A 101221-nucleotide genomic window follows, 5' to 3' on the forward strand; every position below is an offset into this window, starting at 1 on the left:
TCAAAGAAGGAAGAGCTTCCTACAACAGTTTAAGCAGCAATGGAGACCGAGGGTGAGGGGTGATTTTATGTCTAGCTCACGACTAAGGAGTTCTTAAAGCATGAGAGGATAATGGTTATCTCTTAAGAGAGCTTCCAGGGAAGCTTTGTTTTCAGGGAGGGGCAGATTTCAGTGTAAGCCAAGCAATGAGGGCAGTGTTCCAAGGAATGTAAGAAATCCCATGTTTTCCCAGGATGGCCAGTATTAGGTGAGGATACAACTAAGATTGGCTACTGTTATCGGATTCTACCTTCTTTTCCGGCCTCTTGCTGAACATTTGCCTATTTATTCATTTCCTCATTAAGTGAATAACCAAATGAAATGACAGTGTGGAATTGGACTAATAGGTTGTAACTTTTAGCAGATAATTGGATAATATATTAAGGCCAGTTGTTTTATAAATTACTTTAAAGTTAGCTCAAGATGTAGTGTTAAAGTAATCAATCCAATGATCACTACAAAATAAGGGAAGCCGGAGGGAAACTTCCCTAGGAACTGAGGTCCAGAAGTGTTCAGCTGAATAATTTAACCTATTAGATAACAAGATTTGATTCATTTTATATTGTTTCTCTTAAATGGGTTGTATAATGTTCTTGTAAGATCTCTGTTAAGTTTTAATGGACAAGATTCTTGCTTGCTCCCTGTCTGCTAAAAAATGAGATAAATAGAAGGCCCATGCTACCTTCAGCACGTGTAAATCTGTAGTAGTAATGTCACAGATTATACCTTTTAATTATACATATAATGAAGGTTATACATTATAATCATGAATTGTCATAACACCATAGAAAGGTACAATGTAGCAACCTAAAGACAAAATAATGAGAGAAGGAAACTGACTTTTAAAAAATATTAATTGGCCTTCTTTTGCTATCAGAAGTTCTATGAGGAAGCCTTGTAAAAGATGCAGCAGTTTTCAAAGAAAAGAATACTTCAAATATATTCATTCTTAATTCCTGTTTACCTTCTAATTAATATAATATCAGTATAACAAACAACTAAACATCTGCAGGTCACAAAAAAGAAAAATCTCATGTTTAAAAAGGACCAGTGCCCTGGCCGGTGTTGCTCAGTGGTTGGAGTGTTGGCCCATGCACTGAAGTGTCTTGGGTTCAATTTATGGTCAAGGGCATGTACCTGGATTGTGGGTTTGGCCCCTGCTCCCAAATGGGGCTCATGCGGGAGGCAGCCAGTCGGTATGTCTCTCTCACATTGATGTTTCTCTCTCTCTCCTTCCCGCTCTTCCACTATCTCTAAAAAGCAATAGAAAAAATATCCTCATGTGAGGATTAAATAAATAAATAAATTGGACCATAAAATCTAGAACATATTCCCCCCTTAAGGGATTCTAATGCCAACTTAATAGTTCATATCATTATATGGGAGAGTTTGTATTTTAAAGTGTCTTATTTAAATTTTTTGCTTTCTCTTTTATTTTGTGTTGGTACCATATTTTTACTCAGCTTTGGGATCAAGCCTGTTTACTTCATTAAGAGAAATCTGCCAAGTGAGGTTTAACAGGTACTCTATGTTCTATATGCCTAAGGTCTGCCTCTAGGGTTCACCTGCTCCCCACCGGGGCATGTATGGGTTAGAGCACTTACTAATCAGGATTGACCTGGCTGCTATACTCTTATTTTTGGTGACTAAATCCTTCTCCATTAGATGCAAGCAAAATGTTTGTTTCTTTATTTGTTGCCTAAAATGGTAAATTTGATAATGTGGTGGTGGGGGGGGAAGAAACACAAATTCTTTGCAAATAAATTTTTTATTTGCAAAAACTGTAAGTACAAAACAGAGTGACAAAGATTTTCACATTCTGTGCATTTCTTTGGTCACCTTTCAATATTTGGGTGAATTACTCTTCACTTATGATTTTTGTGTGAACCTCGCGGCTCTTCACCCGCAGCTTGTTGACCTGGGACTCGGCGATGTCAGCCCGCTCCTCGGCCTCTTCCAGCTCGTGCTGGAGCTTGCGGAACTTGGAGAGGTTGACGTTGGATTGTTCCTCCTGAGAATGAATGGAAATGCATTCAGGAGTGAATAGAGTTCAGAATTTCTAGTTTCTTAAGTGAGTGGGTCTTGAATTTTCTTTTTACTTCAAAATGGTTCACTCTAGCAAACCTTTTTAAAAACCTAGAGAAAACTCTTGCCTTTTGCAACAGCATGGATGGAACTGGAGAGCATTATGCTAAGTGAAATAAGCCAGTCAGAGAAAGATAAATACCACATGATCTCACTCATTTGTGGATTATAGAGAACAACATAGACTGATGAAAAGGGACAGACCCAAAGACTGAGAAACAGCGATCAGGCTATCAATCCCCAGAAGGAAAGTAGGGGAGGGCAGGGGTAAGGGGAAGAGATCAACCGAAGGACTTGTATACATGTATATAAGCCATACCAATGGACATGGACAACAGGGGGATGGGAGCATGAGTGTGTGTGTGTGGGGGGGGGAGGTTGGGGGTTAATGGGGGGGATGAGGACACATTTGTAATACCTTAACTAATAATAATAATAAAAAAAATTAATTTAAAAAAAAATAAAAACCTAGAGAAATGATCTGGAACATTTTTTTTTTTGTATTAATGTCTCTCATTCATCTTGAACTCATGGATAACAAGGAGGGACAGGTGACATTTGTCTCCAGGGTGCTCTAAAAGTTCTCCTTTTAGAACTTCTAACATCTTAGAGCAGCGGTTCTCAACCTGTGGGTCGCGACCCCTTTGGGGGTCAAACGACCCTTTCACAGGGGTCGCCTAAATACATACTGCATATCAGATATTTACAGTATGATTCATAACAGTAGAAAAATTACAGTTATGAAGTAGCAATGAAAATAATTTTATGGTTGGGGGTCACCACAACATGAGAAACTGTATTAAAGGGTCACGGCATTAAGAAGGTTGAGAACCACTGTCTTAGAGCTACTCCTAAAGTGCCAACTTTCCAGCCTCTTCTTTCTTCACAATCCTGATAATGGAACCAGACCTTTAAAAATGCAGACATGGCCCTGGCTGGTTTGGGTCAATGGATAGAGTGTTGTCCCGAGGACTGAAGGGTCCCAGGTTTGATTCCAGTCAAGGGCAACTACTTCAGTTGCAGGCATGATCCCCTGCCCTGGTAGGGGCACATGTGGGAGGCAACCAATCGATGTGTCTATCTCACATCAATGTTTCTCTCTCTCTGTCTCTCTCCCTCCCTTCCACTTTCTCTAAAAATCAATGGGAAAATATCCTCAGGTGAGGATTAACAACAAAAATGCAGACATGCAATCTATATTATACCAAACCAATAGCCTTGAGTATAAATTATTGCCATTTAAGGCAGTTTTGGAATTAAACAAGAAGTTGATTATTTCCTAAAATAGAGTGGTCTCTGATTATGTTTGAATATATAGCAATGAATTTGAGAAGGCCAGTCCTGGTTTAGTCTCTAGTAATCATACTTTTTTAAAAGGCTCATTTAGAACCATCCAAAATATGTCATTCAAATTTAGAACATTAATAAAACTTAAATAACTAAATAATAGAGTTTGAAAAAAATCCCTCAGATCTTCCTCTTACAGATAAAGAAAGTTGGAGCTAGAGAAAGGTTAACTAAGTTCCTCTCTGTCTCTCTCTGACCTTAGAGGTCAGGGGGAAAATAAAAATTATAAATAACACTATAACTAATTTATAATATGTAGTTCTGTATAGCCATACTTTTATACTTAGGAAATTGATGTTACTTGATCATTATTTCCCATGAATCACAGGCTGGGGGAATGCAATAAGGTGGAATGCTAAGAATTCATGGTGTATATAATGATATTTCAAACAATGTTTCCAATATAGAATTCCTGTTTTCTCCTTGCCCTGCAAATCTGTTCTTCCCTTGGCTTTATATTTTAATAATACACCACCCACCTAGTTAATCAAACCATAACGTGACAAATTATCTTTGATTTCCTTTTCTCACCTCCCAAGTGCTACCTATTAGCATATCTTGTAGTTTCTACCTCCAAAATAGCTCCACTTCTGTCTGTATGCGCCACTACTATCCTAATCCAAGCCATGGGACCACCTGAAAAGCCTCCTAAAATGTTTTGCTATACCTACCTATGATACCCCAAAATCATCCTCCATCTAGTAGCCAAAATACTCTTTAAAAAAATATAAACCAGGGCATGACTGACCAAATGCAAAATCATCCTGTGGCTTCCAGTGTCCCATTATGCTTTAAAAAAAGCCAGACTTCTTATTATGACCTAGAAGACCATGTGATCCTCCTCCTGCCAGCTCTTCAGCTCTATCTCTCCTGCAACCTCCCTCATTATTCTACTTCTTGAACCAGACTCTTTTCCATACAAAAGCTTTGCATTTGCTCTTCTCCATCCCTAGAATGAAAATTTTCCCTGGCTTATCACGTGGTTGGTTTCTTCTCATTCTTTAGACCTTGATTGAACCATTTCCCTTTAATCTTTCCTCATTTTACCCTTTTTTCTTTCATCCCTTTAACCAAATTAGCTTGGACGTATCTGAGAACTGGAGGCTGCCTAATCACCATGAGAGATTCTGAACTCACCGCTTCCTCAGCTTGTCTCTTGTAAGCTTTCACCTTTGCTTGCAGTTTATCCACCAGATCCTGGAGTCTTAGTACATTCTTGCGGTCTTCCTCAGTCTGAAATTATTATATTTGAAAGAGTGAGTTTCTTGAAAGTACAAATACCATCATATTTTGTTGTATATTTGGTTTTTAATTCTCTGTAGACGGGTGAAAACCTAGACAGGCCATTTTCCTTACTTGGTAAGTGAGTTCCTTTACTCTTCTTTCATGTTTACGTAGACTCTTGACAGTTTCAACATTGCGCTTCTGTTCACCTTCAACTTCTGCTTCAAGTTCACGTACCTGCAAGAAAATGGGAATTTTAAAGACATTTATTACGATGCATTCATTTAATGGATTTCTACTCTTCAAATGGCCTGTAGTACTTCTTTTACTCTGCTTTAATTGTAGTTACTGATACCCTAGTCTAATCTCCCCCTTATAAGCTCTTGGCAGCAAGGAATATCTCTCATTCATCTCTGTATGCCACACATCATCCAGTAGTGTTAGGTATTGAAAAATCATGCATAGGATAGGAATGAGATGCGAAATATGCTGATCAGAAGACCCACCCTGGCCTCCAGTTTCTGGATCTGCTTCTTCCCACCCTTCAGGGCCAGCTGCTCAGCCTCATCCAGACGGTGCTGCAGGTCCTTCACCGTCTGCTCCATGTTCTTCTTCATCCGCTCCAGGTGGGCACTGGTGTCCTGCTCCTTCTTCAGCTCCTCAGCCATCATGGCCGCCTAATTAGCAGTAAATTAAAACCGTTCAGAAAGCTGAGATAGCACATTAAGATTCAGATTTGACCACCACTGCGTTGCCCTCTGCTCACATCAGTGATGGCCTTCTTGGCCTTCTCTTCTGCGTTGCGAGCTTCCTGGACAATGTCCTCCATCTCTCCCTGGATTTGGGAAATGTCTGTTTCCAGCTTCTTCTTGGTGTTGATCAGGCTGGTGTTCTGGTTAAAACATCACATTTAAAAATATTAAACACCTGAGAGAAAAATTAGGATGCCCACTGTTCTAATGAAATCACAAACTAGTTAATTAACTAATTGGTGTCCCTCCTTCTTATATAAAGTATCTCAGGTGACAATGTATTTTTAAAAGACAGTCAAGACTTGATGTCAAAATTAAGATAAGCAAAATATTATTTTAAATTTTATCCTCCATGAAACATTATGAATAAATTTTTAAATAATACTAAAATGTGAGCCAGAATTTGATTTTCCTTCTTCTGTATTTTTCACTCTTCTCCTATTCTATCTATTCACCTGGGTGTGCAGGAGCTGGACACGCTCACTGGCATCCAGCAGCTCCTGTTCTGCGATTTTCCTGCTCCTCTCTGTCTGCTCCAGAGTGGCCCTCAGCTCCTCAATCTCGGCCTGCAGCAGGTTGGCTCTGCGCTCAACCATGGCCAGCTGCTCCTTCAGGTCCTCCTGGCCCCGGAGAGCGTCATCCAGGTGTAGCTGGGTGTCCTGTGGGATGAAGGATCATTGAGACATCTTGTTCTCAGGGCTTCAGCCACCCCATCTGCTCTGGGGCCATCTCTTGACCCCTTTTACCTTGAGAATGCCTTGTGTGTTCCTGTAGTTCTTCAGGGCCTCAGCAGCCATGCGGTTGGCGTGGTTCAGCTGGATTTCCATTTCATTAAGGTCTCCCTCCATCTTCTTCTTGATCCTGATGGCATCATTCCTGCTCCTGATCTCAGCATCCAGCGAGCTCTGCATGGACTCCACTACTCTAATGTGGTTCCTCTTCATCTGGTCAATCTCCTCATCCTTTTCAGCAATTTTCCGGTCAATTTCAGACTTGACTTGGTTCAACTCCAGCTGGATGCGCAGGATCTTTCCCTCTTCGTGTTCAAGAGATGCCTGAATGACAGCAAGGGTGACATTAGCGGGGAATGGAAGTATATAGTATTCTAGAAATAGGAATGAGTTCCTACTTTTTTGCCACCATAACATATCTTTATTCTATTATAGAAATTTCTACAATGTTCTATTGTTGGTTTTATATATTTCTATCTCCCCATCTAGATAGTGCCCTTGAGGGCAAGGCCCTAACATCTTTGTTTTCTCAATGTCTAGCACAGTTCCTGACATACAATTATGTTACTTGTATATATGGTCAGTTCTCCATCCCCATACTCATATGCAGAGAAATTAGGGTCAATTGCACACAAGAATTGGTGAATCAAGAGTGTACAATAATATGTCTACCTCTGCCTCCTCTAAAGCAGCCTGAAGTTCAGACTTTTCTTGCTCAATTTGCTTCTTTAATTTTTCCAGTTCATGGATACGTTTCCCTCCTTCTGCAATCTGCTCAGTGAGATCAGAAATCTCCTCTGTTGGTGAACAAAAATAGAGAAAATTGTTCATTGAGGGAAAGCATTATTTAACTAGTTGTTAAAGAAAAGGTGAAATGTGCTCACGTTGCAAATTCTTATTTTCCCTCTTTAAGGTTTCAAGATGATCTAAGGATTCCTCATAAGCATTCTTAATCTTGAATAGCTCTGTGCTGAGGGAGCGGGACTCCTTCTGGGAAGCTTCAAGTTCAGCATGAGTTTCTTCATACTTCTGTTTCCATTCAGCCAGGATCTGAGGGGCAAGGAATGGTCAAGAAATTTAGAGGAAAAAGTTTAATGTAATGAAACCATTTATTCTAGCATCTCTGAGAGTTGAGATGATCTGGGACTGAAAAATTATGATTAATGAGAACAGTGGAAACCACAAGAACATATCCCTCCCCCATCCCACCCTCAACCTACCCATGAAGCAGGAGCTACTGAGAATAGTCCTCGGATGGTTTGAATAAGGCACACTGACGGTAGCAGGCTAGCTTGAATTATATGTTGGATGCTGAGGCAGAAGCTTCTGCAGAAATTACCTTGTCAAAGTTCCTCTGCTTCTTGTCCAGGGCTGCGCAGGCAGCATTAGATCTCTCCACATCAAGCATGAGGTCCTCCACTTCATTCTGGAGCCGCTGCTTGGTCTTCTCAAGGGAGGCACACTTGGCGTTCACGGCTTCTACGTGTTCCTCAGCATCCTGCAGACGCTGGGCCAGCTTCTTCCTGAAAAGTGAAATAGGGACAATAGAAGTGAATGGTCATCAGCAGAACTCGGTGTTCAAAGTGGGTACAAGAGAGTGATTTCCACAGTCAGACTCTTACAACCGTGCTTTTCAACTTGTTTTGGAGGTCCAGTTCTGTATTAACTCCTTCCCGCTCTCTTACCAACCAAATGCTGAAAACAACCCAAATTTCAATATCTCTGTACTTCATACTAGTAGTCTGACTTTAAGGTAATCCATGATCAGCCCAATGCAACATTTTACCCTTCAAGGTAGCGGATTCATTATTCCTTTATAGAATCTTAATATCTACCTTGAATTACTATTATTTATATTTCTTCTCCACTGAATTTTGATGTCCAGAGGGTAGAATCTATATTTTGCTAATCTTTGTGCTAGTATTCTTGTAGGCTGTCATACATTTTAAGTACTGAGATGTTATATTAATTGGATTTAAATAAAATATACTTATTTTTGTCTAATTGTATCCCCTATTTTTTTAGTTTTTCATAAATCCTTTAATAAAATGCTTTCCCAAATCAATATAAATTTTGCTTTGAGAGCTCAACTCAGAATCTCTTCCATAGCATCTAACAAAGCATTGTAATTCCAACGATATGGTTGTACATTAGCCATAGATTAAATGAATAGATCTCTTCTTAAACTTTCTGCTGAATAAGTAAGTCTATTCTGTCCAGTAATTGTTATTCTATCTACAACTGTCCCCCCTTTTAAAAACAACCATTCAGTTCCCTCTTCCCTTATGTCCTTTCTTAAAAAAAACTACTTTCCCTTCGTTTTTTCTTTGTTTTGAGAGCAATGGATATTTGCTCACTTACTAGAGGTAGCAGATGCACTCTGCTAAGAGAGATGCTTCATTTTAACTAAGTCTAGAACATACTTGGCCTCCTCCAGCTCCTCTGTGCGCTGGATGGCGTCCGTCTCGTATTTAGTCCTCCACTGGGCAACCTCACTGTTGGCCTTGGACATTGCCCTCTGCAGCTCAGCCTTGGCTTCCTGCTCCTCCTCATACTGTTCCCGCAGCAGGTCACAGTCGTGGCGGGAGGACTGCAGGGCGTGGGCCAAAGCACTCTTGGCCTGAAAACATAGAGATTGGCAATTTAATTATATATGTTTAAAGTTATATTTAGTACCTACGTTCCTATAGGTCACCAGGAGAAAACAATGATAATGACCAGAACAATAAAAAGTAAGGCTTACCTTTATCTCCTCTTCAAGTTGCCTTTTTAGCTCCTCAATCTGTTGTGTGAATGCTTGTTTGCCCCTTGAGAGCTGAGAAAGCATCGAGTCCTTTTCATCCAGCTGGCGTGAAAATTCACCTATAAAGACCAAGATCCAGAAAATTCAACTATACTGTGTAAATTAAAGCTCTACATTAAAACTGGAGCAGGGCTAGGGAGCTGAGTCAAAACATGAAGGAAAGCATGCATTACAACAAACCACCAACATCCACTTCAACCCTGACAAGAAAGTTTATGTAAAAATGAGAAGTATGGAAAACCTTGAGGCAGATTACATGCTTATGAACAACACAAAGATTTTCTTGATCTTTTGATCACCATAGAAATTGTTAAGAAACATGTGAAAAGTAAATCAAACCAACAGAACATTCCAGTGCCTTTTGTGAAAGGCAGTAGTGTTGTACTAGTTTATCTTCCATTGAATCAAAAAATTATCCTCCTGAAACAGGAGGCTTTGAGTAGTTCCCTTTGTAAGTAGAAGTGATGTTCAAAAGGAAATTATGGAATTATTTTTATATTAAGAAATGGTCAAGTATCCTTCCACTCCCAGAAGGAGTTGATGTATGGGATAACTAATTATATCATAAACAAAATGGCATTTATTTCCAATTCTTTAAGCACCATAATTCAGAAAATACATTATATTAAATATAGAGAAAAATTTTTCAACACCACTATTGAACTGGTTACCTGAAAGCCTTTTCTCTGACATTTAATAAGAATCACAACTTGCATATTTTATATACCACTAAATTACTAGCAGTAAACATGTATTGAGGAAGAGAAACTGCAAGGAGCATTTTTATCCTTTTAGAATACAGTTTTTCTTTTTCATAAGTGCACTTATCATCTGTATAACAATAATAAAAACCCCACTTTGAGCTTTGTTCTTGAAAGAACAACATTTGAATGAATATGAAAGTGAAGTGGTTCCAAACACTTCGATCCGCATATTGCTTTAATAGTCCAGAGGACCTATAAAACAATTTCCTTCATGTTACCCAGGGGATGGAGAACTGTAGTAGAAAGGTGGATCAGTTGATTGGGGGAGGAATGAATGCAGAAACTCCCCAGTTTGGATAATCAAAGTGCTCTGAACCTCACTGAATGTTCCTAGGCTGGGCTGTGGTCCTGATATTTCCCTACTTCCCGGGGTTAGCTACTAGCAATTGGAAAGACTTCAGGAAAAAGACTGCAGTAAGCTTCTTGGACAGGTCATTTCATCACTACCATAACTTACCATCTTTAAAATTGGGATAACATTCTAAGGTAATGAGGATAATAAAGTAATAACTTGTTGGAGCATCTTGAAAAGTGAAAATAAATATTGTGAGGATACAGTTTTTATTTAATAATTTTCATTAGAGTCAAGCCTGCTTTAAAATGTTAAAAAAACAAAAAGCCTGAATCTCTTTATTATTTAAAAACAAAAAGAAAGAAAGCTGTTCGTGCCTGTGGTCAATAATGTGCTCATATGAGTGAGCACCTCTCAGGAAGAGAATATGCGATCTCAAGTAAGTCAGTGCAGAGTTGTTGTTTGTGTTTTTTGGTTTTTTTTGTGTTTTTTTTAACAAATTGAGCATCCGAGGTAAATTTGTCATTGAAGGCCAACTAGTGAGTGGCCCACCTGATTCCGTCTGCAGGCGCGCCCTCTGAGCCGTCAGGTCATTGATCAGCCGCTGCTGCTCTTCTTCCTTTGTCTTCAGTTCACTCAGTTGATCCTCTAGAGTGCGGCACATCTTTTCAAGGTTTCCCTGTGTTCAAAAAGTGGCAGACGACATCGCAAGCAAGTATTTGGACCAGTAGAAATTGTTATTAATCCCAAGCATTCCGTAGGAGCTTCGGTACTCATCTATTTTGAGAATCAACTACTTTTACAAACAAAAAAAATTTAGGCCTTAGACTCTGATGGAAAGAGTAACAAGATACCACTTGGGAATTTGTCTTTACTCAACTGGCTTACTTGTAAGAGAGTAATTATATTTGATTCAGCTCATGAGTTCTTTTTGAGAAGCAAATTATGTATTTGTGCTTAAAAGAAAATCAAAAAGCCTAATCAAGGTCAGATGTTTTAAAAATCTCAAAATGTATAGTTGAATTGTACTTCTTATTTGAAAGCTTAAGTTTTCACTATGCACATTCTTTGGATATGTCTCAGCTCCCATAAAGAGTGAGCACTTTGCCCTGTCACACCTGAGTTGCCCCTCCCTCTGACCAGTCTCTTGCCAGCGAAAGGCTCATTCACATGTTTCTTGCAGAAATCTCTTACAGATATTATTTTTGCTTTGCCTGTTAGCTCATTTTGTTCAATAGATTCCACGTATGAGTGAAATCATATGATATTTGTCTTTCTCTGATTGGCTTATTTCACTTAGTATAATGCTCTCCAGGTCCATCCATGCTTAAATCATGACTGTACCTTGGCTTTGGAGACACTCTCCATGTTACTAGAGAGGTCATCTATCTCCATCTTCATCTCACTCTTCTCCTTCTCAAGCTTCTGCTTGACCCTCTGCAGGTTGTCTATCTGCTCCCCAAGTTCAGCCACACTGTCTGCGTGCTTCTTCCTCAGGGTGGCTGCTGTGGCTTCATGCTGCAGGGTGGCCTCCTCCAGGTCCCTGCGCATTTTCTGGAACTCAGCCTCCCGCTTCTTGTTCATCTCAATCTGGGCTGAAGTTGCCCCACCAGCTTCCTCCAGCCGCTCGCTGATCTCCTCCAGTTCCCGGGAGAGGTCGGAGCGCTGCTTCTCTGCTTTGGCCCGAGAGGCCCGCTCTGCCTCGATTTCCTCCTCCAGCTCCTCAATGCGGGCCTGGGAGTGATGAAAAACACAAACTTAGCTTGTGTTAGTAATTTTATCATGTTGAATTTCACTGGTGGAAACCAGGTATTTACCTGTAACTCCTTGATCTTCTTCTGCAGCTGCATCCCAAGGGCCTGTTCATCTTCAATCTTGCTTTGTAGATTGCTCATTTCAAACTCTTTTCTATTAGAAAAGCACTTGTTGTTAGTCACATAAATATTAATATTAATTTCCCCCATTAAACTTTTGTCTTTGCTGCTTACTTTTTAAACTTTTCATCAAGTTGCTGTTTGTCATTTTCAACATCCATTATGGATTCTTGGGCCAGTTTTAGGTCTCCCTCCAGTTTCCTCTTTGATCTTTCTAGATCCATCCGGATTTTCTTTTCTTGTTCCAAAGATCCTTCAAGCTAAAAGTTAATAATCCATGAATACAGTTCCTGGCATGTTACCACCTTTTGTCCCAAGTTGAACTTATAACATTTAACTCATGTAATCAGCAAATTATTTTGATTTTTCTTTGAATTAGACAAATTTATCCCATCTATTACTTTTTATTGCTATTTATCTAGTCCAAGGATTCATCATTTACAAAGTGAAATGCACCTCATTACAACATTGTTACAGTAAACTACTAGGGAGACCTCTTGTCATCTCCGTCTCCCCACTGGAATTCGTTGTGTTTGATGCTTTACCACATGGGATAAACACCATAGCAATATTTCCAAACCATGACCTTTGTCAAGTCCTCTCCTACTCAGACATTTACAGCGGATTCTCCATTCAATATCAAAACATGTTTGAAGCCAAATTTATCTCCCATGTTCTCCTTTGTCACTGTGAGAGAAAATCTTATGGATCATTATTGCTTCTTTGCTCTTGCTACACTTCTCATTGAGAGAACATTCTCTCTTCTATATCTCCTCATAGCCTCTCTTCTTTCAAGCTCAGATAAAGACCCATTTTGTTTATACAGTTTTTTCTTCCTTCTTTCCCCCTAATTTTACCCATATTATCTGTTACAACTAACTTTCTTTCTTTATTTTTTGTTTTACTAACATGTCCATATTAGTTCTTATAGCAGGAGTAGAGGCCCGGTGCCCAAATTCATGCATGGGTGGGGTCCCTCAGCCTGGCCGGCAATCAGGGCCAGTGGCGGGGAGGGACTGCAGTAGGTTAGCTGGCTGTGGGAGGTTGGCTGTGGGAGCACACTGACCACCTGGAGGTAGCTCCTGCATTGAGCGTCTTTCCCCTGGTGGTCAGTGCGTGTCATAGCGACTGGTCGACCGGTCGTTCTGGTTGTTTTGGTCACTTGGTCGTAATGGTCGCTTAGGCTTTTATATAAATAGATAATGTCCTATACTGTTTATTCATTGGACACTCCTGAAAGTACTCATTACACTGTAGGAATCCAAACTCATGCCCACTTAGTTACAAAATTAAAAAAAATAATTTTACATGATGTTAAGCTTACATCATCCACTTGTTGTTCAAGCTTGGTTTTAGCTTTGGTCAGGGTGTTGACTTTGTCCTCTTCTGCCTGCAGGTCATCCAGCGTCTGCTGGTGGGCCTCTTGGAGGGCCTTCTTCTCCTTGGTCAGCTTAGCTATGGTTTCATCCAGTCCTGCCATCTCTTCTGTGAGGTTTTTCACCTAGAAGGTCAAGGGAGAGATTGTCTCTACTATAAAGCAGCTAATTGGATGGTAGAACCTCTATAGAGTATAGCAGAATATGTCTCTTACCTTGTTCTCTGTGGCATGTTTCTCCTTTTCAACCTTGGCCAGTGTTAGCTCAAGGTCATCAATGTCTTTCTTCAGTTCAGAACATTCGTCCTCCAGTTTCCTCTTCTTGGCCGTCAGCTCAGCATTGATCTCTTCCTCATCCTCGGCTCTCTCGGTCACCTCTTTGATTTTGGCTTCTAGCTGGATTTTGGTTTTGATCAGCTGGTCACACCTTTCCTCTGCATCAGCCAGGCTATCTGCTTCCTAAGAAGGAACAATAGACACTTTTCTATTTTAGTTCTCTGCATATTTTCAGATTATATTAATATTTTGAAAGCAAACCATTAAATTATGTTTTAAAACATTAGGTTAATTTTTATTAGCTTCCCATCATTTAGGAAACATTTATTGGGCACTTACCACACTGATGATAAAATAAAGGAATTTAAGTCATGGTTCCTGGTGAAATTATGATACAGTTTTATTTCCAATGATGGTGTTCAGGGCACACCACCTCAAAATATGGCCCTTTGGCATACTAAAAATCTTAAGCTGAAGGAATTTGAGAAGGAAGGTCGTTTGACCTCATCCCCTCATCCTTCTTTCCATAAATTTCCCATGTGAGGAGGAAAGGAGACATTTTTATCACCAGAGATGGGGAGTTGGGAGCCAACAAGGCTGTATCCATAAGCCTTATTAAACTGATCCTTAACTTGCTAGTTACTTCTTTGCCATTAACTACCCTTAGCACAAACCCGTGTATCTTGTTCATTCTTTTAGTAATATTATATATGAAAATTTATAGAACATTCTAAGCATTTGTGAATTAGGAAAGATGGATAATAAGTCTCTTGGTAAGGTGGAATCTAGAATTTTCCCTAGCAATTTCTTAAATAACATTTTAGCATCGGATTACAAAAATGGGTTCTGACACTCACAGATTGAACCTGGAGTTGTAGTTCGTTTTTCTCTTGCATCAGAGCAACCATTTTTTCTTCCAGCTCTTTTCTCTTGGCCTCAGCCTTTGCAAGGTTTTCCTTGGTTTTCTCAAACTCTTCCTTCATGTTGGCCATCTCCTTCTCTGTCTCCGCACTCTTGAGGAGGGGCTTGATCTTGAAATACAGCTTCATCCAGGGCCAGTGCTTCACATTCATGAAGGCGCGGACATTGTACTGGATGCAGAAGATGGACTCTCTGTGATAGGAGCAGAAATTTTCAGTCAGGTTATAACAGGAATCAGAATTACAAGGCCTATGCTGATGGAGTTCAGTAAAGTACCCCTATTAATACCTTCTTTCCACCATCTTCTGGTACTCCACTCTTGCCAAGAACCCTCTGCACCTGGCCTGGGTTCGGGTAATCAGCTGGGCCAGCTTGTCATCTCGCATCTCCTCTAGGAGCCCCAGAAGACCAGCTTTGAAAAAGACCTGTGCATGAGCAGAGTTGTAGATCAGAAACTTTACATCAACTTCAAAGCGACAGGAATAGCATTAGGTAGACTTCAGAGACTATTACCTTGGTGTGACCAAATTTATACTGAGTGTGGTCAATGTCAATGGACCCAAGGAGCTTCTCAGAAGCCTTCTTGCTGTCAATGAATTGTCCTTCAGGGATAGCACTTGCATTTAATACCTTGTACCTGTTTAACAAATAAATTATATAGCTGTTGTCATGAACAAGAAGTCTTCCTGCCTTATTATAGAAACATAGCTGTTGAGTAGTATAACAAACATAAACAAGAAATCATATCTACTTCTTTATTCTCCATATATTCAAAGGGTGTCAAACTTTTGGTATTTCAATACAGAGTCAGTTAAATTTGTTTCATATATATGTATATTAAGTATCTTTACTGTTGAAATTATTACAGATATCCTCTGTTTCCTCATTGACCCCCTCCACCCTACTCCTTCCCACTTCCCAGGCCTTCACAGAACTATTGTCTATGCCCACTATTGTCTATGCATATAAGTTCTTTGGTTAATCTCTTCCCACCCTCACCTCCTTCCCTCTGAGGTTGGTCAGTGTGTTGCATGCTTCCATGTCTCTGGATCTATTTTGTTTGTCAGTTTCTTTTGTTTATTAGATTCCACATATAAGTGAGATCATGTGATACTTGTCTTTCTCTGACTGGCTTATTTCGCTTAGCATAATACTCTACAGGTCCTTCCATGCTGTCTCAAAGGGTAATAGATCCTCTTTTTATAGCTGCATAGTATTCCATTATGTAAATGTGCCACACCTTTTTTATCCATTCACCTACTTGGTATATTTCAGATCTTAGCTATTGTAAATAATGCTTCTATGAACATAGGGGTGCATATATTTTTTCTGATTAGTGTTTCGGGATTCTTAGGAAATATTCCTAGAATCAGGATCACTAATGAGCCTTTCACTGAAAAATTAACGTATATAAGAGAAACCTCTTAAAATAATTCATGGTGAGAAAGTCTGACCTCTGTTTGAAGTCTGCATAAACGATTCTGCTTGGGAATCCCTTCCTACAGATGCGGATGCCTTCCAGCACACCATTACACCTCAGCTGGTGCAGGACAAGTTCATGCTCCATGGCCCCTAAATGAAAGATACACATGCCTCATTTCATGGTCTAGCACAAACACACCAGCTTGTCTGGATATCAGAGCTGTCTTACCGGGAGTTTTGGTTTCATTGGGGATGATGCACCGTACAAAGTGGGGGTGTGTGCTCCTCAGGTTGCTCATCAGCTTATTCAGATTCTCCTGTGAACCCATATGAATAGTTGGTTTAAAAAGTATACTATTTTCAGACACTCATATGTACAGACATAATCATGCTCCATGGCATTCATTTAATACTTCTTAAATTTTTAATTATTTTTACATTTTATTTTTCAATTACAGTTTATACTCAATATTATTTTGTCTTCTTTTTAGGCGTACAGCATAATGGTTAGACAAGCATATACTTTACAAAGTGTTCCCCCTGATATTTCCAGTACCCATACAGATTAGAATTTGCAGAGAGTTAACTCTGAAATGTCCACATTCCTAAAATGGTCTTTTATTGCCTATTTTTGTGCATTATATATAGAGATTTTGTCTCCTAAATGTTGAAGTGGTTGTTCACTGATGTTGAGTGTGATAGAATACGTTGTCAATTTAGTATGACATTCTAAACATATGGAAATACTTCCAGCCACTCTTTTTGCCTAGATATGTGATCTGGTTTTACAAATAAGTCAGTATCTTTCTCCAAATCTCCATTTCTTTCTTTACCTGACTTGCAGTTGTATCTCCTTCCCTATCACATGCTTATTCCTTATCATAGTTAGAGAGCTGTGTCCTCCTTCTGGTTCCACAGTGAGTAGCCTTCTAATGCCTTGTTCTGGGAACTGGCAGAAAACTGACAGCCATGTTACCAAGTGTGAGCTGTTTTCCAAGGAAATCCTGGTTTTTTGGAATAACTAGAGCTTCAGTTTTTGCCAGCTGGATTGTCAAAAGAAAAGTAAATTTTCCTTAAAGGGCTATTTTTTAAATTATATCTGGGGTTTTGTGTGTGTGTGTTTTTTTTAGATCAGCTTCCAATTCCTACCACTATTCTATCCTCAGATTTTGAAATCTCTTCATTTCAGTCTATGCCAATATTCGCCTAAGCACCTGCATCATTTGGAGGCTTCTAAAGGCTCAAGAAAATGGCATGTTTTGCTTAATCCTACCCCATTAGAAACTTATGAGTGTCAAATGACCTCATTTCCCGGCCCCAAATTGAATTTTACCATCTGATACTTATTTCTGCAATTCACGCTCATCCCTCCTGAGGCCTGTGTCTCCTATGTTATACTGAGTATCTCTTCCAAAGTGCCATAAGACTCAGTTCTACCCGCTGACCTCTCTCCTTGAGTCATACCCAGTATTATAATCCTTGCAACATTAATTCCCCTTTCCCACACAGTAAAATTAAGTTTAATTTTCCTGAATCTAATTAGAGAAAATGAAGTTTGTACCCTGAAGAGAGCAGACACGGTCTGAAAGGAAGAACCCTTCTTCTTGGCAGCTTTCTTTCCAGCAGCAGCATTAGCCTCTAAGGGGAACCAAGAAAGCACAACAGTCATATACAGGCTTCCTCACATGAGGTTTCAGACATTCAGTAAAAGAGAATTCTATCGAAAATTACCTGCTTCAGCGGCTGCTGCTGCCCCGGAGAAAAGGTAGGCTAGAACCTTCAGCGAACACTTCTGGTACAGCCCGAGCACAGTCTCATTCAGGGGGTCCTTGTTCTTGTCAAGCCACCCGGCAATGTTGTAGTCCACGGTGCCCGCGTAGTGCACCAGCGAGAAGTGGGCCTCAACCTTGCCTTTGACAACCTTGGGCTTCTGGAAGTTGTTGGACTTTCCCAGATGCTGCTCATACAGCTTGTTCTTGAAGGAGGTGTCTGTGGCCTTGGGGAACATGCACTCCTCCTCCAGGATGGAGAAGATGCCCATGGGCTAGAAGGAGCATAACAGGCTGTACCTCAGTATTCAATACCAGTCTATTCCAATGACTCCATTGTCTGCAGGAGCCAAAGCCACTTTGGTGCTGCCGCTCTGTTACTAGAACACTGGATTTAAGTGCTGTGAGAGCAAGGCTCTTGGTCTGTTCGGTGCAATGACAGAGCAGCACCAGACATATGGTATGTGCTTAATTAATATTTGTTGAACAACAGTACATGGAATGAAATTATGTATATATCTAACAGCAGTGTGGTGGTTGCCAGAGGGAAGGGGGTTGAGGGAGAAGGGGGTCTTAATATAAGGTGACAGGAGAAAAATGGACTTTGGGTGGTGGGCACAAAGTGCAGTATACAGATTTTGTAACATAGAAACCCACACCTGAAATCGATGTTCATGTTGACCAATGTCATCCCAATAAATTTAATGAAAATTTAAAAAAAATTATGTGTATATAAATGTAGCTCACTTTTAGCAATAGGTTTACCAAAAATTTCATGTACATAGACATCAAATAATATAAGTAATATTTTAAACAATCATATCTGTATTTCTCAGTAGCCACCCCCTTTCAACATTTGACCAGTGATCAAAACGTCATGGGAAAAAATTTTTAAGTTAATGTTGTTTTCACAGTGACATTGCACCCCACTGCTCCATGGTCCCTCCTCCATGGGTCTTTGGACAAACCAGAGGGTATGAAATGCCACAGTCCCTGCTGGGCTCCCATCATATTCTTGGGGATAACTGTGCCCTGGGGTCTTAACCACCTAGGCACCTCTCTAGGTGCTTTCCAAACACTTAGCCTTTATGCACAAGGGGATTCTACTGTCAGAGGGCTTACAGCCTGGGTCAGTGGGCTTAGGGGCAGCAACGTATTAGCAGGAAAGAGTTAGAGCGAAGAGGTGATGGCCCCACGTAAAGAGGAGCTATCCCTGGGGAGTAGCATTTATTTCTTTACCTTCTCGATGAGCTCAATGCAGGCAGCCAGGTCCATCCCGAAGTCAATGAACTCCCACTCGATGCCTTCCTTCTTGTACTCCTCCTGCTCCAGCACGAACATGTGGTGGTTGAAAAACTGTTGCAGTTTCTCGTTGGTGAAGTTGATGCACAGCTGCTCCAGGCTGTTGTACTAAATATAAGTATAAAATACAAATTACCGTTAATTTTATAATAAAAGCTTCTATTGGATAGGGGCTTTCTTAATCGGTAAGCCCAACTGCCCTCAGGATGGTATGGCTTCATCCCGCCTGTCTTTTTTGCTGCTGTGGGTGAGGAAGTGTTAGCACCCTCGTTGGAAGTATCTCCTAAGTAGGAATACACAGGGTCTGAATGATACTCCTTATGCAATAAAACAATTATTTGGTTTTCACAATATATATTTTTACTTATAGGTTTCATAGGAATTTATCTCTCTGATTATGTCATATAACTAGCTAAGGTTGATACATCTGAGTCACTATGGTCTGTGGGTTGTTATTAATAATAGAGTGATATGTGATTAATGGAGTGATATGTGATTTACCTATAGGTCCTAGTTGAATTTGTCCTGTGATTGGTTAGATACCATTCCCATCATCCAAGTTTACTTAGGTAGGAATTGACAGAGTTGGAGTTTGAGTCCAGACCTGTCACATTCCAAGTTCGTGCCCTTTTATGGACTTTCAGTCTTCTTTCACATGCCTATTTAGTTTGTAGTACAGCTATTTCTCATAGAACTTTTTCAGTATTGATTGCAGTAGCATGATTTGTAAACTTCCCTGATCAAAGTTTCTGATGACTCACATCAAAGATCTCAAAGCCAGCGATGTCCAAGACCCCAATGAAGAACTGCCTGGGCTGCTTGGTGTCCAGCTGCTGGTTGATGCGGGTGACCATCCACAGGAACATCTTCTCGTAGACGGCTTTGGCAAGAGCACCCACTGAATTGATCACCTTCAGAGTAATAACTTGATGTTATTAAAGACATGTTGGGAAGGCTTAGCATATGTGTCATTCATTAAGGTCGTGGGCTTACCTGCTGTACAGTTTGGCCTTTGGTGACATACTCGTTGCCGACCTTGACCCTGGGGTAGCAAAGGGCTTTGAGCAGATCAGCAGAGTTCAGACCCTGGAGATAGGCCGCTTTGTCAGCAACTATAGAGACACAATTTAGGAACACAACATGATCTGATGTGCACCCCACTGTTCAGAGTAGAGAGTGCATCACTATAGAAAGTCTGTGCAGGAGTACATTTCTGTGTGTTCATCAGAAGCTTAGTTGTAAATGAGACATGAGTTAGGAACTGGCTTTTTTGCCTAGATTCTCCTGTTAAACCCAGATGTGGCTATATTTTTATACCTTCAGTGCCATCTGGCTCAGCTTGCTCCTCACGCTGCTTTTGCTTGAATTTCATGTTCCCATAGTGCATTACTGCCCCTGTGAGCTTATAGATGGCACCTCTTTCTTCAGAAGTGAAGCCCAGGATGTCAATGGCACTCTACCGGGAGAAATGAGAGGATAAAGATTAGGGCAGAAGAGACTAACTTATTTAGAAGAATTTATACTATATACTTACCACACCTACAGTAGGTTGCTATTGTCATTCCCATGCATAATGTAGTTTTAAAAACCTGCATGTGTAACTTACATCCGTGGCTATCAACTCTTCTTGGTCATCAATGCTGGGGACTGTGATCTCCCCTTGACTGACAAAGGCATAGTCATATGGATTCGTGGTGATCAGGAGCATTTCTGGGCACATAGAATTCAGGAGATACATTGTACATTACAGGTTGTTAATAAAAAAGATTAACTTTCATCTGTGAATTTAAGATCTTTCTTACCAATCAGTTCTGGCTTCTTGTTAGACATGATCTGATAAAAAATATGGTAACTTCTTTCCGCCTTTAGCTGGAAAGTAACTCTGGACTTCTCCAGAAGATCTGCAGTGGAAAGTAGATATTAGATTGGAGGGAAATTGTAAAGTTCCTGGGGTGACTTGGCATTATGGTCATCAGTTCTATTTTATTGGCCCCTTGCGATTTCAGCTGAATGTTCCCATGAGGTACCACATAGTACATCTCTACAATGGCAGTTGCTCTTAAATCTCTAGAAAGAAACTAAAGCTTGCTGGCCCAAGGCATATTCATTTCTCATACAGAAGATGCCTGATGCATGAAATATAATAGATTCTTTAACTCCTCCTCCCCAGGATCTCTTCTCACTTTATAATAGAAGGAATACTAAAAGTGAAATTTGTCAAGGCTCGGACTTGGAAGCAATCAGACATACTCCACCCAGAGGCAACTCATGTATCCCTAGTGTTAGTTTTGGTTTTTTTCTTAGAAAATTTTGAGGTCAATTCTGAGGCTGGAATAATTCAGACAAGCCTAACAGCTCCTCGCAGTTATTACAGAATCATTAGCTCATGACTGACGTGAATAAAGTACACTGTGGACTCTGGTTAAGATTGGCATTAACTGTGGGCATGTTTGGCAGCAGAATGGTATTAAACAAGCTCTAGGCTCAGCAGGAGCTGAAAGATGTTCCTCCAAACCATCATTTGTCATTCTTGGATTCTATTTAGGAGGTCCTGTTACTCACATGTTTCAATATCAGCAGAAGCCAGTTTCCCCGTGGTACCAAAGTGGATCCTGATGAATTTACCCTTGCAAGTAAAAAAGATATTATGTGCAAAGCTTGCAGCACACAAGAAAGATGAGATTGAAATGAAAACTCAGACATGCTTTCTCTGGCATTTAAAGGCTGAGAAGACCCCTCTGTGACCAAGACACTTACAAAGCGAGAGGAGTTGTCATTCCTCACGGTCTTGGCATTGCCAAAGGCCTCCAGCAGGGGGTTGGCACTGATGATTTGATCTTCCAGTGTCCCCTGCAAAGGCAAGCGCAGTGCTCACATCTGAGGCTCCCCACTTCCTGAGCGCCCCGACAGTCTTGATTCTGACTGTGGTATTGGACTCACCTTCATTTTGCCAGAACCTTCCTCCTTCTTCTTCTCTCCAGTAACTGCAATTGTTGCAAAGTACTGGATGACACGCTTGGTGTTCACAGTCTTCCCTGCACCAGATTCTCCGCTGTCAAATGGTGACCAAGCGAATATGAGAAATTAAGCCATGAAACTACTTCCACCATAAGCATGTACTACCTAAGCATCTATTTTATGCCTTCATTAGCGTCTCCTAGAGCTTTTTCTGTGCCTACCTAAAGCTCATATTACTTCTGTTGCTTATCATTGACAAGATATAAATTCATTAATTCATTATTCATGGAACACATATATCTTTAGTGCTTAAAATATGCCAGGCTCTCTTCTAGGTGCTGAGGCCTGGGCATGGGTGGTCCAAAAAGCAGCCACTCAACAACTAGGTAGGAAATTAAACTATTGGTTTAAAAAACTATGAAAAAATGCAAGTGTTCTTCAGTTTCCTTAGACCAAAGATATGGCTCAAGTTAGGTCTTGGAAGGAATAGACATTCCTCAAGTAGGCCTTAAAAACCACTGGTAACATTCCCAAAATGCTTAACCTTCAGAAGGCTATACATTGCTCACTGAGCTGTACCGGGTTTAGGCCATGTCCGAAGAATGGATTTTGTATCTCCTTCTCCCAGGTAAGTCCTGTGGAACTTTCAAGACTGGACTAGAATGATGTAATTTGCGGCATTGTTATTTTACATTCTGATACATTCTAAAATCCTACAATAAAGTGAAAACAATATCTAGTTTTAGGCTGATTATGCTATTGCTTTAGTATGTGGGCTAAATTTCTTCTTTTGGTTTTTATTATCCCAGTGAGAATAAAATACTAATAAGACTCAGAATAGGAATACATACGTGATTAGGATAGACTGATTCTCCCGATCTGGAAGAAAAACAGTGGACAATCAGCATATTTACCAGATACCCAAACAAAACTTTGTATAGGGAAACACTTAGGACATTGAGCATACGTGTCATATCCAATGAAGTTTTTCAATATATTATTGTATAGTTATATATGATATTATTCTTAAGTTGAGGAAGAAAAATATATAAAGTGCTGTCATATCTTAAATTCCTTAAGCCCCCACAGGAAGTGTGTCCTTCTGGTTTACAATAAAGAATAGTACTTTGAAAAGGCAGATAGATACATTCCCTAGTTGTCATGTGTGGATTTCAATGTCATGCTGAGTGCTGATAATGCATGCAACTGGAAAATGCACAATATGCTAAGGGTTTTGGCTGTAGTTTAATTGGTTAAAATAGTATTAAGCTAAGGTTGAGATTTACTTTCTAAATGGATACATTGGAGACACACACACACACACACACACACACACACACACACGCCTTTGTGTCATGGCCACAGATTGCAACCCTAACTGCTCAGTCTTCCCAAAAGTATGGCATTGGGTCAAAGAAAGAGCAAGTGAAAGAGGGTGCTTCAATCAGAGTAAAACCTTTTTAAAGGGGAAAAAATAACAATTTCTGTTTATATGCCTGTAGCCCTTAAACACCCCTTCATTCAAAGAAAGGATATCATATCTGAAGTGAGCTCTGATGCTTTAAAGAGATAAAAGTACTTCTAAAAGCATCTACAAGAAACTTAGGCACTAAAATGATTGAACACATTTTTTATTTCTATTCAGACAGTTATTACTTCATCTTACTCTTGCTACTTAAATATATAAAATAAATCACATCTTTTCAAGCAGGGAGACTAACTAAGCAGACTGATAGGGATGGGGCAGTTTCCTGCCCTGGTAGGATCATGGAGGTGGAATCAGGAGGACTGAGTTTTAGTCCCCACTTTTACAGTATGTACCTCATTGTGTTCTAGTCTCCTCTTCTGGACAACTAGTGGGTTTGATTAGATTATTTCTAAAGGTCTTTATAGTTTTAACCTTTTCTGACTGTAGGTGGTAAAGTAATTCATAGGAGAACCAGCTGAGCCACTCACCAGTCAGCATGAACTGATAGGCGTTGTCAGAGATGGAGAAGATGTGGGGCGGGGCCTCCTGGCGCTTTTTGCCTCGGTAGGCGGACACCACCTCTGCATTATACACCGGCAGCCACTTGTAGGGGTTGACAGTGACACAGAACAGGCCCGAGTAGGTCTGCACCAAAAGAAAAAATAATAATTATTGTATGGAGACCTTAATTACTATTTTTTTAAAAATATTAACTACCTGTATGAGCAGAAGGCCATGATAAGGCACTCACGTAGATCATCCAGGCTGCATAGCGCTCTTTGAGGTTGTACAGCACAGCGGGCTCATGCAAGTGGGTCATCATGGCCATGTCCTCGATCTTGTCGTATTTGGGAGGGTTCATGGGGTACACTTGGTCATCTTTCACAGTTACAGTCTGCGAAGTAAGAGAGGCCAGATCAAAAAATCAGTGTCAGCTCACCTAAGACAAAATGCAGGCCAGTCTAACCATCTCCAGGTGATTTACTCACAGCTCCTTTTTCAGTCTTGACTGTCACCTTCCCTGATTCCCTGCTCTGCACAAATGCTTTCACAAAGGACTCTTTAGGGTCCACCACAAACACTGATGACTTGGCATCAAAGGGCTTGTTTTGGGCCTCAATTCGCTCCTTTTCAGACTTTCGGAGGAAAGGAGCAGCCTCCCCAAAAATAGCCATCTCCTGGTCGGAACTCATGGCTGCGGGTTAGCGATGGCAGCGCCGTTGGAGACTTTGCCTAGCATACGAAGAAAAGATAGTAGTGAAATTCAGAAACTGAACCATTAGATTCACGTTTAAAAAATAAAACATCATCTGATTTTCTAACCACTTGGCTGTATGTCCGAAACTAACACAGAATAATATTGAAAGTAAACTAACTGGAAAAATGCTTTTTTTCATTTAAGAGAAGAAAAAACATTTTTTATTCACTGGCCAGCTGAGCATTGAGTATGACCACCTCCCTGGCTTGGCTAGAGGAGAAATGTCAGTGTCTGTGTTCCATGCCAGTGCTGACAGACACTTAATCATGCATTTGGAAAGAAACTGTTGTAACCTGGCTCACTTACTCTTTGATATTGTAGTTGCTTTCTGAGTTCTATTACATATGTATATTGATTTTTATAAGCTGCCTATTATTTATTGGTTTATACAAAACACAAAGCAAGATGATGGCAGGGTGTTCTCCATCTCTTCCACGTACTGTTCTCATCTTCCAATTGGATGATAAGTACCTCGCAGGCAGGGAGCACCTTCCCCTCTGTGGCATCCTTCACACCTCCCAGAACACAAGGTGGATGCAGCACATAGCTCAAAGCTGGCTTTGTGAGTAAAAAGAACTATAGAAATAGGTTGCAAAAGTTCTAGGAACTATTTTGCCTGTGGTGAAAATCTTTTCATTCTAGATTTAGATTTTCAGAGGCTAATAAAGGAAAGCCAAAATGTGAGGGCTTTGTTTTGCATCATTTTGTTAAAATAGATTCTATTCATCAATTTCTCTTGTTCCTGTACCATAATTTTGACAAACTAAGCTCTTTCACCTGTCTTTAGTGTGTATCAAAGACTTAAGATAAAATGTTATTGTATTTTCTTGCTTTGTTACTAATATTATAAAAATTTCACAAACATTTTCAAGATCAGCCTCTTGCCACTTTAACATTCATTAATCCTGTCCACAATGATAATAGGTAATCTATTTTATAATAACAATGATATCTTTCCAGGAAAACTTAAAGCACTTGAGCAGACTTTTTCACATTTTCCCAGAGTCCAGTGATTAGAGTGACACAATTAAAATGCTTTGTCTTGCTGAAATTATTCATCATCATTTTCCATATTTTAAAAATTTTCCATTTTACAGATTATGAAACAACATGCAGATTTAAGCCACTTTCCAAGGCAAGGATTCAATCCATTTAGACAACATCTCTAGTTTTTTATATTATTTAGTGCTGGGTAAAAGCTGTAGTATAGGAAATTTACATTTTCTCTATAAATTAATAACACTGAAATGTATTGCATGTTAGAATTAAACTATTTAAAAGACAACCTGCAGTGTTGCAAATAGAAAAATTATGTATAAAACGCCTAAAGACCTGAGAAAGCATTTTTATATATGACAAAGGGCATAAATGCATATGAAATCAGTTTCTAAGTCCCCTTCAGAATTTTTCAAGGGAAGTATGACCATCCATGGAATTGAAATGCTTTTATTTGATAACCCCTGACCCCTCTCCAAGCCACTGCAGAAGGTTTCTTGCACCCTTGAGGAATGAGAAAAAAAATCAGTCTCTTACCTTAGAGCTGCAATCTGGAAGTGGATCAGAACTGCAAGAAAAAAGACAAATTTATTCTGCATTACATTCTAACAATTCCCAATTATAGCCTGCATAATTCTTAAGTCGGGACCAGAAAATGACTGGGGCCACTAAAACGTCTAATTAAAATTGCTCCGGAGTACGTTGGTGCCTCACTGGCAGGGCTGCCAGGGGCAGTGGGAGCCAGGATATGTGGCCTGGCATGTGTGAGGGCAGCCAGGCATCCCTTACCGTCCTTCGCACAGAGCCCTGTCCTCCCACACACGTACCTTGAAGCTTTATGAGGAAAGACGAGGCATACTCATTCCAAGGGCACTTTTATAGCTTTATGAGGAAAGACAAGTCATACTCATTCCAAGGATTCTGTTATAGGATCAAATATGGAAAACACGTAGCCTCCTCCTCTTTCTTAAAACATGTCTGGCAAAACATGTTTTTGGCAATGAAGGTCTCCAAACATAATTCCCTTCATATTAAAGATGTTTGGATATAATTAGAAATATTTCCCCTCTCATTGGGTTAAGTATATGAATCAATCTCCTATAAATAATTTGAGTTGTTGGCAACCTGAAAGTGAGGTGCTGTTTCAGAGGCGCTATGTTCTGCAATCCCTGGACTTTTTTGCCTGCTGCTCTTCTGTTTCACTGTGTCAACTGTGGGAAGTCTTGTCAACTGCCTGCACAATTGCAGATACTACACCAGGGAAGGACGATTCTGCTTTTTACCAGAGAATTGTGAAAAGATCCTTAGTTCCTCCCAAGAATGCATGATATTTTTTATTGGTTTTGCCTGGAAATTTAATTTTAAAATTTGCTTCATGAAGAGCAGCCAAAGATAGCTTCATTTGTTTTCCCCGGGCCAGTCGTCTTGGATTCATTGTCACATTATACCACTCCCACTTCAAACTTGCTCCAAAACTGGATTATCTCTCTGAGCTGAGATGTCCTGCTTCTCTCGTTTTTGTTTGTTTGTTTTTAATGCAAGTTGCTTGTGAAATCCTGTTTCCTCTATGAAACTCAACATAAGAAAAAAAGGGCTTTTCTCTGTCTATAAATCAGCAACTATGACTTCTCTTCCATCAACTACCCATGGTATATATTTCACATTTTGCTTACAAACAATATCTGAACATTGTTTTCTATTCTAATTTTTAATTTTAAAAAATATTTGTGCTGTTATCTCTGTGACCTGCATCTCTTTATGTCAGCATTGTCTGTCTGGAACTGACATCAAATTCGCTTAACATTCCCTGTTTTGCTATCATTCCTGTAGTATTATTGTGCTTATATTTCTATCGATTTAGTGGACAGAGTTGCCTTATGAAAGCAGATGCCTGGAGATACTGGTTGTACTGGTCACATGATAGTATTAGTGTAAGAGACCATCTAATCCATATCACTCATCTTACTAATTATGCAACTGAAATCCAAAGAATAGAAGAGAATTTTCACAAATCCCACAGTAATCTAGATGCTGGTCACCTGATGCCATGCAGTGTGATTGCTGTAACACTCTTCTACCTGGGGTGGATTAAAGCCGTCGGGGGAAAGGGTCTTAAAGGAGACATTCTTCTGAGAGGGGCTTCCCTAACCAACTCTTAACCCACTTTGTTACCACAGGTACATCATTTTATTTTCTTACATGTGCTTTTTCTTTATAGGGCATCTGGCAAATATGGGTAATGATTTTCAGGAAGATAAAACATTTTAATAATGCTCTCAATAGGATTTGATGGGAATTTTAAGAGCCTTTTGACCTGCTCTGGATAGATTTTTCAAAAAGTAGAATGTAAGACACCACTTTTGGTCATTGTTGCCAATTATGATGCACATAAACAAGTGAAAGAAGGGCCATTGCAGTGAGAAGGACAATTACACACCCTAAGGCCAGTGCTACCTGTTAAACTGCTCACATCCAATTTGAGTTATTGTCTCACGGTGCCGTTTACACCAGTGTACACTTCTTTTCTATTTAGATGGAAAGTTACCTGTTAACTTTTCATTTATGCTGCCAAGGAAGGTTATATGTTTGGCTGTGATCTTAACTGAATCCAGTTTAAAAATCAATCCTCCAGGAAAACTCGGAGTAATTAAGAGTGCCACCGTTATCTGTTTTTTGCACCAAACTCATACTCATCATTATGTGTGTTGAATATATAAATATCCTATTTTGAGATTTATGTTTTATTTATTACATAGGAGGCCACAAAGTCTGGAAACAGAGGCCAATAAACAGCTTACTGATGTTAAATATTCTCTTTGTATCCAAACTGTATATCAACCTGTAACTTTCATAGGGAGTCACATCAAACTCTTTCATGTCACACCCATTACCTAGTGCACACACTGTGAATAGACAATATATTGGTATTGATGATGAAAACCTTCATGTGATAATAATACTTTGTATTTGTATTCTTGATAACAATTATTAAGCAAGGAGAGTTAATGATATATTTTAGCCTGAATCCCCTATGTGAGAATAGAGCTAGGGCCATTCTTTGCATAGACCTGGAAAATTAGGTTCATATTAGGGGAAGCAGGAGTTTTCTAAGACCCTACTATATTCCAGTATTAGGGAAAGGTTAGAAAGAAATACAAAAGAACTTCCAGATTTCTGTTCATCAAAACTGGCTTCCCTAATTAGCGACAACTTTATAGTTTTAAAGTATTACTATAGACCTAAAATAAAAGTAAATGCATAACTACTTCTTAGTGGTACGTTGAAGGGTATTGTTTGATGGCCTTGTGATTATTCAAGCTTTGACATCCATTTAGGAGAGAGAGAAAAGACCAGTCTAAGGACATTGTTTGCAAAGCACCCTACGCTTTTATTTCCGTTGCATAGGGTGGAATAGACAGTAATTACAGATAGACATGACCAAAGATATCACATTTTGTGCTTCTCTTTAGTCACTCCATAACATCAGGGCACAATCACTCTTCATTTATGATTTTTGTGTGAACCTCACGGCTCTTCACCCGCAGCTTGTTAACCTGGGACTCAGCGATGTCAGCCCGCTCCTCAGCCTCCTCCAGCTCGTGCTGGAGCTTGCGGAATTTAGATAGATTTGTATTGGATTGTTCCTCCTGAGAATAAAAGTGGAATTGTAAGGAACCCATACTGTGCATCTTTCTAGACTGTATAAGCCTAAGGGGAGAACAGACTTGGCATCTACAAAGAAATTAAAATACTCAACAAGAGACATGATTGTCTTACCTTCTGGATTCTGCATATCATTGAAATTAACTTTATGATTTATTTGGGATTTGGTATCTCATAAATAATCACATCCATATTTTTGCAACCAAAACGTATTAAAAGATACATACCACAAGTAGAGCAAGAAAAAGTTTAAGAGCAGAGAAGGAGGCAAGAATATTGTCATGCTTGTTAATGCTTGCTATAAGATGACTGTTTGCACGAGTTAGATATTCTTTATCATATTAAGACTGAATTTCTTTTAAAAAAAGATTTTTTTAGAGAGAGAGAAACATCCATGTGAGAGCAGAACATCTAACAGCTAGCTGCCTCCTGCATGCCCCCTACTGGGGATCGAGCTCACAACCCATTGTGTGCCTTGACCAAGAATCAAACCGGCAACCTTTTGGTGCATGAAACAATGTCCAGCAAACTGAGTCACACTGACCAGAGCAAGGATGAATTTCTCTCTCTCCTTTTTATTAACTCTCACCCGAGGATATTTTTCCATTGATTTTTAGAGAGATTGGAAGGGAGGGGGAGAGACAGAGAGAAACATAAATGTGAAAGAGACACATTGGTTGCCTTCTGCATGTGCCCCAACCAGGACCAGGATTGAGCCTACAACCGAGGTATATGCCCTTAATGGACACTCTATCCACTGAGCCAAACCAGCTAGGGCAAGGCTGAATTTCTTAATAGTTTCTTTAACTTGAAAAAATGTTTAATTTCATGTTATATTATTTTGTCACATTTTAATACAATCACTTTTTTTTCTCCTTTTCTGGATGTGATGATTCTATTGAGAGATTTCCCTAATATTAAATATTCCTTGCATTATAAGAATTGAACCTATTTAATCACTAATGGACAATATCCTGAATAAAGTAAGAGTTTTAGCCTTGCTGGCATGGCTCAGTGATTGAGTGTTGACCTGTGAACCAGGAGGTCACCTTTGGTGCACATGCCCGGGTTGTGGGCTTGATCCCCAGTGGGGGGCATGCAGGAGGCAGCCAATCAGTGATTCTCTCTCATCATTGATGTTTCTATCTCTTTCTCCATCTCCCCTCCTCTCTGAAATCAATAAAAATATATTTTCTAAAAGTAAGGGTTTCCGCAGCTTAGTAATTTATTTTTACTATACAGTGAGGCCTTGCCTTATGAGTTTAATTCGTTCCGAGACAGAGCTCATTAAGGAGCTCATTAACTCAAATTACTCTATCAACTCAATGCAAAAAATCCACCGAGAGACAGCTGGTATCTCAAAAAACTCGTTAGTCGGGACACTCGTAAATCAAGGCCCCACTGTAATTATATTCATTAGTAACACTGCCTTTAGTTTTCCCCCTCTTTCTCTCTTGGACAGTTTTTGGCATGAGGGTTATGTGAGCTTCTTAAAATAATTTGGGAATCTTTTCATATTTTCCCATGCTCTGCAATGGCTAACATAGCTTGGGGATTATCTGTTACTTGAAGTTTTGAAAGACTATCTGGAGTTGAGCTCATCTTCAGAAGTAATTCTGAAATAAATTACTTAGCCAACTTACTAATTTATGTTCTTCTATAAAAATCACCAATTCTAGATTTCAACTTTGTTGACAGGTTTATATTTTACATTTTAAAAATGTAAACCTACTTATATGGTTTGTCTATCTCATTTCTAATGTTGAGAGTTTGTATTTTTTTCTCTTTTTCCTCAATTAAACTAGATATAAGTGTATTTATTTTATTACTATTATTTTATTAACTCCCTAGAGACTATCAGATAGTACTGAAATTATCAAATTAGAATATAACACACTCTTGTTCATCAATTTCTACCTTTATTTTTATTAGTACTTCTTACTTTTATTATTATTTATAATTTCTTTATTGGACTGCCAGTTTGTTCATTTATTTTTATTTTTATTCATAACAAAAGCATATGAAGCAATGACTTGTCCTCCAAGGACAGCTTTGACTATATTCTATAAGTTTGTGAAAATAGTATCTTCCTTGAAATATTATTTATAATGGACAACTATTCAGTAATTATGTTTTTGATTTCTGATTTAGCCCAAAATATTTAGGAAAGGTAGCTTCTTAATGTTTAAGCATTTGGGAATTTTTGTTTATATCTCTCATCACTTTACAAGTTTACATGCTGTGGCGAGAAAATGTGGCCTGTATTATTTCTGTTTTGAAATTTTTTGAGATTTTTTTGTGGATTGAAAATTGACTTTTTAAATCAAGCTATTAATGTTGTAAATAATGAGCAATAAGTATAAAAGGGCACAAAAGTTTTTAAGAAGTACCTAGTCTCTATAAAGCAAATAGCTTATTTACTACAAGGAGTAGTAAATCTATTTATTAACTTTTCTTAACCAGGGGACTTGTCTCCTCCCTTCTAGCTTAAGGATACTTACAGCTTCCTCGGCTTGTCTCTTGTAAGATTTCACCTTTGCCTGAAGTTTATCTACCAAATCCTGAAGCCTGAGAATATTTTTCCTATCTTCTTCCGTCTGAAAGAATAAAAAGCATAGAGTTTTACTTCTAAATAATATGGTTGTTATATCATTGCATATGAGAATTTCACGTATATATGGAGGAGAGCTTAGCTGATAAAAAGTATTGCTGTACCTGGTAAGTGAGTTCCTTCACTCTCCTCTCATGTTTGCGCAGACCTTTGACAGCTTCAACATTACGCTTTTGCTCACTCTCAACCTCTCCTTCCAGCTCACGCACCTGTGAATAAATAGGCTCGTAAAAACTGTGATCCAGTGAGGCATTGGGAGCAAATGGAAATAGATGTTGAGATACCCACCCTGGCCTCCAGTTTCTGGATCTGCTTCTTCCCGCCCTTCAGGGCCATCTGCTCAGCCTCATCCAGACGGTGCTGCAGGTCCTTCACCGTCTGCTCCAGGTTCTTCTTCATCCGCTCCAGGTGGGCGCTGGTGTCCTGCTCCTTCTTCAGCTCCTCGGCCATCATGGCCGCCTAATTAGCAATAAAACATAATCAGCTGAGGGAGCTGAGATAGCACATCAGTCTGACCACCACTGCGTTGCCCTCTGCTCACATCAGTGATGGCCTTCTTGGCCTTATCTTCTGCGTTGCGAGCTTCCTGGACAATGTCTTCCATCTCTGCTTGTATTTGGGTAATGTCTGTCTCAAGCTTCTTCTTGGTGTTGATCAGGCTGGTGTTCTGTTTAAAAATAAGTTATAAATTTTTTATCATGTTACCTAAGAACTTAGTGGTAGCTATTTTTTTTAATTCAGATTAAAATATGTAAGTCAAATGGCCTTCAATATGATTTTGTTATGTGGTACAATTATATAAAATAGAAATGTTATAGACTATTCAGCATCTTCAAGTACATAGTTCATAATTAGGGCAAATATCTCTATAATTTTATAACTGCTATTTACCAATGAGACCATTCACAGGCATAAAATGATAACAGATATTCAAACATTCCATTTCTCCACAATAAAACCCTCAATACTGATAACTAGGGCCAATAAAGATGTTAACACAAAATACTATGAGTGGCCTTAGAATATTATAGGAAGAAAAAATAACTTACGCACAATAAAAGAGCAAAAGATTTCTCAATAATACAGTGAAAATTTGGTAGAAACATAAAACCTGGCTGTCAGATATAAATTTAAGCTTATATTTTCTGGGATAGATACACATTTATTAAAGGCGAGTTCTTTGTGCTGAATCTCACCTGGGTGTGCAGGAGCTGGACACGCTCACTGGCATCCAGCAGCTCCTGTTCTGCGACTTTCCTGCTCCTCTCTGTCTGCTCCAGAGTGGCCCTCAGCTCCTCAATCTCGGCCTGCAGCAGGTTGGCTCTGCGCTCAACCATGGCCAGCTGCTCCTTCAGGTCCTCCTGGCCCCGGAGGGCGTCATCCAGGTGTAGCTGGGTGTCCTGTGGGATGAAGGATCATTGAGACATCTTGTTCTCAGGGCTTCAACCTCACCTGCTCTGGGGCCATCTCTTGACCCCATTTACCTTGAGAATGCCTTGTGTGTTCCTGTAGTTCTTCAGGGCCTCAGCAGCCATGCGGTTGGCGTGGTTCAGCTGGATTTCCATTTCATTAAGGTCTCCCTCCATCTTCTTCTTGATCCTGATGGCATCATTCCTGCTCCTGATCTCAGCATCCAGCGAGCTCTGCATGGACTCCACCACTCTAATGTGGTTCCTCTTCATCTGGTCAATCTCCTCATCCTTTTCAGCAATTTTCCGGTCAATTTCAGACTTGACTTGGTTCAACTCCAGCTGGATGCGCAGGATCTTTCCCTCTTCATGTTCAAGAGATGCCTGAATGACAGCAAGGGTGACATTAACGGGGAATGGAAACATTTGGAAGTTTTTTGCACACCTTTTCTTTCACAAATTTTGTGCCTTTTATCTTTCTATTCAATCTGTAGTGGATGGGCCTAATTCTTTTCTGAATTTATTTGTAATGCACACTTTGACCCGTACCTCTGCTTCCTCTAAAGCAGCCTGTAGTTCAGACTTTTCTTGTTCAATTTGCTTCTTTATTTTCTCCAGTTCATGGATACGTTTCCCTCCTTCTGCAATCTGTTCCGTGAGGTCAGAAATCTCCTCTGTTGTTTGGGTAAAAGACAGGTAGAGATTTGGTCAGACAGAGGACATAAGAGAAAGCTTCCTTCAAGGCATGACTATCACTGAGAGTGAAAGGAACTCACGCTGCAAGTTTTTGTTCTCCCGTTTCAGCGTTTCTAGCTGATCCAGGGATTCCTCGTAGGCGTTCTTCATCTTGAACAGCTCAGTGCCAAGAGAGCGGGCCTCCTTCTGGGAGGCCTCGAGTTCGGCATGGGTTTCCTCATACTTCTGTTTCCATTCTGCCAGGATCTGAAAAACCGAGAGTGGTTACGTGCTGTAAAGGATGGAGGAAATAGTGGAGAGCAAAGGCGGCTGCAGAAATTACCTTGTCAAAGTTCCTCTGCTTCTTGTCCAGGGCTGCGCAGGCGGCGTTAGTTCTCTCCACATCAAGCATGAGGTCCTCCACCTCATTCTGTAATCGCTGCTTGGTCTTCTCAAGGGAGGCACACTTGGCGTTCACAGCTTCCACGTGTTCCTCGGCGTCCTGCAGACGCTGGGCCAGCTTCTTCCTTGAGGATTACACATATTTGTAGAGAGAAGTGAACCAAAACAAGAATTGTGAACTATCACCACACTGAAAGGAATTGGGAACTTTATATTAAAAATCTTCGTATTAAAAATATCCACTCATTCATTGGACAGATATTGATGAGCTCCCTTTATGAGCCAGACCCTGGGTACGCAGCAGTGAACAGGATAGAAAAAGGTCCTTGTCTCATGAAGCTTCCAAACAAGTGAGAGAGAAGCAATAAACAGTGAGAAAATGCAGAGTAGCATTTGCTGATATAAGTGCAATGAAGGGGGAAAAAAGAGGAAGTGGTGAGCAACTATTCTAGGTAATCAGGGAAGGCTCCTTAGAGGAGCTAACATTTGAATCAAAATCTAAAAGAAGTCAGAGCGTGAGCTGGAGGGAGGTTGGGGTAGAGTTTTCCAGACAGGGACCAGCAAGTGCAATGCCCTGAAGCAGCAATGAGCTTGTGTGCTTGACCAGCAGCAATTAAGTTCTAATTATCTGTCCTCCTTTATTTCCTTAACCAGATTTTAGACGAAGAGGGCAGAGATCACGTTTGTTTTATTCATTCTTCACAGGGTGCCTGGCAAATAGCAGCTAATTAACGACCATTTGTGGACTAATTCATGGATTCTTCAAAGATTGTAGCTTTCTGATTTAATATGCAAAGTATTTTGTACATTTTCTCATATCAGTGCACATACTTGGCCTCCTCCAGCTCCTCTGTGCGCTGGATGGCGTCCGTCTCGTATTTGGTCCTCCACTGGGCAACCTCAGTGTTGGCCTTGGACAGCGCCCTCTGTAGTTCAGCCTTGGATTCCTGCTCCTCCTCATACTGTTCCCGTAGCAGGTCACAGTCATGGCGGGCTGACTGCAGGGCATGGGCCAGGGCGTTCTTGGCCTATAGAAATAGTTACATCTTCATTTTACTGGATATTTAAATGCTTATTAAGTTTCAAAATCTTTTAAAAGTTGATGTAATGGACTCCAATTAGAGTCAGATCATGGAGGGGAAAAAAATGAGTCTTATAATAATAGTTACCTTTATCTCCTCTTCAAGTTGCCTCTTTAATTCCTCAATTTGTTGAGTATATGCTTGTTTGCCCCTTGATAACTGAGACACCATCGCTTCTTTTTCATCTAGCTGACGTGAAAATTCACCTGAGAGGCAAAAGAAATAGCACCATTTTTTTAAGTAAAGAAACATTTTGCAAGTATATATTAGAAATAAATTTTAACTCCCCCCCAATCGAGTGCTCAAATGATTGAGATCTTTATTGACATCTTCATGTATAATGTTAATTTTCTGATGTTTATGGTGAAACATATTAATCTGAAAGAATAAATACACCTTAAATATTTTTGTTTTCTCCATAATTTAGTCTTTCAGGGTTATATGCTCCTGTGTAAAACCTGGTGATAACTTTCAGAGAAGGGCGCTAACGTACCAAATTGTACCTGGTCCCATTTTATAAGACTTGTTAGAGACTGGCTTATCCATTGCCCTACTCGATATAGATAAAAAGAAGCTTGGTCTAAAATAGAAGCTCTGGACCCACATTGGAGTGTTTCCTAACCCCACACCCTCTCAATGTGGCCAAATTCTCAAGGCCTCTCTGGAGCAGCACTTAATGCAGTCCTTTGAAGCCTCTGTCTCCAACGTCGTCCCCAAGCGACCTTGCAAGTTTGAGAGTCTGAGCTGTTCAGTGAATCACCCGCTCTCAGTTGCTTTTATTAGGTTTTCACATCACCAAATCAGTTGTCTTTAACCACATCACCTCCACTGTTAGGCGGCATAGAAGAGGAGGGAGTTACCAGATTCAGTCTGCAAGCGGCCCCTCTGGGCGGTCAGGTCATTGATCAGCCGCTGATGCTCTTCTTCCTTTGATTTCAGTTCACTCACTTGGTCCTCTAGCGTGCGGCACATTTTCTCTAGGTTTCCCTGTGTGAGAAAAGCACAAAGGAAGAAATGAAGGCATCTTAACATAATTTAGCTGCAGCTACAATTTTTTCTGAAAAATATTTAATTTTACATATGAAATAAGTCAAACTCTCTTATATGTAATATGATATAGACAGTATATTTTATGCTGTCCTAAGTTGAAAATATACATTGGGATTTTTAAAAAGCTAATTGTGAAGCTCTGTTCAATATTATAAAAAAATTCATGATTATGGTCTAAATTTAAGATTTTATAAGAATTTTTGGTATATTTTCTAAAAGCATGTTCAATATTTCACTGCCTTTATGTTGCTTATTGGATAATTGAGAGTATTGGAGACCCGTGTTCTTCAATTGGCGACCTAGAGAACACAGATGGTCTATGTTCAAAGTTGATGCTTTTATTCATTATTGGTGTGATGGGGCCAATGTACTTAACTTCTTTGATTTCAGTTTCTTCAGATGTTCAGTAGAAATGATACAAACACTAATGTCTCCCTTACAAAACTCCTAGATTACTGCATAGAACAACTGTCATAATGTGTGTAAAGTACCCTGTGCCTTTATGGCAGTGGTTCTCAACCTTCCTAATGCCGCGACCCTTTAATACAGTTCCTCATGTTGTGGTGACCCCCAACCATAAAATTATTTTCGTTGCTACTTCATAACTGTAATTTTGCTACTGTTATGAATCGTAATGTAAATATCTGATATGCAGGATGTATTTAGGCGACCCCTGTGAAAGGGTCGTTCGATACCCAAAGGGGTCACGACTCACAGGTTGAGAACCGCTGCTTTATGATGTGTACATAGAGGATTATTGTTGTTAACAACCAATTTTTCAGACTCTGTAGTACCTTGGCTTTAGAGACTATTTCTACGTTACTAGCGAGGTCATCGATCTCCATCTTCATCTCACTCTTCTCCTTCTCCAGCTTCTGCTTGACCCTCTGCAGGTTGTCTATCTGCTCCCCAAGTTCAGCCACACTGTCTGCGTGCTTCTTCCTCAGAGCAGCTGCCGTGGCTTCGTGCTGCAGCGTGGCCTCCTCCAGGTCCCTGCGCATTTTCTGGAACTCAGCCTCCCGCTTCTTGTTCATCTCAATCTGGGCTGAAGTTGCCCCACCAGCTTCCTCCAGCCGCTCGCTGATCTCCTCCAGTTCCCGGGAGAGGTCGGAGCGCTGCTTCTCTGCTTTGGCCCTAGAGGCCCGCTCTGCCTCGATTTCCTCCTCCAGCTCCTCAATGCGGGCCTGGGAGTGATGAAAAACACAAACTTAGCTTGTGTTAGTAATTTTATCATGTTGATTTCACTGGTGGAAACCAAGTATTTACCTGTAACTCCTTGATCTTCTTCTGCAGCTGCATCCCAAGGGCCTGTTCATCTTCAATCTTGCTTTGCAGATTGCTCATTTCAAACTCTTTCCTTTTTGAAAAGTAGCAAAAGATAACAATTGAGTCCATATCCACTATTGGAAGCAAGTTCATAAGTAATTCTTTTATACTTACTTTTTTAACTTTTCATCAAGTTGTTGTTTTTCATTTTCAATGTCCATTATGGACTCTTGGGCCAACTTGAGGTCACCTTCAAGTTTCCTCTTAGCCCTTTCTAGGTCCATGCGAAGTTTCTTTTCTTGCTCTAAGGACCCTTCAAGCTAAACATAAATAATGTTGAGCCAAAGGTTTGCTTAGCCTTTCTTTAAAAAAATAAATTATTTTCTTGGTAATCCTAGACTTACATCATCCACTTGCTGCTCTAGCTTGATTTTAGATTTGGTCAGGGTATTGACTTTGTCCTCTTCTGCCTGCAGGTCATCCAGGGTCTGCTGGTGGGCCTCTTGGAGGGCCTTCTTCTCCTTGGTCAGCTTAGCTATTGTTTCGTCCAGGCCTGCCATCTCTTCTGTGAGGTTTTTCACCTTAGGAAGTAAAAATACTTTGCATTACATGCTATATTTTGGTGAATTCAGTTTTGTGCTTGTATTCCATAATAATAACAAGCTTTTCTTGTATATATTTCATACCTTGTTCTCTGTGGCATGCTTCTCCTTTTCAACCTTGGCCAGTGTCAGCTCAAGGTCATCAATGTCTTTCTTCAGTTCTGAACATTCGTCCTCCAGTTTCCTCTTCTTGGCCGTCAGCTCAGCATTGATCTCTTCCTCATCCTCGGCTCTCTCGGTCACCTCTTTGATTTTGGCTTCAAGCTGGATTTTGGTTTTGATCAGCTGGTCACATCTTTCCTCTGCATCAGCCAAGCTTTCAGCTTCCTTGATTTGGGAACAAAATCAAAATTGGGAAGAATAAATGAAATATTTCCAATGATAACAGTGTAAATTCCTGCTATTCTTTGAATTTAAACTTTTGTGAACCATCTGCGTGCAATGCAGGATATTCTACATTGTGGAAAAAGCAAAATGTATCAGTTATTGTCTTGTGCCTTTAGTAGAGGATACACTTGTTCCTTGGTATCCGTGAGGAATTGGTTACAGGACCCCCTCATGGGTACCAAAATCCACGGTTGCTCAAGTCATTTATATAAAATGGCATAGTATTTGCATATAACCTACAAATATCCTCCCATAGACTTCAGATCATCTCCAGATTACTTATAAAACAAATATAAGGTAAATGCTATATAAGTAGTTGATATACTATATTATTTAGGCAATAATGACAAAAAAAAAGTCTCTACATGTCAGTAGAAACACAATTATCACAGGCCTGTCTATATAGTACATGTCAGCAATAATATAACATTTTTCCTAATATTTTCAACTTACAGTTGGTTAAATTTGTAGATGAGGAACCCATGAATATGAAGGACCAACTGTATTCTACAATAGGTTAGAAAGCCTATCCCCTAAAAGCTACCATTAATTCAGAAAGCGATTAGTGACATAAGAGTTCAGAGAAGTTATATCAGAGATGGTTCTGTAAATGAAATGGAATTTAAGTTGGGCCTTGACAGATGAGTAGGATTTGGTTTTTAGAAATCAATTTAGTAAGGGAAGGAGCAGGAAGAGAGAAGGCATTCCATCAGGAGACATTCGGGATGCAGCTGCTACTAGACTATTTCTCTTTGTGATACTGTAGGATGATCCTGATCATGCTCTAAATTCAAGTTGAGGCATAAAGTAATCAAGAAATTTCTGGCAATCTGCTATGTTAAGAAGGTTGGGGGTATACAGGAAACGCGAGAGGAATTGATATGCACATTTATCAGTGAGCCTCCATATCAGCCTTTGAGTACATAAAAGAATAAAATGTGCTCCTTAGAGCCAGGTGGTGGATATAGTGGTGTAGGACAGATTCTAACTAATTCTTAAAGGACGAGAGAAAAATTCAGGAAAGATTTGAAGAGTGTGGGGGAAGAAAAACACCTCTTTTTCCTTCTGTAATCTAGAAGAAGGATTTGTTACACCCCAAAACTTGACTAAAGAGAACAACCTTAACAGGAAAAATATATGATTTTGTGATGAGTAAATTATGCCAGACCGATTCAATTCAAACCAAGTGAAAGGCAGTCTTAAAAATCACGCATTAGGGTTGATGGAAGCATTTCTAAAAGGATTGGTTCAGGAGTGAGCAGTGAGCAGGCTGGATGGAGGAAAAGTGAGTTGGCGGCAGGCAGAGCAACTCGGTGCTGCTGCAGAAATCTGGGTATGACATGGTGGGCACTGACTGTGGAGGTGGACTGGAAAGAGAAAGTCTGAGTTTTGGAGATCAATAACAAGCAATAATTTAATAAAATTCGATGTAGAATATTGCAGTTGTCAGCTGTATGTATTGTGATTCATGATCTATGGACATCTAGAAGCTGGAAGAAACTTTCAGAGAAAAAATCACTCTCTTCATGCTATCCTGCCCTTAATATTCTATTTGGGATAGTTTTATATGAAAATCACTTTTAAGAACTGTCTTCAAAGGAAAATAAGTCATAAATTCTATAGTTTGATGAAACTGCAAAATGGAAGACAACATTCTACCTCTGTTCTACCTCATTGCCCGGTGCTGGTGTGGGGGTGTTTATTGGGCAATAAAGGAATATTTGGACTTTAGTAGTACAATCAGAATGCTTTCACTTTTTCCCTACAGTGTGTCTCTCATGCTGACTACCCAACTTAATGTTGCTCGTGAGCATATTTGTAGCATTTGTATCCTGATTAGCAGTACCCAGGATAATACCACTACTTACAGACTGAACTTGGAGCTGCAAGTCATTTTTTTCTTGCAGGAGTGACACCATCTTTTCTTCAAGTTCCTTCCTTTTTGCCTCTGACTTGGCAAGTTCTTCTTTGGTCTTCTCGAACTCTTCCTTCATGGTGGCCATCTCCTTCTCGGTCTCCGCACTCTTGAGGAGGGGCTTGATCTTGAAGAAGAGCTTCATCCAGGGCCAGTGCTTGACGTTCATGAAGGAGCGGACGTTGTACTGGATGCAGAAAAGGGCTTCTCTGAAATGACACAGAAATATCAGTGTAGACTGATGCAAATTGGATATTGTGTGGATGATAAAATTAGATGAAATCTTGGCAGTGAGAGTTCAGGGGGCTGCCCCACTGTTTTATTAACTATTTTCAAAAGCACAAATGAAAAACATTGATTTTGTGGCATTGGTCCAGGACTTGCTAATCACTTATTCTCTAATTCAGTGCTTCTCGAACTTGGCTGTACACAAAAATCATCTAAAGGGCTTGTTAAAACATTGGTTCCTAGACTCTATCCCCAGAAATTCAGATTCAGAAGATCTGAGGTGAAACCTAAACATTTGCATTTTTATCAAGTTTGCAAGAGACACTGATGATGCCAGTCCAAGGACCACCCTTTGAGGAGTATGGCTCTGCCTCAGCGCTCTCAGAGTTTTCTATGAGAATACCAGTAGGAGTAGGGAAGGGCAACTAGCCTCTCAGGGATATGAGACATGGGATAAACAGACTCATTAAAAACAGAATTTCTTTGAAATTCTCTGGTTTTATATTGTAATATTGTGTGAATTTTGCATTCTATTCTATAATATCACATTCGTTTTCATCTAAATTATTTTTAAAAATTAATTATCCTCATATTTAGGCAATTAACTGCCCAAATATATATCTAGAGGGTCATGATACTTATTATTTTTAATTAAATAGAATACAATAAACATATTAGCATAACTAGAGGTGATAGAAATAAAATTTGTTTTATGTAAATTCTTTATATATTTACACATACATATATGTATGGGTGTATAGATGACAAATAGAAAATGCACTTCTCACTGTGGGTCCTATTCATATGCATCCTGCAGTTTGAGATATCTGGCTCTTTAGTCTTGAAACTGTCCCTGCATCATATTAGATCACTAGGAAACTATGTACCTGGTGACATTGCCTTAGCTTACTGAAGGGAAAATTTTCACAGATAAATGCCCTTAATATTTTAAATCATGATAGTTTGATAATAGAAATAATCAGATGGTATATCCATATCCATATCCATATCCAAATCTATATATCTATATCTATATCTATATCTATATCTATATCTATATCTATATCTATATCTATATCTATATCTATATCTATATCTATATCTATATCTGATCTATCCCCAAAACATTCAGCATGTATTCCATGTGATGAGCTCTATCTAAGTCTTCTAGTACATGTATCTCTTCACTTCAGTGCAGGACTCAGATTCATTCCTTATTACTTTGGTTGCCTTATCATATCTGAGTCTTAACTGTAAGCCTCCTCAAATGTGTTTCTGAAGAAGGAAGACATGAATAAACACTTTGTTTACATACCTTCTCTCCACCATCTTCTGGTACTCCACTCTTGCCAAGAACCCTCTGCACCTGGCCTGGGTTCGGGTAATCAGCTGGGCCAGCTTGTCATCTCGCATCTCCTCTAGGAGCCCCAGAAGACCAGCTTTGAAAAAGACCTGTGCATGAGCAGAGTTGTAGATCAGAAACTACATCAACCTCAAAGCGACAGGAATAACGTCAGGTAGACTTCAGAGACTATTACCTTGGTGTGACCAAATCTGTACTGAGTGTGGTCAATGTCGATGGATGCAAGGAGCTTCTCAGAAGCCTTCTTGCTGTCAATGAATTGTCCTTCAGGGATAGCACTTGCATTTAATACCTTGTATCTGTTAAAGTACATACAGCTTTTTAAAAAACTTGGTTTATTGATAACACTAGTAGCAACTAAGCATTAAATGATCCATTAAACAATCAAAGTTTCTGTTTTAAAATTTATTATGCTATTTCGTTCACAGGAAGGACATTGAATATATGGATAGTCAATTCCATTTTACCTTCCTGCATAGTTGCAACTTTCTGCCTCATCAGACCTTGTTCTCATGTGAAAGGGTTCTATAATCTTATTCCCATTAAGGTATAGATGTCTAATAAAATATAGCATGTTATCCTTCCTAGATGCATTTGCTTTTTAAGATCCTGAGTCTAAAAGAACAAGGTTTAATGAGGAATCTGGTAGAAAGCTCTAGGTAAACGGAACTGTTCTAATCACCTAAAATCCAACATAGGAGTGCTTTAGGTCTTGGACACTGGAGCTCTCTGTTAGTTCCCCCAGACCCAGACTTAGGAGAGACCAACACCCTATAGCTGTTACTCAGCCTCTTGTCCACTTTGCCCTTTATTTGATTCTCAAGATGGACTTATCTAGGGAGGAGAAAGGGGAGCTGAGGAGCTGTTAGTGTGACATGATTCTGCAAAACTAGGAAATTAGTGTATGAGAGAAAAAGATGAAGATACAAAAGAAGTGACGGAAAATGACTTACTGATAGCTATATATGCGTGAGCAAGTTCCTAACTCAACCACTTAATAGCTATGTGACTTTGGGTAAGTAACTTAATGTCTTTTAGCCTCAGTTTATTCGTCTATAAAACGAGGTCCTGGTAGTACTTCTTCTGCTGAGTTTTTATAAGCACTAAATGAGATAATCCAAATATATTAAGCACTCAAAATTATAGTACTCATAATTATCAAAGTTAATGTATACATCTATGAGCTAACCCAGAAGCGTGGTAAATTCTATGAAAAGCTTGCAGAGTACTTAAATATGTAGTCTGTGTTTATTTTAAAGGTGTTTTGAGGCATATGTTTTTTTACTTTTTGTGGAAAATTAATATAACAAAGGCATATTTTCACTAAACTGTTTTGCCTGCATTAAATATATTTATGCTAAACTTTGAGATGCATCATTTAGGAGAGTCTGACCTCTGTTTGAAGTCTGCGTAAATGATTCTGCTTGGGAATCCCTTCCTACAGATGCGGATGCCTTCCAGCACACCATTACACCTCAGCTGGTGCAGGACAAGTTCATGCTCCATGGCCCCTATAAATAGATATTTATTCATTGAAGAGTTTGCTTAAAAGGAGGTATGGCCATCATGCCTTGTGCCTTCATTCTAGAACTTCTTACCAGGAGTTTTTGTCTCATTGGGGATGATACACCGCACAAAATGGGGGTGGGTACTCCTGAGGTTGGTCATCAGCTTGTTCAAATTCTCCTGTAAAGTCAGGAAAAATCCTGTTATCTCAGACTTTAGACTAAGCGTTTTGATGATGTCTATAAAATCAGTGTCGATGGTGGAGTTGAATGACCTACATGGAGCATTTTCACTTAAGGTAACACCTTGATAGGCTTCTCCTGAGATGCAGTTTCTGCCTCAGTACTTCCTTCTCCACTTGAGTGGCCAAGAGTTACACACATAAAGAATCTGACACATGATGCTTTTTATTGTGGACAAGTACTGTCTGTCTTTCTACCCCCTGGTCACCCACATACATTCACAAGGCCATTGCCTTCCCATACTAGATGGTCACACTTTCTTCTCCTATACCCCATGGTTTTCCAAATAAGAAAATACAAGCCTGCACCACATTTGGACTTTTTTCTTATAAAAATGGTTCCCCATTTCCAATTATATCAAAGTTTAGGTCATAAATTTTTTTTATAAAGGGAACAATTCTACCAGTTATATTTGAGAATTGACCAGATTAAGAACAAGGATACCGTATTACATTGCTTATAGGCTGGCTGTTAGATTTTCATTAGTCTTACTGATTATTTTGTCTCTCTAAGTACATGCCAATGCTTATTTTTGTGACTCAACTAAATTATGAATTAAAGAGTATTAAGTTTTATAAAATTTCCTATAAGATATTGTTTATTATTTGACTTAACATGAAAGATGAGCTAAAAATTTCTGAGTAATTTAAAGCTCTTCTCTCCAAAGCTAGATTAACACATGTCACTAGTTAATATCAGCCCTTTTCTAAACACTTGTGAAAAGAAGACCCTTTGATTTGAACAGATTCCTAAAGTGGCTGGGGAATGTCAAGAACAGTTTCTCCCTTACTCTGAAAAGGGCAGACACCGTCTGGAAAGAAGAGCCCTTCTTCTTACCACCTTTCTTGCCACCACCAGCTGCCTCTGGAGAAAGAAAAGAAAAGATGTCATTCAAATACAGTTTTGAATCAGCAGGGTTATTTCTTGCCTATTTGCTGATTTTTGTGCTGAAGTGAACATTTCTTGACACCACTAGCCTCTCTGTTGGACTTGAATGAATTGTTATGCCAACCATGTTTGCATCCACTTTTCTGTAATTTTATTTCATCACTAGGAAATGAAGGGAAGGGCATTGGTCTCACTGGATAGAGGACTCCTCACTATTAGGACACTTAGGGACACTATAACTTTAAAAATCATCAATAGAAGCTAGAATTGAGAGTCAGAAGTTTGCCATTATATTGCCTTAAATATCCCCAGATACTCAATATCCAGCAGATGTGGAGGGAGAAGCAGGAGAGAATCATGGAAACCAACGTTTTGCTATGGTTGAGATCCTGGCAGTTTCTCTCTGGCCCTTCGTGATAGGCCTCTGTCAGTGCTGGAGGGAGCCACAGGCTGTATTACAATACAGCCTCCTTACTCAAAACTTGGAGACACAATGGGTTTGGCCAGCAATTCTGTGAGGGCTCTGAGATCACCAGCCTCAATCTAGCACCGCATTTTGTAACACCCAGAGAACGTGTTAGATTTTTTTGAGCAGTACCTGCTTCAGCAGTTTGAGCTCCAGAGAAGAGGAAAGCTAAAGTTTTCAGTGAAGACTTCTGGTACAGCCCGACCACGGTCTCATTCAGGGGGTCCTTGTTCTTGTCAAGCCAGCCAGTAATGTTGTAGTCCACGGTGCCCGCGTAGTGGATCAGAGAAAAGTGGGCCTCAACCTTGCCTTTGACAACCTTGGGCTTCTGGAAGTTGTTGGACTTTCCAAGATGCTGCTCATACAGCTTGTTCTTGAAGGAGGTGTCTGTGGCCTTGGGGAACATGCACTCCTCTTCTAGGATGGAGAAGATGCCCATAGGCTAGAAGCAGACCACACACAGTTATAATTATATTTAAACAATTTTCTCTGTGCATAGAATTCAAATAAGATGCAATGAATAATTTAATTGCCAGAAAATATGGTTTCTGAAATGTAAAAAAGACCTTCTCAATGAGCTCAATGCAGGCAGCCAGGTCCATCCCAAAGTCAATGAACTCCCACTCGATGCCTTCCTTCTTGTACTCTTCCTGCTCCAGCACGAACATGTGGTGGTTGAAAAACTGTTGCAGTTTCTCGTTGGTGAAGTTGATGCACAGCTGCTCCAGGCTGTTGAACTAAATAAATAGATGTGTTTACTCTCCCTCTTTCGACATATAGGGCTTTTTAATTTCAAAATATGTGTCAAATAGCCTTTAAAAATCATTGGGGGCCTGAGCAGTCGAATGTCTTCTACCATTTATGCACAATCCTAAATCATTGTTCATACACTTTCCTGCAATGGCATAAGTCTACTCAGGTATTTTTCTGACTTCCTACTGCATCATTCATGTGTGTTCCCATTGACTTTTACATTTTCTGTTGACTCATTTAAAAGATAATGTGTGAGCCATTGGCAGCTGGCAGAGAGGATTTCTGCTGTCTGCACATCCTGGTCAGCATTACACTGAGGAGTGATTGCCACCCACACTCTTCTTTAATCTGAAGTGAAATAAAAATCAAGATACCAAATATTATGGACAATATGTTACCTCACACTTGTATTTTATTAAATGCCAAAACATTAATATTAACTAGATATAAATAGTGGAATGAATGTGGAAACCTTTTCCTAGATCTTCCATATTATCTGCAATGCCCAAGTTTTACTTTAAGAATTTGAAAGAAAAATATGAACTTCTTCAAAACTATAAACCGAAAAGATTTATTTCATATTCACATATGAATCTTTATCCCATGATAGTACATTCATGAGAATTAAAAGTTAATTGCAGCCGAAACCGGTTTGGCTCAGTGGATAGAGCGTCGGCCTGCGGACTGAAAGGTCCCAGGTTCGATTCCGGTCAAGGGCATGTACCTGGGTTGCGGGCACATCCCTAGGAGGAGATGTGCAGGAGGCAGCTGATCGATGTTTCTCTCTCATCGATGTTTCTAACTCTCTATCTCTCTCCCTTCCTCTCTGTAAAAAATCAATAAAATATATTTTTTTTAAAAAAGTTAATTGCAAAGAGTTTGGGTTTTTTTAAATATATATTTTTATTGATTTCAGAGAGGAAAGGACAGGGGGAGAAAGAAACATCAATGATGAGAGAGAATCATTGATTGTCTGCCTCCTGCCTGTGCCCTTGACCGGAATCAAACCCTGGACCCTTCAGTCCGCAGGCCTATGCTCAATCCACTGAGCCAAACTGGCAAGGGCTGCATTGAGTTTATTGATGCTTACTCTAAATTGCTAACCTTTTCTCAGCCCTCATCATCTGCCTAAGTTTTTCTGAATTATTTTTCCACCATATATTCAGGGCATATTAGGTGATGCATAGGTTAAGCTCATTTTGCCTTGTCAGATTTTTAGAGTGCCCCCTGACACTATACCATGCTGGTGTCGGACTCCCTTTGGGCCATGGAGCAAGTTAAATAGTTGTCATAAGGGCATTATTTCTCATAAAGCAAAATCGCCACTACAAAAAATGATGAAGAGCTGCCCAATCACACTCTTTTAAGTCTTAGCATAATTTTTTGACAACTTGAGGAAAGGTTATTATATTCACAAATTTCTTCCTGTTGATATTTCCATTTCCTTAATATAAAATCCTAATAACCAACCAGCTCTCAACTCACATCAAAGATCTCAAAGCCAGCGATGTCCAAGACCCCGATGAAGTACTGCCTGGGCTGCTTGGTGTCCAGCTGCTGGTTGATGCGGGTGACCATCCACAGGAACATCTTCTCGTAGACGGCTTTGGCCAGAGCACCCACTGCATTGGTCACCTTGGAAGACACAGATATATTGAGTTTATTAGAGGACTATAAAATTCTTGCATCCCTGACAGTGCATTTGAATTGTGCACCTACCTGCTCTACAGTCTGGCCTTTGGTGACGTACTCGTTGCCGACTTTGACCCTGGGGTAGCAGAGGGCTTTGAGCAGGTCAGCAGAGTTCAGACCCTGGAGATAGGCTGCCTTGTCAGCAACTGTAGAGACACAATTCAGGTACCCAACATGACCTGCTGTGCACCGTACTGTTCATGGAGTGTGACTCACTATAGAAAGTCTGTGCAGGAGTACATTTCTGTATGTCCACCAGAAGCTCACTTGTAAAGGAGACATGAGTTTGGAATTGGCTTTTTTGCCTAAATTCTCCTGTTAAACCCAGATGGAACTACATTTTGTACCTTCAGTGCCATCTGGCTCAGCTTGCTCCTCACGCTGCTTTTGCTTGAATTTCATGTTCCCGTAATGCATTACTCCCCCAGTGAGCTTATAGATGGAAACTCTTTCATCAGCAGAGAAGCCCAGGATGTCAATAGCACTCTACCGGGAGAAATGAGAGGATAAAGATTAGGGCAGAAGAGACTAACTTATTTAGGAGAATTTATACTATATTCTTTCCACACACCTACAGTAGGTTGCTATTGTCATTCCCATGCATAATGTATTTTTATAAAAACTGCATATGTAACTTACATCCGTGGCCATCAACTCTTCTTGGTCATCAATGCTGGGGACTGTGATCTCCCCTTGACTGACAAAGGCATAGTCATATGGGTTCGTGGTGATCAGGAGCATTTCTGGGCACATAGAATTCAGGAGATACATTGTACATTACAAGTTGTTAATAAAAAAGATTAACTTTCATCTGTGAATTTAAGATCTTTCTTACCAATCAGTTCTGGCTTCTTGTTAGACATGATCTGATAAAAAATATGGTAACTTCTTTCCGCCTTTAGCTGGAAAGTAACTCTGGACTTCTCCAGAAGATCTGCAGTGGAAAGTAGATATTAGATTGGAGGGAAATTGTAAAGTTCCTGGGGTGACTTGGCATTATGGTCATCAGTTCTATTTTATTGGCCCCTTGCGATTTCAGCTGAATGTTCCCATGAGGTACCACATAGTACATCTCTACAATGGCAGTTGCTCTTAAATCTCTAGAAAGAAACTAAAGCTTGCTGGCCCAAGGCATATTCATTTTTCATACAGAAGATGCCTGATGCATGAAATATAATAGATTCTTTAACTCCTCTCCAGGATCTCTTCTCACTTCATAATAGAGGGAATACTAAGTGAAATTTATCAAGGCTCAGACTTGGAAGTAATTGCACACACTCAACCCATAGTTTAATTTCTTTTTCTTAGAAAATTTTGATGTCAATTCTGAGGCTGAAATAATTTAGACAAGCCTAACAGCTCCTGGCAGTTCCTAAAGAATCAGTAGCTCACGACTGACCACACTGTGGACTTTGGGTAAGGATGGCATTAACTGTGGGCATGTTTGGCAGAAGAAATGGTGTTAAACGGGCTCCAGGCTCGTCAGAAGCTGCATGATATTCCCCCCAAGCCATCATTCTTGGATTCTATTTAGGAGGTCCTGTTACTCACATGTTTCAATATCAGCAGAAGCCAGTTTCCCTGTGGTACTAAAGTGGATCCTGATGAATTTACCCTTGAAAGTAAAAAATATGTTTATGTGAAAAGCTTGCAGCACACAAGAAAGATGAGATTGAAATGAAAACTCAGACATGCTTTCTCTGGCATTTAAAGGCTGAGAAGACCCCTCTGTGACCAAGACACTTACAAAGCGAGAGGAGTTGTCATTCCTCACGGTCTTGGCATTGCCAAAGGCCTCCAGCAGGGGGTTGGCACTGATGATTTGATCTTCCAGTGTCCCCTGCAAAGGCAAGCGCAGTGCTCACATCTGAGGCTCCCCACTTCCTGAGCGCCCCAACAGTCTTGATTCTGACTGTGGTATTGGACTCACCTGCATTTTGCCAGAAGTAGCTTCCTCCTTCTTCTTCTCCCCAGTAACTGCAATTGTTGCAAAGTACTGGATGACACGCTTGGTGTTCACAGTCTTCCCTGCACCAGATTCTCCGCTGTCAAATAGTAACTAAGTCAAAAGAAGTCCCAAAGCTGGCAGGTATTGCAGCCAAGAAAAGAAAGCATAAACCTACTTACGTGATCAGGATTGACTGATTCTCTCGGTCTACAAAAGAGAAATTATAGTCATTAAATACGCTTCTCTCACATATTTGTAACTGGCAAGTAAAGTAAAATGGAATGCACCTTGGTGTTATTTTCAGCTATCCCTAGGGCTTGATGGGCTTGAGGTCTGTTCCCTTTTTCAGTCTCTTCTCTTCTGCTCTATAGGGCGCCCCTCACCTCCCACCCAATTTGTCGTTCATGTAACCATTTAAACAGAGCACTGCTGGGAAGCACCAGGCTTTTTAAATAAACTCTACCACTAAATAAACATCAAAAGTGGCTTGGGTCTTCAGTTGGATTTAGATGACAAGTTATTGACTTATTTACTTACTGAAGGTAGAAGAAGTAATGAAAAATAGGTGTTAAAGATATTTTAGCTTGTGAAAAGGAATAACTATAGTAAACATGGTAACTTTGGAAATAATCATGGCTTTGGTCATTTTTTTAGGGAAAGGTAAAAGTTAGTTTTCATGTTTTACTCTACCTAAGGAGGAATTCTCTAAGCCCCTTCCCCAAGGTGTATAGTACTAAGGAGTGGTCTAGCTGAGACAATATTCTAGGAAGAAGATTCATGGTATAACTGTTTTTATACCAGAAACACCATAAAATCTGGAATGTGTTTGCGTTGATTCTAGGAGAAGGGCATTAGCATTTATGCCATCCTTAATGTAAAGAGTCTGTTCATTTGTCCTAATTGTAGGTATGAGGATAAGACCAGAGAGGCAAATTTTACTCTTCTGTTTTTTTAACTCTTGGTAATAGAAACACAGTGTGTTTGTGTGTGTGTGTGTGTGTGTGTGTGTGTGTGTGTGTGATTACATATATGTAGATATGTTCATATTTTTGCTCAAGCTCATTTAGTGTCTGAGTCATTCAAAAGTTAATTATCTAACTATGGCCAACATCTTTTGATTTTCAAAAGTTTAACAGATCATTAGCAATTATGGAATAGTAGGGATTGCAAGTCATCTTTTATGCTCTCTCCTTCCTGGACTGTCTCTCTCATAAACACATCAACCTCAACTGAAGGGGACCATCTCAAAGAGTGTTCAGATGTTAGAGCTTCTTCCTCCTACAGTTCTTCTCTAAAAAGATGCACATGTATAGCATTCAGCTCACCAGTCAGCATGAACTGATAGGCGTTGTCAGAGATGGAGAAGATGTGGGGCGGGGCCTCCTGGCGCTTTTTGCCTCGGTAGGCAGCCACCACCTCGGGGTTATACACCGGCAGCCACTTGTAGGGGTTGACAGTGACACAGAAGAGGCCCGAGTAGGTCTGTGCAAGGGAATAAGAAAGAATAACTACTCAAAGGCTTTTTCCACTGTTTGTACAATTCACTTATTAAATGAATTTTAACTAAAAGGAGCACTTAAGTAAAATGCTGATGCCGTTCTTCTTCAAGACGTCAGCGCGAAAACTAGTTAGAAGGTTCAACAACAGGATAGCAGACTTTTTGAGGGAAGGGACCACAATTTAAATTTATTCCCGTTGGAATTTATCAGTGATTTTCACCTAGCAGAAGCTCCAAAAAGATTTTTTATGTGTAATATGAGACATTTTTACTGTACTTTAGGAAAGAAGAATATCTCTTTTATAACGTTAAGATAGTTCAAATTCATAAAAACATAAATTTGGACACAACCTAAGTACCTAACAGTACAGGAATGGTTAGGTGAAATAGGCTAAATCTTCTTAAGACAATATATTACAGGCATTTAAAAAGGTAAATAATTAAACCAAACACAAAATGATGTAAATGCATCATGATTACGATAGGATGATTTTCAAATCTTTGACAACTGATCAGGACAGGCAGCGCCCCCACCCCCACCCCCCACCCCAGTAAGAATGGATGCTGACTGACAACCAGTTTTGTTTGCATAGTGCGTCCAGCTGAACATCAGCACTGACTAACCTATACCAAATACAGTGTACAATAACTTCAGCTGAAAATCTGTACTGAGTGTGTATTATATGTCAGGTGTCTATGAGGCACCAGGAATGAAGCCTAAATAAGATGATGTTCCTTGAGGAACTCTCAGATGGTCAAAAAACATGGTCAGTGTTATTGCAGGGACAGAAACAATAGGACAGAAAATGCAGCTCTGCCTGGGAAGTTGGAAAGTTTTCATTAAGACATTCCACATAGAAGGGTTGAAAAGGCACTATGATGTGAAATAACACATCGCTGTTATTTAGGAGGAGTGAAAATGAGTGAAATTTGGTCTTTAAAGGCATTATGTTTAAGTGTTATAATGTAAGTTGATCTTTTCTCTCTGGATGATTTTGCTGCTGGAATAAGGGAGGCTTGAAATGGAGGCATGTGGTTGAGATATGAGCAGATGCTCCAAGATTTGTTTAAAGGATCTGCTGCAAACTCAGTGTGTGGACAATGACCATGCCCAGCTTGGGGTGAGAAGATAGGATAAAGTGCCAGCTGTTGGCTTGTGCCTCCCAGTAGCAATAGCGAACCTTTTAACTAGTTCCACTACTAGTGAAAGCACAATGTGTCACTATCTGTGACCCATTCATACTACAGTGAGAGCAATGGCCTAGGGTCCAGGTGATGACCACTCGGGAGGGGGCACTCACGTAGATCATCCAGGCTGCATAGCGCTCTTTGAGGTTGTACAGCACAGCGGGCTCATGCAAGTGGGTCATCATGGCCATGTCCTCGATCTTGTCGTATTTGGGAGGGTTCATGGGGTACACTTGGTCATCTTTCACTGTCAGAGTCTGGTGAACAGAAAAGATAACTTTATGTCAACTGAGTGACCAAACAAAAAAATCAATTAAATGTCCGCTCCTGAGACTCAACTCACCGCTCCCGCTTCAGTCTTCACGGTCACTTTCCCGCCCTCTCTGCTCTGGATAGTCCCTTTGACAAAGGACTCCTTGGGCTCCGCCACAAAGACAGATGTCTTGGCATCAAAGGGCCTATTCTGGGCCTCAATGCGCTCCTTTTCAGACTTTCGGAGGTAAGGAGCAGCCTCCCCAAAAGCAGCCATCTCCTGGTCGGCGGAAGTCATGGCTGCGGGACTCTGGGGCCCTAAAGGAGGAGAGGAAACGTCACCCTAGAGATAGATGCTGGCCTGTCAGGCAGATCAGTAAATCTCTACATTGGTGATATCTCAAGGGCCCCGTGAGAAACCCCACCAAGCACGTCCACCGGACACTGTGCTCTAGTTACTGAAACAAACATAATCACAAAGACTCAGGTGCATCTGGGGTCCCTGTGCACCCAACGCCGAACATGGGGCTTTACATCCATTATCTCCTTTTATTCTTCAAGACTGGCACTCTAATCGGGGAGCTGGTGGTAGGCTCAGCAGCTGCCGAGGAGCTCGTGGCCTTGGCTAAGGCACTTGACCTTTCTGAGCCTCGGTGTCTCCATCTATAGAATAGGGACTATGATATCTTGCCTTTTAAAAACATATATATATTTTGCCCTGACCAGTTGGGCTCAGTGGATAGAGCATCGGCCTACGGACTCAAGGGTCCCAGGTTCGATTCCGGTCAGTGGCATGTACCTTGGTTGCGAGCACATCCCCAGTGGGGGGGGGGGGGTGCCCACAACCAAAGTATATGCCCGTGACCGGAACCGAACCCTGGACCCTTCAGTGCACAGGCCAGTGCTCTATCCACAGAGCCAAACTGGTTATTAGGGCATATCTTGCCTTTCTTAATTCACAGGCCTGAGATGTAGTGAGGACAGTTTTTAAAAAGTTAGAATGCTGACTGAGGAAGCAGTTTGAAACAGTTTAGGCTACCGTGTAGATATAAAGTGGCATCTTGCCAGGTGATGGAGAACTTGATTTCCTCCTTTGGGTGTTCATCCAGAAGTGCTCACCTTCAGTGGATTTGGGGGGTTGTAATCTTGTTTACCTTTTTCTTTTGTTTTAATTGGGTGCTCAGTAGAATTTCTCTAGCATAATTCTGTGTATTTATTATCCACTTACTCATTTAACTGAGGTAAACTAATTGAGGCTTAAAGCCATAGCAAACGTTATCCTCATTCTTCTCCCTTGAAGGGCTCCCTTTGCTTTCTCAAATTCCCTCCTGAAAAGTGCAGGCTCGGCTGCCCCATTCTGTGTTATCTGCAGATTGCTGGTGGTATCGGTAGAATAAAAGATTTGGCAAAGGATGCTCCTGAGGTCATTACATGATCACATTACTTGAAGCTCCTTTTAACCAGCTCTCTCTCTAGAGCTGCAGTCTGCAGCAGCAGGGCAGGTTAATGCCTCTACTGTATAAGCAACAATTTCATGGTGCTTTCATTTCATACAACACTCAGCACTGGGTAAGGCAGCGATTTCCAGCCTTTTTCATCTCATGGCACACGTAAAACTAATTACTAGAGTTCTGAGGCACACCAAAAATTATATTTTTTGAAGATCTGACAAAAAATAGGTATAATTTTCATTTATTCAAACCAGACAACTATTGTTGTGTTGGCTGTTGTCATTTCCTTGACAATCTAAGAGAAACGAGGTCAGTGCCCCTGACTACATAGTCAGGTATTGCATATTTTAAAATGTTTTGCAGCACACCAGTTGAGAGTCGCTGGAGTAAGGTAATATTTAAAAAAGATTTTAGAGAAGTTTAAAGGAAGCATTTTCTTAGGTACTTCCTTTCTTATTTGTTAGATATCAACAAATAAGAATACTAATAGCAGGATACATCTTTATCAAATTTGACATTTTTAGCAAGGGAATCTCAGTGCAGACTTTTTTCCAAACAGAAATATGGAGAAACAAAATAATATTCTAATGCCAGCTATCCTCTTGCTAATGTGTCACCCACCAACACCTGAGTGCTTAATGCGGATGTGTGCACAGTGCTGAAAGGCTAGTCCTTCCTGCCCCTCTCCTTTCCTGGAGAGCTGTGAGGTGTTTATTGAGGCACCACTTTCCAAAGGTTGCTAAGAGACACCGATCCATCCCTCAGGCCCTTGCCTTCTCCTCGAAGGACTGCTTCATCTAAATCTTACCTTGTTAGCCAGAGAGAAGATGTAACCTGGAAGCGAGACCGTTCTGTAAAAGAAAAGGGGAAAGCACTTGATTAGTTAACCAAAACCAAAACCAAACAAACTCTCATTCGTGGCCTTAGTTGCTACTGAACACAGAAGGCAACGGGAGGCTGGCTGGGAATATGCAGGGGCAGAAAGAGCAGTACCAGAACTGGCAGCTGCAAGCAACACGGGCAGAGTGGCCAGTGTCCTTCTTGAAAGTCCTGTCCTGGTCCCACTTACCTTGGAGCTTTTTAAAGCAGGCGGAGTCAGCCTCCTTCCAAGAACTCTTTTATATGCATAGCTATGAAAACAATGCAGCTGCCTGTTCTTAAGTCAAAAGAAGTCGTTTGGCAAAAACATCTTGGCAATCTCGCATCCCCGCATAATTCTCATTCATATTAAGAATGGCTGGATATAATTAGAAATATTTTTCTTATTGAGTATGTGAATAAATCTCCTATGGATAATTTGAGAAGATGATTTGGATGGGAGGTTCAGGCTGGTGGATGAAGACAGTGACTGGGCAGCCAGGATACCTGGCTTCTCTCACAAATTCTTTCTGGCCCTGTTGGGCATGCCATCTGGGTTCACCTTCACAGCCAACATATTAAATGAGAGACATAAAATACAAATACTTAATTTAGTTTTGTGAGGGTTAATTTTTACCTGTTGATTTGTCCTTCCCAGCCTTTGCCAAACTAAGCTATAAGCCTTCAACTGTGGGACGAGAAAGTCCTCTCTTTGTTCCAATATTGTGGTTTGGGGGAATATCCTTACTTTCTCACTGTTTTGCTTTCTCCCAGCTGGTTCTCTATACAGTGCAGTTTCCTACCCACCTATTTGTTTGACTTGCCTACAATAAGAAAGGCTTACTAATTTCTACTAGGAAAAAGTGTGTTTAGGGAGTACTGCCCAACATTTTTCATTAGATATAGTAGAGTGGTATGCTAGAGTAACATGGATATGATTTGGCTATATCTATAAAGGACTTGGTGAGAACTTTTCTTTATGCAATATAAATATAATAAATATAGTCAACATGAAGGAAAATATTAAATACTGAATGTGTCTAAAATTCCAAATAACATAATTTTTAAACTTTTAAGGAGAAATTTCAGCTAGCTTGAAAGGACAAAACTTATTTATACCTGGTTTTGTTCATGACATAATGGCACACATTTTCTGATAAAAAATTTAAAAGATGATCACATACGGTATTTGCATTCTTGGTAATTACCATTGTGGGAAAATTTTGCACAAGAAGGCAATAAAAATATAAAACCATGCTCTTCACAAGTATTGAATTTATATTTTTTAAATGTACCTGCCCTTTTTTTCTTCTTTAGCAAATATAATGTCAAAATTTCTAGGATAATGAGAGTAAATTTTAAATCTACTTGAACCCTTTTTTATATCAACTATTTCAAAAGATGGTGAAGCTCGAATCTGTGTTAGAGTCACCCCACTGCTGGGTCGGTCCCCACTAGAAGGGAACATCGGCCACAAATACACAGAGGTGCGTGATCCGTTCAAAGTCCAAGATCCGGACCTCCCACCCTGAGCTGTCTCCACCAGGACAAACGACTTGGCCCTCTCGGTTCCCCGCGCTGGCTGGTGGCACTCTGGCGGCGTGCCCTGTTTCAGGCATCCTGAAATACCAACCCTCCCAGCAACCTAGGGGTCTCTTGCCTACAGCTGCCAGCATCACACACCCAGCTGGCTGCTGAAGTAATTGCTCTTCTTGGCTCCACTTAACACATGGTCAATGTGTTGCTTGTCTCCTTTAGGGATCTAGGGTACACTGTCAAACTCTAACTCGGCCCAGGCCACCCTCTAGGAACCCCTGTTGAGCTTCTCACAGCTGGAGACCATCTCCAGAGGCTCTGGCATCCCCTACCCACCCAGCCACCCAAAGATAGAAGGCATAAACATTTCATGGCACATCTGTAACCTTCTTGATGCCAAGACACACTGGCTAGGCAGCTCTGCTTTAAGGAGAGCTGTGGTTCTATTTCCCTATGTTGTTTCACTAAAAATGCAGCCATTTTAGTGCACAAACTAAACTCCTGTTCCCTTCCTTTTGCCCATGGGCACTTCCTTTATACTTTTAAAAAATATTTATTGTTTATATTCTTTATAAAATGCCCTTTAATTTTAAGTCATGTCGTGGTTATATCTTCTTCTTTCTCAGTTGTTAAATTCCTTCAATGGATACCAAGGCAGAAGCTGTCTAATATATTATTTTTTAATGTGAAGAAGAAAATGCAAAGCCGCCTTCCTAGTGTTTGAGAACTGCACCATCTTGATTGTTCCCTATGCTTTTTGGCTCATGACTCGTGATTGGCAAACGTTAGGGGAGAATTTGCTGATGTTATGGAAATGTTCAGGATAATTTGCTTTTTCACCCTGCAAACAAGGTGAAGATATACATACACTCAGTTCTAGCATTTTTCTTGATTTCATCAATATTTTGACCCCTGCGCTAATGTGTCAGGGGCTTTCTTCTTTCCATTGCTTGCCCCTTGGGATATCTGTCACATTTAGTTTTGGTAACAACTCAGGAACAGAGGGAATTCAAGAATAAATACTGATATGCATAAGACATGTAAATGGTACAAGACTTGTCTGTGCAGTACAAGGAGGTTCAGAGGGAATATTAACCGCTGACCCTGTCTTCAGGAGGCTATCATGTAACTGAAACACCAAGAGGGCACTAATGAAGTAGCTCAGGTCACCTTCAAAACAATGTCACATCAGATTTAAAAACATACAGCATACAAGTTCTTACAGGAAAGGAGACATACTTTATGCACACATTAGGTCCTCATCAATACCTAGAATGATGTGACATACAGGCAGTGTCCCCCAAATCCTAGTTTGCAAATTCCAGATGCTCCAGGTTTCTTTATCCTATCTTTATTCTTGTCCCTGACCATTGAACTTGGATCCTGGATTTGACTTTTGACTGCACATCCTCTGAGCATCCTTGGAAATTTCCTAAACCTTCCCAAGACTCTGTTTCCTGATCTATAAAATGGATAATGAGTGCTATCTCATAAAGGGTTAAATAATAGGAATAAATAACAGAGTGCTTAGAAGCTGAGAACATCCATGACTAATCCAGTAGATATTAACATTGTGGTACTGGCCCTGTCCTTATTCAGTTCTTATTCTGAATTCTCTGCTGCAGTGAAGTTCTTTCCTTCCTGATTCCTGTAACATGGCACGCTTGTTTCATTGCTCATCCCAGTTACCCAAGAAACATTTATAGAGAATCACTGTATGCCAGAATCTCAGGTAAGTTTCCCACTTAAGTAAGCTGCCACCTTGGACTCCCTCCTCCCTCTTGTACCATTTACATGTCTCATGCATATTAAGCTCCAGATCAGGTCTCACCCAGGCATTTTTCTCAGTTACTCTACCTGATAGTGGAAGGGTAGTCAGGCTTGGAAAGAGAAAAACTGGTGTGAGCTGTTACATTAAGAGAGGCATGAAGAAATGAGAGCCCGGTCTAGGGAGTTGGTGGTGGAAATGAAAAAGAAAGGGTGCCCAATAAATTGGTCAACTGGCCCCCTGAGAGGGGAAGCGAACGTTAGGTAACAGGGCTGAAGGGAGACTGACGTTTCACACTGTTCTCTTCTGTACCTTTTGAATGTTGTTCCTGGTGCATGTAGTACTGCTTTAAAAATAAAAAGTGATATGTCCAATGAGGATCCTCTAAAAATGAAAGAAAATAACAGATGGAATGGAAAGAGGGCCAACCACAGAACTAAAGAGAAGGTTAAGCCCTCGAGGAGCAGGGATGTGAGTTTCCAGGGGCCACTTCTCTGTTCCGTGGCCTAGGAGCCAGGTCCATCAACCTACATGTGTAAAGTTGTGGCTGCTGATGTTGTTTTCTTGGAATTATTGATCTTCTGGCCCAAGCTTGGTACCTTTGCACCAGCAACCCCCACGTAGAAGTCCCACCAGTAGAAATCTACACTTCCAAATGTCCAGTCATAGGATTTCCTGAGCATTTGCTTTACAAAGAAAAAAGAGAATGGCTAGCAAGGGGCCTATGGCAGTGCTCGAAATTTAGTCATTGAGAGAGAGGTGAGGAGGATTTTTCAAAAGCCATTTATAATTTGGCTTTGTCATATATTGCATGGCTCATTTTTAGTAGTTGCAGATTGAGCTTTCAAAGAATCCATTGATTAGCCCTAATTTGAGATAGATGTGGGTGGGGAAAGCTTGTACCTGTGAGCACTCGGACAGAATGATAAGTACGTTGCTGGAACCGTACTGCACTAAAGTATATAAGAATCTGAAGGCTTGTCACATGTAAAGCATCTATGAAGCACTTAGGAGAGAGGAAGATGGACCATACTCTGTGCCTAACATCCAAAGGTTCTGCCAGCACAGAGCACATAATCTGTATGTAGATAAGAGAGTTTGGTCACCCTTCCAGGAGACGTTTTGGAGAAGCAAAACTACCTTAACACTAAACCATTTGTCTTTTTAGCTATGAAAGTAATATAGATTTATAGATATCCTAGAAATTTGGAATAAGAACAATAAAAGAATGGAAATGATTTCTTAATGGTGGATGTAGAGAAGCATGCATTTACTTCTGCACATCTCAACATTCAATTACCAACTTGTATCAGGTTAATTTGATTATGCAATTAAGTATACTCAGTATGTACAGTAAGTGACATTAAGTGAAATGATGTATAACAAAACTAGTTATACCACAAGCTAATTGACATAAATAAGAATTAAATTCCTATAGCATCCTTTCAATATTATAACAAAACAATGTTGAACGAAGCAATGATATTCAAGGATCTGCTATATATGGTCTCTGTTATCCTCCTGCTTATTAAATAGTAGGCATCAATATATATTAGTTGGATGATTAAAGAATAAATTAACATTATTTTTATAATTTCACTATTTGCATAGCATTTTATAGCCTATGAATAGCATATGGGCATTATCTCAAATTTTTTTTCAAAACTCTGGTGTATGAATAGGGCAGATAAACTCTCCTCATCTCATATGTGAAGAAACCACGATTCATAGGGGTGTGAAGTAACTTGCTGATTCAGAGTGGAACACACATGAAGATTTCCTGCTCCACTCTCCATCACTTTAATGACTAATATGTGTAACTCTGACTGTGTTCATTATAGAATTGCTCTAACTCCTTTAGGTTGACTATTACCATGTAAATTAGTAAACTGCTAACCTTAACCAAACATCTTCAACTATGGTGGGGAAGGCAAGATAATAAACCAATATAAATAGACCAAACATTATTCTAGAATGCAAAACATTTTAAGTGAAGAGCCCCAGAGCAAATGGATGGAATAGCTGTCCCTTTTAACCTTCTACTACACTGTTCCCTCAATTGCCTCAAATTAGCACACTGACTGTAACGTCACATGCAACTTTCTTTAATGAAGAGATGGCGTAGGGTTGAGGGGTCAGGGATGGTTTCCTGGAAACAACATCTAAGATGGTCCATGAAGAAATAGGTAGTATCTGACAGGTGGAGATCCAGGAAGAAAGAAGTTCTAGGTGCAAGAATGGAAGCAGAAAGAACAAAAGTGGGAAGAGGAAAAGTCTGAAGTCTGTTGAGGAAGAGGGAGCTTTTCTAGTCTGCCTGGAGTCTAACATAAGTGTAAGGGAGAAGTCTAGGGGGACAGATTGAGACCAGATATGTCAGAAGCTTTTTCTATGACTAATTCATTAAGAATGAAATGTCCTGTCCCTACACTGCAAATGAGACCCACTAGAGCACTCCTGCCTTTGTCCCCAGACTGTTGGCTTCCCAGTTTCCTTGTTTTTCATTCAGTTCAGCACTCTGGTTTTCCATCTCCCACATCCACTCACCGTATTCTCCACTGTTGGACTCCTCCCACCGTCGACCTCTTCCTCCCTTGACTACATTTGATCACACTGTCGGGTAACCTAACCCTTCGCCATCTTCCTTGACCATGATCCTTTCTCTTATTGATGCTTTCTGAAGGTGGACACAGCCATGACTTCCCCAGCTCCTACACCATCCTCCCAAGCCCACTCATGGCATGTGACAGCAAAGGGCCTGGAATGCTAGACACAAGAGCTTGACTTGAATAAAATGAATATTTAGTCTTTTAAATATGGAGCTATTAACCAAAACAACACTGCCATGAATTTAGAATGCTATACAACTGAGTATTAAAATAATCATACACATGTTGTAAAATAAAATCTACCCAACATTTGTCTGAGAAATTTTTATTTTACTTGACTGGGATGAGATTGGTAGAGTCAATTTTTAGGAAGAGAAATATTCAGTTAACACAATTCTGTTTTCTTTATCCTAACTGCAAGAATAAAAAAATCAGTCAAATTAATTTTAATTCTGTCCTACCAAGGTCATCCTCTTCCCACCCCACCTCCCCCAAAAAATCCCAAAAATGAAAAGGAAAACAGGAGTTGTGATTTGGAGGTGGGAATGGGATTCTTATGGTTGAAAAGGGAATATTTTTGCTATTTCTGTGAGCTGGACATTTCAAGGAGGGCCAAATGTGAATAGCTTCCTCAAACAAATGGTCCAGTGGACAGCGTTAATGAAAACAAGGCAGCACTCCAAGGCTGAGGAGTATTTTTAGAATTCGAGGAAGGAGGTGTTTTTTTTATTCGAAGGAGAGGATGGTAATGTCATCCAAAGTCCTAGTCCTATGCAGAAGCTCGGACCTGACATGACCTGAGAATCATACCTCAAAAAGAATGCAGCCAAAGGTTATGGAGACCCAGTTGTTCTGCTCATCTATCTGAAAAACCTGACAGAAGTTTGAGTGGATTTCTCATTCTTTGTTCCTTTTATACACTGTCAGTGAACACAGGTATATGTTCTGTTTCGTTGCCCTGTGAGGCTCAAGCCTGTATCCTCCTTTGAGCAATAAAAACAAAAATTTCCATTGAAATCCCCATGATATATCATATCCTCATGGGAATATGTTAGCTGGCCAATCTTGAAGAGCTCTCAAAGTTATGTGAAGAAATGATGGATTGAAGATTAGATGCTTGTGTGTGTACATACATGTGGGTGTGTAGGTGTGCCCAGCACACATGTATATGCTTAGGAAAAAGTGCTCCATGCAGTTAGGAGAAAGGCAGGAATGAGAGAGACACCCATTTTTCTTGAGTGCTTTTCTTTTAAACTCATCATAGGGTAGCTGAATATTGAGATCAATCCTCTCCCCTAAGGTCTTACTAGAAAAAATAATTCTAAATTGGCATTCAGGAAAATCAGTAATTTAGGTGAAATAAGGAAATTGAACCTCTAGAAACTATCTTCAATTGAGTTTTGTGATGTTGTTTGAGCTATTCAGGACTGCGAGAAAAGGGTTTCAAACAAAAGAATCTTCTTTGAAAACCTGCTTTTCACAGTTTCTGGTATTTGCCTCCTGGGAGAGTTCTTTCAAAGGTACTATAGGCAAGCTTTGCTCAAAATATGTCCTTGGGACCATTAGTTCAGCACAACTGATGGCAAAGAATTTTTGGTCACATAAGCTTAGGACACATGGTATGCCATGTCCTCCTGAAGAGTGGCTGTGCACTTTGACATGATGGTATTAGCATGTCTGACTTTATTGTTCTGTTTTTCACATACTTAGTTTTTGCACTTACTTAGTCATGGGACTTTTTTTCTTTCCCATTTTGTACTTGCACCATAAAAACAAATGCAGGAAAGCATTAACACAATGTGCTTTTCTGTATGTTTCATTTAGTATATCATTGGTAATCAAAGTGAAATCTGTGTGGACAGGTTGTGTTGGTGTCACCAGGGAGTTTATTAAAAATGCAGATTTGGGGGTCCCATGACATTTACTGAATTAGAATCTCTGCATGTGTGGCCCAGGAATCTGTGTTTTCATAAGCTTGCCATGTGATTTTTGTTCACACTAGAAAGAAGCCTTGAAGTAGCTGTTTGGTCAGAACTGACGCCAACAATTACAGTAGTTAGATAACCAATCCACCAAATTTTATAAATTCTCTCTTTGGTTTTTAAGGTCCCGCCCAACCAATCCAAACTTAATTTTCTTTTATACCCAGCCCTATATACTGCTTGCTGTTATCTTTACATAATCCACTTCACAGCCACTGTGCCTTGCTAGTTCTTATGCCCTTATCAGAATAATGTTTTTAGTTACATACAATAAAACATGTAAGACTTCAAAAGAAAGTGAAATACAGTTATTAAAATATTTTTTAAATTGTGTTAATAAGAGAAGTAAATATATTTGCATTTCATATAAGACCTTAAGATCTGATATGAAAATACCCAGAATTTTCTTTGGTGAAAAAGTCACAGTTACTACTACAGTACTGGGGTTTGTCACCCATATCATATTTAACCCCTAGAGTGCCGGGGAGCATGATTGCGCTCCTCTTGTCTTTCACCAAAAGTGCCAGGAGCGCTTTATTTTAACATTATATGTTTTGATCGAATTTTTTTTCTACTAGTATTTTATAATACAATCAGAAAACGATATATGTCAAAGATAAAAACAAATGTAGTAAAGGTTTCCTTAAGTTTTTGAATATGTAACTTCATTTACTTGCGATTCATAATTTTTTTCCTAAACTGCTGTAAAATCAGCAAAAATGCCTTGGCAATTTTAGCATAGTTCCTAGGATATTGGTTGGCACCCAAAGGGTTAAGGAAATGGACTTTAGGTTAATCTTTGAATAATGGAAATGAGATTTTCCCAATTTCCTACTACCTATCTAAATACTGTTCATTTTTCAGGACCCAGAAGATTTCTCCACCTATTACAGCCTCCACCAAGACCCCACATTTCTGGAACCTTTGTGTTGATATAATAATAACACCCAGCCAAGCATTTCAATTGTGGGTTTCTTGGATACAGAGACTGGAATTATACTTATTTTGAAATTCCCTGATCAATGCAATCAATACAGTGATGGTCAGATTGTACTCGAGTGACTCTCAAACTTGGACAGACATCAGAATGACCAGGAAATGCCTGGGTTCTATGTCCTATGCCAGCAGTTGTCAAAATGTGGTCCCCAGAACATCATCATCATCATAGCCTGGGAACTTGCAACAAACTACCCCAAACCTACTGAATCAGAAACTCTGGGGATGGAGGGGACAGCAATCTCTGATTTTGATATGCACTCAAGTTTGAGAATCACTGACCTATGGATTCTGATTCGGAAGGTATGGTGTGGAATTCAGAAAACTATATGGAAAAAGTGCCATTGTTCAGTAAACTCCATGAAGCCAAGGGCATAGTCCAGTTTTGCTCATCATTGTAGCTCTAGTGCCTGTCACAGTCAGGACTCAAAAATATTTGTCGCCCTAACCGGTTTGGCTCAGTGGATAGAGCGTCGGCCTGCGGACTCAAGGGTCCCAGTTCAATTCCCGCCAAGGGCATGTACCTTGCTTGCAGGCACATACCCAGTAGGGAGTGTGCAGGAGGCAGCTGATCAATGTTTCTCTCTCATCATTGTTTCTAAGTCTCTATCCCTCTCCCTTCCTCTCTGTAAAAAATCAATAAAATATATTTTAATATATATATATATTTGTCAAATAAAAGAAGGAAATGAGATTTTCGAGGCCCACTCTTTTCAGCAGCTATATGTATCAGCCTCTGGTGACTTCACAGGAACTAGGTATAATGAGCCCTTTGCAATATGGATATTCCCTTTGAAGGTGTCCCTTATTGCAGGGCATCAGTTATTTAACAAACGATGCACTGTGGCTCAGCTGTGGGATAATTTTTACAAACAAGCCCAAAGGTCAGACTTTTAAAACCTAAACGTCTTCACCAAGTTAAATTAAATTGTGCATTTTTTTAAATCAGGGGAACTTGAGCTCTCCGGGGTTTCTGATCTTCCTGACTACAGTAAGATGTGGGCTCTTGCACCCTATTGAATGAAGAAGGAAATCCTGTATTTCACTTTCAAATACAGGGAGAATAAACTCAGCTACAAAGGACTGTGATTCCTTGAAGGGCATGATTTACATTCAAATAAAAGGTTTTCAAGAGAGCATACTTTCCTCTCTAAATAGTGTGTTACTGATTCAGTGGTCCTACTATGTGCTAACAGTTGTGTAAGACCAATCAGGGCATATTGAAAATACGTATTTCTACTTTTTGAGAGCTCACAACCCCGGAGAGAAGGTGGAGCAGGAAGACAAAAACAGGCAGACCTCGTTTAATTGCGCTCCACTTTATTGTGCTCCACAGACATTGTATCTTTTACAAATGGAAGGTTTGTGACAGCCCTTCATGGGGCAAGTCTGTGGGAGCCATTTTCCAACAGGCCCAGATGATAGTTAGCAATAAACTATCTTTAATTAAGGTATACACACTTATGAGACAAAATGCTATTGATTGCACACTTAATAGACTACAGTACAGTGTAAACCTAACTTTTATATGTACCAGAAAACCAAAAACTCTGTGTGGCTTGCTTTATTGCTATATTCTCTTCATTGGGTTGGTCTGGAACGGAACCCACATCCTGAGATATGCCTATAACTAGACTCCCTGCTTATCCTCCTCAGTGCCCAACAGAGCCCGTATCTGATGTCTTTTGTTTTTCTTTTCCTATTCACCTGTGAGTTTATTGTCTTTTCTCATCAGTAGAACATAAGCTCCAAGAATCTCATTCACCACCATATCTGACCAGCATCTAGGGTATTTCCCGGAGCCTAGTGGATACAAGAAATATTTCTTGAAAAATGCTGATGAAGAAAACACAAAGCTAAACCTGTGTATTATCACCTTTCAAATGTTAGCACATTTAGGTCTTTATTTTCATGTTCTCAGATGAAGGTTTGTGCTCTGGATTTGCATAGCTCTGCAAGGGTCAAGTCATCATTCTTTAATTTGCTGCTGTGTGCCCTTGACCCTGGTGCTTAACTTTCTCTCTCCTCTTTTTTGTGACTAAGAATATTTATTTCTTTATTTAACTTTTATTTTTTATTACAGCTTACATTCAATAGTATCCTGTTTTAGTATCAGGTGTACAGTATAATGGGTTAGACAATCATATACTTTACAAAGTGTCCCCCGGATATTTCCAGTATTCACCTGGCACCATACATAGTTATGACAATATTGTTGACTATATATGCTGTTCTTTACACCCCTGTGACTATTTTGTAACAACCATTTTGTGCTTCTTAATCCCTTCACTGTTTATACCCAGCTGCCCCCGCTTCACCCCCACCCCTTCTGTCAACCAGCAGTCTGTTCTCTGTATTTATGAGACCGTTTCTGTTTTGTTTTTTCACTTATTTGTTCTTTGAATTCCACATATAAGTGACAGTTTCTTGTACTATTGTGAGGATGAAAGGACACAATACAGATAAGGCCTTGGCACTGTGCACCGTGTTAGCTGCATGGAAACAGAACCTTGTAAGCCTTTGTCTTCTTCCACAAAACTTTTTAAAAAGAACAGAACCTGCCCTAGCCGGTTTGGCTCACTGGATAGAGCGTTGGCCTATGGCAGAGGTCCTCAAACTAAGGCCCGCCGGGTGTTTTTGCCGCTGCTGCCTGTCCTGCTTAGCAGCTGACTCGTCCCGGGCCTGCAGTGCGCATGTGTGGAATGTCTGAGTGACAGTGAACTGGCCTCCTGTTTAAAAAATTTGAGGGCCCCTGGCCTATGGAATAAAGGGTCCCAGGTTCAATTCTGGCCAAGGGCACATGGCTGGTGCCAATCAATGATTCTCATCATTGATGTTTCCATCTCTCTATCTCTCTCCCTTTCTCTCTGAAATCAATAAAATATATATATTAAATTAATTAATTAATAAATAAATAAAACAGAATCTTTTAAGCCTTTTCCCTAGATAGAAATTTAACTAAAGGCACAAACTACAGGCCCCGGTGGCTGTTTTAAAAGAAACCTTGAAGGGGGCTGTTGACTCAGACCCTGGGAGGAGATGGCCCTCAGCTCCCATCACATCCGTTGGGAGAAAAAGATTAGCACATATTTACATAAGATTTAAGATAAATCAGTAAGTTACTCCACACTATTCCATGTAAAGTTTAATCTCTCTCTGAGTCTCTTTATTAAGATGAACAAAGAGATTTCCTGCAATATTAAAAATGGGTCTTTTGAGTTCCAAGGACTATTGACTTACAACCATGAAGCTACAAATGTTTTTATAAAAAATAATTGTATGTTACATTAAATGTTTTTCTTTTCATGTTTTTAGAAAGCTGTGTTGTCTCATTTAAAGTGGTAAATTATGTCATAAGAGGATAATTTTACTGAACAACCTTATGATAATTATGTCACCATGCCTTCCAAATTTAGCTACAATTTATTCAAGCAATATCAAAGGACTTTAAGCCTAGGAGCACAGCTAAAGAAAGTCCCTCCTTGTAGCAGTGTGTCTTACAAGTAAATTAATGTGACTGGGAATAACTTTAAAACACAAGGCTGGACTTGATTTACCTTAAGAATGTCATTGTTTATGCTGTTGAAGTAATTTTGAATTTTGTTCTTATTATTGAGGCATTAATAATTCTAACAAAGGTTCTCTGTGTATATAAATATACATTTTATGCTTACATAATCACTAAATTATTTTTATTTTTTGTTGTTGAATTTATTGGGGTGACGTTGGCTAATAAAATTATATAGGCTTCAGGTGTACAATTCTACAACACATCATCTGCATATTGTATTGTGTGTTCACCACACAAAGTCAAGCCTCCTTCCATTCCATCACCATTTTACCCCCTTTACCCTCTCCTACCTCCCCGCACCTTTCCTCTGGTAATCACCACATGGCTGCCTGTGTCTGTGAGGTTTTTAAGTAAGTGTTTCTAGAGCCATGTTTTTCAAACTGCTTCTTTCCATTGCTGAGATGGGATGGACCTTCCTATGGGCTTTTCTAAAGAAGCTGCAAGTTCGCTGCTGGTGTGTTGGACGTGTTCCTCTGGTGGTGCAGGTGCTCAGCTCTGCCTGGGCACCTGCGGAGCAGTCATGGGACCTGGTGAGGGAATTGCCAGACATGCAGCTCTCCAAGCTTCTAGTTCCCTGTCTTCAAAGTCAGGATGACACCTGTCCTGCTTTAAGGATAATGCACATTTTCAGCCTATATGGGCCCCAAAATTATGTAGCTGGTCCTGTTTGTTGGATATGAGATTTGCAAATACTTTTCTCAGTCCGTAGTTTGTTTTTTCATCTCTTACTGGTGCAGAAGTTTTACATATTGATAAAGTCCAGTTCATCTACTTCTCCTTTGCTGGGTTGTCCAGAACTCTTGGATCACAAAGATTTTCTCTTCTGCTATCTATTAAATGTATGATCGTTCTGTTTTATGTTATCCACTTTCAGTTAATTTTTTATAGTCAGTGAGATTTAATTGGCAATATATTTAATTTGTAGATTAATTTAGGAAGAACTGATATCTTTACAATGTAGCATCTTTGCATCCAGGGCCATGACAATGTTTTCTGGGTGTTTTGTGGTGTGTTTTCTTTTCCATTTATTTAAGTCTTCTTTTGCGTCCTATAAAGTACTATAGTTTTATTCATACATATCTTACTCACTTTTAGTAGTTTATTCCTTGATAGTTTGCAGATTTTGTTGCTAGTTGAATACAATTTTTCATTATATTTACTAATTTATTATAGTTGATAAATATAGCTGAAAAGAAAGCTGCTGTTTTCTGTGTTGACCTAGTGTCACAACTCCTTACTAAAGGGCCTTCCTAGTGTTTGCTTTGGACAGCCTCTGAGAGAAAAGTCTTTCCCTCATTTCCTTCCCACCAGGAAAACCATGTGTGAACCAGGGATGGGACTGGGGTGGGGTGTCGGTCCTGCAAATTCTGCTGAAATAGCAGACACTGGCCAGTGCTGAGGGCAGGGACTGGCCTGGTTGCTGCAAGGTTCTTAGTCACATTGTTCAGCTGTGGGTTTTAAGGACTTATTGTATCAGATAAACAATAAACATATTTTATCAGATTATATTTTTTGAACTCAAGTGACAGAAGGCAGAAGAGAGGCGGAGGGCAAGTCTGCACGAGGAAACTGAGAGCAGAGAGTACTGTGGAGAAGCTGTTAGAACAGTGGTTCTCAACCTTCTTAATGCCGCGACCCTTTAATACAGTTCCTCGTGTTGTGGTGACCCCCAATTTCATTGTTACAAATTGAACATAATTAAAGCTTAGTGGTTAATCACAAAAACAATATGTAATTATATATGTGTTTTCCAATGGTCTTAGGCGACCCCTGTGAAAGGGTCGTTCAACCCCCAAAGTGGTAACGACCCACAGGTTGAGAACCGCTGCTGTAGAAGAAGGGGAAAAGGTTGTTGGCATTTATTTGCCTCAGAAGCCTTCTGTAGTTCAGAGACAATCCCTGAAACTTTCTTATTAACTTCCTGTAGGGAAGGTATTTTATCTGATCCTTTCCTAAGAAGCCTCTAATTTCTAATCAAGATAAGCTCCCAGTCATTTAATTTAACTTTAGAGCTGGCTTTTTCTAATTGAGCTGACACACATTGTGAAATTGAAGTCAAACTAACATTGACTTAATGACTGAAATGACCAGGTATTGGGCTCTTCATGTCCACTGTTCCCCATAATTCTCACCAGAGAGAATGATTTTCTTGACTTTTGCCCTGTGATCGTGGAGCCCAGTGAACTTCAGTAATTTGCTTGATGCTGCCCAACTTGTAAGGGTGGAGCCAGGATTCAAAAAGGTCTGTGTGAGCCCGTCTCCTTAAAAGAAGCACCCTCATGTTGGGTGGCCTCTATTTCCCCTTTTATCTTGAATGATGTATATAGTGTTTTCAATGCTCGGACCTCTGGGGTCTTTTTCTGTCTCTGAATTAGGGCTAGCACTCACAGAATCCTATGATGGGCAATGGTCTAGGGTAGGCAGAGTCAAGGAGAGACACAAAGAGGATTCCGAAGCTAGTTTAAAGGACGGTGTGTATGCAGAGAGTACCGATGCCAGAAGGTCAAAGTGGAAGAGCAAGTCAGGCAAGGCAGAAGGTGGGAGCCAGGAGGCTCCATAGCTGGAGGGCGAGGTGGGGCAGGGCTGTAAAGTCAGCGAGGGAGGACGACGGCACGTTCAGAGAACCGACCATGGAATTATGAGGAGCCTCCTCAAGCACACTGTTCTTGCTATAACAGAACCATCTGCAAGCATCCCAAAAGTGACTAGTCCCAGATCTAGACTCAAGTTCTGCCTCGGGTCAAGCACCTGCCATACCCAACAGGGCCCATCCACAGGGATGATTTTTTAGATCTCCAGCCGTGGCTCCCCCTGCCACCAACGCGCCCCCCCCACACACACACACACACACTCTTAGCTGTGATAGAAATGCAAATCAAACTAGTGCGAACAAACAAAAATGTATTGGTTTGGATTATTAAGAACCTTAAGGGAGTGAGTCTGGCTCTGACAAGGCTCAGATTTGGAATTCAAGTTTTGTCTCCAGAAATATCTCTTTCCTCCACTCCACAGCTGAGCTTTTCTCTGTGGTGTCTTCGCGCCTCGGCAGGGCCCCCTCTGTGGAGAGAAAGGCAGCCAGTGGCAGCTCAAAGTTTTCACTGTCCTTGCGGTTAGAGAGCTCAGAGGAAAAAGGAAGGCTTGGCCAGGAGTCCAGTTCCAATTCCAATGGCCTGCTCAAGTCACATTTTCATGCTTCAGTAGGGTTGCCAGACAAAATATAGAACTCCTACTTAACTCCAAATTTCAGAAAAACAAAGAATTTTTTAAGTATAATTATATCCCATGTAATCTTTGTGACATGCTTGTACTAAACAAGCTTTTATTTATCGGAAATTCAAACTTAAGTGAACATTCAATTCTATATTTTTATTGGTTGAACTTGGCAGCCCTGTCCCTACCCCAGTCATTTGTGTCCAAGGAGTTGGTGGATTCCTGAATCCTGCGAGTTGAGTTAGTCACCGGGTCATAGGGACCAGGAGCGGGGAAGGACCAGTTGCCTAAACAGATTCTGGGCAGGCAGACAACTGTGTCCCAACCCTCTCTTCCTCCTGCAGTCCCAATTGTGTGTAGACTTTGCCAGAACACCCGTCTCACGTTAAAACTGGGGTCATCATCTTCATCGTCTTCATGTTTACTCTCAGGGTTTTTGTTTTATCTGCCAATTACTAATAATTGTCACCATTTCTCTGGTTCTTAGTTACAGAATTTTAAGGTGTTCCTCATTTCTTGATTCACCTTAGTTACAGAATGAGGTGTTCCTCATTTCTTGATTCATCTTTGCTACCTAAATCCATCGTTTGAAAGCCCAGCAGCTACTTCTGCCCCTCTCACCAAATAAAGCCCTACTCGGCAATGTCGGACTCCGTTCCAGTCCAGCGCCGGCTCCGAGGTGGTGGGAGCAGTGCCCTCCGCAGTCCGTAGGAGCCTGGGCATTCAGATGCAGCACATCTGGTGGTGTGAGAGGTCACTCAAGTTTCTATAATAATTCTGAAAGGTATTAACTTGTGAAAAATATACTGTATCATAGGAACAAAACCTGGGCCTTAGTCAGGGGAGGGAGACTGAATTCTATAAGTTTTCCTATTCATCAAAATTATTGTTTACAAGCAGTTTTATATCACTTTGTCATATTCTCACCTGTGCACCTCAACCATATGTATGCATAGCTGGTAACTTTCAGAAGACAATATTTTACATCTGGCTATGTCAGTGAATACCATTGGTGACTCTTCCTTCAATGTTGTCAGAATCCTGGGGAAACTGGGTTTACTCACTTGGGAAAGTCTGTGTAACATTTGCTGATGGACCAGGCCATTTTATGGAAAAGTCCCTTTCCTCTGAGGCTCTTGGATTTGAATAAGCCCCATGTCTTCTTCAGCAGCAATCACTTATGAGATGGGTTGAGCTTTAAAGGAAATTTCACAGCCATTTTCCTCCTGCCTGTGTTTGGCTTCCAAAACCAATGAAATCAAGAGCCAGGGTTGCACTGACTCACCCTTTGAATTCTTAGGTTTCTGGTTAGAGACAGCATAGGAATCTGAAGCTTCATGTTAGTCTATGGATATGTGCTCTGACAAAAACAAACAACAAAATGTAGGTGTCAAAGATGGAAAACAAAACAGACCAACATCAAGAAGAATGGCATTCTGAGTTTTGGTCTCAGAGAACCAGTCCCTTGTCTGTGTTCCAGAGATGACAGAAAATGACATACTTCAAATCCAAGGTAATCCTTTTCTTTTGTTAAATTGTTATGACTGAATGGTCCTTTTATATGTCAAGAAAATGATCCTTCTCTTCCTAATCTTATATTGAAAGCAGTGGAACAATTGGTTCTTCTTACTGGGAAATTTGACAATATAGACTCTTAAGTGTGTGGAACCCAAATACAGAGCTTCTTATAAAGATCAGACATTTAAAGGGAGTGTAATTCATCAAGGATTCCCCTTTGGAAAATAATGTTTAAAAACTCAAATTAGGTAACTACACTGGTCATGGTCGAAATGTTAGATTAGAACCAAGAAAGATTTTTTCAAGAGTAGAACAATTGAGTGGGCCTACGGACAGATTAATGCATGAGAACTGAGTGGCTATGACAATGGCAAAAATAATTTAGAAGTACACAATCCAAATCAGTGAAAGGTAATAGGCAGAAGGAACAGGGTCTGGGCCCCTTTTACAAATATTCACTGAGGAATTTTCCTTTATTATAGGACCGTTGTGAAGGGAGAGTGAGCTAGGGTGAGCTAAAGCTTGCATGAGTAAACGGGGAACCAGGTGAATTCATTATGACTTTAGGTGCCCAGGGGAGCTCATGACCTTGGCTTAGTAAATAGTAGAAGCCACTGAAGGTCTTGAAGGAAAAAAGCAGGCAAGGAAGACAGTGTGTTGGAGAGGCAAATCGGGAAGTCGAGTGCAGACTGGGACAAAGAGCAGAAGTTGGATTTAGAGGCTAATGGCATTTCCGACTGAGTGTGTGGGCTGAGATGAGACAGATCTGAACCAATGAAAAGAGCACAGAGCTCACAAAGAGAAATTCTAAACAGGCTAGATGGTGTCTTTGCCACTGTCTGCTCCACCCTGCTGCGCACTACAGTCTATTTCAGTCTAACAAGCATGTTTGAAAGGCTTCCTTATGCTGCTATATCCAGGGGTTCACTGAGTCCTCTTATCCTTTGAGGAAAACAGCATTGTCTAAACTACAGGAGTTATTTTATTGCCTCTCTCAGCAATATTTTGATGTCCTCTCCAGAATGCTCCTATAGCATTGTGAGTCTCTCTGCTAGCTTTGCCCCAGGTTGTCATCCCCACCTAAAACTTGGCAATGTAAACCCCTTAAAAGGCCAACAACCCTTCTCTTTGGCATAGATGAGGTAAAAACAGATCCTCCTTCACTCAGCCTTTTGCCATCCTGCTCCTCTAAGCTCAACATCCACACAATGACTACGATCTATGAAGCTTCTTTATTGAAGAGTTAAAAGAGAATTATAAAGTAAGGGGGTAAAAGCCAATAAGAGCTATAACCTTCACTGAGTGCTTACTCTATCCTCACCACAGTACTGAGCGCTCTACATGCATGAATTTTTTTTGGTCTTTACAAAACATTCAACCTATCCAAAGGGGTAGGTGAAATCAATTTTACAAAAGGGGAAATCAAGACCCAGACAGATTTAGCCACTTTCCCCAAGTCAGGCTTCCACTGAGTGGTACAGTTAAAAGTCATGCCCAGGGAGTGTGGCCTCAGAGCCTCACCCCGAGCACCGCGCTAGGCTATAGGAACACCAGACGCAGACCTTCCCAGGGAGGCCTGCCACTTCTCCCCACGCCCTCAGGTGCTTCCTGCCCAGTTCTTGGGCCTTTTCCTCCCAGCTCCTTCACCTTCAGCTCTCCCCACGCAAAGCTTCACTCCTCTTCCTTGGGAAGCTTTACCACATCCCCCCTCAGAGCCCCCACTCCATAGATCTCTGTCTGTTCCCCATACACTGTCCTAAAGTGAGTTCCATGAGCTTGAATAACACCCAGATCCCCAGGCAAATAGGAAGTGACGTTCATCAATGCTCAGGCCTTGGGAGGGGGAGTCCAGTTCCATAGATAAAGATGGACATACACCTCCACCTCCCAAGCAAATGTCCCTTTCAATGTGGGCATACCAGTTTCTTTACCAAGTGGTTGATTAAAGGTAGGCATATCTCTCAAAAATGTACGTTCTTTTTTTTTTTAATAAAAAGAATAGGCTTTATTTTTAGAGCAGTTTTATGTTTACAGAAAAATCTAACCAAAACTTCAGAGTCCTCTTGGGACCTCTCCCCCACCCCCACCCCCTACCCTCACCCCACAGTTGCCCCTATTTGCATTAGCGTGGCGCACTGGTTAGAATTTAGGAACCAATATTAATGCATAATATTGATACCAACTGAAGTCCATAGTTTACATCAGGGCTCACTTTCTGTGCTGACAGTTCTGTGGGCTTTGACAAATGTGTAATGTCAGACATGCACTATGACAGGATCCTACAGACATTACTTTCTCTTTCAGGGACAGTGCAGATTAATACCACACTGACGAAGGGATTTTCTGTGACCACCAAGATATCTGTCCCTGCACTGAAATCAGTGGGTCCCCACGGTTATGCTGAGGACTTTTGAGTGTCCTGCCTCTTTTTTTTTTTTTAATCCTCACTCGAGGATATTTTTCCATTGATCTTTTAGAGAGAGTGGATGAAAGAGGGAAAGACAAAGAGAAACATTGATATGAGAGAAATATTGGTTGTCTCCTTCATGCACCCTGACCAGGGCCCGGGCCTGGGAGGAGACTGCAACCAAGGTACATGCTCTTGGCTGGAATCTTACCTGGGACCCTTTGTTTCGTAGGCTGATGCTCTATCCATTGAGCCAAACCAGCTAGGGCTGCCCTTCCTCTGTAGAGGAGATTTCTCTTGGCGTCTGTAATGAGTTACTGAACAGCACATCATACTCCCAGCAAGGTTATATGTGTTATGCACCATGTGAAACTTTCCTAAAATCATAAAAATACTGTGTTCCTAACACATCTGGCCCCAGAGGTTTTGGATTTGGACCTGTGGGCCTGTATTACACAACATCCCCAGCAGGGCCATAGCACCTCAGAATCAAACACCTTATGAATGGTCTCTGCACACAAATATTCATAGCAGTTTAAGATGGGGATTTTTGTTTTTACCATAGTGCAAATCTATCTATTTGTCGATTCATCTGCATAAAAATCTCTGTCGTTTCAAACCTTTTTAGATTTCAGAATTGCAGATAAACCACGGTAGACCTAGACAATACACAATCAAGTGGAATAAATGCTATTATAAAAAGGACTGTGTCACCCAGCCAGCGTGGCTCAGTGATTGAGTGTGGACCCATGAACCAGGAGGTTACAGTTCAATTCTGGGTCAGGGCACATGCCTGGGTTGCAGGCTCAATCCCTAGTGGGAGGCGTGCAGGAGGCAGCCAATCGTCATTGATATTCTCTCTCACCTTCTCCCTTCATCTCTCTAAAATCAATAAAAACATATTTACAAGGACTGTGAACACACATAGGGGTACCCGGCTCATGGCTATATCCCTTAGCTTAAAGCTGATTTCAGGGAGGAAGTGATAAGAGAATGGAGCTAGTGGGTATAAGTACTTATATAAAAAATGTTCTTGAAGTGTTTCAGTTACTATGTTTTCGTTAAGAAGAGCAGAAATTCCAACTCAAAGAAGATGAAACAATGAACGCATCAGCTAATATATTTGGAAAAGCCACGGAGGCCTGGTCTAAGGCAAGGCTTGGTCCGGAAGCCCAGTGCTGCTTGAATCAAGGGCTCCGCTTCCTTCTCTCTCTCTGCTCTCCCTGTGATTTGTTTGCTCGAAGGCTGGATCTCTCCATGGTCTAACAAGGCTGCCAGAGCCCACACACAGGTCTAATGCTTCCCTACACAAGGCGAGGAGTAAGAGAGCCTTTCTCTCTTGGACAAGCGTGGCACATGCTCATCTCTGTGGCCAGGGGACAGGAATGCAGTGATCTGCTCAGCCTAGGTCAGGTGTCTTTAAACTAGCTGTGCATAGCCTCCAGGGTGAAGGAAGCCATCCAAAAGCTACACAGCTTGCACAGTTCGAAGGCAGTCTATTTTCATATGTTCACTTCCTCTTGCCTAAACTGAAAAGAGATGAGAACCTGTCTGCAGGTGAGGCGTCGGACCAGTCCTTTCGTGCCCCTTTCACCAGGAAAGAGGCATATCTCACCCATCACCTGTTACTGTGCTGCATTGCCTGGGGCATACAACTCGGGGGCACTCAGAAAGGCCAGTTTGAAACATTACCGTGGCGCAAGCTCCTTTAATCAAGGCATTATGACTTTCCTGTCTTACACGTCTGTTAGGAGTGAAGCATGACTGCCCTAGCCAGTTTGGCCCAAGGACTGAAGTGTCCTGGGCTCAGTTCTGGTCAAGGGCACGTACCTCGGGCAGGTGTGGGGAGCAACCAATTGAAGTGTCTCTCTCACATCAATGTTTCTCTCTCTCTCCCTCTCCCTACCTTCCACTCTCTCTAAAAATCAATGGAAAAAATATCCTCGGGTGAGGATTACTAACAGCAAAAAGAGCGAAGCAGGACTTAGAAAGCAAGCATTTGAGCACCTTGGTGTGCTCTGCACTCAGATGTCACATGGTGTGGAGAGGTGAACATTTCCTCTTATAGCCCCCATGTCGTCTTGCCCCAAACTCTGCTTAAAAACGCAGTATTCTGGAGGGAGAAGTTCATGAGAACAAAGAAAAGGCAGGCATGAGAAAGACAAGGAGGTGGTGACTGGTTTCCTGTTGCCTCCGTATCAGTCTAGAATTCAGAGGTGGCAGGATTGTGTTACATGAGTAACACCCGTGTTTCAACTGAAAAGTGAAAAGAGGCTTTTCTGACAGAAAGTAAGTCTATTTGTCTGCAGGTTTGCCAGTGAGGTCTGGATTCACCAACATGATGTTGTGACATCCTCTATAAATTCAGTGAGTGAAATCTGCTATTCTAAGGTTTCTATGAAATACACTTAAAGCATGTGATAAACATTTTATTTTAAGCAGGCAGAAGCTCTAGTAGGGTGGGGGAGAGGTTTAGGGGGCTGAAGGGATTAAGCAAAAAAAAAGAGAGAATTCATGGACATAGATAATAGTGTGGTGATTTCAGGGTGGGGAGGGAGTAGGTGGAGGTGGAAGAGGGCATAGAGGGTATAAATGGTGATGGGGAAAAATAAAATAAAAAATAAAGTGTTTTAGTGAGGAAAAAATATATGTAATGATATATTGGAATTAGCAACATTTCTATTCTCCACACCATTTCTGGGTATATCAAATTAAATAAAGTATTTCTTAGAGAAACAATAACAAGTGTAATTAATAGGCATTTCCTATGTAGGTAAAGCCTTTTGATATAATTTCCCCAAACTGAGAAAGTGAATGACTAACTGGGAAACAAGTCCATTAGCAAGACATGCAATTTTCAAATCTTTGTTTACTATGAATTAAAAAAAAAACCTAACTGATTTACCAACTGATCATCAAAACAGTTTTTATAGACTACTGTGCAAATTTAAGTACACAACTTTTGTGCATAATAATAAAATATTAATTATTGTGATAAAATTCCCTCTTTCTTCTATGAATGGAGTCTCAGCACTTACGTTTATAAAAAGAATAAAATAGCAATAGAATTAATCCTGGAAGCTATTTCTCAAAATTAGCAGTATTTACCCATAGATTTATGAACTAATTAAAATATAAAAGCAGCCCCATCTATTTCATTAAAAATGTCTTTCCAGTATAATTTTACTATTTGTTTGATCATTATTTATCAAAATCCATCATATATTTCAATGTTTTAAATAAAATTTTTACTTCCAATAATTTTAATAATAACTCAATGCAGGAAAAATTAACATTTAGAACCTTATGGTCACAAGAAATAAGAAATTAATCTCAAATAATGGACATATTTTATTGCACAGAGGAATAATAGCTTGCTTACTAAAAACAAAAAGAATGTTACATTATTACCAAATTCCAGAGAGGAAATTAAATAGAAATGCAATTTTTAAGTAATAAAAAAAAATAATGGAACACATGGCCTGTTATAGATGAGCTCGTTCATGTATTTTTATTTTTTTCCTATTTTATATCTTTTTTTCTTTTTTTTTTTAATCCTCACCCAAGGATGTTTATTAATTTAAGAGAGAGAGAGAGAGAGAGAGAGAGAGAGAGACATCAATGTGAGAAAGAAACATCAATGGATTGCCTCCCATATACACCCTAACAGTAAATCAAACCAACAACCTAGGTATGTGCCCTGACCAGGAATTGAACCTGCAACCCTTTGGTGTATGGGATGATACTCCAATCCACTGAATCACCCAGTCATGGCCATTTTTGATTTTTCAATTGTAGTTGATATATAATATCATATTAGCTTAAGGTGTAAAACCCAGTGAGTAGACATTATATAACCTACTAACTAAGGGATAATCCTGATAAATCTCATACCCATTTGACACCATACATAGTTGTTTGAAAATTATGAAATATATTCCCTATGCTGTGCTTTATATAACCATGACTACTCTGTAAGTATCAATTTGTACTTCTTAATCCCTTCATCCTTTTCACCTCCCTAACTCTACTCCTATATGGCAACCATCAAAACATTCTCTGTATCTATGAGTCTGTTTCTGTTCTGCTTGCTTATTTATTTTTTAGATACAATTGTTGATAGATATGTATTTATTGCCATTTTATTATTGATATTTTGGATTCTTCTTCTCCTTCTCCTTCTCCTTCTCTTTCTCCTTCTCTTTCTCCTTCTTCTTCTTCAGAAAGACCCTTTAACATTTCATGTAATACTAGTTTAGCGGTGATGAACTCCTTTAGATTTTTCTTGTCTGGGAAGCTCTTTATATGTTCTTTGATTCTAAATGATAGCTTTGCTGGATAGAGTAATTTTGGTTGTAGGAACTTTCTTTTCATCACTTTGAATATTTCATGCCAATCCCTCTGGACTGAAAAGTTTCTGTTGAGAAATCAGCTGAAGTCTTATGGGAACTTCCTTGTAAGTAACTTACTGCCTTTCTCTTGCTGCTTTCAAGATTCCATCTTTGTTTTTAACCTTTTTCATTTTAATAATGATGTGTCCTGGTGTGGGCCTCTTTAGGTTCATCTTGTTTGGGACTCTCTGTGCTTCCTGAACTTGTATGTGTATTTCCTTCACCAGGTTAGGGAAGTTTTCTGTCACTTTTTCATGTAGGTTTTCAATTCCTTGCTCTCTCTTCTCCTTCTGCCCCCCCCCCCACACACACACACACCATGATGCAAATATCAGTACACTTAAAGTTGTCCCAGAAGCTCTTTACACTATTCTTTTTTTAAAAAAATTTTTGGCTGTTTTGATTGGGTATTTGTTGCTTCCTTATGTTCTAAATTGCTGTTTTGATTCTCAGCTATGTCTCCCAGGCTTGGTAGAGTGGTCTAATTAGTAGGTATCCTGTATGGTCCAGTGACACAGCCTCCCCATTCATCTGATCTGGGCATTCCAGGTGCACCCATGTGGTCTGTGTATACCCTCTTTTGTAGTTGAGTCTTAATTGCTGTTGGCTCATCAGTAGAAGGGATTTATCTTCAGCTGGATTGACTGCAACCACTAATGAGGATCAGCTGTGTAGAGACCCATCCCCACAAAGCAGGACTTACTTCAGTGGGGCTCTGGTGTCTGCTGAGTCTGCCCCTAAGTGTATCACTTGTGGAGGTGTTTGGATGGTGCTTAAATGAAGTCTGAAGTTTTCCACTGCATGTGCTGGCTCTTGGACCTCCCAGGAGGTGCAGGCCAAGGTCAGCCACGACCTGTGTTCTACCTTGCTTAAGCTACAAAGCAGTCTACTTGGCTGCTACTTGTGCTGGGCTTGGAGGTGCCCAGGAGAATCAAAGCTGTGAACCAAGGCTGGCTGCCACTAGTGTCAGGCCTGGGGCCATTTAGCAAGAGGTACAGGGCACACCAAGGCCAGATGCTACTTACTTGAGAGATTTTAGGAAAGTCTGAAGCATGAGCTAGGACATGCCATTCATTGGAAAAGCCAATAGAGACAGCTTGTGTGAGCCCACAAATTGGGTGGGGCAGAGTCTCAGGAAATCACCAGAGTGGGTGGAACAGTAATAGGCAGGTCAATGGAGACTCAGGTATGGTACCCGCATGCCAGCTCTGTGAGTGTGTGTGTGTGGGGGGGGGGGGGGATCCAAAAAGGATCAATGGCCTTTGCCAGCACTTCTATCTGGAAGAAAGGTGCCCCTCCAGCTCTTGCCCTGATGCCAGACACTTCAGTTCTTTTCTATATGTCCCTGGTGCCTTTTGAGCTGCTGCCCCAGTGCTGGAGCTCAGAAAGAGTGAGTCTAAGTCTATGCATGGGCCCTTTAAAAGGAACTGCCTGGGACTGGAGCAGCCTCCGTTTCCCTTAGCCTCACTCCCTGCTGGTTCTCACAGGCAAGTTATGGGGACTTCTCTTCTTGGCACTAGAACCCTGGGGTAGGGGTTCTGGTGTGGGACTGGGACCCCTGGCTCCTCAGGCAGTGGCGGGGGTGGGAGGGGGTGGAGAGAATCTCTGCAGTTGAGATATCCCTCCCAATTTTTATCTGCCACATGTGGGTGTGGGGCTGGCCCATTTTTGGGTCTCAACCCCTCCTATCAGTCTTAATGTGGTGGACTGCTTCTTTATATCCTTAGTTGTAGGACTTCCATTCAGCTAGATTTCAGGTGGTTCTGAATGATGATTCTTTAGTTTAGTTACATTTTCATGTGGTTGTGAGAGAATGCGAGTACCGTGTTTACCTATTCTGCCATCTTGACTGGAAGCCTCGCTCATATACTTTTAGATGTTTGGAACCAATCACCATGGTGTTTAGATTCTATTGTATACATGTAAAAGAGTGAGTTAACAGTTTTATTTTAAAACTAGAGGCCCAGTGCACGAATTTGTGCATGGGTGGGGTCCCTCCCAGTCGATTGGAGCCGTCTCACCCAGTCCCAGTTGGGGCCAGCTGGGGGGAGGGACCACCGGAGGTGGCTGGCTATGGGGAGGGACCACGGGAGGTTGACTGTGGGAGTGCACTGACCACCAGGGGTACGCTCCTGTGTTGAGTGCCTGTCCCCTAGTGGTCAGTGTGCATGATAGCTACCAGCTGGCCATCCGGTTGTCTGGTCATAACAGTCACTTAGGCTTTTATATATATATATATATATATATATATATATATGTATATATATATATATATATACATATATATATATATACATATATATATGTATATATATATATATATATAGATAGATAGATGTCAAAAGTTACATACACAAAATTACTTCTTTTGCAACCATCTGAAACTGATAATAAAAGATTTTGGATATCAGCATAAAAATGTGCAAGGGGACACATAGTTTTTCAAAATTCTTTTAGGTGTGTATGAACAATAACAAAAAATTAAACAATTGAATCAGTGGCTTAGGCCACATGCCCCATCCATCTCTGGAGGGAGCAGGAGGAGAATCATCTTCCTGGGCAAAGGGATTAGCTGATGTAGAGGCAAGCAATTAGCAAGTTCAAGGGGAGAAACCATTCAAAGGTCAGTGTAAGTGAAATAATGCATCTTTCTCTGTCTGACTTAAGTGAAATAAGTGATTTCACTTATATGAGGAAATTTTTAAAATCAAAACAAATGAACAAACAAACAAAAAACATACTCATTAAAACAAAGAAAAAACTGATAGTTTCCAGAGGGTAGTGGTTTGGGATGTGGGTGAAAAGGTGAAGGAGAATATAGTCAATAGTAGTGTGAAACGTTGTACCATGACTGATGGTTACTAGACTTAGTGTGGTAATCACATCGTAAGGTATATAAATGTGGAATCATTATGTTATACACCTGACACTAATACTTTAATAAAACAAAAGCAAAGTTCAATAGAGTGAAAATAAGATTTCCCCCTTCTTCTTCATGGCGTACATGTGTGCTTATTTGGAGGCAGAAGAGAGGAACCAGTGGTGAAATGAGGTCTAGAGGTACAGTGGAGTTCCCCAGGGAGGAAGGGAAGAGAAGGGGTTTCCAAAGAGAGACAAAGGGTGTGTGGCTTTGTAAACAGTTGCTGAGGCAACTGGCTCTGACTTCCCTGGACTTGAACTGCCTGGTTAGATGGACAGGCACAGCTGGTCACTGCCGAGCGGAGTCTCTTGGAGATCGCTGTGGCCACAGAGTAGTTTTCTGCAAGGCCCAGCCACAGCCCTTCCCCCACACTCCCTGAGAGCAAATCTCATCTAATTATTATCAAGAAGATATTTCTCAAAGGGTATAGATTTCCATTTATAAGATGAACAAATTCTGGGGACCTAATGCACAGCATGGTGATTATCTACACTAATAAAAGAGAAAAGTGGTAATTGGCATACGGTGATACCGTTTTCATTGGCTAATCAGGGCTATATGCAAATTAACTGCCAACTAAGATTGGCAGTTAACTGCCAACTAAGATTGGCAGTTAACTGCCAACAAGATGGCGGCTAATTTGCATATGTAGGCACAATGCAGGGAGGCGAAAGGGAAAGCAGGAAGAAGCCCCCTGCCACTGACAGTGATCTGAAACCCAGGGGGGGAGCTAAGAGCTGGGGGGCAGGGCAAAGGCGGCCCTGGGGCCGCCTTTGCCCTGCCCCCCAGCCATGATCGGAGAATCAGGCGCCTTTGCCGCCCTGGCCAGTGATAGCAGGAAGTAGGGGTGGAGCCAGCGATGGGAGCTGGGCACGGTCGAAGCTGGCAGTCCCAGGAGCTAGGGGTCCCTTGCCTGGGCCTAAAGCGAAGCCCATGATCGCGGCGCCCCCCGCTGCCACTGCGGGTCCCCGCTGCCTGGGCCGGACACCTAGGCCAGAGGCGTTAGGCCTGGGCAGGGGCGGAGCCTGCAACCGCGGGGAGCTGGGGGTCCCCTGCCCAGGCCTGACACCTCTGCCGGAGGCCTCAGGCCTGGTCAAGGGGCCGATCCGGTGATTGGTGATCGGAGGGTGATGAGGGTCAACTCCTCTGGCTGAGGCATCAGGCCTGGGTGGGGGGCAGAGCCGGGGATTGGGGGGATATGATGGTCCCCTTGCCCAGGCCTGAAGCCTGGGTCAGAGGCGTCAGGCTTGGGCGGGGGGTGGAGCAAGCGATCAGAGGGAGATGGGGGTCCCCTGCCCAGGCATGATTCCTGGGCCAGAGGCCTCAGGCCTGGGCGGGGGCCAGAGCCAGTGATCGGGGGGAGATGGGGGTCCCCTGTCCAAGCCTGACACCTCTGGCGGAGGCGTCAGACCTGGGCAAGGGGCCGATCAGGCGATCGGAGGGTGATGGGGGTCAACGCCTGAGGGATCCCAGTATGTGAGAGGGGGCAGGCTGGGCTGAGGGACACTCCCCCCCACACACACACACACCCAGTGCACGAATTTCGTGCACCGGGCCCCTAGTAGTTAATAATATTGTATTATATGCTTGGGAGTTGCTAAGAAAGTAGATCTTATATGTTTTCACCACAAGAGAAATGATAATTATGTGACATGATGGAGGTGTTAGGTAATTCCTGGTGGGAATCATTTTGCAATATACACATTATCAAATCAACACCTGAAACTTACATAGTTCAGATACCAATTGTATTTCAGTAATGCTGGGGGTGGGGAGGATTTCATGTTGACTGTGCTCAGACGTGCCCCCACAAATAAAAATGCACTTCCAGGGCATACGATTGAGTCTCTGAATTTTACCCTCTCTTGGTTTCAAGCAGCAAGCGTTACTGTGGAAAATCACATCTGTGATGTCCAGGTGTCCTATATCTTTATATGAAGGTAGCATGTTTCTTTTTAAAGCTATTTATTGAAGTATAGACTATAATAATAAAAGCATAATATGCTAATTAGACCAGACGTCCTTCTAGATGATCTTCCGGACGAAGCCGGGGCTACAGCTGCGGGATCCAGGCAGCCGCCGCAGCTGTGAAGGCCTACTCTTGCACAAATTTCGTGCATTGGGCCTTTAGTATAAATATAAAGAAGTAAACATGTCATAAGATTACAGCCTGATACATCTTTACAAACTGAACGTACCAGGTGTCCAGCACCCAGGTCACAAACAGAACATTACCACATCACCAGTGCCCAGCAGCCCCTTCTTCATGTTAATCTGATAAGGTTTAAACCTAATTCAGTTTAGGCCAGAGGCTATCCCTTCCCCACACAAAAAATGTAGTCTGCCTTTGAAGTAATACGATGGCCGTTCCAGAGTAAACTGTCAACTTGGTTATGTGAGTATTTCACTATTGGAAAACTGCTTTCAGAAACATTTTTTTCCTAAGAACCACATCTTTAAGCAAAAATCTGAATTGCTCAGAGCAATAATTTTCCTTTTTTGGTCCATCAGCAGAATCTGTCAGGTGAAATGATGTATTGGTGAGTAGAGGATGTGGATCTTTATTAAGCATCAATGGATGAGCAAAAAAGCACAATATTAGCAAAAAAGTGGCGACTGTACTTTAGTAATGATTCAGGATCTGACTCTGTCAATAGCTCCTGTGGTGTTTTACTTGGTAAAGGTGATAAGTGCTGGCCAAAAGGACTGGTTTTCTTTTTACCTCATTTTATACTAGTAACTAGAGGCCTGGTGCACAAAAATTTGTGCACTGGGGGGGGGGGGGGTCCCTCAGCCCGGCCTGTGCCCTCTCGCAGTCTGGGACCTCTCAGGAGATAACGCCCTGCTGGCTTAGGCCTGCTCCCAGGTGGCAGAGGGCAGGCCCAATCCCTAGGTGCAGCCCCTGGTCGGGCTCAGAGCAGGGCCGATTGGGGAGTTGGGGCACCACCCCATCATGCACAGAGCAGGGCAGATTGGGAGGTTGTGATGCCACCCTCAGTCACGCTCAGGGTAAGGCCAATTGGGGGGTTGGGGCACCATCCCCTGTCACACTCAAGGCAGGGTCGATGGGGAGGTTGCAGCGCCACCCCCTGTCATGCACAGAGCAGGACCAATCAGGGGGTTGGGATGCTGCCCCCGTCACACACAGAGCAGGGCCCATCAGGGGGTTGTGGCGCTGCCACTGTCACACTCAGGGCAGGGCCGATGGAGAGGTTATGGCTCTACCCCATCACACACAGAGCAGGGCCCGTGGGGGTGGGGAGGAGCTCCCCCCCTATCAGGCACAGAGCAGGGCTGCTCAGGGGGTTGGGGCCCCGCCCCGTCACACACAGAGCTGCAGGGCGATCAGGGGGTTTGGGCGCTGCCCCCGTCATGCTAATCCCAGTGCCGGGAGGCATATTACCCTTTTACTATATAGGGTAGAGGCCTGGTGCATGGGTGGGGCCGGCTGGTTTGCCCTGAAGGGTGTCCTGGATCAGGGTGGGGGTCCCCACTGGGGTGCCTGGCCAGTCTGGGTGAGGGGCTGAGGGCTGTTTTCAGGCTGGGAGTGACTGAAGTTCCCAACCGCTCCTTTTTTTCTTTTTTCTTTTTTTATTCTGGGCCAGCTTTACCTTGAGGCTTGGCTCCAGCTCTTAGGCCTCCGCGGCTGAAAGTAGGTTTCTGGCCTTTGCTTACAATGTTGCGAATCTGCTGCCTGAAGTCCGGTGGTATTTGTTACAATGTTTCTTAAACTGCCCGCTCAGAGGCCTGCAGCCGCAGGCGGGGAACGTTGGTTTCCTCCAACGATCCTCCATCACTGACGCAACCAAGCCTCATGTTAGTTTCAAGCTGCCTGGCTGCCGGCCGCCATCTTGGCTGACAGTTAATTTGCATATCTCGCTGATTAGCCAATGAAAAGGGTAGCAGTCGTACGCCAATTACCATGTTTCTCTTTTATTAGTGTAGATAATGTCAATAGTATTTAGTTTTGTGTTCCATTTTTTTATTTGTACATCTCTGTGGGTCTGATATCTATCCATTACCTTTATTCAATCCAGTGCACACAGTATGTGCATGTAGCTGGAAGGTGGGGCGTGAGAGGATGGACGAGGTCCCTGGTTTTTTTGTTTGTTTGTTTGTTTTGTTTTGTTTTGTGTTTTTTAAATATATTTTATTGATTTTTTACAGAGAGGAAGGGAGAGAGATAGAGAGTTAGAAACATCGATGGGAGAGAAACATCGATCAGCCGCCTCCTGCACATCTCCCACTGGGGAAGTGCCCGCAACCCAGGTACATGCCCTTGACCGGAATCGAACCCGGGACCCCTCAGTCCGCAGGCTGATGCTCTATCCACAGAGCCAAACCGGTTTCAGCGAGGTCCCTGGTTTTAAAGCATCAGTGGGTAGGTACAGTTTTACAGGGTGTCTCTCTGGGGCCTGGTGGAGGAAGCAGTTGAGTGTTGGAGTGGGAAAGAGCAGGACTGGAAGGGAAAAGACAGGGATCTGAAAGGTCAAGAGGCTGCTTCTGCTGCAGTTGCTTATCAAACCAGGGGACCAGATGGCCAAGCTGAAGTGTCGGGGATGGACACTCCCCCAGAGCCTCTAGCCCCCCAGCCCCACAGGCCTCTGCTGTGACTGAGGACTGCAGCATGGTTATCATTGGCCCTCTGGCTCCCAGGGTTTCGGGCTTCCCTGTCCCCATTCCTGCAGCCGGGCCTGCTCCTGGGTCAGGCATGTGTTTGTATGTGTGCATTTATTCACAAGTGCACGTCCTCGTCCTCCCACACACTGAAAAATAGAAAACATTGACCTTCCTTTGACTGAATACAGACAGTAGCCAAAGAAGTCTGGAGAATGTTAACTTCTTAAAACACTGTTAGAGCATTTAACATGACATCCTCCTAACCCAGTTTTAAATGTATAATAAGTATTGTCAGCTGTAGGCTCAGTGTTGTACATGGGTCTCTAGAACTCATTCCTCTTCCCAACTAAAGCTTTATGCTTGTTACATAGCAACTCGCCACTTCCCCTCCCCCAGCCCTGGCAACCTCCATGCTACTCTCTGCTTCCCTGAGTTTGACTCAGAGTCCTGGAGTAAACAGAGCCGTGCAGGGCGTGTCCTCTGTGTCTGGCTTATGTCACTGAACATGGTGTCCTCTAGGCCCAGCCATGTTGTGGCATGTGACAGGCTGAGAGATAGTCCATTGTATGTCTGCACCACATTACCTTTATCCACTCACTCATCCGTGGGCATGTATGCTGTTTCCATGCCTGGACGGTGTGAACTCTGTGCAGGGAACCTGGGAGTGCAGATACCTCTTCGAGGTCCTGGTTTCTATTCTCTTGGATGGATGGAACCAGAGGAGGGACTGCAGGATCATACGCTCATTCTATTTTTAATTTTTTTGAGAAAACTCCATACTCTTTTCCAGTTACACCATTTGTGAATATGTGATATGTTTACTTAAGTTACTTAAGTAACTATCTCATTGCAAAACAGTGACCATGGATACAATTTCTATTTCTCAAGACGTACCTATGCCAGGACTTGTGAAGTCTTAATATTTTAACTTTTCACAAGAAAGGAACTTGAATATTGGGAAGATTTTTGCTCTTTGATTCCCCCCAAAATGATTTAAGAAACCAGATAGTTTAACTCTACCTTTCTCCTCCTTCCCAATGTGTTTTAAACTCAACACTTCAGGTTCATTACTTTTTGCCTTCATTTATATTTCCTTTCCGGGTAATTGCAATGTAGTGGGTGGTCCTTGACCTCTGGGCTCTGTCAGAAGGGACTGGGAATGCACATTTCGGGGGGGAAGTCTGTGCCCACAGTGACTAAGGAGTTGTGTTAGCTGTGAAATAGAACCAGAAGGCTTCAGAATTGCAGGTGACTGACATGCAGAGAGCAGGAAAGTTACAAATGTGTATCTGTTCATGGAAAAGTGTAGGGTGACTGGTCATCGGAGACTAAGCAAATACAGAGGGAGGAGTTTAAGGCAGCAGACTGGAAAAGTTAGAGGGAGGAGGGAGGAAGCCAGTGGGAAGAGGGGACCAGAGTAGGTTTTAGGAGTGAGGATACTGGTGGTGAGAGTGTAGGGCTTGGAGAGTGCCAAGGGGCAGAGGAGGCGGACAGGAAGTAGTAAGAGAGTGAAATAAGATGAGAAGTGGTCCCTGGGAGAGGAGAGGAGAGGAGAGGATACTGTGATGGGGGTGGGAGGGGAGCTGAGGTCAGGGGTGGCAGCGTAGTGGGAAAGGAGGGAGAGGCAGTGACATTCGTCTTCAGCAAACCCACCAGCATTCTACCTGCCTGTAGAAGTATGGCCTTGAAACAGCTCCCATGGAAAGCTAACATGTCTAGAAAAGTAATTGGATACAGAGCATCTGTCAGTTTACCGAGTCTTGGGAAAGGCAAGAGCTTGGTTTCCTAACTTGTGAATAGACATTTAGTAAGAAAAATTAAGGGGCTCTCAGCCCCTTAAGTCTCAGTCAGAGGACTGGAGGCCTGGTCCTGCTCCAAAGCAAAGTAAGCCCTTTTTTTTTTTTTTTTTTTTTTATCAGCTTAAAAGAATACTTCTATTTGTCAAGTGTTCCAAAAGTAGTATATAAGAGTAACTGTATTATACATTTTGCTAATAACTAGTGGTAATTATATTAGAGAACCACCTTAATAGAATAACATGTTTTGTGCAGAGATTTCTTCTTCATTAATCAGTTCATCAAAATGCAAGCGTCTTAGCCAAAGGCTGAAAATGTCCCAGCTGAAATGTTCCCGCTCTTATCTTCCCGAAAGAATGGGATAGGTTCTTGGGAAGGGAAATGCCCCAGTTTAGGAGCTGAAAAGTATTTGCTAATAATGAAGGGAAATGGCCCATTCCCCGGGCCTCTGCAGTGCCCTGGTGCGTCCTGAACTCACAGGTGCTGGGAAGGTTGCTGCCCTTGGGAGTCTCAGGATCAACTTGGTGAAAGATGGTCTGTGTTGAAAGACATACCACCTTAATCTGGAACATGTAAATTTGAGCTGGGAACACATTTGTCATGTAGCGACCTTCAAGTAAACAGGGTGACTGCTCCCCCAGAAATAGGATTTACATTTGTCGAGGGGGTTGAATTAGATGACCTTTCTGGTCTTGTTCAGTCAGCCTCTGCGGCTCATTTGTCTGCCTTTTAAATATGCCTGTGGCAAGGGCTTCTCAGCTCATCGTGGTGGTAGTATGAACGGAGGCAATATCTTCAAGAGGGCAACTTGGGAGTGTCTATCAACACTAAACATGCACCATTTGGGGGGTCAAGCAGTTCTACTTCTATAAATCTCACTCACACTTAGCTGCATAGGTGCACCAACATGTACAAACAAAATATATTGTAGAGATGTTTGTAATAGCAAAGCAAAAAAAAAAAAAAAGTAGGGGGAAAACCTATAGATCCATCAGTGGGCGAATTAATGAATACATCATGAATACCATTCAATAAATTACTAATCACTATTAAAAAGTACAAGATAAATCTATGAGTGTTTCTATGTAGGTGTTCTTACCTGCATGAGGGCATACATTTTTGTCTTTTTTCCTCCCAGCACTTAAAACTACCTGTACCATGAGAGGCAGCAATGAAATTTTTAAGTGAGCAGAGGAACGATGAATGGAGTTTTTAAATGAGCCTACACTTGCCTATTAAAAAGGCTTAGAGAGCACTCGGTGTCTTCCAAGGCTCCTCCTAATTGGATCCTTGGTCTCTTCCAGTTGCCATTGTAGGAGATATGAATATTTTACACCACCCAGTCCTTTGGAGTAGATGGTTTTGTTTAGTAGTGATAAGGTTTAATCCCAAATCCGATGGCATCCCCGGGGGTGCAGAGGTGAGGCAGGGAAAGAACCACTGAAGAGCCACAGCAAACCCTGTGTCTGTTCAGAGAGTCCATGGACCTCGCTCAGGGCTCAGGCAGCTCAGCTGTGCCTGGGGACTGAATAGGACAGAATTTGCCAGCTGTCCCATTGAAAACATGTGACTTGATTCCTTGTTAGTTTTATCACAAATTCCACAGCTCAGCAAAGTTCACTCCTCAAGTGAATCCAAATATTGCAAAAGAATACGCTTGCAATAAGCTTGATGGAGTTTTACTTTTTCATATCAAGGAGTCTGAAGATACATTCTTAGTGAAAAGAGATTAATTTTTAAAATGTTCTTCTCCTGAATTAATAATGTAAGAGACTAAAAACCCTGATATTAATCTAATGGTTCCCTGGACTTTGGTAGGTTGGGAAGCATGATTCCATTCCCTTTGCTATTTTAGTTCTTCACCTCACGTTTATTTTTATTTTCCATTCTATTTATTTCAATAAAATGCCTGGGCATATACTCTTAAAGGAATTGGAAACAACCTCGCACTCCCAGTCCTTTAGAGAAGAAATCATAAAGCCTAATAAATATGACCACACCTGTTGGTTAAAGATACACATTACAGAATATAAAACTGCCACTCGTCTCCATTGCATGTCCAGGAGAGCATTTGAGGATTTGTTTCAAAAGAGGTGCTGAAAATACGAAACTCGACATCATCATAAAACTTGCTGAGATGCTGGATGCTGGATTTACAAGTACACTCCCTCGTTACAGTGGAGAACTCAAGTCTTGGCAGCCATTAGAGCCACTCAAATTCATCTGACTCGCGTACAGTCCAATTTAGAAACGTAGAAGATATAGTTTCTGATTGACAGCTATAGGGCCTGTGGGAACATGGTATTGGTGCTGTACGGCCCTCGTATTTGGGAGTACAGGATGAGAGAGATTAGCCACTTTCTGTGCCATTAGCTAGATTTGCCTGCATCTCTGTAGCATCTTCATAGAACAAAGGACAGATGTGGAGAAAGGAACTGCAAATTTGTATTTCTTCATATAAATGGAACCAAAGTCAACATTTATCAGTTTATTCTATGCTAACAGTCCCTGTTTTTATGACTTTCAATCAAACACATTTTATTATTTAAATAGATTTCATTTTGAAAACCTTTTTCAATTTACAGAAAAACTGAGAAGATAGAGGCCCCATAGACCTCTGGCTCAGTTTCCCCTCTTATTCACATCTCAGCATGATACATTTGTTACAGTTAATAAAGCAATGCTGATACATTATTATTAACTAAAGTCTGTAGTTTTACCTAATATTCATTTTCCGTTCCAGGATCCCACTTTACACTGAGTTGTCATGTCTCCTAGGCTGCCTTTGGCCTCCTCTGAGTTTGTCCGAGTTCCCTTGCTTTTGATGACCTTGACAGTTTTGAGGAGTATGGGTTAGCTGCTTTTCAGGGTGCCCCTCTGTCGTCAAAGCTTATGATTAGACTGGGCTGGTTGGTTGGAGAATTAACATCACAAAGGTAAAATGTCATTTCCTATTAATGGTGACCTTGACCACCTGTCTGAGGTGGTATTTGTCAGGTTCTCCACTCTAAAGTTACTCTCTTTATCCCCTTTCCATCCTGTAACCCCTGAAGGAAGTTACTATGGGAAGCTTACACTCAGAGTGTGGGTAGTTATGCCCCCCTCCTCGGCATGCAGAATGTCTACATAAATTACCTGAAATTCTTCTGCGTGGGAAATTTGCCTCTTCTCCCCCATTTATTAATCAGCCATTTATTTATACAAGTATGGGTGGTTATTTTGTACTTTGGCTTATAATCTAATTTATTTATTTTGTGGCTCAAATGGATTCAGCTTTGGCCATTGGGAGCTCTTTTAGTTGGCTCCTGTGTGTCTCTGGCATATCCCCCATGTGAGTGTGTGTGTGTGTGTGTGTGTGTGTGTGGCGGGTGGGGGTTGTTTGTTTTGTAGTAGCACTTCCTTACTTTCTAGTGCAATAAGATGCTCTAGGCTCATCTTCTACATTTCACTCCCTAATCCTTTACTTAGCTATTGGTTTTGGAAAATAGTATAAGAAACCAATATCTGGGCGTTCAATGTGCTTATTTCAATGTGTCATTTCATTCTTTTCAGCTGACAGAGTAAAGAAATATATATGCGAATAGTAACCTGTGAATATACACATATCTATATATAACCACCTATGTATCAAGCTACAGATGAGTTAATCCTGATGAACTTTAATCTGTTACCACCACATGGATCTTTGTAGCCTCCTTCCTTGGCTTATCTGAAAACTCTCACTCCAAGTGTGAGAAACCTGGTCCCAACATTGGCCATTCACTTAATTGTTCCAACTCAGTGCACATGTAAAGCACCATCAGAATTATTACCCTGCACCCAGGGAAACAGCTTTATCGACTAAAGGGTGTCCTGTGCATCCTTTTGCTTTTAGTCTTACAGACTCTGTTCATTCCCAAAGTTACTTAGGTCACCATCTACTCTAAACGCTCTCCTCCCTCCCCCACTCCCCACCACCTCCCTTTGGTGAGATTATTTCATAGGTTTGTAATATATTTATATCTCTTGTTATAGCCAGCATTCCTTCCTGGGATCCCCTGACCTCATAAATAGCTTTTGAAATTTGCATAGGTTAAGGTTCACTCTCTGTGCTATAAGTACTATGGGTTTTGACAAATGCATAATGTCATTTATCTGCCATTGAAGTCTCATACAGAGTAGTTTTACTGACCTACAACCCCCCGTGCTTCACCTATCCCTGCTACCTCTTCTCCGCAAACTCCTGAAAATCACTGGTCTGTTTACTGTCTTTACAGTTCTGCCTTTTACAGAACGTCAGATAATTGGAATTACACCGTATATAGCCTTTTAAGAGTGGTTCTTCCACATCTTTTGTGGCTTAAAGGTGCATTTAGTTTTATTGCTTTAATAATATTTGATTGTGTGGATGCACTGCAGTGTGTTTATTCATCATGTTTGAAGGACATCTTGGCTGCTCCCGGTTTTTGATGGTTTCATACAGTTTGTATAAACATTTATGTGCAGGTTTTCATGTGGACCTAAGTTTTGGATCCACTGGGTAAATCAGTTCCTTTCTGACATGAAACTCAAAGAGAAATGTGGAATTCTTAATCTAAGGATGATGGGGAAGGAGAAATCACTTTCAAGTGGTTTACTGTTCTTCTGGTTTCTATTTAACTTCTTAAAGTTGCCATGTCATCAGCATGTATCCAGTTCTCAGTCCCACCCTCCATCGTAACTGTGGGCAGCTGTACTAAGGTATTCAGCATGTGGCTCAGGCGGGTCGTTTTCATTAATATCAGTTAGAGAATTAGTGCCTCGAGTAATGCTGACACAACGATGTACAAAGGCGGTCCTTCCCTAACCACCCCAAGCAAAGCACGGCTGGTGAAAGAGCATCGAGTGCAGATTTGCCCGTGGGGAAGCCTGTTCTGGGTTCCTACAGAAAGGGACCTGAGTTCTGCCAACACTTTGAGCTCACTCATCAACGTTTCCGTTCCCTTCCCTCTAGTCCCGAGTGTTATCGTCATACCAGCACCCAGGGCCCCTCTAATACCAGCTTCTGTTGTGACTAAGGGGAGAGGGGTGCAATTCTGAACATTTGTTGAATGTGGTGTTTGCTTAATGCTGGGTTCTGGAGCGGTGAGATGTGGGGCCTCCAGATGCATCAGGGGATTTTTCTAAACCAGGGAGGTTACATTGGCAAACTCACTCTCCCTTCCTATTCTGATATTCCTACTATTTCTTATAATTAGTGGTTTGTTATGGTCATATATATATAGTTTATGAACCTTCAAAGTTTATGCCTTCAATGTGTACTTGAGACATCCATCCTATTCCTAGGATGTCCACAGATGTCATATTGTAAGAAAAGTTTTAAAAAAATTCTGTATGTAAGACTGACCTATGTAATCCCTGGCTGCCAAAGGCTGGAATTCCTTAAAGGTGTACTGTGAAAGTTTTCATTCCAAGTCTCCATCAGATTATGGGTTGTATTCTACATTCATAAGCTAAGTTGCCTTATTGTTAACATATATACTTCTGAGCTATTTAAAATCCCCTTTACACATACATGTGCTATGAGATACATGTTTGGCTGATGCAATATCCTTGTTCTATAGGAAATTGCAATTGACTGTATTTACAGACTAAATAAGGTATTAACCTACAAACAGAACATCAATCTCTAACTTCCTGTCAATGACACTATTTGACTTTTAAATAATTATTGTTATAAAATAAGTCATATAAAAGATCATATACAAGATAGGTGTATGGTTTTTTTTTAATATATTTTATTGATTTTTTACAAAGAAGAAGGGAGAGAGATAGAGAGTCAGAAACATCGATGAGAGAGAAACATTGATTAGCTGCCTCCTGCACATCTCCCACTGGGGATGTGCCCGCAACCCAGGCACATGCCCTTGACCGGAATCGAACCCGGGACCCTTCAGTCCGCAAGCCGACCCTCTATCCACTGAGCCAAACCGGTTTCGGCAGGTGTATGTTTTAAGTAACAATAAAATCACAGTTTTCCTCATCTTACAGCCATGGTCTTCCTGAACACACTGGGACCCAGAACAGTCCATGCCCCGCCCACAAAGGCTTCCTGACTCTCCAAGGAGACCAGGTGGTGGATGGGTACCTGGTCCTACTGATTCTTGATTCAGTGGGCTTTTCACTATTCAGCTATTAAATGCTATTATATCTTAAAAAGCACATATTTGGCCCTCGCTGGTTTGGCTCAGTGAATAGAGCATCGGCCTGCAGACCGAAGGGTCCCGGGTTCAATTCCGGTCAAGGGCTCATGCCCAGGTTGTGGGCTCTATCCCCAGTAGGAGGCATGCAGGAGGCAGCCGACCTATGATTCTCTCTCATCATGGATGTTTCTGTCTCTCTCTCTCTCCCTCTCTGAAATCAATAAAAAAAATTTTTTTTAAAAAGCACATATTTGACATTCATTTTGAATAATGACTAGCTTTCAAGTCAAAATGGATACCTGATGATTATTACCTGCATTCACTCTCTATTACTTTTCAACTGATGTTTTTTAAAATTTATGTTTATTGTTGAAAGCATTAACAGATGTCCTCTTTTTCCCTGCAATTGACCCTCTCTACCCTGCTTCCTCCCCCTCCCCAGGCCTTCCCCACACTATTGTCTGGGCATGGGCAATGCAAATAAGTTCATTGGTTAATCTCTATCTAGAAACAGCCCAAGTGCTCATCAGTAGATGAATGGATTAAAAAACTGTGGTACGTTTACACTATGGAATACTATGCAGCTATAAAAAATTATATGTTACCCTTTGAGATAGCCTGGATGGACCTGGAGAGTTTTATCTAAGCAAAATAAGCCATTCAGAGGAAGACAGATATTACATGATCTCACTCATATGTGGAATCTAATTAACAAATAAACTGATGAACATCAACTGATATTTTTCTACACCCTGAAAAGGGCAAAGGCCCAAAGATTTCAATCTCACTGCATAATGAAGGAAATGAGGAAATAGAAGTGATTTCTAAATCCTGGATATTATGACCCCATGGCTTTTAAATAAAGATATAGTCTAACAAAGTGCTACTTAGAATCCCCTACATCCTGGTGCCACTCGAAGTGATCCATGGGCCAGGAGCATCAGTGTCACCTGGGAGCTTGTAAGAAATTCATAATCTGAAATAGGGGAAACCAAGATGGCAGCATAGGTTAACGCCGGAGATTGCTGCCTCGAACAACCACTTCAAAAAACAACTAAAAGATGGAACGGACATCATCCAGAACCACAGGAAGGCTGGCTGAGTGGAAATTCTACAACTAGGAGGAAAGAGAATATCATACCCAGACTCAGAGGAGGCGCAGTGCTGAAGTGAAATACTAAGGTGCGGAGTGCACGTGGAGCGGGCTGGAGGCAGAGGGCGCGGTTGTTGTTTTCAATTGGGAGGGAGTTTCAGACTCTGAGCTCCAGATCCGGGCGAGTCTCTAGGGACCCAGACTCAAACGGGAGAAGCGGGACTGTCTGGCTTCGGTCAGAACTCGAAGGCAGCTTTCTCTCCGAGGTTTGCAGCGGTTGCTGGGACTCTGTGAGGCAGAGCCCCTAGGGACGGAACTGAGAGCAGCCATAACTGCTCGCTCCGGCCCGCCCTGTAGATCCCCGGGGACCCGCCCTGCCCAAGCCCTGCGCAGAGCCATTTGCCGGATAGCCTCGGGCAAACGATAGATTAGCACCGCCCTAGAGATCCAGCACAGAAGCGCTCCCACTGCAGACACAGCTGACTCTCATAGCCAGTTAGCCTGGAGGTCAAATCACCCCCGGTATTGCCGACAATAATCAAGGCTTAACTACAACAAGACTGCGCACAAAAACCACTAGGGGGTGCACCAAAAAAGCATAAAAAATGCAGAGACAAAGAAACAGGACAAAACTGTCAGTGGAGGATATTGAGTTCAGAACCACACTTTTAAGGTCTCTTAAGAACTGTCTAGAAGCCGCCGATAAATGTAGTGAGATCCTCAAGAAATCTAATGAGACCCTCGATGTTATGATAAAGAACCAACTAGAAATTAAGCATACACGGACTGAAATAACGAATACTATACAGACTCCCAACAGCAGACCAGAGGAGCACAAGAATCAAGGCAAAGATTTGAAATTCGAAGAAGCAAAAAACACCCAACCAGAAAAGCAAAATGAAAAAAGAATCCAAAAATACGAAGATAGTGTAAGGAGCCTCTGGGACAGCTTCAAGCGTACCAACATCCGAATTATAGGGGTGCCAGAAGATGAGAGAGAGCAAGACATTGAAAACCTATTTGAAGAAATAATGACAGAAAACTTCCCCCACCCGGTGAAAGAAATAGACTTACAGGTCCAGGAAGCGCAGAGAACCCCAAACAAAAGGAATCCAAAGAGGACCACACCAAGACACATCATAATTAAAATGCCAACAGCAAAAGACAAAGAGAGAATCCTAAAAGCAGCAAGAGAAAGAAAATCAGTTACCTACAAGGGAGTACCCATATGACTGTCAGCTGATTTCTCAACAGAAACTTTGCAGGCCAGAAGGGAGTGGCAAGAAATATTCAAAGTGATGAATACCAAGAACCTACAACCAAGATTACTTTATCCAGCAAAGCTATCATTCAGAACTGAAGGTCAGATAAAGAGCTTCACAGATAAGGAAAAGCTAAAGGAGTTCATCACCACCAAACCAGTATTATATGAAATGCTGAAAGGTATCCTTTAAGAAGAGGAAGAAGAAAAAGGTAAAGATACAAATTATGAACAACAAACATGCATCTGTCAACAAGTGAATCTAAGAATCAAGTGAATAAATAATCTGGTGATCATAATAGAATAAGGGACATAGAAAGGGAATGGACTGACTATTCTTGGGGGGGAAAGGGGTGTGGGAGATCCGGGAAGAGACTGGGCAAAAATCATGCACCTTGGATGAGGACAGTGGGTGGAGGGTGGGGCGGGAACTGGGAGGAGGGGAGTTATGGGGGGAAAAAAGAGGAACAAATGTAATAATCTGAACAATAAAGATTTAATTTAAAAAAAGAATAAATAAAAAAAAAAGGAAAATCTTGTCCATCTTAAAAAAAAAAGAAAGAAATTCATAATCTTTGGCTCTGCATGATCCCCCGACTCACATTTAGGGAACAGAAAATCATTTTTCCAAATGATAGCGTCTCATGAGGAAGTAAGAGCAGGGTTTTCTAGAATGGTTTTACCTCTTAACATACTGTTTCTTATATACACACAATTAATGTATCCCTTGAAGAGAGTAGTCAGTCTCCAAATCTTTACCACCTTCCTACTTAGCGGCCTGCTGCTGCCCTAAGATAAATGCCTAAGAGTAGAAGTTAATCATCTCTCTCATCTCTGCAGGGCTGGAGCTGAGCGACCAGTAGCTGATGAAACTGCCATTCACATCCAATGAGCTCGAGTCAACTTCATTCAGTGTCACTGTTGAGTGACAATTTTGAGGACCTGGTGATAAAACAAGTAAATATATAGAGTCAGCAGTACGAGTCTTAGCAATGAAATGCTATCCAGTGTAACAGAAAATATGAATCTCTAAAATGAACTCCTGTGTCTGCATTTTTGATCGCCAATCACATATCAGAACCTGAGCTGTAAATCGTGAGTTTGATGGACAACAGCCTGTCAGCAGGTCAACGTGAAGTAATCATCGAAGCACATTTCCATATATTTTAAATACACTTTGAACGAGATGCCACAGCAGCATAAACAAAGAAACTCTGATCTCCCTGTCCCAGGGTCTCTCCGCCTCTGCTCTGACAAAGTGATTCTTTGATGCGTGAGGACACACGTGTGTTGCAGCGTGTCCAGCAGCATCCCCGGCCTTTCCCCACTAGACACCTGTGGCACCTCCCCTCCCAGAGGCGTAACCACCAAAAAGGTCCCAGATGTTGCCACCTGTCTCCTGGGCAGCAAATTGCCCCCAGGTGAGACGCACTGCATTGAGCCCAGGTAAATAGTCACCCGGAAGGCAAGTCTGCTCCTTGGCAGGTCTGCTGAGGTCATAGCCACAGCGTATCAGACAGTGAGGCTTCGGCACGGTGGCTGGGAATATCAAGGAAGTTGAATTTTGAGGATGCAGTCGCTCAGCTATTAGGCTTGGTGTCTGATGACATCAGCATTCCTGGATGTTCTGTTCTACCATTGACGGGCAGTTATGGTTTGTCTAACAGCTTCTTACAGATCTATGGGAGCCTTTACTACCTTGGGAATTGGGAGGTCCTGCACCAGGCCAGTCTACAGCAGGCAGGTAGAGTGGGAAGCTCATTTAGAATAAGGATTGATTTCAATTCTAATCCAACACCAGCCTCCTCCCGCTGTAAGGCAAGGCCCTCCCATCAGGGGCACAGCAGGAGGAGGCCAGTGTTGGATTAGAAATGGAATCAATCATTATTCTAAAATCCTCCCCACTCTAAGATTCTACTTCCCATCCAAATATCCTCTCTTCTGCACAGCTGTAGGGATGACTGATAATAGGAATAGATCCCCTCCCCCCCACCCAAAGGGCCTCTGAGAACTTTGCCCTCTATCAAGGCTGCTGAGGCCCTTGGAGTTCACTCAAGCACCAATCACACAGTTTCTCTTGTTGTCTTCTCACCAGCTCAGAGTTTTCTGCATGAGAGAGATAATGGTTGAGCTTAAGTTTTCTTCTTAGACATTAGTTGAATCACAAAAGTCATCTTTCTAGTCCTTTTGTGCCAGCAGAGGCCCCTGCAATTCTCCCAAGTTCACAGCCATGCCACGCCTTACTTCATTTTCCCACCCCCGGCTTCTGCTCCTTGCCTGCCATCTGCCCAAGACCCAACTTGGTTTTAATTTACCGACTGTTCTCCCTTCGACATCCCACCCCCACTCCTTCCCAAGCTATACGTGTGTAAGGAGACCCCGTGACCACCACTGCCCCTTCCTCTTATCCTCAAGTGTAGCTGAGTCTCCTGGTGATCCAGCTCTGAGCATGACGTCATTGTCCGCCTTCCCAGAACCCTCTGCCCAAGAATAGGGACTGCTCCTAACTGCTTCTCACTCTCACTGCTCTTACTATCGTCTCTCCTTAATATCATAGCTTTCATCATTTGCTTGAAAATAGAGTAAAATAGATTTGCATGATTTTATGATTCCATATTTGCTAATTTGCCTAACTGCTAAAATGTATTTGTGACCCCCAAGTCAATACTCATGAACTTTTGTGGTCATTCATGGACATGCTCAGGGTGGAGAAAAATTTGAATCATCAAACTTGCATGTCCCCAACAGAGGGAGGGCAAGGCGACACTCTGCCTTCTTGGTTCAGCTCATCCTGTAAACTAGTGTCTTACCCTACTCTATTGGGACCACTTTCTTTTGTATTTTTGTTGGCGATTTTATTGTTTCAAATGGTCCCCAAGAGTAATGGTAACGTCCTGTGTAGTGTTCCAAAGTGCAAGAAGGCTGTGGTGTGCTTGCGGAGAAACCGAGTGTTAGATAAGCTTTGTTCAGGCCCAAGTTAAAGTCCTGTGGTTTATGTGTTCAATATGAATTAACCAACAGTACATATTAAATAAGGTGTCTCTAAACAGAATCACACATAAAACAAGGTTATGTACGGATCGGCTGATAAAAATGTGTGGCCAGAGGCTCTCAGGAGCCAAACCCTGTGTTTTCCCTGGGAGCACTCATTCAGTGTGCATGACTTCACGTCCACAGCAGTGCCCTTACTGTGCGTAACTGCCATTGATACTGAGAGTCACCATATATATGCATGCGCTCTCTTGAAAAATATACAAAAACAAATAAACAGACCAAAAAACAAAACAAAATCGGCAACACTAACTATTCCAGAGAGCAAACTAGGCAGTTGAGGGATGGAGTGGGAGGAGACTTGGCACTGAAAGGCCTTTTGTGTTTGGTGCCATACAATCATACCCATCGAAAATTAAATTGAAATTTTTAAAAAGCAACTAATACAATGAAAAATACGGTTTCATCATGTTTCTCTTCAATTTCAGGGAAACAAAACCACTCCTACTAAAAATCCAGATGACTCCCAGCTCCCTACCCGGCCCCTGAGGCTCTGCACACGCTATTCCCACGCTCTGCTCCCTTCCCACCCCACCACCCATGAACAGTTCAGACTGTCCGTTCGGTCTACTCATTGCTCCTGCAAATTGCTCACTCCATGTTTCTCATCAGAAACACTCCTCTCCCGTCTGCCTAGCAATATTCTGCTCTTCCTTCAATGTCCTGACCACCTCCTCAAAAAAATCTTTTTCTTCTCCTTGTTGAAACTCCTGAGAGTTCACTGTCACCTGCTGTTTCCCTCCTGATTTTGTTGATGGCTTTTAAGTTTCAAGTCTCCCCAAATCCATTACAAGTTCTTGAGGATGGCATTGGGATGTTATCTTTGAACTCCTTCGGTGCCTTGCATTTAATAGACTCGTAGTAATATTGATTGCTTGATTGATTGATTGTCCTTTACCATTCAGTACCAAATATATTTTTATCGAAGTGTTTATTCCTAAGGAAATTCCTATTCAATTATGTAAACTTAAAGCAACCTGGGTGATTACATTTTGGGAATAGCATGAAGATTTTTTTTAATACATTTTATTAATTTTTTACAGAGAGGAAGGAGAGGGATAGAGAGAAACATCGATGAGAGAGAAGCATCGATCAGCTGCCTCCTGCACACCCCCTACTGGTGATGTGCCCGAAACCAAGGTACATGCCCTTGACTGGAATCAAACCTGGGACCCTTCAGTCCGCAGGCCGATGCTCTATCCACTGAGCCAAGCCGGTTAGGGCAAGATTTTGTTTAGAGGCCTGGGAAAGATTGCAATTGCGCTGCACAATGAGTAGAAGTA

The 101221-nt window shown here is 41.2% G+C and overlaps 2 protein-coding genes across 2 annotated transcripts; both read right to left on the reverse strand.

Annotated features, from left to right (window-relative positions):
* Positions 1-1788: 1788 nt before the first annotated feature.
* Positions 1789-26596, reverse strand: MYH1 (myosin heavy chain 1). The gene is made up of 40 exons (XM_036341626.1): positions 26484-26596; positions 26194-26224; positions 24392-24635; positions 24154-24297; positions 23891-24047; positions 22786-22813; positions 21917-22028; positions 21734-21826; positions 21539-21602; positions 20779-20877; positions 20583-20686; positions 20294-20432; positions 19970-20088; positions 19738-19887; positions 18914-19084; positions 17637-17949; positions 17467-17543; positions 16135-16222; positions 15938-16055; positions 14997-15120; positions 14772-14908; positions 14420-14675; positions 13503-13745; positions 13236-13412; positions 12026-12171; positions 11855-11945; positions 11382-11771; positions 10590-10716; positions 8922-9040; positions 8602-8798; positions 7518-7701; positions 7063-7228; positions 6851-6975; positions 6194-6502; positions 5903-6106; positions 5462-5587; positions 5202-5372; positions 4828-4932; positions 4609-4704; positions 1789-2050 (listed from the first exon to the last, which is right to left on the reverse strand). Exons 3-40 carry the CDS (start codon positions 24593-24595, stop codon positions 1898-1900), a joined length of 5826 nt encoding a protein of 1941 aa, XP_036197519.1. The 5' UTR covers positions 24596-24635; positions 26194-26224; positions 26484-26596; the 3' UTR covers positions 1789-1897.
* A 2424-nt stretch (positions 26597-29020) lies between these two features.
* On the reverse strand, positions 29021-55234 carry LOC118672150 (myosin-2). Its single transcript, XM_036341627.1, has 40 exons — positions 55187-55234; positions 55002-55044; positions 52834-53060; positions 52604-52747; positions 51130-51286; positions 49984-50011; positions 49787-49901; positions 49604-49696; positions 49408-49471; positions 48692-48790; positions 48496-48599; positions 48204-48342; positions 47884-48002; positions 47650-47799; positions 45978-46148; positions 45544-45853; positions 44848-44921; positions 43908-43995; positions 43703-43820; positions 42485-42608; positions 42262-42398; positions 40672-40927; positions 38501-38743; positions 38219-38395; positions 37989-38134; positions 37815-37905; positions 37343-37732; positions 36359-36485; positions 35586-35704; positions 35248-35444; positions 34358-34541; positions 34116-34281; positions 33889-34013; positions 33415-33723; positions 33127-33330; positions 32472-32597; positions 32219-32389; positions 32035-32139; positions 31821-31916; positions 29021-29303 (listed from the first exon to the last, which is right to left on the reverse strand). The coding sequence occupies exons 3-40, from the start codon at positions 53038-53040 to the stop codon at positions 29151-29153; spliced, it is 5826 nt and encodes a 1941-aa protein (XP_036197520.1). The 5' UTR covers positions 53041-53060; positions 55002-55044; positions 55187-55234; the 3' UTR covers positions 29021-29150.
* Between the last annotated feature and the right edge of the window lie 45987 nt (positions 55235-101221).

The sequence above is a fragment of the Myotis myotis genome, unplaced genomic scaffold (genome assembly GCF_014108235.1).
Source record: "Myotis myotis isolate mMyoMyo1 unplaced genomic scaffold, mMyoMyo1.p scaffold_m19_p_17, whole genome shotgun sequence".
Lineage (NCBI taxonomy): Eukaryota > Metazoa > Chordata > Mammalia > Chiroptera > Vespertilionidae > Myotis > Myotis myotis.

Bases quoted from the DNA above. Each gene is read 5' to 3' on its own strand.
- MYH1 (XM_036341626.1), bottom strand. From the start codon at position 24,595: ATGAGTTCCGACCAGGAGATGGCTATTTTTGGGGAGGCTGCTCCTTTC. The intron at 14,909-14,996 runs GTAATAGTCTCT...GCTCATGCACAG, and splicing joins ATAAATTTGGTCACACCAAG to GTCTTTTTCAAAGCTGGTCT. The intron at 9,041-10,589 runs GTGGGCCACTCA...TGGTCTTTATAG, and splicing joins GCGCCTGCAGACGGAATCAG to GTGAATTTTCACGCCAGCTG.
- LOC118672150 (XM_036341627.1), bottom strand. From the start codon at position 53,040: ATGACTTCCGCCGACCAGGAGATGGCTGCTTTTGGGGAGGCTGCTCCT. The intron at 49,472-49,603 runs GTAAGTGTCTTG...TTTACTTTCAAG, and splicing joins ATGACAACTCCTCTCGCTTT to GGTAAATTCATCAGGATCCA. The intron at 48,600-48,691 runs GTAAGAAAGATC...CTATGTGCCCAG, and splicing joins CAAGAAGCCAGAACTGATTG to AAATGCTCCTGATCACCACG.